This window comes from Taurulus bubalis (assembly GCF_910589615.1).
Source record: "Taurulus bubalis genome assembly, chromosome: 15".
In the NCBI taxonomy this organism is placed as follows: Eukaryota; Metazoa; Chordata; class Actinopteri; order Perciformes; family Cottidae; genus Taurulus; species Taurulus bubalis.
Window position 1 is genome coordinate 12,367,308 of NC_136603.1, and position 109,779 is coordinate 12,477,086.

Consider the following 109,779-nt stretch of genomic DNA (forward strand, 5'->3'; position numbering starts at 1 on the left):
CTTCCACCCTGCCCTCACTGCCCCAGTCCAGCAGATCAGCTTTACTCAGCAGATTCCTCCCTGCTGGGAAGCAAAGGAGAGGCGTCTAAAAGCAGTCTCACCAAGCACGTGGCTGAAGCCCCCACTGTCCTGATGCTAATTTTTGATCAGATGATTAAGGCACATGGAGATATTTTTTTTCTCTTAAAGTGAAAGCTGTGATTGTGCATCTCCGACTTGTCAAGAGAGAAAGCTGCCAAAAGATCAATACTTTCAATCACGCCAGAGAGCTCTTCTGTCTGTCACGCTGAGTAAGGTGATTACAATTGAGTCTTAAGACAATGAAGAACTTTGTGGGGCTTCCTCAGGCACACTCAGCCTCCTCGCAGGGAGTCTAATGAAGTCAGACCTGCTAAATAGGTCTACAAGCCACTTCAGTGCAGATCCTGAGAGACTGGCCCTGCTGCAAACTCACCAGCTCTCACCTGTGAGTACACATGGAGACAAAAAGACTCACCAGGAACAACGAAACTGTGACCTTTCATTGTGAAAAACAGAGGAACAGCACTGCACCGAAACCTTGCATGAAGCCCTATTGTGTGAGGAGTTTGAAATGGGAAGCCGTGTGGTATCAGGAATACATGTTTAGAAACCGCAGTGAACACGGGCAGAATGATGGCTTTTCCTCAGTCAGAGCAACTGCTGCTTTTCCTTCTTTTTAACATTATTTAAAATTATGACAGGTGTGGTTTAATGTCTTATGACAGTGGATGGAATATTTCCAGGCAGAATTTAACCTTATTTTTAACACAGACATTAAGACAATTCTTGACTTACAGAAAGTAAATGATAATGCGAAGATTGTCATGTCAAAGATTAAAGCTGTTAAACTACTTTCTTTTCAATTATTATTTTCTTTCCAACTGATTCCACCTGTCAGAGAACAAGGGACAGGAATTCAGCTGAAAACATGCTCTCTATTTAAAGCAGTTAAGTTAATTCAATAATTTAACAATGGCAGAATAATGAAAGAACCATTTAGCAAGATGTCAACTCCCATTGTAAAATCAGACTAAAAAGGTATAGCAGTACATCTTCATTGCTGATTAAAGACCTGTGCAATACAAATAAGGACTCAAATTAAATAGTTTTGTGTTGGGGATGTTTCTCTGTCTTTAACAGGCAGCATGTAGCTGCATCCATCCCTCTGAGGCTGACACCAGCCTTTCAGGGAGCAGGTGACTTGTTAGTACTCTAAGCAACAACGGGAACAGATGTGTCCCTGACAATGGATGGATGGTCAGGGTCCATCTGGTCAGTGCAGCCCTGGACAGGAATGATGAATACAGCTTCATCAGTGAATAGCTGTCATCAATCGCATGGCGTGGCGATGGCCGGTGACAGCCACACGCTAGCCCCGGGGCCCCAGGTGTGGTGAGCAGAGAGCGGGCTGGCTCTGGAAAGCAGGTCAATCAGGCAAGTCTGAGCCGTTGAGTATATCGCAATGTAAAGTGCATGCATCACAAAGCAGGCAGAGTGCATTGCTTAGACTGGGTGCAAATAATCTGCTGGTCCTTTGATACAGGCAGAGTCTGGGTTTCAGATTTATTTCAACACAGAGCTGTTACTAAGCCATCGTGCTAAGGACAAGCACCAGGCGTCTAGACAAGTCATGGCTCTACATTGTCTTCCCCGGCGGTCCCAAATGAAATGTGCTGCATCCTTGTCAGCTTCAGTGCATAGCCATGGAGAGGTACTAAAACACTGACCTTGCTCTGGACCATTCTGTATATGTTATGGCTCCCGATTCCCTTGAACTGTCACAACTTTAAATCGACCACTTCTAATGGTTTCATACACTGCATCACACTGATCATTATGCAGGATTCTCCACCAGCTCTTAGTCCTGCTTTGAAACAATAATATGCAACTAGAAATCATACTGTACATCCCATGAACTGCTTGTATTTATTTATTGTTGAAAGAAACTACACATGAATAATTGCTGGTCAGACAAGCCATGGTGGGTGGGTGTTAAGACCCCGTTGTTGGTGAAAACAGGTCTCTATATTCTTGATGAAAAAAATTAAAAGTGTACAAATCTTACAAATAATATGTATTATTTACATAAAGTACCAAACCTTCTTCTTTAATAATGAACAACTTTATAAGTTAAAGCAGAAATGCATGCAGCATCCTTGTAGCATCCTCAGTTGTACAAAAGAAAAGCATCTTCAACATTAATTTATGTCACCAGCATATAACCAGATTTTCCATTACAGTCATTTTAATACATTTTTGATCAATTGCAGATTAATAGTCATCTTTACATAGCTATCACTGATGGCATCCGGACCTCAGTGTCAGGATAAAAATAGCCTGGCCATGTGGCACACTATCAAGGAGGGCATAAACACAAGTGCACATATGACCTATTAGAGAGGAACGTCTAATACATATTTATTGGCACATTTCAGCTTGACTCTTGCTGCATATGAGTCCTGGTCACTTATAATACTTTCAAATCCATATTATTTGATAATTGAAATTAAAGGTAATCAAATCAGTTTAAATTACACATACAGAATTGGTCTTTTATGCGCATAAATAAAAATAAAAAACAGTTTCACCTCAGTGTTTTCACATATTACTAATGTAAATAAACCCTTTTTTCTATATCAAAAGAATGTATCTATAAATTAAAAAATACATAATTAAATGAATGCGTTGTGTTTTGGGGTAGCAGAGCAGAGTGTATTTGCATGACAGTAAAGAGGGCTGCTTGTCAGTATTTTCTTTCTTTCTTCTATAAGCAGAGAAAGGTGGTCTTAGCCAGCAGAGAGCTGGTTTTGTACATTTTTGCTGCCCTGTTGTTTTCTCAGCAGGGTGTCTCTTGGGAAAATCAAGTGGAGGGGAAGGCCATGGGGGGAGGGTATGGCAGAAAACACACACACACACACAGGCATCATATCTCCAAAACACATCAAGGTGTCGGCTGTCTGATGCCGCTTACATGTGATTAAGCTTCTGCCTCTAAACAGGCTACGTCTGATGACCCTGCTGGTGTGTATATCCGATGTGTTGTAGTGCTAGCTCTCACCCTCTCTCTCCCTCTCTCTCTCCCTCGATCCCCACTCTGTTTTTCTCTCCCCCCGACAGATGCTGCAGATGACCGTCTCAACAAGAATCACTCGCATGTTCAAAGCTACACTTTGCTTTGTGAGGCTCCCTGAATCTGACATTAATCCACTTTTTCTTCTATAAACTGACACAAGCATAGAATGGAGGTGTCACACTTTTAGGCAGTGCAGGGGGCAGTTGGGGTTTGACGGCCCGCTAAAGCACTGCTGCTGCCTGTAACAGTCAGAGCACTGCAAATTGGAAATCCAGAGAAGATCATCTGTAAAGAGCACGTCCACCGGTGCAACGTATGCTTTCCCGTCATTCTAGCAGAATATAACCGGAACATGTTAGGAGAAAAGAATTCCAAAGAACATGTACATTTTGCTTACCATTTCCACTGTGAGTCATTAGCAGGAGAATGTAACATAATACAGGTAACATACAGTGTCATGTGTGTTCACATTTTGCTCTCCATCTCTCAGACATCTGCTGGGCTCTTGAGTTATGCAGGTTTGCTGAGTATTTATTAGAACATGTGGGGCAAATTGCATTAACTGAAAGAATTTGACCAGGTCAGAAGCAAAGATGAACTACATCTATTAAAGTCATACTTTTATATGGAAGGAACATATTGGCTTAGGAAAACCTCGTTATGACTTCATTCCATCACAAACCAATATGTTGGTATTTCCGGGGCTAATACTTTATTCTCTAACACAATATAAGCTTGTTGGAAGTATTGATGAAATAATCAAAATTGTTGCTTGTTCGTGGGTCATAATACGTCTGATTACGTCATTGTACGTTTGTTTCCACAGCGATTATCATCTGTAACCGTCATATGAGTGTAGTGCAGAATGGTGACCGTGAGCTGGCTAGTGGGCTGCGCTCATGCACTAACATGCACTAAAAGACATGCAGGGCTGGACTGGCTATGTCAACAAATCCAGATGACGCTCAGATTACAACACACAGAGGGAGGATTACTTATCCTCTGCTCGGGCATTACTCCACTATATCTTTACAATACATACAGGTCGTTGCTGCTATCAATGCTTTGAATATGGCATAAAGAAATGTGAAGCAAATGTTGGAAGTTTTTCCAATTGCAACTATTTAATTCCAATTGTTTAATTCAGTTTATTGCAAGATTGTGTTTTTGTCTTGTGGAACACCAGCTACAGCGACATCTCTGTGATCAATGTCGAGATCTTTTCTGTTGGGTAGAATCAGTTGAGTTATTTGGATGCTTTGCTTATCTAATGGTTTGGTGATGGCAGCAGCTTTCAGCTTGCATTAAAGTAAACATCAGCCCACGAGAGAGAGTGGCCCGAGAAAGAGAACTACAGTACAAACTAACAATGGCAGCTCCGTTTTTTTTATATTTATAGCGCCCAGCAGGTGTCAGCCACAGCAGTCTCTCTGCCCCCTTTGACACCCCATGGCTGCTCGGCTCCACTGTATGAAAGAAAAGCGAGGGGGAGGAGGGGCAGCTGCCGCCTGGGATTAGGTACCTGAATCCAATCTTGAGGAGCAGTGGGTTCCAATGGCGTTAAAGTGTTTTCTGGAGAATTTCTCATGTTCCCCACTAGCTGATTATTTCCAGATTTTAGTTCTGCCTCAGCGGAGATGAGCTCCACACAGTTTTGCCAGTCGTGGTTAAGATGTAGCTTGACACTCACTGGCCACACTCAGATGAGTTGTATAATCCCATTCGGAGGAACACATCCCACAGGCAAATAACAATTCCCACAAACTGCTATTAGCGTCTGTCAATATGTTACACACAGAAAAAGTAAACATGAAGTGCAATATATGCAGGAGGTACATTTGTGGATTTTTTTTTTTTACCATTTGTTTCAACCATGAAAAACAAAGGCATTCCCTTTTCACCTCTCTTTGCCGTCTTCTTTCACCGCTGTCAGCACTGCTCTGTCTACTCTGGCTCATTAACCTCGCTTGTTCTTCCACTTCATAGCCCTGCTAATATGACCCCCCGCCCCAACTCTTAGAAGTCTCTAAAACCCTTTGAATAACGAAGAGAAGGGAGGTCGTTATTGCAATCTAACTGCACAGTGATTAGCTTCCAGCCGTAATCAATTAAAAAAGATATGCTTTACATTAACAGGGTTAATTAACTACACTATCAAATTAACAAAACTATCAGGATATGTGCATGTGAAATGATTTGATAGATTTGTGTTGCTGTAATTTGTGGTTTATGTGTGTATTGTTATATAATGGCATTAGCTATATTGTATAGTGGAGTTTGAATTATAGCTGAAAAGCAGTAATAGTATTGTTTTTAAATGTCTCGGTTAATCATTGATTGAGTTAAAGACAAGGATGTTAGATGTTGTTCTGTTCTTACAATAGGCAGATCTCTTAGATAGTATAGGTCCATGACCTCAGTTTTTTTTTTTTTTTACTTTTGAATATTTTCACTTTGAATGAGCTGAAAGAAGACTTTCAGGTGAAATCTGCAGTGGCCTTGAGAGCGCAATGCACCACAAACAAAGAAAGCACATGATAAAACAAGCAAATAAAAAAGACATCTAGAAAAAAACGCTACAAATATTAACAACAAAATTGGTTTCCAAGCGACACCAAAAAGAGATGCACACGCTCAGGACACACTTGTTCTTGTTGCCATGTTTGTGGATTATTAAGAAGCTATTGAAGTCAGCTAGCTGTCATATTGATTGCATGATTCAGATAATATAATGATAAGCAAAAAGCTAACGCTAGGTTAACTGAGTCCTGACATCAAACTAATTAATTAAATAATTAACAGCAAAGACAAACATAGAAATCTACTCACAGTGCCAAAAGTGCTTAATCAACTTTAGCTGTTGTGAAAACTAAATTGAATCCAAAAACAATTACAGGTGATTAATAAAAGATTCAGAGCATAATAGTGTCTCAACAGGGCTCTCAACATGGTGAGTCTTTGGCTCAGAAGCATGTCCATGTTCCCATCGCCCTCAGATCATACATGTTCTGACGGACCATTATTACAAAACCCAAACAGTCTAAACATTGTCACATTAGATAAAGGTCCATTTGTCTGACAGCCTGTTATTCCAAAAACAAACACCCTTTGTTCCACAAACACACCAAAGCACATGGTTAATAATTATGCAGACAGAGGTCACTGGACCTTCCCAGTCATGATTTTGTTCCCATACTATGGCAAGGGCATGCACCCTATATTTTACCTCTAATTGGCATATTTTTTTAACCAATCTCACTCCTCATGCCTAAACCTGACCAACCTAATCAACAAAGCAAATACTAGCCACATTGTCTGTCTCTTATTAGCACAAAATCTTAAAAAAGTAATTGATACACCTTAACATGGGTCAAGGATGATGCTGAGGTATGAGGCTAAGGGAAAGTTGTCTGACCCTCCTTTAAGCTAGTCAGTGATGCTCACGTGCACTAACATGAAATGAAAGCACACATGCTGTCAGTAAAGCACAGAAAAGATCGGATAACAACACACGCAGAGAAGGAGAACATTACTTTATCGTACAGTAAAGGTAAAACTAATACACTTGAAGTTTAATCGAGCAAAAAAATGCAATAGCAATACAGATGTGCGCTTCCAGAGTATCCAGTATATTCTGCGTAAAAAACAAACTGGTGCTACGATTTCCAACACGGATGAAAAGACAAAAGAGTGACACCAACAGAGAGTCAGGGAGTTCTTTGTACTGGTCAAACCAATTGATTACCATGTAATCCTTGCAAAGGTACAAAAAAACAACACCATTGCTTGTTAGTTATTAGTTACCATGGCACCACCCAAGCTAGACAATTAACACCTTCAGTCTCTTTACTTTGAAACTATTTCTGGTTGTGTAATAATCAGATACAAATGAATGATTGTACAATGCAATGCAACAAGGTCTGTAAATTAGGCATTATTGTTACTATTAACAATGATTCTCCAACAACATGCTGATGTCGCTCTGCTCTGAATTAACTTTACCCAACAGGTACACAGTTTATCTAAAGGTACCCAAAAAATAGGTTTAAACGTGTGACGCTATTGTCTTATAGTACAAGTTTTCCTCTTTGAAATGTATAGTGAAATGAATTGAGTGGGTGACGATACGAAAGGATGCAATAAGTAAGTCCTAATTTGGTAAAGAACTCATCAATCAATCATAATGATTCAGATTGAGTCAGAAACCGGAATCCAAAGGACCACGACTTCTGGGCAGAGCTTTAAGTCTTAGCTTAAACATCAAGCATAAGAAAGCAAAGAATGAAAACTCTTTGATGTCACTATTCATTGCAAAAAGATGGAACATTCAGCACAGTACAAATCTCCATGTTCCTGCTAATGATGACAGAAGAGGCCAATATGGCAGCAAGATCCAGGGGAATTCAACAAAAATGCTCATTAAAAGGTCTAATAATTAAAATATTGATTAATTAGTCTTACATTGATTTACAGTCACACTTTATCAAAGCGTGAGTCTCTAATTACCGTGCCATTATGCCAAAGGCTGACCTACTCCTTTTTTGTCACATGTAATGAAAAAGAACATTTCTTTAACTGCCTTTTAAATTTTTGACCTGTAAAATTTTAATGGGGAGTACAGTGGGTGTCGAATCTGGATTGGCAGCAAAGTCATGGGTGGCTAATGTCTGTGAGTCTGGTTAAGTGGCTGTACACACCGGGAGCTGGAACACCTCTCTAGAGGGATTGGTCAGGGTTACTCTCTTTAAACAAAAGTGCATTCACCAGCCTCTGCAAAGGCACAGTGAATAATTACACAAAACTTGACTTTTCTAGTGTTTCCGTGCACTTTTTAGAAAGCATTCAAACATATGTGAAATACCCCCAAACTGTTTTTAAGAAGCATGGAAATGCACTTATCAAAGTTCTTTGATACAAGCACTTTTTGTGGCTGGCATTTGGTGGTTAGTTAATGAAGAGGTGTTGAGCAGGAATTGAATCCTATTTTCCACTCCATAGAGTCAGAAAATGGTACTTCAGACACTCAGGAATCCCAATTTTCCTCCTGAAATTGGAAATGTGTAGACACGAGAGTGAGGTGCAAATCATCAACAAAGTTTTGACTGACCAGTGGCAGAGTGCATTGCTGGATTCAACTGTCCACACATCTCTCTCTGTCTATCACTATGTAACAGATTCTGCCACACAGGCCTCCAGTATTCTATGAATTGAAAATGTCAGTGCAGCTTTGGTTGTTAAAAAGAGGACTCTACTGATGTAGCATTGCACAATGGACAGTTACAAAAGAATCAGAGCAGCCAAACCATAGATGTTGTCCTTTTTATTCAACACATGTTGTTCCTCATTGCAACTTGGCAGCAGAAAGTTTGAGGTTCATGCGCATTATGCTCGTTGCCTCGAGCCGCTGGCCTCAAGCAGAGATCAGAAGGCTACAGAGGTCTGGTGAACTCACTTCTTTCTCACTCCACAGCCCCCAGATTTTCTTTTAACCATTTTCAGACTTGTAGTCTGATGTTTCCTTAAGTGACCTTTAGACAATAACTTGGCTCTTAAGAATGCCCCTACACCCTCAAGATCACACAGCAAACCAAACATGCATCAATCTTGCGAAAGAGAATCCCCACTAAAGTGAGATATTTAGGCTTTGAAGACGTCCCACTGAAGACCTCACTGTTTGTGAACAGAAAACATTTCAAGGAGTGTTTATTTTCCGTAATGCCATAGATGAGCACATACTAGAAGAAATGGAAATGATTCAAGTAATAACAGGTTAATATAATGCATAACGCATAATGGGGCACTTTTCATGAATTGCCTTCACACAATCACTTAAAGCCTCCCACCAACCTCCCACCCGATTTCAAATGCTTCTCAGTGCCACATTTATAGGATCTGCTAGATAGATAGATAGATAGATAGATAGATAGATAGATAGATAGATAGATAGATAGATAGATAGATAGATAGATAGATTGATAGATTGATTGATGGAAATTACATTTAAAAAATATCATCATAATCCCAGCAAATAGCTGATGTATTTCATATTTTAATAACATATGAACAGTATTACACCTCCATGATGTTGCTGCATCAGAACATACAGTATATCCACCCCACCTTTGTTTGCACCCTGCATTTGCATTTCAAAGGGAGCCCGAGAAGACACTTTGCATATTTACATCTTATTAACAACTTTAAATTAACATGTCAAAATCTCAAAATTGTTCATCACTGGCAGAGAGGACTATTCTTATTCTGTACCATAATATGTAACGTGACAAAACGCTGAGCACAAACTGTGATTAGTCACAGTGAATTAAGAGATCTTGTTAAGAACATATTTTCAGGGGGAAATTTGTATTTTTAAATATTTTGCACATACAATACAATAATTAAATATGAAGGGAAAATAATATATTACTTCCACTGACCACATTTATAAACCCCAAATAAAACTAATACAACTAAACTATTCCATGTTTGACTATAACAGGCTTATAGTCAAAAACGTGTTCTAAGGCAAAGCTTTACTGATTTAGGTATACGTCTTATTTCATGGTGCATTCCATTAAGACAGACTCATTCAAATTTCATGACCATCCCTTAGTGGTCCCATGATTATGTATTTTATTACACATCCTGCCAATAATAGTGAATTAAAAGGAGGGTGAAAGATTGGTCAAGCTCCCACATCATTAAAAATAATCCCAAATTGTAGCATTCGGAAGGTAAGAAAACAATGTTCGCAGAGTAAAAAGTAAAGAGTGGTCATGGTAGAGAAAAAAAACAGGCTATAAATTTCGGATTGAGGCTTTGTTCTGCTGAGCTCTATATAAGAAATAAAATATGAACTTACTATGTGATTATTAATTGGGCCCATTGTAATTTGAGGATTCCGGGCTGCATATCGTTGGCAGCTCTCCACGGGGTCTGTCTGTGCAGGAACGTGTCGAGGGGGTACCAGCCAGGATGCCTCAGCCATTTAGAGAGCAGCTTGCCAGTCGCGCATCGGCATACCAATGAGAGGGGTTAAAAAGGCACGGCTCCTCTCAGAGACAGCCCTCCTTCTCCAGCTCGGCACCAAGGGGTCTCCACGGACTAATTTCCAAAACCACCTCTTAATGTAGGCTTGTGTCAATCACCTGAACAGACAGCTTCATCCCCTGATATGGAGAAGTCACAGAGTATAGAGCCAAGCCGACCAAAGGAAATACAATAGTGCTTTACAGAGCAGGAATCAGGGAAATAATACAGAAAGCTCTTTAATACCACATACGTTATTATAATTAATAGCTGAACATTGTTTGTATTTACTGTACAGTGATACAGCCTGAATCAAACTGATATTACCATAATAAATCCAATGTATTTTCTTAAAAAATTTTGGATACGTAAATCTGCTTTTAGGAGATTTTTTTAATTACTAAAGTATGATTATTTTTTTTGTGAATTATCTTTTTATCAAATACAAGGCTTGTCCCGTCCCATATGTTTTATAATACAACACTATATGGACAGAAGATTGCATTTTTACAGATACTTTTTTTTGTATGCGGTATTAATTAATCTCTTTCTACAGTAATTATGAATACTTCCGGACCTGCTTTGTGTGTCAATGGTGTATGTGTGAAATGGGCGGTTTGGATAATGGATGGATTGTTGGATATTATAGCTGATGAATAATTGTGTGCACAGTATCAGGGTCACAGAAAAACTTGGCAAAATGGCAGCTGTATTAGTAAACATTTGGTGGTCATAATTAGCCTAATCGGTAGACAGCAACCAGTTTGATGGGCTCTGGGGCCTTCTCAAAAAAGAATAAAGCTATATACTATATATATATATATATATATATATATATAGATATATATATATACTATATATATATCTATATATATATATATATATATATATATATATATATATATATATATATATATATATATATATATATGATATATATATACTGTAAAATGACCAAGGACAAAAGATAAAACAGGCATTTAGCCAAACAGGATAACATGAAGTTCCCTGTAGCTGCTGTGTAGCCTAAATAGAGATGCGGCTGTCATTTCCGATCCACAAACAACCACACACTGCACTTAACTCCTAAACACAACTTATCTCACACTTCTTCTGAAATCCTTTCACGCTCTGACTCTGAACATTGAATAGCTGAGAAACCATCCCTCATACTGAGTTTTAGCTTTTTGTGTTACAATCCAAGATGACATACGACACGAGAAATGATGAGAAAACTGTGGGGAGGCTTCCAGTAGATTGATTCTCCCATCGCTTCATTCTTTTCTAGTTAGCCTTTTATTGGCTACAAAGGTAGAGTCGTTGTGAAGCCGAGTAAGAGAGGAGTGAACCAGCCTGCCCTGTTTAATCCACGGGGCATTGAAGGAGGGTGATCACTTCTTAAGAGCACAAAGGCCTACAAGGAAATCAGTGCAGTCTATGAGATCCCAAAGCTGATTTAAAGGAGAGATGTCCCAGCTTGGGCTCCAGGCCTTTAACAGGAATAAGGCCATCCTGTACAATAGCATTCTAAGGCTCCAGAGGAAAGCACTATTCATGTTCAAATAAGATCTCAGGTTTGGATGGAAACACTGTGCCTTATAGAAATAAAGACATGTGCTTCTTACTGAAAGTGAAATATGAATTATTCAACCACTGCATCACACACTTAAATTCCAGATTAGTGTAATCATAGAAAAGTAATGTATGATGTAGATCTAGTGTGTGTATCATACTTTTCCAATTACATGTACTGTATACTCTTATTTTTTCTTACGGGCAGATCAAGTCCATCTCTTTCCAAAACCTTAATCATAGCAGAACAGTATCGAAATGAAAAACCACAACTTCCATTTAGCCACGAAGAGGGAACTGAAGATAAAGATATTAGTTTTTTTACTTTATGTTTTACTGAAATACAAAGCCATCAGATGTAAAACGATTTGACAGTTGGCTAGACAGCCAGTGGCCATTTTTTGGGAGATAATCAGTGTTCTGGGTTTTCCTGTGGCTTTGTCATCTTCATTTCAAAGGCATTGATTGCACTTATCAGCTCTTATCTACCTGATGATGTGCATTCAATCACACAATGTTAACAGTATCCCAAGCTAGCAGTTAAAGTGTATGTCATTTATTGAAAAATAACCTGTGTGGACGGATGCGTCTTTGTTGCCAATACAGGCTGAGAAACTTAAGAGCGAGAGCAAAATGAATGAAGGGGAACTCTGAATTTTAGTCAATGCAAAAAATGTCATTAATGTTATTATTCAGTCACCTCTATGGTCCTGAATTTATATCATCGAGACATCATGTGTTGAATCCTGATTGCATGTATTTCCATTTCTTCAGCATTAGGGGACTCAGAGCTGAGAGAGAGACACCTGGGATGCTCCGTATGAGAGAGGCATTAGTGTATCTCAGTACTGAAGATCTTTTCTTTGTGTGGTACGTATACACATAAAAGCCATTAATTTCTGTACATTCATATTTGTTAAATTACTTCATCTTATAATAATGTGTTTGATAAGGAGGAGTCACTCATCTGTTCGATCACGTCTTTGATGGGTTATGATGCAATAGTATACGTGTCTTATGGCAGCTTTTATATTTAAATATGGCTTAGTAATTCTATAAGCTGTTTTTTAAATAAATATCTTTAGAGATATTCAGGTGCTTGTCCATTCTGTGCCTATGTCAAATACAATATTTAAATGTAATATATATTAAAACAGGACAATTATTGTCGGGCAAATCCATGGTGACATTTGAATATGACAGCTGAAAAGAAACAGACTAGAGCCATAGTGCTCGACATGTTGACATTTGGTATTTTATTCAAATGCATTAGTGCGTAGTTAGCACAGATGACCTCAATAGGTAATATCATTTGATGGGATGGTTTAATGGAAATCTCTAAAGACATACGTTGTGGTCTGGGAACAAATAGAAGGAGAAGGACATTTTAATATACAGCACAGTTGCATTGCATAAAACCTGCCACTGAATTTGAAGTATTCCTATCATATGGTGTTCTTCAGATACATTTGTCATCGATCTTACTCCAATGTGATCATGGACAAACACTTCCAAGCAGTGTCTCCTCAGAAGACATCCACTTCTGTATCAATAATACAACACATCTCAAGAAGAAATCATCAAAAAAAGGCCCCTTGGCCTTCAGTTTTCCTCCTGTGTCGCTGCTTCCTCTTTCGAATGTTTTACCTTCACCAGGGATGAAAGTAGATTGAATTTCTTCTACTAGCCAACCGCCATCGCTTCATATTGTTCTCCTCCCATCCCAGCTGCAGCCTATGCAGTTTTAATATATAAAACTGAACAGTTAAAATAGATACAATGTTTGCGAATTAAAGAATGACACACTATCGAGAGGCAGGAATGCGATGCGAGTCATTTTGTAGGAGACATACACAGATGCAGCACTCTTTTTTTTCTTTTTTACACATTAAGCAAATTAATTTACTTTCCTAAATTGATCAAAGTCTTTTTTTTCTCCAGATTACATTAATTCCATGACTGATAATGTTTTGAGAAAAAATAAGTTAACATCTTGTTTTGATGGTTGTTTCTTAAATTAGCTGCTAGTTTATTCTTTCAGAAGTTACAGTGTATTCGGTTTATTCACTAGGTTGTCCTCGTAAGTTAAATATGTTGGTACAATGAGGAAGTGCCAATTTGTTTTGATATAAATCAGAAGAAATCTCCAATTCAGGACTGCATCTTTTAGTGGTACGGAGTACCGGACCGGCTTACTTTCACCCCTGATCTTCACAGGAATACTGACGTTCCATCCTGGTCACCTGAGGCTTCATTAGTCTCAACAGCCTTTACAGTAACATGAAACTCGCCCTGTTAAGTAACCACATGACAAATCTGAGTCAGAATGAAGACACAACCTGCTTCACCTCCTCACATGGTGAAACAAATGCATATTCTAACAGAGGACTAAAACACAAGTAAGGAGTAGGAGGTAGGAGTAAGGAGGTAGGAGGTAGGAGGTAGGAGTAAGGATTAAGGAGTAAGGAGTAAGGAGTAGTGTACATATTGAAACAAACATGACTGTTTGGAGACAGACTTTAGATGTTTGGAGATATACTTTAGAGTTCATAAGACATTCATTATTATGATTAGTCAATTATTTTTGATAGAGCTTATTAAAACCAATCACGATAACTGAGTAACAAATGTTGTTCTAAAAGACCAGATAATCAACATATTGATCATATTGATCATAATGGCCAACACTCAAACTGTATCTCCCAAAAAAGTTACGTTAACTTAGGGTAACAGGTTATTGTAACTCCCATTCTACATGTATTGAGAGATCAGAGGACAACCCTGTCCTGACTCCCTCGCTTCTTTTCTCAGTGAATCAGGCATTTCAGTGTAACAGCTCGGGAACAGCTCAAACCATTAGCAGCAACCTGTAACGACAGCTGCACAAAACAACCTATATTATTATGCTCCTCTGGCTCTGTATATAATGGAAGCTGCTGGACGTTGCCCTTTTTTCAGCTCAGCCCAACACAATACTATATCGTACTCTAAATGTACTCTAAATGCCAGGTGTATGTAAGTATGCCTGGCCATGATGCTACATTTGTTTGATATATAAAATATCATATGGTTTGTTCATATGAAAAATAAGTTGCGCATCTTTTTTTTCTGCTGCTACAGCACTTCCATTTTAATTGGAACAAAGCACACATAAATTACATTTTACATAGACATTGAGCCTCTTATTGTGAAAGAAATGGTAACTTAAAAAAATATAAGTCATGAATTATATTTGATTGATTTATAGGATCCATGACAAGAACAGCATCATAAAACGCTTCCACACTCAGACACTTGTCAAATCATCCAGGGGACAAACAGTTGGGTCAGATATCTTTTGACCTAATGAGAGGATTATAGACTGCGCTGTGTGCTGGTAAAAAAAATGGACAGACAACAACGTACAGTAGACTGAAACCAAGATGCTTCGCTCAATGACAGCTCCACTTTCAGCTCCTGTGAAGCTTCCAGTTCACAAATAATTGAATTATATGTTCATTATTATATGAAGATTTTTGACTTTGCTTATTACAGCAATATAATTAATCACACTCTTTGTTAAAATTAGGTGTGCATATGCACAATATATCCATTTATTTACTTATTTATATAAAAACGGCTTATTTCTGATTAAAAGGAGATATGAAGGTGAGGTAAAACGTCAGTGTAATTCTGGCCTTTTGTCATTTAAGCCATCATTTAGAAGTCCCTGGTGCACTAAGATTTCAATGAGCAGTATACAACTGTTGATATTTTGATTGAGTGGTAAGACAGTTGAACACACTCTGACAACAGTGGAAATATTTAGAACTGGTAGAAATCTGCAAGTGAAATACATGCTTTTACTTTGGAGACATGGTCCTCTGCCAATTGTGCTGAAATAGTGCTATCCTCATCTCAAGTACTGCTTCACTGAGGAGCAGCCTGCTTCGCAAAAGAAAACAAAATTACAATGTAAAATCTTTGCAATTTCAATTTCCTGTGTCAAGGCTCTCCAATCCATGGGAAAACAAAGGGCTGTTTTTGAAGTGCCTATACAGTACTTAGATGGAGAAAGAACATATGAGGTTATGCAGTTATGTTTGTAACACCCTTGAAGATGAGATGGTATATTAACAACATACAAAAAATATAAGTAAGAGAAATAACACATGTCAAAATGCAACAGTTTACATCATGATTACACATTATAGCTCATCTTCTCAATAATATTTTTTGCCCAGAGCCCTATAGATGCCCGTTGAGTGTACACTATTGAGTGGCTAAAAGCTTCTGGACATCTGAACAAAGTAGGACACCGCCTTTGTAATTTCAACATCTGTACTAAACATTATATACCATTGTGTGGAGCTCTATCTGGGAAAAAAATCCCACATAGAAGCAATGTGTTTGATGAAAATGTATGTGATATTTATGGGGAAAAAATAGATTTATCAAGTTGTTCATGACCAGAGAGGAAAATGTACTGTAAAATGTTGTGTCTTTTATCGCAGTAGGGAATGATTTACCAGACAACATAATGAATGCTACAGTCAGACACCGCAGGTTGTATATCAGATTACATAATACAATTAGCTGACCGTACACATGGTCAGTTAAAATGCTTTGGCTGCTGCACGACCACCACAGGCTGTGTCTTGGCTCTTGTCACTGTCTGTCTTTGGCAGATTTTGGCTCAGCAGAAGAAAGGCAAAAGTCCTCCTCAGGACCGCTCTCCGGTTCAGCTTTTTGCATTTTTAAACAAACAAGGTTAATTAGTGAGCTTTCAAGATGCTGAAAGGCAGATTTGTGTCACCTTTAGTCAGAGCCAGTCTAATTGTTTCCCCCTTTTTACTGTCTTTTTGCTAAACTAAGCTACCAAATTTAACTTCAAATTGTAATATTTAAGATATGAGATTGGTATCAATCTTAAGAAAGAAAATAAGACAAAAGTGGATGGTGCAACACAGCTAACAAGCTACTACACATGTCAGGATCTTGGTTTTGATTTAGTTTGTTTCCTGTTTTATTTTGAAGTTCCCTGCTTCTTGTGTCCCGTGTGTGTCTCCCTTCCTGTCTTTTGAGGTCTTCCCTCCTTTTTTCTGTGCAGCAGTTGTGTGTTTCATGTCTCCTCCTGTTCCCGAGTTACGTTTCTTTATTTTTGCCATTTCAGTATTTCCTATTTCATGTTGTTTTACTCACTTCTCCTCTCATATCAGATCCCTTCACTTCCGGTCTTTGTATGTTTTACCGCATTTGTAATTGTCTGCCCCGCCTCGGATTTAATCCTCCTGTGTCTAATCACCTACATCTCCCCAGTGTATCTAAACCCTGCGTTCCCCTGTCTCTGTGTCAGTTTGTCTGCTATGTCCGTATTCCTCGTGCACATGTCTGATCGACCTGATCCTGGTTTGTATTGTTTTGTCCGTTCTGGTTTCTTGGAGTGTCAGTTACTACTTTTGTACTCACCTGCCATGTAAGTTTTTCCTTGGACATTTCTTTATTAAAAACACAGTTTTTTTTTTTTATCCTTCTGCTCCCCGTGTCTATCGGCATTTGGGTCCATCCCCAGTTGTCTTTTTGCCCGACTACAACAATATAGCTTCTTCAATTTTGGAATCTCCGGCTCTGTTCCCAAAGGTCAGCACCTTCAGCACAGAGCAACGTTAGCATTTATTTAGAGTAAAGTTTCTAGTCAGGTGTCAAATAGTCACTCCTTTTATAGTTTTGGTTCTCCACCAACGCCTGAAATAAATATATCAACTATTAGCTGATCAATGCTACACCATGTTCACCTGCTAGTTGCTTACTTTGATAATCATTATGTTGTTTGACGATAATCATTTGGAACAAAAGGTCTTCCAATCCATTTCAATTGTGTGTAAATGCACATGTGCAGATGATCCTTTGTGCACCAAAAACAAACTGCCGTCCACCACAAATATATATCCTACACACAGACTACAGAGAGTAAATTCTATTGCCATGTTTCAGTCGATGAGGAAATATCATGGAATTTAATCCAACACCATGAGAGATGACCACCTCTGCAAACCATTACACATAAATATGTTGTGATCCCTGTGTTCAACCGTGTGTTCTGGACAAAGATGCATTCATTTCTTTTTAGTGTGCAGTCATGTCTGAGGTCATGGTCATTTTGTCCATATCCCATTTCTTGGTACATCTTTAGCAAGCCAACCAAACCATGTGTGGTAGCTCAGACGGAAGTCTTTCTCTGTTGTTGGTACATGGGTCAAAGAGGACTCTTTTGAAAACAGGAAGATAGGAATACGGCCCATCACTAAATGAAAGGGGTTTACAAAGCTAGAACTATTCTCTTAAATGTCTGACCAGAGCAAACTGATATGTAGTCGAAATACTCTAAGTGCAAATATTGCTACACCGGTTCCATCACTTTTGTACCTTTATACACACACACGCATCTGGACGGCTCTGGACTGGGATTCAATTAACTTGTGTTATAATAAGGGGCAAAGACTGCAGTTAGCAGCACACAACGGAGGTCCAGAGGTATGATTGACGTTGGCCTTCATGCAACCTCAGCCTGAAAGGAAGCGCTAAGTAAACAAATAGCATGCTCTGAAAACATTTTCTGTGTATTATATCGTCCAAAAACCCTCATATTTTTTTTCTTCTATTTTTTAGTAACATGAAATGGAGTTTGCACACAGTTACTGTATAAGGTACCACTGCTGTCTACCAGATCAGTGCTGGAATGTGTATGCATTGTGGGTTGTTGATGAATTTAATAAGTCTGTGTGCCGTGCTGTAAATCTGAGTTGAAGGACGAGCTGTATCTCATACCGGACTCTATCTGAGGGAAGAGAGAGCCTGTGGGCAATGATAGAGGGGACTGTGGAGGGACAATTGGTAATTTAAACAGTATCTTTTTATTTAACTCTGTCTTCGCAAGAATAATAATATTGTCTTTTATCTTTGCTTTTAAAAACATTTATTTTATTATCTTTATCAAAAACAACCAACACTGATTGGTTGAGGTGGGCTCGCTTAGTACATTGCACTGTACTTATGTTTGTATATTTCATTGCAGATAATAATATCTGCAATGAAAGTTCCTGTGTTAAATGTGTTTTTCTTTGTGCTGAATGAATGACAGTGTCAGATCCTGTCTTGGACCTTTTATGTTTCACTTCACTGCACATTTCAGTCTTTCTCCTTCCTTACAATAGCCACAGAATATATATTAGTCCTGTTGTTTTGGAGCTTGGTCTTGTTTGGGAGATGTACATGTTGTGTAAACTAAACACACACCTGATTAAAAAGGCATGCCCTGTTTACTGCTACATATCTGCACGAGCTTAAGCAGGAATGTGGGGTTTGTGGTGAAACATTGGTGAAAGTATTGGTGCTTATGACGCAAGCTATAAAGAGCAGAACCGTGTGTGGGTTCCTGTGCTGTGGGGCACTTGTAGGTGCTTGCCTGGTTGTGTCAATATGTTTTTAGAGCAAGCAAGGAACTGCGTAAAGTGCAAAAAGAATACATAAATGCACTACAACCAGAAGAAACTGTCGACCATATTTTGGCAAACACCAGGGAATATACACCTGCGTGCAACCTCAAGATGTCTAACACCAACAGCACAATCGGGACACAGTCTTTAGCAAACACCACAGCAACGGAAGACAGTGTGCGGCCCCTGAAAGCCTCAACAGGAAGGTTTTCTGTGGTATTAAATCGTTTAAAATTATGTCACTTGCAATTGTCACTAAAATGTATTTTAAAAGCTTTTGGCTACAATGTCAAGCATTATTCATTATTCAAATTGAAAGCTTGTGCATGAGAGAGGGTTTTCTGCTGTAAATGACACAGCTCCAGCCGGAGCCGCAACAGGTTGTGCGCAGAGAGTCTGTCTTCACGTCTGTTTGTGGAGCTAAATGGACCTTTTGGACTAATTTGATTCAGTGCCCTTCGTGAGAACATAGATTAAAGCAGGAAATCGTCTCTCCCCTTCTAGGATACCAGGACAGCATTGAAAAGAAGCCAAGCCGAGGTGTGTCGGGTCAGAGAGAGAGAGAGAGAGAGAGACGGGTCAGAGAGAGAGAGAGAGAGACGGGTCAGAGAGAGAGAGAGAGAGAGAGAGAGAGAGAGAGAGAGAGAGAGAGAGAGAGAAAGAGAGAGAGAGTGAGCATGCTGCGTAGATTCTATAGTGGGGCATAGGTGTTGCGTTGTGCGAGTGGCCTTGACGATATTAACCTTGGTGACATGTGTGCAAAGCATGTTTAGCCTATTTACTAGTCTTGGCTTGAATCCATGAAATCTTGTAGGCTATAAACCCAATGTTACCGCATTTTGGAGATGCTTTTGTGTTTGGAAATCCTTTCAGAAAGATGCTTGAGACCCTCAAAGTCTTCTTGTTCAGGCATCCCTTCCAAATGACACTCAGGAAGCAAAACAATTATTTTCTCATGATAAACCAGTGGTTTGGTTTATAACATTATTCCATTGCTGGGGAGCTCTGAGGTGTTTAATGAAAAATAACATATTTGTGCTGTAGATTAGAACATAATCTACATTGTTCATGGGGACTATCTTCTTTAAAAGAAACATTAACTTCTGGCAACTACAAGCACACTATGACAGCAGCACTTGGCAAATAGCCAATCAAAACCTCTCTGCATCAAATGTGTTCCTTCCGCCTTTATTGCCAAAGGCTTGGGCATGTGTTCCCACACTCAGGCCACTTCACATTGCAGCAAGAGAGAGAGATGTGGCCTCTATGAAAAGATACGCTACAGTATATCCACATGGCGGCCAGCCAAGCACATTTAAAACACCATTTTGGATGTGTTATCAGCCCTAACCGTAAATTGTAGAATAATGATGAATAACAGCAGCAACATTATGTCAATCATTAATCCAGAATGATATTGATTTCCACAGTAAATTACTCATTACCACTAGAAGCCCCCTTTTTCATGCTGCCAGCAGGTGGGGCTTGTGTAATTTATGTGTGTGCTACTTTTATTCCTCCACGTTGCGGTGGAATTTACGCGACAGTATCCACCCGAACAAACATCGATCAGCATTAGAGAGCTGATTAGTCAGCAAAGCCTTGGCTCTGCAGAGTGAAGACACAACCCTGTGGCCTGTAACTGGTTGCATGGAATGGCTCATATTTTGGAGTTTTATCATTCTTATACTTTCAAAATGTCCTTTTAAAACTTGTACTACCTCTTACTTTTGTTTCTATTATGCTGCTGTACCACTAAATACTTATGTCCTGCATTGATCAGTGACAAGTCTGTCCTCTCACTGTTTCTGATTTAAAAAGCTAAACTATTTGAGATTCTTTATTTCCGGTTTTGTTTTCATTAAAACTGACATTTCAGATTTCTTGTAATTTAGAGCTTGATTCAAACCATTGTATAATACTTTCCCCCTGTTAATCCTTTGTAATAATGTGTAATATTTGAGGTACACGAAGCTGTTATTTAACGACACTTTTATTACTTCAATTTACTTAGCTCTAATTGCATCCTCTTCATCACCATAAGGACCACAACAAGTAAAAAGCCTTAAGTAAATACTGAGTAACTCTGGCAGCTGTTTGCACAACAATGGCACATTCTTAAAAATGTGTAGCCTCTTAGTAGAAATTCTGTAGGCAAACAGTCTATGAAATTATAAATGTATTAGGTTGTATGTTTGGATTATTTCTGCCCTCTTGTGGTGAAAGGCCAATTTCTCATCAGCTCATTAGTAAGCTCATAGTGACCAGAAATTAAATGATTGGCAATAATTATATAGATACATGTAAAATAACAAAACAATAAAATAATAAAGTTGTTCATGCATATTAAGTATTTTTATGAGATGAATTTACATTTACATGAAATAGAAATAAATACTTCTGGATCGCATTAAAAATGATACAGGCAACTGTCCATTTCTTAGTGTTCGTTTCAATTAAATGTTTTGTTTCTAGTTTTGTTAAATTTGTAGTACACCACCTAAACAAAAAATTTTAATATTGGCATGAAAGTGAATGTACAAGCGGAATAGATTAACATAATTTATAATCGACTGCATGGTACAGTAACATGGACCCTGACTCTGAGCCAGATTAGACGCAGAGTGAATCTCTTCTCAAATGCCCAGCAAAAGGTCAGCACGGTATTGAATTTAAAAAAAGAAAAATTCAAAATACCTCCTGGCATGGCAAATATTTTTGACGACTGCGTAATACTTTGGGGAAGGATGAATCCCCTCTCTTGCGCGCGCACACACACGCGCGCGCACACACACACGCGCGCGCACACACACACACACACACGCGCACACACACACACACACACACACACACACACACACACACACACACACACACACACACACACACACACACCACACTGCCTGCCAATCTGCGCCGAAAAACACTGCTCTGGGTTATTCATCGATTGACCATTCAAATCCCAGCATATGCTGCTCTGCTTCTATTCTACTGTGTACTCAGAAATGAACCATTTCCTAATTCTTGCACAAGACTTACTAGCCTGTTCAGGAGTCGCTCGCACACCATGTAAATGAGGGAAAAAAGTGGGCAGAAATGTAAATTGATCCAATACGTGTAAATGTTCTTTTGCACATGCCCATGTGTATCCAGTGTGCCGCTGTGAACACTTTGATTTTACTGCCAAAAAAAAGGGCAAAGGGCAATATGTCATCCTAATCTCTGACCTGCAACCTTGAAGCTAATTGCCTTATGATATACTGTATACTGTTTTCTTAATATATATGTTGTCTATGTTCTTTTTTTTTTTTTTTTACCTATTTGCACTTTATTATTATTACTATTATTATTATCTGTATTCACTATATGTTGGACATGAGAGGAACATTTTAAAATCTCCTGTATGTTTGCACATGTGGAAGAATTGACATTAAAGCTGACTTTTTGACATTTTTTAAAATATACTGTATGGTGTTGTTTTGGAGTTTCTTCTCCTAACGACATGCTATGGTGTGTGAATGATAGCGATCACAGGAAAGTGAATCTGAGAGTTTGGGTCTACTTTTACTTATACGATAATATTCACCCCTAGTGCCGCACTGTCAAACATCTCAGCTTTACTTTGCTTTTCTTGTACTTTCTACCTTCAACGTCCAAAATGTTTTCCTCTCCAAGACCCCCTCCCGGTGCTCCCCCTGTTGTTTTCCTTTTCTTATCCATCCTTTTGATCACCTAAACATCAGTCCATCACCACCAGACGTGGTGGTTTATGTCTCCCTGCTGTCCATAGCTCACTGTCTGCCTTCCAGTGAGAGCTCCTCCCCGCTGAGCCGCTGCCCGTTCGCCAAACTCGAGTGTTTGTGGGAGAAGTGAGCAGGTTTTACATGGAGGACTGCCTTAATGTTGTTCAGTTGGTGGGAAGCCACACAGGGTGCTGCACTTCAGATTCACTGTTTGTTCATCTGTGCAGGGCCGATCCTCTTTCTATCCATCTCTCTCCCCTCTCTTGTGTGGGTGACACACACACACACACACACACCGTATTAAATAACCTAAAAGAAATGAAATGTTGTCTGATATGGTGTAAACACTTGGCTGGCTGGATGTTACTATTTCGTCTGAGCGGTAGAGGTATGCCTTTCAACTGGGGATTAGGAGGGGACGTGGCCTCTATAGGGCTCCCTCAGAGCAAAGGCAGTCCTCCCATGTTAATTTCTCAAGGTCAAGAAGAACCTCTGCAATGTTTCAGCTTTGAAGGCGGACTCGAAAATACAATAACAGGAACCCTGCTGTATGGGAGAAGGAAAAAAAGAGCACACTGATTCTATACCACTACATCTACCTGTTTGCCAAGATCAAAGAGGCCAGTTACGGAGGTGTTTCAGGCTCAACAGCAGCAGCCATATATGTGTGCTTTATGTGAGTTCATACAGGACTTGGTTAAACTTCTGGCTTCGACATAATAAAAGCAGTAACTCATATTAAAGAAAAAAAACAAGCTGATCTGCAGTATTATTGCAACAGAGCATCTTTCTACTCTTGTCCTTGTTGGCTCAGTTCCTGTAGGAATAGGCATTAATATGATCATTCATCACTCACTGTCTTTAACAGTTATTTTACAAGCGGCTCTGTCGAGGTGTAATTGAGCTACTTTACATTGTAACAAGGCAACAAAATGCACCGCATTGAAGCAGACCCTGTTCCCTTATGTATTTAAAAATAGGGCTTTGGAAGCATTACGTGTGTCTCGCCTTTTGAGATTTAATGACTATCCTGTGACTCCACTGAGAATTACTGCCAGTAATTGATTATTAAAACTTAAAATTGCAAACCACATCCATTATTTGACGAGCTTATGTGTTATCCTTGTAATTAACAAAGCTTGGCACTTACCGATTGCCAGTTCCAAGACCCCCAGAAAAAAAATACATCAGAGGTTAGAAAGGCGAATTTATGGCGCAACCGCCGTCTGGGCAATTATCTGAGACATAATACATTACCAAAGATGCTCAATACACCAAGAATATTCCACTTCACACACCATGGCACAACCACGATCTTGAAAAAGCAGTGTGTGAAAAGGCATTAATTGTGTGGTTGCTGTTTACAAGAAATGTATCACTATTGTTAATGTTGTTTAAAACTCCATCATCGGCGTAAAATGTAAGCTGGGGTATAAAGCATAGAAGTACTTTTAACTGCATATGACCGAGAGGTTTCAGCCTCGAAGATTCTTTGATGTTACATTAAGTGTACAGACGAAAACTTAAGAAAATCTTGAATATCAAGCAATGTGCAATTTAATTTATTTGTTATTCATCATGAAGTCCTAGATTTGTCTTTTTTTCAATTCATCATTTTAAGCAACATATATGGCGTCTAAAATACCAATGCAACCAATACCCATAATGCCCTCATTGAGTCTTCAATTATTTCATATTCATACAGATTTTTGATGTACATAAACAAATAATCAGCACAGTGGCTGACTTTGCATTTGTCTGCACTGTACCCGTCCTTCTGCTCTATGATCTATTAAGACAAGATGCTTGTTCTAGTTTGTTTGACCAGTGACCAATTATTACCAACAAATAGTAAAAACAGCACAACTGTGCAATGTAGACCATCATAGGTCATCTATGAGTCAATATAATTAGTTCAACACCATGTGCAAAATAAAAGGAAACGTTCAACGTTGGATTTGCTTTAGACACTCTTGATGGGAGAACCCTTTACAAAGGAACAGTTAAAGTCTCTAACCTTATAGCTCATCCCATAGACAAACTTAGCCTCATTGCCTCATACACTCTGCCTAGACGCATACCCAAGCCCAAATAACACACCTTTGAGGATCAAGAGCAGTGCAAACAGCCAGGTCTTCACTTCATTAGAGATACAGTAATTGGTAGACGAGAGCGTAGCTAGATAATTGAATACAGACTCGGAGAATACAACAAGAGGGGCATTTTAGAACAGCGTGAAGTTGACAACTCTGAGGTGGAACATCTGAAGTCATAAGAGTGAGAGTGCAGGTAGGAGTAAATCCAGAGTAGTGGTGAGGAGTGTTATGAACAGTGGTGGCTGTCCATGAAGGCCAGAGACGGAGCAGAGAGAGAGTCTTTATTTGCTGGGAGAAATGCTGTATCCACAGGCCGTTTGGGCTGGATAGAGCTGGATGAATTCATTAAAGGGAGCGCAGTCTCTCCCAGCTGCCATCTCTCCCCCTGCAGCCAGACTCCGATCAATGGCAGGAATACATCCAAAACAACATTTAGCACAAGACCTCGGAAGCAGGGGTGTATTTAAGACTTCTGTGTGCGCACATCTCCCCTGGATGTTAGCACCGTTTCAAAATGTGCTATTGAAGTAGAGGAGGGGAGGAGGTATAGGGGAAGTGTGTTTGGATCACAACAGAGAAGATTGTTTAACACGAATGTTCAAGACAAGACATTCTCACGTTTACTATTGTGGAGGGAACAATCATATCCTTTGTTTTATTTCATATCTGATGGAGCCCAGTTGTAAATTAAAATAAGTTTACCTTCAATTCACTCCTTGCACCAGTAATATTACACTAAGACAAACAGGCACACAGGGGTCGTTGGCGTCATTGTAAAATAAACATACTCCTTGCAATACATATACGCTATACATGTTTCTTGGTGTAGTTACAGCATTTACATATACAATGTTGGATGCTCAATATCAGTGAAGACTTAGTTCCACAACTTTAAGTCAATATAAACTTAACTTGCATCGGACACATTTTTTTTATTTATTTTTATATATATAGTACATTTAAATTGCATAAGACACACTTATTTCTAACATAAACCTGGACGAGTAGTACCATCTAGTGGTTAAAGAAATGATTTATGTGCGTATGTGCCTGTATACACATGCTGCCCACAAAATTCAGTAAATCATACATGACTATGTTAGGCTAATGGTACCCATACATATGCTATATAGTGCTACTAAATTTAACGATGTGCTAGATCTCTTTGGAAAATCATGTAAAAATCTTTCTGCGCAGAGAAGCGCCCCATTGTGTGCTGATGAGAGTTCAGGTGAACGTTTCGTTTTGTATCGAGATTTAGTGTCCGCCATTATATTTGTATCATAACCTATTTATCATACAAAGACTAAGAGGAATACTATTTTATAAAGTAAAGAGATATAGTGATTGATTGCTCCCCACTGTCCCAGATCTCATCTGGGCTTTACGGTTAAGAGTTGGTCATGCCGTGTATTGAATACATCGATCGCTGGCAGCTTTTAAAACATAATTTAAACCTCCTGTAATGTGGCTTTAACTATGGTGTGTTTACCGAGCAGCTTATCGTTAAATGTGACAATAAAGCATACAAATCATACATTACAAACACTTTGTTTATATAAAACTATGCAGTCCATGACATTTATTGATCAATGCACTTATTGTCCAGCTGAATAAAAAAAAATATTAACGAACAGAAAGAAGATGGTCATTTCAATTATGTCACCGATTAAAAATGCCTTGTTGTTAAAAGCTGATGCATCATTGGCTTACTGAAAACAAACAATATCTGAAACAATATTTATCCACAGCAGTGGATACCTGAATCTTTGTAAAATATAATACCTGAATTTCAATATCACTGAATTCAGATATGATCAAAATCAGTCACACATAATTTCAGATTTCCAACTTAATGGCTAATATCTAAAATTGGTGAAGCATATTTCACTGCTCGCAAGCTCACAACTTATTTCATGTAATACAAACATTTCATTTAATCACAATCGTTTAAAATTAATGTACAGTGCAGGCTGTGTGCCATTTCTTGCCACCCGTACATTACCTCTCCTTTTCTCTCTACAGCAGTCTCATCCTAGACTACAGGGCATGCACAGTGACACTCCCTGATAGGTCGTTTAAGCTCTCAAATAGAAAACAATAATTTTCTTTAAAAAAAAAAAAACTACAAAAAAAAAAAACACCTGAATGCTTAGAAATACAATGACAATGAAAAGTAAGATAGCTTGGTTTTACTCAAATTTAACATGACAGAGGCGTTGTGTACTACAATTCCCAGAATGATATGGTTTCAAATTAAAATTGATGACAGGTGAATGTAGATATTATTACTGTATACATATTGCAGAAGACATTAAATTGACATTTGTTCAGTGAAAACTGATGTAAGTGAGTAATAATACTTTCTTCCACTGGTGTAATAATGATGTTAGAATCACACAAGCTGTTTGCAGTACACGTTCAGCGCTACACTACACAGCACGATAAGTCGTGTTTGGACTTTGCACAATGGATGTACGGCCACACATGAGCCAACAGACAAAACTGCACATCATATTTAGCACATGTAGTCAGTTATTATACAGTCTATTGTCAAATTTAACTTTTTCTGAAATATAAAAATAAAGGAGGAACCACGTAGCCAAGTATGAATGGAGAAGATAGTGCATGATAACAGTGGTTTCAGTTAGCATGGCTGTTACGCGTTTCGTCTTCAAGGCACAAGAACACTGGGAGTGTATGTCCAGAAGGGCCCTGGAGTTAAGGTGCATGTGGGCCCTCTGGGTTCTCCTGGGTCCCTCGTTCACAGGGTGATCCGGGCACAGTGGTGTTTGAGCTTGCAGGGCAACACCCCTCGGTTTAGCTGGTAAAACTCCACCAACTGGATCAAGTCAGAGAAGCGTGTGTGACAGTCATCCAGACTGTAGAATACCTCCCCCTCGTCCTCTACCTGCAGTATGCACACAGATACGTGCACACCCACACACAAAGGAATCATGCACAAGAGATAGATGACTTACTAAACGTCAGGCTCAAAGGCGGAAGACGTTTTTGGAAGAATAAAAAAAAGCATTGTATATCCAAACAGTGGGTTGTACTCACAGGTAAGATCTGAAAGTGTTTGATTTTCTGCATGTGGCACAGCGACAGTACAAATGTCTTCGGGTTGCTTTGGCTGTCTCTCAGAAGAAATACTCTGAAGTGAGAACAGTTAAAAGATTTCTTCTGGTTGTCAACTATATTTGAGATTTTCAAAAATATATTAATATATTATCTTGAAGTCCAGCCTATTATGGCCTACTAGAGAATATTGCTGTAAAGATACTATCAGATGTAAAAAAAAAAAATAATAAAAAAATAATTCAAACGCTTCTTATGTCTTCTTAAAATACTCTACAATTATTACATTGTGCAACCACCCACCACACAATTGCACAAATGTATTGTCAACTGAAAATGTGACTCACTAAATGTATTTCACGTTGAAATCACCCAATATTAACAGAACTACCTGCCTTGTCCTTTAGAAAAGGGGATATAGCAAAATACCTCTGTACCAAATGCTGTAAACCCAGAAGTCTATCCTACTAGCAATTTAATGACATAATGTAACAACACAAAAGCACTATAACTGCTTACCCATCGATAAGACCCTGTTGAGTGATTAGACGCTGAGCCTCGTCCCGAGACAGTTTGCCGTGGAACCAGGACTGAGCCAAGTGGAGGGCTGAAGCACAAAGAGAAACAATATATGGCAAATTATCCATTTCACTTGTGTCCAGGGAGCAAATCCAAATAATAGAAGAAGTGTCACAGAGACCTATGTTTGACACTGAGCTCTGTGATGTGGAGGGGCTGCCATGGCTGCTCAGACGGTGGCAGCTCTTCCTCTACAGGAGAAATGAGTTACAGTCACAATATAAGTTGGAGTAATGTGAAGTATGATAATCACAATTTATGATGTGCTTACAACTGTTGACTTAGATTTATTTTGTTAAGCCACCCATCTTCCTGAATATATTGTTGAATATTAAAAATAGTACACACACACACACACACACACACACACACACACACACACACATACACACACTATTAGCATTTGCCTCCTTTTTTGTATTCTTAAATACAAATTCTACCTTAAGCCTTACATTTTAAGTTATTGTAATTCTGTGTGAAAGGAGGACCTAGCAAAGTATGTTGTTCATTGAACTGTGCATATGACAATAAAAAATTCTTGAATAATGACATTTGAATCAAGTGTTCCTAGATTCTCTCACACCCTTCATGTATGTTTATATGTCAAAAGGTAGATGTTTTCACGAGGTGATGCCCTGACTTACCCTCCATGACAGGCCTTCCTCTACAGCCACAGACAGCGCCTCAGATGGGTTCTCAATAACTCGACTCTTTTGGCCAGAAAAGTCCATCGCCACCAGTGAATTCTCTGAGATGCTTCTCTGAAATTATATATCGAAATGTTATTTTTGTACAGACTGTGTAACTTATTTTTCTTTAAATTATTCCCCAGTTGTTGATTTTGCTTTATTTTCTCATGACAAAAAACTACTGTATGAAGATATTCATTATATTCTACAAAATACCCAAACATTGTTCTTTTTGGGGTTGATTTCCTTTGTATATTGTGGCAGAGGAGTAGCCTGACTTTTGCTGTCTCATGGTATTGTATTGCCATCTAGTGTCCGAGTAACGAGACTCCATCTTTACCATTTCTAGATGATGCAGACCGAAAACTCCATTGAAAAAGAGATTAGAGTGGCTTTTAAAAGAATGACACATGGGCACATTTTAGTCCTTTAAGCTGCCATATAGTGAGTGGCTCACAGCACACACAAGAAAATTCTTCTTATCAGGATTACCAAGAAGCTTTTAATATTACCACATTTGTTCCTCTGCCACCTACTAAGCTTAGAATGTAAATGAATGGTTAAAACAAAGTGAGCAGTGTTTATTTGAGCATCAAGGCATTCCCGCCCGTCTTATTCACTATGCCCCAATTCCAATGATGTAGAGGTACCCATCATTAACACATATATGTTACTTCATTTCATCAATGCCATTGCAGCTTTTTATTACTTTTCAGTTATCATATGAAGCATGTTCTCAAGGTAGCATGTTTAGCTAAACCTGGCAAGTAAAGCACAGGAGAATCAGCAGCCTCACCCTGCATTTGGCAGATGCATGTACTTTCGCATCTTTCTAGCTAATCCCCTTGGCGAGGCTGTTTGTCAAATATGACCCTCCGACAGCAGAGAAGAGGTGACGAGTTGTTAAATCTGAGAGCAGCTGATCACTGTGTATTTTTGGAAAGTGAAGAGTTCATGAGCATGTCCAAAAGACAGAAATAGATTGTGTTCACTGCCACAAAAATATTCCCAGTAGAGTCTGAGGCTATTCTGAGACACCAAACCCACATTAACACACTGAAGGTGCCTCATTTGTCCTATGCAAGTCTATTACTACACTGCTATGTGTTGGCCCAACATATTTTTAACACATGAAGACGTATCTTTAAAGCTGCATTAATTGAAATTAATCTTTGGCCACCTGGAAGCAGTGAAACAATCTAGAGAAACAACACTGACATTGTACTGCCTTATAAAGTTGTTATGGCAAACTGGTTTGTCACATTTCCTGGTCTTAACCAACTAGTAAAATATATGTCTTTTAGCTGCTAAATGCTCTACCATGTTCTCCAGCTTCATTTGGTGCTTGGCATTTATGTTAAAGTATGTACATCAGAGCTTCATGGCTGAAATACGTTGCCTGCTTGGGTTTGCAACAAGGTTGGTGAGGACAGTATGTGGGCTTCAACACCAACAAGCCAAGGTTAAGAGGATTGAAGGCCCTACCAGGTGAAGTTAAGACAAACTACAAATATTGTGTCAACTGTGTGACCTTTATCACAATCTTTTGATCCACTGCTAATATAAGCTTACTAAAGTACAATTTTTAAAGTGAGGATATAAGCTTTTAAGGATTTTTCAAGTGAGTTGCATGACATCAAAATAAGACCTTCAGCTTACCATTGGTGAAGCTTTTTGTTTCTGGTGTGGCTGAATGAAGTTCTGATACAGTTCCATCCCATACTGGAACAGACAGAAAACAAGTCAGCATTTTAAATTCTAATCTCAAATATCTATTACATCTTAACTTTAAAAAAAAAAAAACGTTTTCATCACTGGAGTGTAGTAACGAAAAAGGTGCAGATACAAATAAAGCCTGTTAAGCTTGACTGTATATTATTTATAGACCAGCAGGAGAGTGACTAATGCTCTTAAGTGTATTCATCAGATATCCAGACAATGCACACATGCTGCTTCTATAGAGGCTACGAGTGCTAATCCAGCGTCATTTAGTAGTTTCCCCTGACCTCCTCCCAAAGCTAAATCTGATTCTAGCACTGACTCAGCATTCCTCCTCTTAGACATCACCAGTCACTGATCAGCGAGCCAACCTTTAACAAGCGCATGGCTGTGATCCAGCAGGTCCTGGTCTGCTCATCATCCGCACACAGCAACTTCAAGTCCCGGGCTGAACTACACTTTGTGGACTGGAGAGAGAAGTTACAAGGAGACAAAAGGAGTTCAGCATGCTGAGAATCAATACTCTACTTCTGCTCATTTGGTGCAGTTGTGGTATTTCTAGAAAGTGTTGGTACCTTGACACAGAAGCCGTAATCTGTAGGTGCTCCATGTAGTTTTTTGGCTGTCAACACTGTGTAGACGTCACTGTCACTGAAATCGGCAATGAACTGGAGATGCCTTGGTTCCTGTTAAACAAGGGAAGTCATTATAAAACAAAAGCACAGAAAAGATATGAACTTTCATGCAACATCAAATCAATGTTTTGGGTCTAGTAATCAACTCCACGACATGTCTGTCAATCTGCTGCGTGAGGGATGGAGACGCATGTGAGGTCTGTTCGTCAGTATTGCAGTCTTGTTTCTTCAATTGGTCACTAACGTGACAAACAGTCATTTACTTTTGTAAATGAATTGGACATGAAGCATGCATGCATGCTTCTGTGAGAAATCAAAAACTCAACCGTGGATAAATGCCACCTATATTTTAAATCAAACCACACTTAGTCCATTTTTTTTGGCATAAGAAACATTTTACATTTACAATTATAGGGGCGTTATTGAGACAGAATCGGCACCAACATTGTGCCAAAGAAACATTTAAAAAAAAAAAAAAAAAGGCACAAAGATTACCATTGTTCTCCCTTCATGTGACGCAGCTGTCCCACTTCCTTATTTAAAGTAATACCTCAGCCGTTAGCGACTGTGCTGACTGACTAGCAATGTGTCAGAGCACAGATGAATGGTAAACCTGCTAGAGTAAAAGTGGGCGCTATACCAAAGCCTCCCTGCACCCGACAACAAAAGGTCTAGTGTTGTAGGAAATGAAAGCAGTTAAGAAATGGTTGTGTTGGCACGTCGAGTGCCTAGGTATACGCTTCACTTGTCAGCAGCTTTGAGAATCCTGTTTCTGCCTGGATGATATGCCAGCTGACCCAAGGAAAAAAATAAATAAATAAAAAAAGAAAATCAAGCTCAACCTGTTCCATTGCCCGTGCCAAGCATGGGTGAGATTTATACAGAGGATAAACTGTTGACCCCAGAGTACCAACAGTAGTCCTTTCCAATTTTATCTTAGATATTACAGTGCAACTACAGAATGTGCATTTATTTCAAGCAAGGGTCCCAGACCAATGTAATGCAACAACACAAATATATCCATATAGGATTGCATGCATCGGAGTGGTTTTAATTTTGTGCAACAAATAACCCATGTTGTATTCTGTAGCCAAGTCATTAAGTTTTACTGACCTTGGAAGTTCCCTTATTGGAGAAATAAAGCCCAGACCTCCGCAGGACAAAATAAAACTTCTTCCAAGACTTCCTGCTTTGCTCTTTGGCATGGAGGTGTCCATGTATCTCTGGACATGTGCTGGAGTTGAGAAAGGTCTTTGTTGGGGACAGAAATATGTGTCAATAGATGGGTGTGTACAGTTGACTTAATGTAAGAACACATTTAGACAGGAGTTTGAGAGCCTCACAATTGGCACTCAATGAGGAGAGATTGCAGTGTAAACTGAAAGAACTTAATACCTGCATGAGCTGAGAGTGATCCACCGCCCCATTAGTTTCACTGGATATGGAGACCATGTGATCCGGGAAAAAGTCCTACCAACATGAAAGAAACATCATTTAATACACTCTTCAGTCTCCTCAACCCACACAGTAGTCGGAATACAGGTGGTCGGTTCAAAGAGAGAATGCCCTAAGGCAAAATTAAGTATGAACCATCACCATACTCACAGCATAACGCTATCACAAACTTACATGGGGTTTCCTGAAAAATTCATATTTAGCGTAATTCTTCCTAAAATACAGCCGGCAGTCTGTCTCCATTCCCCAGCCTGACAGCACCTCCATAACAGACTCATGGTCTTCAATGGTTCTTTCTAGTGAGACCAGGAGGACAATAAAAAGAAAATCAATGACAGGTTTTTTTTATTTCTATATGGATAAAAGATGGAATAGATTCAGTTGTAATGCTAAACAAAAGTGAAAGACATAAGTTTAAATGTTCTAATTGTAAGGCAAAGATGTCTGGAAACGATTTCATGACAAGAGATTACTGCTTTACTTGGAGGCACAGTTTGACTATCAACCCTATATCAATGTGTAGCCTCTAGATGAGCGCACAGGTCTCAAGAGAAATCAGTCTAACATAAACACAAGTCATTTCCCAGAACTTGAATTGACTGAACAAAAATGTTTTCCCCCGATTCAACAGACAGCCATGAGAAGCAGGTCCCAACTTTTAACAACCAATCAGGGCAAATACGTCATCAGACAACAAGTAACTATTCATGATTTACATGGCTGGTCATAGGATTGTGGGAAATTGCATTACTGTATGCCTTTCTTTGTAAACAGTTTGATTTAATCATCATTTATACATATGCACTTTGAGTGGTCTACAAAAAAGTAGCAACCCTCTACCGCCTTAATACTGTGAAAACAATGCATATAATTACATCTGTCAGTTTATCTGAAAAAGTAAAAATAAATATCTAAATACATGTTTTTCACAATAAAGCAATACCTGACTTTGATCAAAGAAAACAATGATGACTGGAACAAAACAGATGGATGAATTATGTAATGTGTGCAATAGTGTGAAAATGCAGCAGAGAAATATTGCATGCAGTCATACTGTCACCTAGCATATCAGTGTCAATATATCATTGACAGACATGTGCATTTGTCCCTGTTGGCTTATTAAGAACTATATTTAACATCATTCAGTCATACACCATTGTTTTATGCAAATGGTAATATGACTTTAATAAACAAATAATTGAGTTACAGTACATGATACAAGTGTTTGCAACTAACAGCAAATTATTCAATGCTATGCATCACTTCCAATGTTCCTAAAGCTGTAATAAAATGAAACTCCCTTAAAATGGGTGTATGGCTTTCAAACAATACACTAGGTTTATTAGCTGGTTGTGCTTTAAATTAAAAATGTAGACCTCACAGCAACTTCTTGCATTTAACAGCAGAAGCAGACAATACTAGTAGGGATGTAAATTGAAGTGAGAGAAAATATAACTCATTGAAGATTGCCTTCATACATGCATGCATTTCATTACCTCTCTTCTAATACAATACCAATAGAGGACAATAAATAATATTATATGCAAGGAAGATATATAATTGATGCCTTGCAGTTATAAAGACACAATCGGTACCGACAATAGCCCTCCTCATTCTAGACAACGTAGTTAGCCACTGGATTGGTTTAAGTCCACACTTAACCCACACTTAACCTGAGCTGACTCTACATGATATTTAATACTCCCACAACATGTGAGATTTGATTAGGATCATTATTATGCACGTTTTTGACATTGTCACAGAATAATGCTATTCATACAGAAAACATTTTTTTTTTTACCTATTCCCAGAAGAGAGATGTGCTCAAAAAGGGTCCAGCTGTGGTCATCAATGCAGTGGTTCTTCAAGACAAACAGCTGGCATATGTCCCGGGCAGTGATGTCACTGGGAACCTCCACTGCCCTGCTGGTGTTATCTTCACTATAAACTTTGATTACCTGAAACAGAAGCATAGAATCAACCATTTCAACCTCTCAGCAGGATGGGATACGTTTTACCTTCAAGGAGCACAAGCAGAGAGTGGTTTTTGACTTTAAGTAATGCAATGAAAAGTATTAAAAGTGAGGCAAATTATCAGACAATTGAATCAGGTTGACCAAACACCAGTTAGGGAGCGCCCGTTATCTATTGCAGCAACAACATATTTAGAAAATGACCGTTGATGAAAGACCTACAAAGTAGAGAACAATGTGCAAAGCATGTTCCAGGATGTAAATAATTGAGCTTGTGAAGTGTACGTCAAAAACTTAAAAAATTAATCCATCTGAAAGAAGAACTTACCCCCGTGTTTGGAGCCAAGCAGTGTTTGGAGTTTGTACAACATCTGAAGTCTGTATATGGCTGAGTACACAGCATTGTAAAAGAGAGCTTTTGTAAGAAACATAAAAACACATCTGACAGCACCGCGAGTGTCAGCTGGGAAGGACCAAGACTCAAACTCTCCCTCCCGTGCTCCCTCTCTCTCTGCCGTGCTCCCTCTCTCTCTGCCGTGCTCCCTCTCTCTCTGCCACCCTGTGCTGCAGTGGAGCTGAAAGGAGGCAATTAGGCAAAACTGCCTCTTAGCACAGTGCTGTCCCAACTCCACATACTGTAACTGTATTGCTGGGGGTGGACGAACCCTTTTACCTTTCACCACCACTAAGTGTCAAGAAGCCAGAGATCAATCTGCTGATGAACTCGAGTCCCTTCCAGAAATGCACCATACAAGGTCGGATCCTTTAACATCTCCGGATCACTTTTAACATGGCACTAGTCGGAATCGAGAGAGAGTAAGCCGACTTGCATGTCTTGTATCGCCTTCTCTAATGTCACACTCCAACTGTATTCATTTACCATATCTGCATCTTCTATGCACTAAATTAGTTTTGATAAACTAGGAAATACTGTGAAAAAGTACATTAAGATGTTAAAAAAGGTATAGATCTCATACAAAAGAATTAAAAAAAAATCCCCTTGTGTTAAATAATGTTTACTGCCATAAGGAATATTAACCTAAAAATGAGTGACACAATGCCATTACTTTAACAGATAGATGAAGCCAGCAATGTTACCTATTCAATGTCTGAAAATGCCTGAGAAGAGGAGACAGACAGTCCCAGGGCTCCAACTCTCCATTCTCATTCACACGCCCATGGCAAGCAGCGCTCCAGCCTGCAAGAGCCCACAGAGCAATTACAAAGGTGCTGGTTAAATGTAATGCTAGTTGGGTCAACTCTGGCTAAAGTTGACATAGGCGGGTGTGGAGAAGGGGTATGGAGGGGCGCGAAGTAAAGACCAAATGACTGTCTTTTTGTTTTCTTTCTATGCGTGCTATTGGTAGTTCAAAGCTGGGCAGGGCCAGCCTGCTTCCTTTTGTGGCGAGAAAAGAGGTCATCGCTCTCCAGCAGGGCTGAGGTTTGAGCCCTCAAGGAGCCATCAGCAAATGGGAGCCTTCAGCGATGACGTAATCTCAGTGTAAACCATTTAGTGTTTAATCAGCCCACTTGGAGCCTGACAAGACAAATATATGTGCTTGTGGATGTCTCACAAAGACGAGGGCGTACATTAAACAGATTACTCCTGCAGCCTGTGTTTTAATATAGTTATCACTGCAGGATAATTATATGAAACTCTTTTTTTAAACCAAATCAAAGACAACTACACAAAATCATTCATTTAGAATAAACAAACCTAGATTATAAAAAGGGATGAATGTGCTGAATTGCTGGTCATAACTGCATCCAACCTGGACTCTTCTTTAGCTGCTGTAAGAAGTGGCTTCCTGAGAGTTGGCCAAATCAAATCATTCAGGCATCAGATTTCACCAAGGACAGGGTTGGGCTTGTCAGTGGGTGAGGAAACCTTTTTGGGGCATTAGCATTGCAGATTTACTTCATGTTTGCAGTACTTAGCACAGATCAACTGAGAGGTAGTTTTGTGAAAATTTTAGTTTAGGGTGTGGAGAACATATGCATCCACAATGAATGAAAAATAAACGAATCACAGTAGTCCACTCCATCACTCAGACCACAGCCTGTAAACTCTTCAACATACAATAGCCACTTATATGAGCCTTTTACAAGAGGAGACAACACAGGGTTGCAGAGTTGTAAATTATTGCATGTTATAAATTACTTTGAGGTTTTGTTAAGACCTGTGGCAGCTCCGAGAGCTGATGAGTACAACAGATGAGATGAAGAGCAAGAGCAGACGTAGAGGAAATCTATATTCCCTAAATCATAAAGCATTGTTAAAACAGTGTAACATGTTTAGTGTAAAGGAAGTAAAAAATAGGCAAAGTAAATTATGTTCATGTTAAATTAGAAAATAGACAGATCCTAGGGGCATGCTGGAGTGTGGAAGGACCGGGGAAGTGTCCTGATGTGAAACATGGTTGTGACAATATCTATGAAACCAACTTCTAAGGTTGATTTTTTTTGGTTTGGTAGATGCGTTATCACCATGTTCCTTCTGAACCACACAAGCAGAGAAGTTTCCTCTGCCGTCTCCTTGGTTACTGTGATAGTATTATTATTTCTTGCATAATTATCCCAAATTAGTTGATGTCAGATAGTGGGTGTTTGGCAAAAGGCACCAAAATGGTGCTCACATGGTTTGGCATCAAACACATTTAAAAGTGAAGAATTTAAATAGAAGTCTGCTCTGCAGGTCAATTTAGAATCACTAATTAACTTACCAGATGCTCGAGTCATGCAAATATGTTGTTGGTTGTTTTCAAACATAGAACATATTCCATGTTGAATCAAAAAGGGATGTATATAAAATACAGGGTTTTACATGTGATTTGGCCAATGATGACATCAGATAAGAAATACGCACATTTGCATAATACATTGTGCATGCTGTTTATAATAAACAGACAGGTTTAATAAGTATCATTCCATACCTCAAACTGTAATTACTCAAATAACTTACTGTATCATTATGCATCATTTATCATTCATAACACTGAGTGGAAGGTACTGTTAATCATTGGTTAAGAGTTTCTAATGAATGGCCAGGCAGCATACCGTGTACTCTGCTGCCGTCTTTATCAGTGAAAACAAAGCTGCATTCATCACATCAGCCAGTCACCCTGATCCAAATGTAAACATGCTTTCACCTGAAAAGCATTCATGTAAGCCTACGTCATGTCGATCAAGTACACCTTTTATGTGGCAACATCTCAGATTATTGTTCCTCACTTTAAAGGGCAAAAGAGTAACATGGTTTCAGCTGTTCCAACCAACAACATGCGTTGTTTTTGTAAAGTCTTGGTTGCAGACATGCCAAAAAAAAAAAAAAACACTTTTAAATGATGTACAATGGTACAAAAGCCTCACTGGGGTGAGATATTGGACAGCAATATATTATCTCAAATAGTTACATTTGGATCGGATTGTGTACCATCAGAATGATATAAGCACCACAGGGATTATTATGTTTGCTTGGTTTGATACTAGCTAGGTTGGTTGTGCTTGATATTGGTCTTTAATTTTATTCTAAGGTACTTTTAAAATATACATACTTGTTCTAAAGCAGCGATCGGGAACCTATGGCTCGCGAGCCACATATGGCTCTTCCGGTGACGGCATATGGCTCCCAGACAATTCTGAGTTGAAAAAAAAATATCAGTTTGGAACTGATTTTAAAATGCTTGTGATATTTCTTCATAATACTCTGTCATTTTAAAGTAAACAGAAATTAGTTTTGAAGATAAATTTCACGGGTCACGGGACACCCGTGGGTCGGGTAGGTAACCAATGGCTCGCGAGCATGTCCGGGTCTTTGGCTATCTGATAAAATTGATTTCTTCACCTTTACAACTAGTTTATCCGCTTCGACCCGTGTAACAGAAAAGATGGCAAAAAGAAAAAAAGACGATGATTACCGTGCATTCCAGGCTGAGTGGACAGAGGAATTTGCATTTGTTGACAGAGCAGGATCTGCGGTATTTCTAATATGCAACGATAAAATTGCATCGATGAAATGGTCAAACCAAAAGCGGCACTTTGAGACGCACCATGCGTCATTTGCATCGAAATATCCAGCGGGGGACAGCAGGAAAAGGGCATGTGAGGACACACTACATGTGTGGACCAGGCAAGGTGACGGGAATTCCGCTAGCTTTGTGGGTGCTTTGGCAATAGTAAGGAATGGAAAGCCATTCACAGATGGCGAGTATGCCAAAACATTCATGCTTGATGTGGCCAATGAACTGTTTGATGACTTCCCAAATAAAGAAAAGATAATCAAACGAATAAAAGACATGCCCCTGTCAGCAAGAACTGTGCACGATCGTAGCATCATGATGGCAAATCAAGTCGAGGAAACACAAATTAAGGACATAAACGCCGGGACATACTTTTCTCTCGCGTTAGATGAGTCAATAGATGTTAGCCATCTATCTCAGTATAATGGCCAGGTATGCTGCAGGTGACACACTGCGTGAGGAAAGCTTAGCTGTTTTGCCAATGAAAGGGACAACAAGAGGAGAGGATTTATTCACGTCTTTCATGGAGTTTACTAAAGAAAAAAAACTACCGATGGATAAACTTATTTCTGTCTGTACTGATGGTGCACCCTGTATGTTGGGGAAGAACAAAGGATTTGTAGCGCTTCTCTGTGAACATGAAAAGAGAGCCATCCTAAGTTTCCATTGCATCCTGCACCAGGAGGCGCTTTGCACTCAGACGTGTGGCCAGGAGCTTGGTGAGGTGATGTCGCTGGTCATTCGAGTGGTCAACTTTATTGTTGCCCGAGCTTTAAATGATCGGCAGTTTAAAGCTCTGTTAGAAGAAGTTGGGAATCATTATCCCGGTCTGCTTTTACACAGCAACGTGCGTTGGTTGTCAAGAGGGAAGGTGCTTGTCTGAGTGAAATCCGGACTTTTCTTGAAATGAAAGGAGTCAAGCATCCTGAGCTAGACAACACTGACTGGCTCCTGCATTTTCACTATCTCGTGGACATAACTGGTCATCCGAACCAGCTCAATGTGAAAATGCAAGGTATTGGAAATACAATCTCATCCCTTCAACAAGCAGTGTTTGCATTTGAAAGCAAGCTGGAAGTCTCTCAGGGACATTAAAACAGGTCGTCTTCTGCACTTTGAAAGACTGCAACAATTTAGAGATGCATGCTTAGCAAGTGACTCCACTCAACATCTGGATCTCCAGCAGCTAGCTGGCTTTACGTCCAATCTCCTGCAGTCATTCAAAGCACGTTTTGGAGAATTTCGTGCGCGCACTGGTCTTTTTAAATTCATCACTCATCCACATGAGTGTGCAGTGGACAAAATCGACCTGACATGGGTCTCTATCGGAGACTTTGAGCTGGAAGTTGCTGACCTGAAGGCATCAGACATGTGGATGAGTAAGTTCAAGTCACTTAATGGAGAGTTGGAAAGTCTTGCGCGACAGCGAGCAGAGCTGGCGAGGGAACACAAGTGGACAGAAATGAAAAATCTTCAACCTGAAGACCAGCTGATTCTTAAAACTTGGAACGAGCTTCCTGTGACATGCCACACAATGCAGCGTGTGAGTATTGCCGTATTGACCATGTTTGGCTCTACATGTGAGCAGTCATTCTCGCATATGAGGAACATTAAGACCAACCTACGCTCACATTTAACTGATGGAAGCCTCAATGCCTGCATGAAGCTCAACCTCACCACGTATGAACCAGACTACAAGGACATCAGCAAAACCATGCAGCACCAGAAGTCGCATTCAAAGTAAGACATATTTAATTTATTATACGCTAAAAATACTACGTGGCTCTCAATGAAATATATTTAGAAATATCTGGCCTTTATGGCTCTCCCAGTCAAAAAGGTTCCCAACCCCTGTTCTAAAGTAACTTTTTCCGTTTGTTATTTACCATTTATCCATTATCGCACTAGGTTTATTGTTTTAAAAATATTTGTATTCTATGTCATTGTTAGGCACCTTTCACAGAGTCAAATTCCTCGTATGTTCAACATACCTGGCAATAAACTTTTTAAAAACAGTGAAATGGTTAAATTCACCGGTGGTGACACTGTCAACATAAGTATATTTTCATTTAATTGTTGGCTTAGTCAAAAACGGCAGAGCAAACATCCAAAAATGTCCTCCAACTCAAAGAGGCAGTCAAATCTGCAGTCTAAATTCAGAAACTGATTGGTGACTGTCTCCTGCTGTGGCCAAAAACTGTTTAAAAGCAGTTATTCATGAAAGTAAGAAATACTTAATATTCGTCAGTTAAAAAGAAAAATCGCGGTGCTCTCGGAAAGCGCGGACCTCCACCAAGGACAAGCCCTATTTCGCAATATTTATGAAAGTGAAATTTCATAAATTTGATTTTAGACCCGCTCCAAAATGTGTCCCATGCTACACATTTCCAAGTTTCATAAGAATCGTGCCAGAAGTTTTTCCGTAAACCTGCTGACGAACGGACAAACCGAACTGAAACAAATTCCTTGGTGGCGCTAATAAGAATACTGTAAGTTTATAAATTACAGAAAAATGACTAAGATGTATATCTTGTCAGTGCTCTCTGGTGGACAAACAACAAAATGTTTTAAAATCAAATGCAACCTTTGACATTTTGTGATAGTCAGCACAACATATGGTGATGAGTGAAGCAGGAGGCAGAACAAAAGAACATATCGTGCTGTGTTACAAGAACTTTTCCTGAAAAGCCAAAAAAATAAAGCATCTGGACAAAGCAGAATAAATTCAGACATCCACTATGCAGCACTACATATAGTCTTGTTGAACATAAACTCTTCTATTAGACTTTCTTATCTCAAGGACAGGACAGTGTGAGACATTTTGGCAATTAGACCGCTTTGCCTTAACCTTGAACTGCACTCCCACAGCTGCAGCTCTATCGTGTACTGGTGGCGAGGAGGTGGCCTCCAGCCTCGTTTATCTAAGAAACCATTAAGAAATGTCCTCAGTCTGATCATCATTTTGGAATTTCTCTATAATGGCCAAACCAGGTGCTATTTACGCCTATAGCTCATGGCCCCCAAATATTAGCTAAGCACTGGTTCTCTGGGTGCTGAAACAGAAATGGACCAATTAGAAAATCAAAGTAATAGCCAGGCTGCGGTTTGCTTTAAAGAGCATCCAGCGTGCACCAATGAACAGATGAATTGCAACAGCAGACAAATGTTATCAGGCTACACAGTTAAACACGCTGGAAAGCTTGTAGCTACTTTAAAATATGTTTTAAAGTAGCTGTTTGCTGAGCTGCAGGAAATGATTTGGCCAAATTTATATTCTTCTGAGTTTGTTGGGATTGGATTTCCACAACATATTTGACTCAAATAGGATGTAAAAGACACTTGAGGTGGCTTGATGAATAAGACACATGTATTATCATAATTCGAACATTGTATAAACAGCCTATTTATCTCATACTACCTATATGGTTCAGGAGGATTCCACATTTCATTGCGTGTTTCAGCTTTGCAGATTCCAGGTCTGTCTGCAATATTTTATGAAATATAGGTCGACACCCCCATATCAAAGTAAACAAAGAGACCAAGACATAATATGGAAGGCAAGAATCTCTAAATCCATAAGGATTAATGGAGTAGTTTTAAAGGAGAGCAGGCTGGAGCTTAAGAATGAACATTATATTGTTTTTGGAAAGTCCTACCAATGCAAAGCGCTGCTCCAATATAGACAATATATAAAAAAAAAAGCACTGCAAAGGAATATTCTCTTTTTATGTGTGGGCTTGCTTTGTTTTCTTTGTTTTGCATTCCTGCACATTTTACATGACAGTATATTAACAAAGTTCATGTAATTGGTAAATTGTTACTTTAAAACACCACCTTTTACCATTAAATGCCACATTGCATCAGTGTGTGTCAAAGATAAATTCCAAGAATTAAGAACATTTAAATAACATTTTTGAAGAACCCAGTGTGAATCCCAGTGGATGTTCAGCTTGACCAAGTAACAGCACAGAGAAATGATTGTTAATATAACATGTATGAAGACAAACCCTTGTTGTACACATAGTGAGCCTTTTTAGAGCGCTCACATGATGTTGGATCCAGTGCCATCTAAAATGTCAAACATGAACAAAAGGCAGCTCTTCACTAAAAACAGAGGAACAACGTTAAGATAGTCGAGAAGAGATCCGTGTAAGATTCCTACCCGCTTCTGCAGACAAAGTGGTGTGATGGCAGGCAAGGTGACTCTTCTCGCATGGAAATTCATGCTTCTGCCTTAGGTGCACAATTAACTAAGCGATACGTACATAGTAACTGAAAATAAGGATAATGTACGAATTGTAGTTGTAAGGATAAATAATAATATAGTATACAGCACTTATACTATATGGCAACCCTTTTGGAAGCTATAGAAAAACAGTTAGCATGACATCCTTCACAATGAAAGTGTGAGAAACTCAGTCACACCGCCTCCCCACAACACAAACTCCTCCTTTGTCCTTGGGATTGTAAAAGAGTTTTCTTTTTCTCTTTTTAGAAAGACAGTTCCAATAAACACAGAAAAAATGGATTTTCTCATCAGTTAGAACACGACTGTAAAATACTTGGGATCAAAGTAATACATTCTGCCTGGTAAAAATGTTTTAAAAAAAAACACAGCAAATAAGCTGAGGAAGTCCATGGAACATGTTTTTTCTTACTTTGTAGCCAGACACAAGACAGCTATTTTTAGTCTCAGAAGTAAATTATTTCACTAAACAAACATTCATAAGCAGTCATGAATTATGTTGCATTGTAATATGTTGTCAAATCTATGTGCGTTGATATTAATGGAAAAGAGTGATCAATAAACAAGTCGAAAGTCCAACCGTTTATAGATAATTAGAAACTGAATGTGGGGAAATCCCCCCCAAAAAAGATTGTATACTTGCAGGACAGTTAGCCTCTTCCTGCAAACACATTGAGACTGAGCTGTTAGATATACATCAGGCCCCACATTATCCATGTATTGTCTTATTAGTTTAAAATGTTGTATTACTAATTACTATTACATTTTAGTCTTCTAGTCTCAACAATGTTCTGAATACACTGTAGTTGTTGTTGATATTTATACACTGCTTTGGCACTACTGCATCTAATATGATTAGGCCTTTTAGGCTCTTTGAGAGAGAGTGAGAGAGATGATGTCATTTCAATAAAACTATAAGTGCATTTATATGAGAGAGACAGTCACAGACCACAAGGAGCCTGAAATTAATTGTCTAATGAAGACCACACACACGCATACAAACTCATTCAGCCCTGCTATAGTAATACTGTACTGAGATAGAGATCTGGTTAATTTTTGGACAGTATGCAAGTTAGTATACTATATATTAGTTGTGGTGTGAAAGCTGTCGGGATGTGAATACTTAGTGTCGGAGCGGTAAAGCAGCTATGTTGCAAATCATCTCTAAGCTAAAGTAAAAAAAAAAATAAAAAAAAAAACTGTACACTGCATTGCAAAATATGCATGGTTTATTTCTTTTATCTCCTCGCCAGCACCAATCACTGTCATCCAAGTCAACTCATGAGAACCTCCCACAACAGGCTTCATGTTTATCTGGAAACACGGCACACTGGCTTGTGAGAGCGTAGACAAGCAGACGCTGCTAGTTATCACGCAGCTAAAATGAATTGGAATTAATGGAGCCAGCATGATAACAGAGTCTCCACAACTCCCATAACAAAGCCAGCTCCAGACACATTGTCCTTGACCACAGTTGATTCAATGAAGACCCCTTGCAGGCTCTGTCAAAGTAGCAAGACAGCAACCAGAGTAGCAGTGGTGCATTTATGTAGGTATGGACAGTACAAACACCTCTGGCTGAGGGTAGTCAGAGTATACCCCACTCAAAACTGCCAGAGATATATAGCAGAATCCATCTTGCAGAGCAAGGACACGGCCAGTCATCTTACAATCTTATCTACTGTAAACTTTTGTTCCCCGAATTTAGCCTTTAAGTCAATACCTCCTGCCCAAAAAAACGACACCTAGCCTGGAAAGAGGTCTTTAGGAAATACTGGGGGAAAAGAAGTCCCTAAAATAATAGTAGCTATCGTCCACTCACATAACGAACAGGACGCTTCTAAAGCGCCAACTGTTAAATTAGTTTTTAGGTGTTAAAAAAAAAAAAAAAAGTAGATGTTACTGCTGTTGAAATGTGAGTCGGACACCAGTGACTACTGTTGTTGGAGTTCTAGTCCTCTCAGTCCCCTCACTCTGTCTTTTCATGCATTATTTGCCTTGCTGTGAAACCAATTGCCCTTTAAGGACAACATGTTTTGTCTGATTATGTGCCACTCAAACCACTGTTACCTGGTGCCGAGATTTAGACATGAAATTTAGACATGAAATCCTGAAAGAGTAAAGTAGCATGAAAATGGAAATTGTACTCGAGTACAGGATTTTCAGTAAATGTGTTGCACCAGTGTCCCTCTCTGGCGACACAATCTGAAGCATACCAACTGCTGTGACAAACGGGTAACTATGCCAACCTTCAGTTAAGGTGAGGGATATCTTTTCTTTCACACTACTAAATGTTTGACTGAACAAATTCAACTAAGTTGGCATTTGTAGGTGCATTCCCATGATATTAGGAGAGAAGAGGAAGAGAGAAAGAGATTCTTCTTGTGTTTGACATGACCAAATATTCTGCGTTTGGTCCAATCATATCAGACCACTCTGACAGTTCAAGCCCTGGTTATTGCCCTTTACCTGGGTCTGCAGCTGTCATTCCACAAATCACATTTATACCATGAATAATACCAGTTTGGTAAACATAGTTCAACTTGAAGTTCTGTAAAAACTAGTCAAATCAATGTTTTCAATAAACATTGATTCATTCATCAACACCAAGAAGAAGTGGGTAAATTGCATCATTAGATTATTTGATCTCAATTGTAAAAGGTAAACATTTGGAAAATATAAAGACTCTTCCATTATCTAGCGTAGATTTGATTTTGGGCTATACAAAATAAATGTGATTTAATAAAAATGTTTTAGATCACCAAAAAACAGGATCCCACGAATGTCCATCTGAAAGGGGTAAGATAGACAGAGACACGTGCCTCTAACATCAGATGACTTCCTGCACACAACACATACTCTGTTAGGCTCAAGGAATGAAAGCTTTGTTCAAAAGTTACAGCAGGACTACTTATTTTAATTCCTCCGATGCTCACATTGAACTATTGCATTACAATGTTCAATGACAAACCTAATGTTGATAGTTTATCAAATCCAAATGATACATACGGTATGGCTTGAGCGTAGCTCTGTTTGGTCAGTAAGCAGCTTTTTGACAAATGATTAGGTAGCAGAATGGAGAGAACATGAATAAATGTTTTATATTTTATTAAGTGAGACCCTGGGGAGCCTATTACATCTGCTGTAGAGGCGAGGCTGAAACTCAGAGTGAAGAATGCAGACATGGAGCATGCTGCATCTGAAATAACATCTCTATAGGGGCAGGCATTTCCTCTGAGTCATATGGCTGAACTGAAAACTCAACACCGTCTGGAAACTGACTGCCTGTGCGCTTCTGGTTTCTGGTCTGAGCCCAAGCATGACTGCCCACTATATTCCTGGAGAGAGAAGGCTTTGCCAGAGATTTGCTCAATATTTTGCCAACATATCATGAAGATTTGCCGTTTCTTACATAATGTTACTTTCAAAGCCAGCTGACGTTGCCCTAATCAACAATATCAACATGGAATCGTCTTCACAATGACTAACTTGTAGCATGACACTTCTCTATCCAACATATATTTACATCAGGTCCTGCTAAATGTTGCGTATTTATGTATGCAGTGGTATTGTGCTGTGGCTTAGCCAATAGTATTAGAAACTGAACCCTGAGAATTTCTAGTGGGCATTTTCCTGAGGTCCAATTCAAAAGTGCAGGAGGATCTTATTTCACAAAGCAATCAACAAATGTCTGTGTTGTACGTCTGAAACAGCTGAGGTAGTTTAGGACACATTCTGACCTATTCAACATGCAAACAATTACAGTTATCTTAATCTATTGTATGAATAACAATGTATTTTCATGCAACTGACAAGACACTGTATTTATATGCATTTACAATGTTTTTATCTAGAAGCTGTTGGCGTGACAGTAAATCCAAGCTTCTCAATGACCTAATGTGGCAGTTATGGAAATACTCCATGAAACTGCAAACACAAGGCCAACACAGGGCTCAGATAAACCAGTGTCTTAATAGTGAAGTATCTTAAATGCCTGTGTAGAACAAAGCAATGTGACACAAAGGGTATTGCCACAATTCAGCAAAGCCAATTAAATAAACTGCAGGAACATTTTAAACACGGTCAGCCAGACACTGACGGGCAAATTCACAAAGAATGAATTGCAGCCGCTGATAGCACCATGCATTGTGCATCAATTGCAACCGCTATCTGCCCCGTCTCAAGGTCCGATTCACAAAAGATATTGAACTGATATTATGAAAGCACGGCCATGAGGTTTTGTAGCAGAATGTTAGTTGCCCTGTTTTTGTGTCTGATCGCAATTATCCATGTGTAGAAATGTTGCATGTGTGCCATGAACACGATAGGAAACAAGGACAATGGCAGAGAGAAAAATACCAATTTAAACAATGACAGAGAGAAAGCGACTTTTGGATTGAATTATGTCAGTATAAATGTTTTTCAGTTACCGCCAACTCTTTAGATACGTGCAAATAGCAGAGGAACAACGAGACACAATTTGCTTGGCAGCACAGTTAGGGGTACTTTGCAGCCTTTACAGTTTATTTTTGCAATCGTTTGTGAATTTGCCCCTGAATTGTTTGAGATGCCACATTAACAAACACCACTGTCATTTTTCTACAGTAGTCGGCTCAATGTATAATCCAAGCCTGTCCTTTGTACAAGATTATCATTTTAAAATAGTTGTAGCTTCTGGCAAAATTACAACCCAAAAAGAGACACTGGAAGCTAAATTGCCAATCACTCTTCTCTGATGTGAAACCTTGAATTGAGTGAGAATGGAATACAGTAGAAGGGCTCATTTGAGACTTTGATGCCAATCACAGTACAATGGAGGCACAACTTTCCATATGCATTTTATTTTTCATTCCCAGGATGAGCACAGAGTATTCTTACACTGCTGATAGTCCTTGGTAACTAATGAGCTCTGTAATATCAAGCTTTCCCATGAGTCATTGCAGAGCTGCCCCCTGCTACCACACACACACACACACACACACACACACACACACACACACACACACACACACACACACACACACACACACACACACACACACACACACACACACACACACACACACACACACACACACACACTACTGAAAAACTTAAAATCAACTTCAGCATAAAGTATAAAAATCCACATCCAGGAAATATCTAGAGGTTGACAGACCAAACTAATTTAACAGCGCTGGAAAATGTATAGACAAAATCCCTTTAGAAACCCATGCTCTTTTTAAGCAGACCCATAATTGTTAGCTTTCCAGCATAATGAATGTGCTCTCTTTTTAGAATTTGGCAGAGAATTCTGCATAAATGTTGTTCTGCATAAACGTTGGCAGAGAGTTCTGCATAAACTATTTATTGATAGATAGATAGATATATATATATACATATATATATATATATATATATATATATATATATATATATATATATATATATATATATATATATATAAATATGATGGTAGGTGGGAATCGCCAGAGGTCCCACGATTTTATCACGATACTCGAGTCCTGATTCGCAATATACTATCACAATACTACGATATATTGAGGATTGCGATATATTGCGATTTATTCCCTTTTTTCCACCACAAATTGTCCCCAAAGGAAAACTTTGTCAACATATTGTATTTAAGAAGATAACGTTTTCAGTCTGTTCATCTCACTTTAATAATTTGTATTGCAGCAAAATGTGATTGTCAAGCAGACAAACTGACCAACACTGTCATAAATGTTGCACCTGACAAACTGAACTGTTTGCATTAGTCTACATAGTCGCGTCATTCGATCTGGACGTGCCGGAGAGGGGGCGGGGCTTATCTCTGTGCAAGCAGTTTTCATTTCCTCCATTCACCATGGAAATAACCACTCTTTCCGCTTTACACACGGACGGCGTATTTCTAATTTCTTTCTCGGATGTCTCCATGTTTGTTTTGACCAACTTCCTACCATCACGCTGATCCGGCACCTCTGCTGACCTCACCACAAAACAGTCCCATCTAAATGAACCAAAAAGTTTATAATTTATATAAAAAAAAAATTGATACTTGGCTTCTGTGCATCAATACAATATTGGCACGCAAAATATTGCGATACTATGCTTTTTTTCCCCTAAATGATGGTCACCCCTTTTTCATGATGTGTATTGTACCGCCAGATAATTGCCAATACACAGCCCTATTAACCAACTTCCCAAATTCCCCATTCAGAACCAACACATCCACTGTCTAGGAGTCACTAAGCTATACAGTACATGTGAATTTAGGGTGACTCTTTATTTGATCAGTTGGTGATCAACGTAAGACACAAAAACTGCCAAAATTAACTCTCGATCGGAGTGAACGCTTTGTCAGTAACAGCAGGTATTTCCCCACATCCAGTGCATCACACACCCTATGCTAAAACAAATGTAATGTCAACTGAGTGGCTGTTGGGCACTAAACCAGGTATTTTCTGGGTAAACCAATTAGTTATAATCTAATTTCAAACGCAATGTCTACAGGTGGTGTCACAAGTCACATGTATTGGCAGTGTTTATGTTAATTAGTGGCCACTGTATGTAGATAAAAACCTGGGCTCCCAAAAAGTAGTAACATTGCACATGTCGAATTTCTGATTATGCGGACTTTTATCTCTTCACTGCAATCAATTTGCATACCAACACACCATATGCCCTGAAGTTTAAGATAAATCACAAGCTAAACATGTCCTGCAGTTGTTTTTCTGGCACTTCCAATTAAAGTTAATAAAGCATAACTATGCTGCCTGAGGTAGCATATCGAAAATGTAAACAAAAAGGCCTTTGTTTTTAGTTTTTTTTAATAAAATGCCTCTTTGAGTCAAACACCCTCTAGTGCTGTAAGCGGAACACTCACCTGAGTTGCACTATTTTTGGTCCACGGTAATAAACACTCAGAGACGAGGGGTGAGAAGGCTGAGGCGATAAGCTCAAGGTGAGGGTTTGAAACAGGGGAAGGGAATGACTCCTCTCCCTCTTGATTGCTCCTGAAGGACAAAAAAAACAGGAAGAAAAAAGCAGATGCTGCATAAAATGTAGCAGGCATGGTTCATTGTTCATCTTATTTCAAAACATTGAGATCCCATCGTTTTCAAAAGTGCCAAAAATGTCAGGCTGAATTTTTGTACGTTGTGTAGAAAATGATGCACACTAAATAAATCTAAATATTCTATTTGGTCACTCACTTAAAGATGCAGAAGCTTCAGTAAAATGTTGGATCAAGCAGATACAGAATAAAGTGTGTAAAGTGTGGAGAAAGTGCAGTGGAAAAATCAAGCTTTGGAAAAAATTAATACAAATAATGGATTATCCCCATATGTTGACTTTCAGAGTCAGTCAAGACTGTAAAATCATGATGATGTATTAGACTTTATGCAAGACTGATTTTGCAACCTGTAGCTCAGAGAGCCCATTGCTGACTTCTCTGTGTGCGTGTCCCATGTAGATGAATGGCGGTATAAATTAAGCAGGTGATAAACTTACAAGGCTGTCTGTCTCTGCATAGACGCCTCCTGCTCTCAACTAGAGACTACGACACACCTCACCATCTATCAGACTGTTGATAAGATAAAGCTCATGTGAGCTGCCTCTGATGTAACAGCTAGCAGACACAACAACAAAAAAGCACTTGAACTGGTGGCTGGACGAAAGTAAGCCATATAACAATACATATTTTGTTGTCATAATCTCAAAATATTATTGCATGTCACTCATATCAATCCATAAGTAAGTATGTAGCCAGGATATTTATCTCTTTATTTATTTACATGTTCTTGATCCAAAATCTGAATCAATCTGGGAAAAAATGAAAAGGTCATAACACCATATTCAATTATCATCACGTTAAGATAAGAAAGAGTTAGCTTTCAGCACACTTGGAGTCTGAGTTTCTGAAAGGTGCTGATCTCTGACTGACACCGTCTTTGCTCTGTAAACATAGCAGTTACTGAGTTACTAATTATCTCCCACACACTAACAGGTGCTTGATTTGATTCTAGGTATTTAACTGCACTGCTGAAATAAAACATTACACTCCATTGACAGCTGTTGGGGGTCAAGCTCATTGTGTTTGCAGGTACAAAGTCTACCCTACAGCTTTCCAATAGACGCTTGTGTCCCAGTCCTGCAAATACAAAGAGTGTACTATTCTTCTGTGGGGCAGCCAACATTGGAAAGTGTCGAGTAGAAAACAGTATATTCCATTTTAGTGCAACAGAAATGTTGTTTTAATTGAATCTTATAGACAGACTGGTGTCATTCATAGCAAGTGCAAAGAAAAATTAATCTAACCTGTTCCCCTTGCTGAGTGTAGTCCTGATCTTCTGGGCATTTGGTGTTGGTAAAAGAGCTTGCGAAGGGATGAGGGCTGGGCTGGGCAAGCCACTCACATCACCCTTACCAGTCTGAAAAATCTCTGCTTTCTCTTCGAGGCTTCCAGAAGTGTGTATTCCATCCAGTGCGTTATTCATATCACTCATGTGGGCCGGCTAAATCCAAGGCATCATCTGGGGCAGAGAGAAGAGACGAGAGGTTGGACTGGAGTGTGCAGAGCACAGTTAGAGCAAGCTGGCTGACGGGGCTCCTCTGCTTACAGCTCAGCAGAGCGCACACACTCACACTCTCTCTCTCTCTGGCTCATCTGCTGCCCACGAGGCTGGCCCAGTGGGGCAAAACGATCCCTCCTACCCAAACATGATCCACCACAATAAAGATATTTTTAACACAATGACTCCCAAAACAGCAATCCCTGCCACAGTGGTGTAAAAATAATCACCTAATTTGTTCAGCCTTATGTCTTTTGTTAATATTGTGCTTGAATTTCCCTGCAGTTGTGTTGGTTACCTTTGCAAGCTGGAAGCAGAAAATGCACATACAAAGGACACTTGCACAAAGGAGGTGTCTTTAGCTCAGTAATGAGTCTGTGTGCACCACCAGAACTATACAACTTTTGTCATGGACTTTGCACAGTGATCTTAATTGCACTTTAAACTTAGTATATTGTAGAACATATGTGGTTGTACAGAGTAGCCAGCCAAGCAGATTGGCTGTGTTGTGGGCTGTGTCATTCAGTGACATGCTCCATGTGGGGGATGGTTGGGATGATAACATCTTTCTGAAAGGTAATATGTAACAGAGTCTGACCAAGGGAGGACATACAGACCAACAGGCAGCATGGGGTTAAAGCAATACCTCACTACATTAACAGAAGGCCAGGCTAACTTGATTACTTTGGTAAACATCACAAGCTGCACAAGTGGTCAAAACTCAGTTGTTTTTATATTCAGAAGAAAAAAATACAGAGTAAGTAAACAGTAAAACATCTCAGAATGATTAATGCTGATGAATTTCATCTTCCCGAATGAAAAAGTTTTCAACTGGTAAATCGGTAGACTGAAACAAGGACAAGAAACTCCAGGCAGCATGAGAGCGCCAGAAATAACCCATAGCCTGAAATGTATTATTTTGGTATCAGTCAATGCAAATGCTAAATACATTGGTGTACGATGAACGCCAAATCTATTTCAGGAACTTAATAATAATAATAATAATAATAATAATAATAGTGTTTTACAGAACTGTAAGACAAAGTAAAAAAAATAGTTATTTGATTTACTGACAAACACACAGGTTAATTGTAGTAGTTATTTGATGACTAATGACTGATGATAGGTTGTCCTTTTCATTCATTTGCAACATTGTTTTAGCCTCGTTTTCTCTATTGCACACATGCTATAGTATAACGCAATGCAAAAACTAGACAAAAATAAAAGGAAAGTTGTCTGATCATGGTTATATGATATATATGTATATAGTTTTATTTTGATTATTTTGCACTGTAATGCATTTGGGCATCGGTTTTACACCTTGGATTTCTTAAGATCCCTTTATTTCTGGAACGAAACTAATACAAACTATTAATCATGAAGTGAACTTATTTCATCTTAAATGATCCATAGATTATGTTGTAATATAATTTATGTAATATCTTTTTTATGAATTCCACTCTGTTGGACATTGAATGACAGGAGCAGTTTTGGCCCCAGTGTATTTTTCCTAAGTGCCAAATATGACATGATGGACACATTCATGCCTAATCACTCTTCTTCAGTCTTGGAGTCACGTTAGTCAAGTCCATCCTGCAGGCCATCCGTAAGCAGAGCATGGACAAGGAGATGGTGGAAACTGGATATTCCACCTTGCTATCACAATGGTGGCCAACCACCTGCGGCTGCTGGGTGTGTCCCTATCACTACTATAACAACAAGACCGACCTCTGTTTCAGCTAAGAGGTTAGATCTGGTGAAGATGAACAACCTCGCCTGCCTCAGGCTATGTTATGGTCAATGTTGCATAACTGCCCTCCACCACAAGGACAATGTAAATCTCCTGGGTGCTCCATTGGTACTATAAAGTACCGTTTGTAGCATCCATCTCCCTCAGAATCCACCTTTTAAAGAACTTAAAACAAAACTAAAACATTACTGTTGGATTCCAGCAGTACCAGAAATTTGCTGCAGTTTATGGCTTCCAATCATAGTCCAAACAGCACCCCAGAGCACCCTGTGACTGATGCTTTCCCTGTCTATCCACCAAAGTCTTGGGATCCCTGCGGATGTTCTCAACCTACAAAGATAGAGCAGGAGTGGTTGGATCAATGGCTCGATGAGCCTCTAAGAGTGGAGGAAGGTGGAACTGCAAGGGGCTCATGCTGCAGAATTCTTGTATGGTCATTCTGGCTGTAATCGGAATTGAACGCTGAAATGTCCGACAGTTTCTCCAGACTAGGGAGAACGGTTTATATCATAGTGGGCTTTATGGGTGATCTTGAGTAGCACAACTCAGACATAATTGTTCATGCAAAATAACATCATGAGTTCAAGTCAAGCCACAGTGGCCCAGTTCAGCTCTGTGCACCCTGTCCATCTATTGACATGGAAAGGTTACTACATGTGTGCACTCTTGGCGCAACGGCTGGCTTATGTGGAATGCAATGGAGTGATGCATAGCAGCTGTTGGAAACTGCAGGGAGATGGTGGTTGAATTAACACTTGTGCTGCAGCAGCTTCTTTACAGACAAAAGCCACACTAGTCCATTCATAATGTGTGACAGCAGTGATCATGTCACTTCTCACCGCAGCAACTATTGAGTGCATTATGAATTGCTGCAACTTGCTGCCATTTCTCACTTGAAATCATTGCATCATTTCGAGCATGTCCTATATATTGTGGAGAAGATATTGCAACACAGTACCAACCTTCCTTTTTTGAGAGCAGCAGTAGTTTTGAAGCAGGCCCCTTGGTGACATGACCAATTTAAAAAAGCCCAAACATTGTCTTTTCAATGACATACTGCCTGAGGTCATGATGTCATATTGTCCCTGAATTGCTAAAGGAACACGGGAAATGCAGGCAAAGCCATTTGTCTCGGAAACAATTTAATGTATGTCTTTGCAACTGGCAGTGGGACCCATTTTAGAACCATGGGGTAAATCAATCGTGCACAATGACAAAGAAGTGATCATCTTCATGCACACGACAAACATCCACAGGCAGTCTATTATAAACACTGAAGGTGTCGAATTCAACACTTCGGTTGACGCAGTGAGACATGTCGCTAGCACGTATACGTTATAGTATTTGGAATGAAAAATGGAGGACAGTTGGATAATGTTAACATTTAATTAGCTTTAGAAAGATGAATAGATGAATGTATAGAGTTCACACATTCCGGGGATTTCATTCGGAAACGTGTGGGAGAAAGCAAGCACTTTATAAGAACTGTTCGCTTATCATTGCGGAGTTTGAGAAAAGTCAGAGGAAGCGACATTAAGGTTACGCACAGTCCCGGTGCCCAATTAACTTAGTTACATTTTGCGATAATTCTCTCATAGTAATGACTCATTTCCATTTCAAATCATTAACGTTGATACGAAGGTAAATATTTTACAACAGAAGAAAAAATAAATAAATCACACGGTGCAAAGTGAATCCGTCACAGTATTTCCTGCTCCCTCTACAGCAGCTTGAACCGACTAAAAGCCGAACTTCACTGCGATAACGTGAAAGTTTAAAACATCGACTTCTTTTTAAAGCTGTGCTTACCTCGTGCCTCTGAAAGTGGAGTTTCCAATTCTAACCCAGTGAGCTAGTCCTCATATCGCTGCTCCTGTGTGGATTGAAACTCCCTGTTCGCACGTGCGACACAGGTGCCCTACTGTAACGTGCCTACGTCATACACATCGTCAACACGTTTTACCTGTTGTGAATACCAGGCTGTATTCAACGCGACCTGCGTTAAGCAGTTTGAGTGGAAAACAAGAACTATCTGCATCATTTATGCACTTACTGAACGCAATGACTTTAATAAAGACATCTGATGATAATGATGATGACCAATGATAAAAGCTTTATTCATATCAACACTGCTTGACAGAACAACGTGTGCTATGCACATCAGTGTATTTCTGGATATATCTTAATCAAAACTCTGTAATACTTAAATATAGATTTTATGTATAATCCAAAGAGCATTTAAGTACCATAGGTCAGACATGGTCTGTTCGACAAATCCAGTATTATTTAGATAATAGATTTCCAAATAATTTATAGAATTGTTCTCATTTAACATTCTTGTTCACACACAACAGTCATGCATTACATGCATGATGATCATCACACTAAATAAAACAGAAGCATTACAATATGCAGATCAGAGCCAGGGATATTACTTAATGACATGCCAGAAAATAAACCAAAATACAGCAATTATTAATTATCAAAATACATAATTTACACTGTTGGAGACTACCAAAAGAGGTAAAACAAGACAGTTCCTGCTTCTGTGTCATGGGATAAAGGGTTCTGGAGAACTCAAAGTAGACAGGATAAACTCCTCCTGGAAGAAGAAAAAAATACACTGGTTCAAGCATGTGTTTTGGAAACATTGTTATGATATCATATTACAATGTGTGTGTAAGAGTTTGCTTACAGTAGATGATATATTGTCAGAAGAATTAAGGCACTGCTATGGACTGCTCTCTCCTTCTATATGAGCAATCCCAAGAACAGATGGTGGTTTCACCTCTGCCAGCTGCAGAGTGGAGCCTTTGTCACCATCCACCATTCTGTTTTCACCATCCTGTGATGTTGAAGAGAGACACAATGTGCAATTACTGGAGACTTATTGCGTCAGGCAACATAAAGAAGCAAAAAATAAAGACTGCACTGTATTGTTATAGTTATTTTAAGAGCCTTTAAAACAACTATATTGGGTCCTGCAAAAGTAACTACAGTATTTCTACAAGTCAAAATGATTGTCCCTTCACAACACAATGCCCAATGCCCATGTGTAGGAGAAATAGAAGTACCTCTTCTGACAGTGTGTACACTCTTCTGGCCATTGCTAAAGCTCAGATAACGAGGGGTTACAGGGTACACAGCCTAAATTGCTCAATCTACTTTGCTTGGCATACCTTGGGTAAAACAAATTAAATAACATGCACAATACTAAGTTGTTAAAGAGCTTACGGCAAGTAGTTTATATTAAACCCTGGGCTTATTCAAGTCAGTAGGTTAGAGGAACTATTACACAGTATTCTGCTACTTATAAGATTTTATAGTGTTCATGAGAGTCACTAACTCACTAGTCAGAGTGTAAAAGGCTGATACAGCAACAAAATGAAGCTCCACATTTGCATAAGTGGTTTTAGTTTCAAACCAACTAAAGCAATAGTGGGATAAGTCACATTCTTGTCCCCTTCTAGATCAATATTTTAAGGGAAAACTCCCCAAAACAGCTTTGCTCAGCAGTGCAAAGTGCTCTTCTATTAAATACACATTGTATTCATTATTTTAAAGCTATGACTAGTGGCAGTGGTCTTATGAGTAATCATTTGTGTCTTTCATCTTTGTGTAGATATTTAAATCTAAGTATGCTATGCTATCACAACTTACCTTGAGCTCAGATAATTCCTCTGACTCTATGACTGATGAGCGACTTGTGCTTGGGGAGAAGGGTGGTGAAACAGGCGACGCTGGCACACGGGTAAAGGACTGGCTCCTTCTCACAGCAGAAGACACTGCCTGGGCGAAGCGGGATGGGGTTGCAGAAGAATAGGGCCTTGGGGCTGTAAAGCTCCTTAATTTTTCCAAGCTTAACCCTATGCTTGGCTCTTTAAACGGCAAACTACTTTGCCTGGTCATTCGCATGTTTGCTACATTCTTAGCATCCCCCTTAGGGCTCAGCTCAACATTAGCAGCCCCTGTTGTCTCCTCTTGACACTGCACAGGAGGTGGATGAGGAGGGGGTGGTAACTTTGCTCTCTCTGCACTTCCCTGAGCCTCCCTCTGGCCAGAGCCAGGACTTGCGCTGAGATTCTTTTCTGCTGCTGAGGTTACATAATACCCAGGTGTTTTTTTCTGCTGTGCCAAGCGGAAAGAGCCAGGCTTAGGTTTAGTTGCGGGTGGAATTTTCATCTCCTTGACCTCTGCTGGTGAACCTGCTTGAGATGCCCCATTAGCAGAGGAAGAGATCTTGTTATCATTCGTTTTAGGTAATGTTGGTGACGAGGAATGAATGGATTCAGGTTTGCTTCCATTAACAGTGTCTTGGGTAGTAGTAGTGCTAGTCAGTAAGTTTTCCCTGGGTATAGTAGAGTGCAGCTCACTTTTGTCTTTTGAGACGTCCGTCTGTCCCCCTAGTGCTGTGCTCTCCTCCAGCTGAAGAGACCCAATATCAAGTCCCCCTTCTGGAGCTTCAGGAGGCGCCTCCAATGTCAGTGCAACTTCAAAATATCTCAGCTTCTCCAGAGATTTCTGAGGCACGATAGTATACGTTGTCATCCCCACTTTGGGGATGTAGTCCCTTGTCAGCTCGTTGGAAGGCTTGGGCTTTGGCTCAGAGTTAGTGGCATAAATAGATGGTGCCTTTGTTGTGGCAGGAGCACTTGGTGTTGAGTCTTGGCATGATAAGGTCTCCGGGGTGAGGGATAAGGCATGTTTGAGATCAGGCGAGTCCACTTCCTCCGTTACAGTGGCCATATCTTTCTTTGCCGCTGATTCAAAAGCAGGCACATTAGCTGAGCAAGGGACTTCGTCCATGTCTTGTTGTGGATGCACAGGTGGTGGTGGGAAATCTGTTTGCACTTGAGCATCTTCTCCATTGGGGCATGATGTGTTAGTGCCCGCCAGGCTCTCCAACTGGTCTGTCTGCTCCCAGAGGGTTACAGTGTTTGCCTGAAGAGAGGCCTGCACTTCCACATCCTGCATCACAGGCGGTGGAGGGAGGCTGCTGGGTACAGTGCTACAATCACCCTTGACACTTTGAGGTGTAGAGTCTTCACAGATCGCGTGTTGGCTTACATTTTCAACTGGACATGGACCACTATCTGTAAAGAAAATAAATGCATTAGTAGGTGCAAGAGACCTGCCGAACATATGAACAATGCCACTATAATACGAGTGCAAACTCACTAGTAACTGCCAGTTCAGATGAGTCCGTGCCATCAGTTGTTTTCACGTCACTCAGAAGTACAGGCTCATTCACTGTGTTCTGCAGTTGGCTGTAAAAGTTAAGCAAAGAGAAGGAATTAAAAGCATTGCTAATACTAAAGTTAAAACATGGCTGAGGGTGGAGAAGTAATACTGGAGTTCGTACTTGCCATGCGAGGACAGATCACGAGACTGATCTTCCCCATTTCTCTCCATGGACGTTGTGGCCAGTAAATCAGTATCTGGGGACTGGGAATGCAGTGAAACATCAGCAGACGTGTTGAGGCTGCAGTCCTCTCCCTGGGTATCACTAGCAGTTGCAGACATTACAGAAGCTGTGGTCTCCTCTTGCTCCATTATCTCCTCCAGTGTGTTAGCAGCTGCACCATCTGGAAAAACCATCATCATAAAGAAGACACGTAAAATCAATCACATACCTGGTATTATAAGTACAATGTTGCTAGGTGATCAATGGTGCATCCAACATTACATGTAATTCATATTTTCAAGGACATGTGCTGCATGTAATGTTCAAAACAAAATTTGGAAATGGTATGGCAATCTTGCAAACAATAGGAAATTCAAAAGTTATTGTTTTAGTTGTATTTGAGTAATTGTGTTGTTTCCACATGTGCAAGAGGAAAATAAGTATCCAACTATTTACTTCAGTGCTCATACACAGACATTCACCCTTTCCAATAAAATAATGTTCCACTGACAAAATCATCTTTTACATCTCAGTCTCTCTTGTCTAGTTCTTAATTTAGCACTCAAAGAAAGCACATAACAGAGGAGCAGCGAGCAAAAGGAATTTCAAGGCTACAGCTTCTCACTGATCTCAGCCTCTGATCTCTATATCTACTGAGCAGCACCGGGCTGTTGGGGAAACAGCAGAGGAAATGATCTTTCTCTGTGAACTTCAGTGTTTGAAAAGTGGGAGGACGGAAATGGTGGTGTATACATGTAGACAGCAGTTGTAAAAAGTCTGTGATGATTAGAACTTTCTATTAATGAGGTCTGGGAGATAAGAGAAGGCCATTAGTCATGGGGCTATGGGTAATACAGTTGTGACATTTTGCGAAGAACACAGTAAAAGTAAAAATGTATAAAGAAAACAAGAAAAAGAAAGACAGAGATATGAAATGGCATTAATTTAAGAGAAAGTAGGCAAGGAGGAAAATTGCTTTATTGATGTGTGGACTATCAAAGGCTGTTCCCAATGTCTAATCATAATACATGTTATGGAATGAAGTGAGTTTTGTTAAAACTAGTGAAGAAACTCCACATACTGATTACTTGGGAAGCCTGAACCTTTCTGTTGATAGTTTTCAGATTTGTTCTACTGTGGATTGTCCACAGTGAATAAAAGGATATTATTTCTGGAATGTAATATCAATACTATGGGCGCCACACCTTCCACTCACCTCTCACCTCTCCACTCATCAGTGTGGTGGCAGAGATGTTAAAACCTCAGTAAATGAAACCACAACTAAACTACATGGATAACTGCCACCAACAGAATGTGAGAAAAAAGGTTTATGTATGTGACAATAATAATTTGACTGAAAAAGACTGTGTGTCTTGATATTTCTCCCATCTTTTTGGATTTTCTCTGTTTTTGCTTAAAATTGTTTTGTATACAGGAAAGGTGGAGCTTCCCTCAAAAGACAATTCAGTGCGGGTCAGATGTGTTTACACAATCACAGGAAAGTATGTCAAAGCAAGTTAATTATACTCATCTAAGGAAAAATACTAAAGGGAATCCAGAACTTACAATGATCTGGAATGCAGCAAAAATGATTTTCTCATCATACATTTGTTTGTGGCTTTGATTTAAAATAAATAATTTTACAGGTATTTGAATAAGCACCTTGATTTCTAACTATATAAAGTGATCTGTGCATAACATATGAGAGATAAAATGAGGTAATTAGAGAACAGAAATAAAGGCAGATGAAGCTTAAGAAGTAAAACACTAAGTTAATGAAGAAGGGCAGTATATGGATTTTCCGTGCTTGAACCACCATTTAGTTCCCATGATCCATTTATCCCAACAGGGCTGTAGTTTTTCAAATGAGCCACTGTTCAATTATGACCACTAGGAGGCAGAACAGTCATACAAATTGTAGTCTCGAGCTTCAAAGTTGAATGCTTTGTCTTTGAGGGCCAAAGTACACAAGACAAATCATCACAGTACAGGCAATATTTTATTTTCAGCGCAGCAGTGAAACAATCTAATTGTATGAAGAAATAAAACACACAGCCGTCCCACTGAGTAACCATGAACATAAATAAATGCAAACAGAGACAAACCTTCATCCAGAAGAACTGTTTCTTGGACAACAGCACCAGGGGATGTGGGGGGTGGAGGAGCTTTGCGTTTGGTTCTCTTTAAGGAAGACTCTGCTGAGGACCCACGACTTAAACCAGCCATCTATGGTACACACCAATAATTTATATAAATTCTACAATCAATGTGCCTGAACACAAAGATCACAAGTCATTTTACCATAACTGCTGACATGTTAATATTCACCCACCTGGTCACTGTCCAGTTGGGCAGTAGGTTCAGAGTGAAGTCTCAGACGAGTGCTGAAGTCCGAGGGGCAGCTCTGGGACACCACAATTGGGGGTAGAGGTGCACGTCTCTTCTTTGGCACATCAGTGGGTAGTGTAGGGGAGCGTAGCGGAGACGAATTTGAAGTAGGTAAGGCCATGCTAAGAGGTCGAGGCTTGCTCACGAGCACAGGAGAAGCTGGGGCACTGGCCGTCGTTGCCTTTAAAGAACAAACATCCAATCAGAACAAGATAAGAGGCCTGTTCCCAAACAACATCATGCACGTCAACCAATGGCAAACCAAAGTCCACAAACCTCCCTCTGAACATTTCAAGTTACTTTCTGATACAGCTGTATATTTGCATGATCAGTATATAAAGAAAAGTACTGCATTACCGGGTCAGATTTTTTCTTGCTTTTTCTAAACTTGCTGAAGAGCCCTTTGTTTTCTTTCTCTTTCTGATCTTTATCTTTGCCTGGCATCACTGCTCCTGAAAAAAAAAACGCATTGTAATATAACATCGGTCATAAATATGACATCTCTGTTGATATCAACCATACAATTTACAAAGTGAAATACCTGCATGTGTTGGGGAGGCTGGACACACGGGTGAAGCAGGTACTCCTGCAAAGCCAACAAGCATGAGACTAAGCAAAATAACAAGTGAGCTGTTGAGGTACAGTATAACAAAAACACTGAGTGCTTGATGTGCTAATATATCATGCCATATGCAGCAAGGTTTGATTCTTTGAAATATATGAGTATTTACCTTGAGTGTCTCTTGCATAAACTTCCCTGATTGCATAATCATTTAGAGAGCTGGACAAGTCCAAAGGGGCCAGTGATTGAACATCTCTCCACAGAACGGTAGTTTCCATGTCAAATTCACATTTCTCACAGATGGCTGGTAAGTGTTCAGCCAGGGGAATGCGAGGACTAACTCGTAGTATAGTTTTCTGGGTCTTTCTGTAGTTTATCACCATCCGAACAGTTGCCTAGGGAATAAAAAAAATTGCCACTTTGATCAAATCCGTTAACTCACCATAAAAAGCATTTATTGGTGTTTACTGCATGTGCCAACATGCCGTCATGTCTGTAATGTACCTCGGGCATCTGAGGACCTGTTTTCTTATTTTTATCCTCCCCTTTAGGTTTAAGTATGATTTTCTCTGCATCCAAAGTTCCTATGAGAGCATTCGGCTTAAGTTTGGTGTTGTTCTTGTTGGCGGTGACCAGTTCTAAAGTGTGGCTGGATGGGTTGAGGTGATACTTTGCACAAAGAGTCACTAATAGATCCATCAGGGGTTTGCTGAAAGACATGGAGGACATGATAAAGCAAAAACAAAATAATTGGTTTGGCATAAGAGGGGAAGTGTGAGATGAAATCTGGTTGAGTGACAATTACACAATGCAAAATAGAACATTATGACCAAAGCAATTTTGAAATCAAGGAAAAGTATGTATGATTTGACACCATAGATGAATCGACTAATCAATGCTGCTCTTATTGTTTAGAGAAAATAAGACGTATAATTATAAAATAAAAGTTAACATTTTAAAAGCTGTGCAGAAAGTGTTGGAACAAAACAAAGACAATGTACAGTCGCAACAGTAGTCACATGGAGCTTTCTGGACACTAATAATACAGTTTAAACATAATGCCTTAAACTTAATCCTCAAAATAAAGCGTTAACTCTGTTGTGTCGGCACGTAGGAAGGGTTTAGAGGAAGAAATAAGGTAAAGAATTCAGCATTTAATCCTTTCACATTGGATTGTTCGTTTTTAGAGGCCAAGGTGCAAAAGACACCCAGAAAAGAACATTGTGAGAAAGATAATGATATCTTAAGTAAAGTCTGTTGACTCATAGAAGGACACACAGACCTTTTGCTAAAAACGTTGTTGTACTAGTATGTTGGGACGTTGACCTGTAGGTTGTGCAGACCTAGCTTAAGGTTGGAAGAGTAAGATTTGTGTGTTCTTATCGCACTACAGCATGCAATCAAGAGATAATATTTGGAATTTGAGATGAAGAACTTAATTAATCCTGTCTTACATCATTTGGTGAGAAGACAAAAATGAAGAAATGCAATAAATGTTATTCCCAGTACACATATTAACTAAAACCACACATTCAACTCCCCCTTTGTGACTCAGACTGGAACTGCACTTACTGTGTTGAATTAATCAGATATCAAGATGTTGAGTTTAAATACAATATACTGTTGATACTGTTCAGTATGAAAAAATACACAATGCTGTTCTTGCTCAAATTGCATAACGGTGCTCCAACTGTACCTTCCATGGACTGTGGTCATTTCTTCTACTCCGCCAGGCAGAACCACAACCAGAGAGAGGTCTGTATCAATAAGGTTCTCCTTCTGGTCCATGGTTAGGTGAAGGGTTCCTGGGTACCACTGGGAGAGTCCTGGCGGGGAAGGTGCTTTGCTTTTGGTCGACACCCTGTAGTTGGACAAGAGAGTGCTTCAGTATTTGTTAAAAAAATCAGACTATGGCTAAGAAACAAGCCGGACAAATTCATAATTTCGCAAAGACTGGGATTAGTTTTCGATTTACGTGCATGTGTGTGCATAAAAGATAAATAATTGGAATTGGAATTGGCTCTGCTATCTTAGACAATACTCTGACTGAAAATCAAAGTGCAGCAGACAGCATGAAAGGAATCCTTTCTTCCTCAGGTTTTAGAAAGCAGTGAGGCTATTACATGTCGGAGTTCAAGTCCACTTTGCAAACAAGTCACAAGACACCCAAGTGGACAAATTTACTCATTGAGCCTGAAGAAGTGCCTGTGAATGAACAGACATGTGAGAGTTACTTAAACTATAGACTGTTTTTCTTTCCTATGTTGTAGGTAAATTGATTTATAGTGCAGTGTGTTATTTTTAGTGTAGAGGCTACACCCCCATACATTAGTGAACATCACTTGGTGAGCTAGGATTCAGTTTTCAGTGTGACTAACTATAAAATACACTTTTCAGTTTTGAAGGGCGTTTTTTAGTGTTTGTCTTGGCTCAGCATTCCTGGAAACTGTGTCAATACAGTGTGGGAGGAGCAGTCATGTGACAGTTACAGACTGACCAGGTATGCCACACAAAACCGGAAACACTGATTTCATTCATCTCAGGATTATCTGTAAACTGGCCATCAGTTGGACAATGATGGTAAATCTGTTACGCATCAGATAATTACACCGTTCTAGTAATGCTCCTGAGAAGTGCTGAATAATAAAAACCTGCTGTCGGTAAACAAAACAAACCATTTGATTTGAACAGAGTCGTCATTATAAGATTTTAAGGCATGCCGGGACACATTTTGTTTCGTGTTGCTGTTCGCTTGAAATGAAAAGCTTCAGATGGTTTGATAACAAACTAAAGCAAACACAAGTTTGCATTAAGTCAGTTAAGGCCAAACTATTGTACTGCAATGTTATCAAGTTGTTCAGTGGGCCTAGGAACCAATAACCTCAGAGACATTCAAGTGTCACATCCTTCATTCTGCAGAGAGATAAAACAGGCATTTGCAGACCCACTGCCTTGAATTATAGCCTGTAAAGTCTCTGGTGGGGGCACAAACAGAGGAATCCGAGCAATGCAAGGTCACAGGCTGCACCGAGGCACGTCTAGCGAAGGATTATTAGTCTTGCTATGGGGGCGGCTGTCCTTAAACACAGACTATGACATAAAAGAAAAACACAGACAAACACACACGTACACACACGTAGAATACACAGATACATTTTTGTATCATAATTACCATAGTATATAGTATATGCTGATCATGAAGACAATACATATTATGTTCCATACAGTATGTATACATGTTATAAAGTACAAAATTGCAACAATTTACATTTAACAATGTATCATGTGCTTTCTTGTCTCAATCATGTTTGCTGAAATAGTATTCTGCATAGATAAGGCAGAGTCAGTGAAAAGTCTTAAAAGCGTAATTTTTACACAAATGTGTCTTTTTGTTTCGTAGAAACATCTTTCGTAGAAACATTAAATAACTTTGGAACACTACATGCATGAGGGTGACTTTACACTGCACCAGAAAGAAAGGGTAATATGATGAATAACACTTGATACTGAGACTTGATACAAGAAAATAAAACTATATGTCCAGGTGTTTCTTTGTCTATGTAGGCTTTAGATGGTTAATGCATTTAAGGCTACTACCATTATATGGAACTTATTATCATAAAATCCTTATACAACTTTAATGGTGACTTTTTTCAGCCTTAAAGGGAAACTTTGCAAGTTTAGAAATGATCTATTACCTTGTCATGTGGACGAGGAGATACATACTATACCATATTCATAAATGTGTCTGTGGTTCTCCAGTAAAGTGTGCTGTGATAAATAACAAAAACCTGGAGGACGACAATGATGATGACAATGGGGTCACACTTTTCATGACCTGAGCAGGACCATGTTGTTTTCTGACAGCTAACAATACATCACACCGCTCACTAGTGAATAGTGAACACATTTAACAATTTCCCACACAGCCACAGTGTGATCTGCAATGTCATTAAGATTTGTCTCACAATATTGTTTGCTATTCATAAAGCAGCTACATGGCAGCTGGCTTTGAAATCCATACCAGTGTCTGAGAAATGAGTACTGTTGTATCTGACAATAAGGGTTAGCCAGACAACAGGCAGCACAATGATTTGAGAAACTGCAAGAAGACCTGAGGCAGCAAAAAAAACAACAACAAGCAATAAGCAGTGGGACACGGCAGAAACACACTAGTTTATCTGTTCATCTTTAATAACAATAGTGCCAGTAGCCGGGATGATTAAAGCCACACAATCTAGCACAGACATTAACGAGCAAACCCAAATAATATACTGGGAACTGTTCACATTTGTTGATTCTGTTCTGGTGTGTGTGACAGAAGCCACTTCCTTTAAAAATGAAATGGGAAAGAAACAAATGCAAAGTGAACCAAGGAATGGAGTTTAACTGCACACCGCTCTCCCAAGGTCCCCTGGACTGGGTTGTGCCAGCTATTACTAAATCCAATACGTAGCCTAATCCATTAGTTTGTGTGCAAAGCACTTCACAACTTCTTAGTAATTATTAGCTACTTTCAAACTCCCGATTTAAATAATCGGATTGTGTCTGTTAAAGTTAGGATCTGTTACAAACTGAAACAATAAACATTGCAATGTCCAGAAAAGGGCACTGTGGCATCATGAGCAGTAACACACTGTAACCCCAAATACAACAGTGTAAGGAGGCCAAACAATATATTAAACTACACTGACAATTCTTTGCCTTGAAACATATGGTTTTATTTATAATGACTGCATTTAGCACCTTTCAACCATACCGGACAAAAGCACTTTACAATGTGCCTCTCATTCACCCATCCATACGCTTTGCATGGCGAAGCCGCCATGCAAAGCGCTTGCTTCAGTGTCTTGCTCACACTTAAGGAGTTCTGTTATAGTATTTGAGATACCCCCCAGATCTATATTGTATAAAGTTTGCATTATACTTCCAGCATTATTAATCAGATGACTCATGTGAAAGGGGTCAGGCACTGGGTGTGACCAGATGCAAGCTGCTTAGTTGTGGAAAGACCCCCTTCTGAATAAGGCTGAGGGCATCCTCTGTGACTCTACTTTCTCCAACTAAGCTATCAGAATGAAGAATTCTACAAAGGTAAATAAGAACAGCAAGGTTTAGCAAGTCTTTCGTTCCTTCAGAGATTTGTTGAATGAGAGGGATAGTGTAAAATCGGGTTAGGATTCTATGGTATTCTGGTCAGTGCTATGTGGAATGGGAATTCTTATGCAATACGTTTAGCTCATTGTTTTGATGGTTTGGCCACAAATTAATTGTATGGTTCGGTTTTACCGCTCTCATCAACCTGGCTTCCAGCAGCAGCTGCATCGAAGCAAAGACAAGACAAAATAAATCCACTGCCATTTAGACAGTAAACAAAGTTAACCAGCTGGGGAAGACAGACGAACATCTAGTAAGCAAATGTGAGACATTGTTCTCAGGAGTTGCTGGAGAAGGGATACCTTCTTGGCGTTCTTTTTCCACATGATGAATGTTATCTGGATGCTAACATATTAGCCATAACAACGTTTAAAGAGAAGGTTCTCTTGTCTATTTTCAGGGCTGTCTGTGTCTATCAGCTTGTTTTGGAGTTCATCTGTTTTCAAGTGAATGAAATCACGATTAAATGTTGGTGTTTAACGTAACTGATCTGGATGACTGAAATGAAGAGTAAATGCCTCTATCTGCCTGTCATCATTTCCACCAAAGAAACCTAACCGCTGCTTTAAGCAAGATCCTCAACTTTGTCCAATAAAAAACTGAGAGAGAAAAGAATTGCCATAACATTTGCCTGCTGATATTCATTTTCCACAGAGGATAACAAGTATTGATACTACCACACAATAAGATATCCACTTCACACATGGAATTACAGAATGTATAAAACTGATTTCTGCACAGATGCTCCCGAGAACAGTACACTGAAGCATAACATTTAGCCTCCTGAAGGGTCTAAAAACAACGGAAATATCAGTATGTTGATCCTTTTATTCAACATGAGCACACAGTAGTATGGCATGTAACTCTACCACTGTAATTGTATCACTGCCAACTATAAGATGTCATATCAGCAACGGTGCTTTTATATACTGATGTGTTGAAAAGTACACCTTCTGAACCCTAACTGGTCAGTTTAGAAGGGTGTAGAAAAGTAGGGAAGGGAGTGTTAGATGAATAATAATATACAGATTACACATTGTAGGTGTAGAACCACCAAATATGGCCATGAATGATGCCAATTCCCTGCACGTATGTCAATACACTATCTAAAACAGACATTCCCACTGTGATCTCCAGTGGGTGCAAGGTCCTGATTTCGTGGCTATTTATGTGGCAATGTCATTCTGACCCTTTTAGCACAGAGTCTGAAATGTTTCCTTTTCCACAGCTTTTCCACATGCTAAAAAATAAAGCATTAGTGGATTTATCTAATTGATTCAACTGTCATGGGATTTTTCAAATTAAAATGAAGGCCAAAATGTAACCCTTTTTAGCCATGTGATATTTGAATAAGCTAGAATGGCGACAAATAGTTGTCTCTCAGGAATCAGGGTGATCCAGTTTATACAGCTGTGTCATCAGAGATTTTCACCTCGAGCAGGTGACAGACACGGACACACAGGCTGGTTTGTTTGTGCCGTTCTAGCCTGTGTTTTTTCAGAAGCACAGGGTGCTGCTGAATGAGAAGAGACGTGTTGAAGCTTGACTCTGCTGATGCCTCATTCACAGGGTTTCCCCTTGGAGGTCTGACACTCACAAACAAGCCCATTCAATACCTTCTTGGTCTTGGTTTAACTGCATCTTTCAATTGATTTCAACAGATGTCTGGTGCTCTCGTTCTCATCTGAGGAAAATGTGCAGGATAGCTTGACTCAGTAGGTGGAGAATATTCAAATCAGCTTGATTAGGTTTTAACTAAACTTCTACTGACAAGCCTCAAAATGAAAACAAAAGGCCAGTATAATATCCAGATGCTGCTCCTTGTGAAAAAAATACTTCAAATATGTGTGTGCTTATGTGCGAAAAAGACACATATGACACATGTGTGACTGAGAATGACAGAGGGACACTGGCGAGAGAGAAAGTCTGACGAATGCTGGGAATACGTATCTATCCTTTGTTAAAAGCAACCAAAAATGAAAAGATAATCATAATATCAGCAGCAGTCAACCAGCTGAAAGAGGGAATATCCAAATTCCTTACATTCCATTCCATTTTGTTCCAGCTGGCATGAATGTTACCAGAACAATTTTAGTTTAAATCGATTTCCACCCTATCAATTAAAATCCCTTCAGGCATATCATGGATCAAACATAGCAAGGAGCAGGTGGGAGCTGTCCAGAGAAGAAACCAGACCAAAGCATTGGTAGAAATTTGACTTTCAATGAGGTTCTGAGGAGGTGGTTGAACTAGCAGAAATGCTTAATGTGGTATGTTAGCAGCTGCTGGGTAGCAGGACGGCACCCACTGGAATGGTGGGTGCATGTACAAAGAAACAAACAAGAGACCCTTCTGCTCAGTCACACGTTCAGACAACACACATAATTATTTTAAGAAAACAAGAGCAACAATTCAATGCTCCGATGATGAAACACTCCCAGAACTCTACCTACCAGCAGTCGCTTCCTAGCTAGCTACAGTCAAATGTACACAGGCTCAAACATGCCCAACACACCTTCCACCATTCGGTACAGAAAAAATACTTCACGGTCCTCACCAACACTTTTAAAGTGAGTCAGGGAGAGACTATGAGACTATTACTAGGAGAAAGAACCAGAAATGTAAAGAGCAGGTGTGACAGACCTGCTTTTCCTCTCAGTTTGCCAACATGTCCTTTCATGCTCTTACCTCTTTCTCTAAGGTTGTCTCAGCTCAAATAATTTCCATTCTGCTGTGTATCTCCCATGAGTAATAAGACAGACTAAACTATCAGCACAGCTTCAAAAGGCCCACCTTTATGCCACGCCCAGGCTGTGACATCAGAAATCTGTCCCCTCTACCTAAATCCTGTCTAACCCCTCGCTGCGTCTCCGAAAGCTCAAGCTCACAGTGTGTAAGTGGCACTCCCCCCGTGGTCATGAGCAGAAAGGTAAGCAGCTTTGCCTCCCTGTGCAGACATGAACCTGTGGGCGGGGCCTGTTCAAGAGCGCACTGAAACACCCTGCAGCATGGGCTCAGGAACTTAGACAAGAGTTACTATGCTGCATTGATTATCATGTTTTGTTTTAAGCATGCATGATATTTGTAATCATGCTGGTGATGATGTGATCATCAGGGTAAAACAGCACGAGGAGTCTGACAGACTAAAGGACTTCTCCCCATCCCCTAATCTAATCAAGTACTTCACCTGTGTTTGCGTTTTATTATGATAAACACTGGCAACTTTTGACAACCACACCTTACTTCTACAGAGCTGACTCATCCCAGAAGTATGTAAGAAGGCTTGTCAGTTGAGCGCAACGATAATGATAGTTACAAACAAAGGCATGAAATAACCTACACTGTACATCAGTACAGTGTAGGTTAAAGTAAAGCAGTCCCTCACATTTGGATTGTGATGATTTAACTATATCTTCTCTGAGATAAAACTCCTCCTGGTAAAAGAGGCTTTAACTCAAAAAAACAAAAAGAACTGTAACTAACATAAAATTCTTAAGTCAACAAACATATTAATGGAAGCAGTTAGTAAAAGCTGTCAAAAGAGGCTGTCAGCACTTTGCACTTAACAACTCCAGGCGGAAAAAGCACCGCCTTTGAGAGTTTTTTCTGATATTGTCATTATTAAGTTATTCAACACTTAATTATAAAAGCTTTCAATCTAAAATAGCAGAGCAAAGCAAGCTGTACACCGACTGGTACGGAAGCAATAACTTTGACTTTCCGTTGTGAAATAAGTGCTCATTGCCAGCGCGTTATCAGCAGCCCTACACTTTTACTTAAGAATGTGCGGACCATTCTACAAACAGCACCACAAATACCACAAGGCGATAAGGAGGTGGAGTGGTGAATGGAGATGTTAGTGTGTAGGAGCAGGAGGAGGGGGGTCCCTGAGGAAAGACAAAACTCAGGGCCAGAGCCACAGCTGAATAATTTGGTGAGAGGTCACTCACAGTAAACACAAGCTTTTTAAAGAGGGTCTGGAAAGGCCATTACTTCATAAGCAGTGTGGGATGGAAGGAGATTAAGGAGAAAAAGAGCACAGGGACCCTGTGAGAACTTCCCACTTCCTATGTGTATTGTTTATTATTGCAGGCAAAACAACAACTTTTTTCCCACAGCACAGGCCTGGTCACACTCAAACTCTCAAGGCGTTTTTAACATCATTATGTAGAATTATGAAATGATTAGCTTATCAATGCCGCGTGTAATATCCGTTTGTGGGGATTCAGTCGGTATTATTACTCCCTGTGGTGCCCCCCTGCACAGCATGTTGTACAGTGCCTAACACTACAGCAGATCCAAGGTAAAATAGCAGGTTTGCCAGCCAGTTAATTAATGAGATTTGAGATTACATGGGTTGATCTCTCAGTTCCCCTAAACAATGCCCCCAATAAGCAGATGTCATTCTACTCCGTGAACTGGGATACACTACGGTGCATTACCCTCACTTAATCTCAACCAGCTCAAATATGTTTACTCTAAACATTGCACCAAACACATGTTTCTACACAGAAAAAAAGCATGCATGAACAATATGAACAAACAAGATAAGGTAATTATCTCTGCAGCTGTTGGTAACTTCACCAAATGTGTGCTTTTTGAAGTAAAACCAACTTTAACATAACTTGGTGAGAGAGAAAGCTCTCCTTGAGTCATAATTCCAACCATCACACTGCATTCTTTCATGTGAAACAATGCAGTATTGTCTGCAGTGGGGCATCTTCCAAAGGGCACAGCAGCATGCTCCTCTGCTCATCACATGAACTGAAGTTTTTAAAGGGAGAGTGCAAAGAGTACATCTGCACTAAAACAGGCACATCCAGTATGGAATTTCATTGCTAATAGTGTAAACAGAATATTCAGTGTTGCACAAACCGCAACTTCATTCCATCTTAATGTCTAAGAGTTACACCCAGTCTCACAGACAATCTCAAGGCAAGAACAGCACCGCCGTTCTGATCTTTCAATGTCATGATATTTCTTTAAACGTTCTTCCTGAAAAGAGTAAATGGCCTATATTAACTTGAGAAACGTTGTATATACTTCTGCTCCTCTATACAGCATGAACTAAATTCTGAAGAGCAATTGCAAATTCAACATTTCAAGCTTTTTGAATTTGAATATTTCATCAGCATGCAAGATTCTGAAAATAGGATTACGAATAAATGGGTACTGAATGAACAAAAATGATTTCCTCGATTTGAATTGTTAGTTAATTTTAAGTCGTCTCCTTTTTGTGAAGTTTTCATGTTTTTCTGTCTTTTTATGCAGAGGGACTTGACCGGTACCCCCTTTGTAAAAAAAGATGTTAAATCTCAATGGGATTATCTTGGATAAATAAAAAAAATATATCCTCATTAAAACTGCTGGCCGCTGTTAGAGTCATGCCATGGTTCATTAGTTGCTACAGGTTATATTAGAAGACGATAAGGTTTATTATATCAGCTTGTTAACAATCTGATATTATGCAGATGTAACACGGCTGTCGTATCAATGTGCATAAACACCTGGGTGGATACAATATGAACATATGCACAGTGACAGTGCCATCTAGAGCACCATTTCAAGGTGTGCAATGGTGTATCATACTTGGCCTTTGTTTCGTTATATTGGCTTAAACTTGGATGTGTGATTTGTCAATGATTTGATCATTGCTAGACAGCTTGCCAAAGATCTTGTTAAACAGACCTGTAGTAAACTCAAACAATGCCATTCATGACTGGCTTGGCCTTTTTCTATAAATATCTCATCTAAACAAGACAAACACTGATAGTGGAGGTCAAGAAAATCAAAGCAATTTGTTCCTTTGTCGCATTTAATGTTTGAATGTTATTGGAGATAAGTAAAAGTTCCTATTGAGAATAAACAAAGGACTAATTCATGTTGGGTCATTCTGAATTTTGCACAGGCTGAGAGTGGGTGGCATTCAACTGTTATGCCATGGACGAGTGTAACAGAAACAAAGAGGGCCCAGGACTCCATTTCAGGCAGGATCTGTGCAGCAGATCTATTCAAACAGGCTGTTGTGCACAACATCCTTATTAAATAAATACATAATCATATCTACTGTAGAGATTTAAAAAAAAAAAGATGTAAACAATAACAACCAACAAACTATGTTTTGTAATCCAGTGAGAGGTATTCATTGGTATTCACGGTCAGTGCGTTGGCTTCAGTGTGGTAACAAAGGCAACTCATTATTCCCTGGCCCATGGATGTTAGCCATATTGTCTGTTTTAGCCCTGTGAGGCAGAAAGCTTCCATAAAACATCCCAGAATCCTAAGACACACCCGCTCATTGGCAGGACTAGCTCTCTGGGCATTAATGTGGATTTTCCTCCCGCTTTATTGCATCTAGTGGGTGGATATCTTTGAATGGCATCCTTTATCTTGATTTTCTAGCACTGGAGATCTGAGTGGGCTCCTTGAAGGCAGCATAATGTAGACTAATTATATATTTTCCTTTATGAAGAAAGATGTGCTTAGGGCCTCAGTGTACTTAGAAGCCTAGTTGTTGTGATAAGTCACAGCAAAACCAAGTGACTGTCACTATGTTTCAATGTGACATGCCCACTTGCTTCCAGAGTCTACGTTTGGCCAGCCATGATTTTCATCTGTAGACTCATGAGAGCAGCTGTGTCCTTGGACCGCCTGCATATTTGGAAACAGCTGTGGGGATTCACAATACCTTAACTAAATCCACATTCTGCCCTGAGGAAAGCCAGCCATGTGAGATCATGGTTTAAGGTGTGTCCAATTAGCGGGGCCAGCTTTAAGGATCTTTAGATTGAGGAATTACAAAGAATTGTTGTTGATTATTCTGATTATTGCCTTGAAAAAAGAAATCTTCTAAAAATTACTTCTCCAATGACCACAGTAGAACAGAAGCAAAGAAACACTTTGTAATTCTGTGAGGACTACCATGTGTTAAATACTGACCCATGTGTGTTAGTGACGTCTCTGCTTGGAGAACAGCCAGCCCAGTGATTCTCGCAGATTCAGTATTTGGATAACAAATGTAGCATAGCTTAGGGGGTCACATGAAGTCTTCACATATGAGTGCATTTGGAAAAGTGAGATACAGCTAGTTTACTGGCTCACAATATAAGAAGCCACAAATAAAGCAGGGAACACGTGCGTTCCCCCCATGCCCCAGCAACTTATGGAAGACTGCGGTTTACTTTTCCAAATAATAGTCAAACCACAGAGAGATTTAGGTTGTCTGCTGCGCTCCATTGCCAAGGAGTGTGGCTGTGCTCCTAGATTACACAATGCTTATGAAATATGATTATTCGTCATACCAAGAGAATGGTTTTCTGTTTCTTTTTTTTTGTATACTTGCACATGATGATGTGTCTGAATGCTATTTTTACAAATGGGTAAACCACAATATACAGAAAAGGACTGGAAACTTTGCATATAGCTTTCATGAAATACTGGATTGGAAACTATCATGTGTTCAAATTCTCTGTCATCTTTAATTTAAATCTCAAAAATGTAAAAGAGCTCCTCTGGATACCAGAGGAGTGAGTGGTGACTCTGTAAAAAAAGCTCTGGAAACTCACTCCCCCTCTTTTTAATGATTCCATCCACTGAAACTCAAGCAGCTGACATCATTTCTGAGTCCCTGAACCAAAACTGATTCCATCATGTCATATACTCACAGCGCTTTTTAATGTGATTCTCTCTGACTATTGGACATGACGAATCGGTATTTTATAGAATATCAGTTTCAAGCCCAGTGAACGCATGATTTCCACAAGAAAAACGATCAACAGACTCATCACAAAGTCAGAATGTTTTGCCTGCTAAATACTTCCCATGACCTCTACATGTGGTCAAGGCAATTTCTCAGTACAACCCTGAGAGCAGGAAATGAGGAGAGTTCAAAGGTTGAAACGTCTGCAGCAACTGTGACTTCACCAAGATGTACTGAGTGAGAAGAACGCTATTTGAAATTTGCATTATTTTACATGGTTGGCATTATACTTATACCAAATTAACAAATAGGTCAGAAAAAAACTGGTTGCATGCTAACAATTATTGTGTCCAGCACCACAGGGTGGAAGCATTCTATATTCTGGTGGCATTTTGTTGGTGCACATGGGGGGGGGGAGGCCTTTGATATTATTATGTCTAATAAGTGTAAAGTATATTTCCTAAACAATACTTTTAGGACCATGGAGGTGTGGTTTGAATACAGATAAATTACGACTATTATTTCTAAATAATCCAGTAAAAAAAAGCTACTGGACACATTCCTAGTAGGTCTAACAGGTTTTCTCTATAATTGACAAATAAAACACATAGTTATGACAACTGGTAATCTACATACCTCAGACCAGAGCTCCGTGGATGGGGCTGGGATCCATGATCATCCATGACGAAACTCATTGGTTTCACAAAATCGCTCCGACTGGGCATACACAGACAAAAGGCACAATTCATTTTAGTAACAGTTTACATGGCAAATGGTATAAAGGCTACTCTAACCTGCTGCTTTCAAGTGATGCAAACTGGCAAATACTGAAATATGGGCGAATCCCACATGAGGTCATCAGTTTTTCAGTCATATGAACCGTTTTTCCTTCTTTTCTGCTGGATATGCGTGCAAACGAATACACTTATTTACTAATCATGTCTTACCATGAATGTTGTTGGTTTTCGACGCGGCTGTCAACTTCCATAAGTCTTCGCATTGAACAAATTAGTTGAACTCCACTACAAACAGATTTTGTTTCGATAAATGATCCATTATTCCGCTATGAAGTTTCGTCTTTTTTTCACCTTTTACGCAAACCACTCCAGTGTGGTGAAAAGTGTCCCCACCTTCTTTTTAAACTACAAAGTCTGGCATATCTAAAGCATTTTGCCCCCGACACTCTGCCAACTTTTCTCTGCTCCAAAACACTCCATCGCAACATTGAGCTGTAAAAGTGGGGCGTCTCTCGGATCCAGCTTACCTTCCCTCCAGGATCCCGATGAGGCGCCGGCCATACCGTTATCCAGCCCAGCGCCACATCTGGACACACACATTCAAAGCAACACACCAGCACCACCTTGAAAAACAACGCAGGCAAAGCTCCTCTTTCATATAGTTTGAAATATGCTGGATCAAAACTCATCACCGTTGTTGTTTTGTACTTCCTTTTAATAAAAGTTATATATTCATACAGCGACATCCTGTGGCTGAATATGGAAATGACCATTTCCACTTCAGTGTGATACAAATCATTCTGAATCATGAATATCAAAACGGACAATGCATTTAAAAAGAAAAACAACAAATTAAACTCATACACGTATCAAATCTTGCCAAAAGTATGCAGAAACCTGAACAGTACATTCATATGTGATGTTTGACCGTTTTAATCGAAACCCATGGTTATTAAAATGCTCCTATAATATAATATAAGGAGTGGCGTAGTGGTCGTTGATGAGGTGGGTGTACTACTCGGTAGATGGGTTGGCAATAATATATTTTGCTTATATTTTAGCCACAAGAACATTAGTGAAATATGGCACTTGTGTTGGGCAGCAAGATCTGGTTCACAGTCAACGTTCCTGTTCATCCCACAGGTTTAACACCTGTTAAAGTTGAGCTTGGGCCTCTGTGCAGGCCAGTCAAGTTCTCTCACACCAAACTCAATAACATATTTCTTCATGGACCTTGCTTTGTGCACAGGGGCATTATCATGTTGACAGAGGAAATAATCTTCCCCAAACTGTTGCTCTAAAGTTAGAAACGTGCTTTTTTTCTGAAATATCATTGCATGGTGAAACTTTTAAAAAAAACTCACCTTTTCAGTAGCACATACATTTGGAGTTCAGGAACGCAAACTCACAAGCTGTTAAAACAATACAACCCATTCAGTTTCTTGTGGGCTACCTAGATCAGAAAACATGTGATTCAACAAGACATTCAGATTTGGCTCCCCTACCTATGTCACATGACATGTACGTCATGAGTCACATCAAGAAACAGGCGCTAAAGCGGAGCGTTTCAGACAGAGGTGGAATACAGGGATATCCAGACAGAAAGTATGATAATTTTTTCAACATTAAAGTGTGTAATCATGTTCGAGTAGAAACCCAAAATATGAACCTTAAAATGAGCATATGTCCCTTTTAAGAATCCCCGTAGTTGGAACTGAGGAGACTTTAGTACATAAATGTATGCAAACAAGCTTGACCCACATTTTGTCACTTAAGCGTTGTTTATAAAAAAGTTGAATAGAAATAAATATTTGTTGGATTTTAGACAGGTGGTACAGTGCCAGAGACATTGGCATCTGCACAGTAGAACATCTCCTCGCCGTGTGAGCAATCCTGAGGGTAGAGGCCCGTCATGATCAAACCGGTGATCATGACAAACACGCCAATCAATAACAAGATGGTCGGTATCAAGTTTTCACCCTGGAACCAGCGGCCGGGGGAAAGTTTGAGGAAGCACGCAGATGGAATGATGAAGATCAGAGGTGTGGCGCTCAAAACACCCTAGAGTTAGAAGAGAACAACATTAAGGTAAAATTCAACACTCATATGCACGAACCAAAATTAAAATGTAGATATAGGTGCTGCGTTTACATCACTTACATTGAGCTCCAAAACAACTCCCAGACAATCATAGGCCAAAGAGATTGATGCGCAAACTGCAACTATGAGAAACGTTATTGCCACATGTTCCACCTTTGTAAGATCCCGACTGCATAAGACATTGGATAACACCTGAGAAGATGAACAAGAGAGAGGGGGTTCTCATGCACACATTTTCTTTTACATGCCTGCGGAGGACCTGGACAAGCAGCTTTACAGCTGACATTGTTGTACTGGTCCCCACTCAGTGGTTCTGCAAGAGCAACTGGGAGTGAAGTGGCGAGCTTTCCTTTTGTTCCTTTAGTCACAAAGCCACGCCTCTGGCTCAAAGCCTCAGAATACCACTGTCCCTCACATATGTAAACGTTTAGCTGTTAAATTCTTAGGTTGGAGTACGAGAAAGGATCACTTACCTCTCGCGTAACAAAACACTCCAGTGGAAATGTGGTAATAATGCTGAGGCCAAAACAGAAGCGACCAAACGTTGCCAGGTTATCATTTCTGCAGTAGTTCTCAAAAATATCTCCTAAAAAAAAAAGTGGAAGTATATATGAGATCATAAACATACATTTGTGATATTAAAAATAAATGACTGTAGAGGCGTGTAGTTTGCTATTTCTAATATTGCTACCTTGTGTGTAGCCAGTGAAGGTGGTATAGCCAGCAACGGCAAACACAGCACTGATTATTAACGCAGATCCCACAGACGCGTGGGTGACCCGGGACCAGTTTGCTAGCGTGGGGTGCTCCAGAGAACCATAGATGAGAAAGCTGTTGTGGTGGCAAATAAAGGCTAAAGAGACACACAGGGGCGGAGCATAGACATACCATTAACATACATAATAACAATACTTTCATGCTTAAACTTAAACCTTAAATACTAGTTTACTTGATACTTTGTCTGAACCAAGAGGGCCTCTTCCCTAACTGCAGAATGTATTTGATGGTGAACTGATCATATCCATCTCCGTTAAGACTGAGAGACTGCCAACAATGCCTGTCTTAGTTCAGGTTACACAATACTGTATTCCCCATCTAAATTACTTCCTTTGTAGCAGTAGTAGGTATTATTGTCAAGGGCACTTGATTCAAGGCCAACATTTTCACCACAATGTGTGTAAAGGTCTTGGTGGTCTAGACTCACTTCCTCATTCAGAAGGAGATGACAACAGGCCTTATGCTGAATGGGTGAGCTTGTGTATTAAAGCTGTGGGCTTCGGCTCTGACACATTTAATGACATTAAATTAAACTGCTGGAAACAGGATTTTAACCATAAAGTGAGTGTACAGGTTGTGAAACCAAAATAATGAGCTAAATGCTTCACACCCCTTCTGTGTTCATATATAAAATACTGACCCCTCTCAGGTGTATGGCGCTGCATTTGATCTCTTTTCCCAGATAAGGGGATAGGACCCCTTTCACTCTGCATGTGTTCTGAGTTTTGTGGATACTCTGTCTTCGTTTACTTGTTTCTAACATTGAAATGTGTCACATGACGCTCAGTCATCGGCTACATGCGGATAAACTCACCAAAAGACATCACACCAACTGCCTGAATTGCATTCCACTTTGCAAATACCCATGCATTCTCTGTAGGGAGGCTAGAGAGTGATATGCACATTCAGTCATCAAGGAACACAAAAACACATGATTATGTTTGTATAATAGCATTTTAGTTTAAATTAAGGAGGAGAAAAGTGGTTCACACAGTAATATTTTAATTAAAATCCCCATGGATGAGTAAATTGCTGATTATTCATTCATACATTTGGGGTCCAAAGGTAGCTGCTCTGATGATTACAGTGATGAGGATGGCAAATGTCAGCACCATTGACATGAAGGACACCTGATAACACACACACACACACACACACACACACACACACACACACACACACACACGCAGTTTTAAAATCACTAAATTACACTGACAACCGTGTAATAACCAAACTTACCTTCCCAAGTTTCTCTATGTTTCGATAAAGTGACAGTGGCATTGTGAATGCAAGGGTTGATAGCAAGATCACAAAGTGACGCTCTGCAAGTATGTGATCTGGACCAACTGTAAGCAGAATACATGACAACATATACTTGAATCGTATAGATGCACTGAATATGTTAACATGTAGGATTTATTGCACGGTGTCGCTTGTCTTTTATCTTAGATGGAATACACTACATGCAGCATACCTCCTGGTATTCTCTGAAATACTTTGGTCAGTGTGTCAGCAGTTGTGATGTTGTAGCTAATCATTGCTGAGGAAGAAAACAGAGGAGAAGTATCATTCTAGTATTCATGTATGCAGTATTATTTGGAATGAGAAAAGAAATAATAAAAATAGAATATATTATAAACCGTCATTATTTGTCAGACTGCACTGGAATTTACACAGAAAATATGTTATTCCGATATATTCAATTTTGAAAGTATTGCATGAATTAAACAACTCACCAATGAAAGGATAAAGGAACTGCAGTCCAGACAAAATCAGAAATCCAGGGAAACCGAATGTGCTTTTCACCAGTGACTGATAGCTGTTTGTCCCGGACAGGTTTCCTCCTTTAATTAGTAAGATGATTGAGTAGTCTGCCAATAAATGCAAAAACAATGTTAATAGTTTGCTTATTTGATCAATCCATGCCTCCATAATTTAAAACAAATGACACCTTTCATATATACCCACCTGTGATGAACCCAACAACTACCAACAGCAGAAGGCCAAAGGGGAGTCCAGCCTGGTTCAATGCATATGGTAAACCTAGTCAAAAAAATTGATACATAAACATATATATATATATATATATATATATATATATATATATATATATATATATATATATATATATATAGAACTGCATTTTAAAGCAAAAATAAGTGTTACAGTTATAACCTAGAATAATTCTTTAAAAGGCCGTGTTGATGCTCTGCTGTTCTGTGTTTTTCGCGATAATGACTCAGGCATTTTTTGAGGATGAAAGAGTTAAAGGGGATAATGGGGGGGCAACAGGCGCCGGTCATATGATATGGAGGGTTTACCACTGCAAGGCTCGAGTGGTATGAAAGCTTCTCTTTGTTGCACAAAAAAAATACTATTACATTATTTTACTGAATAATCTCAGGATTTGGATTGTTAGAACAACACTTTTCATTCATTTAATCGATGGCACATAATCAAATGATACGTTCGTCATGCAAAATTGGCTTCTTGAATTGTGAAATGGATTTACCTATTATTCCAGATCCTATAATGGAATTGATGAAATTAAAAGACGCAGATATCATTGAACTTCTTGGCTCTCCCGGCGCTTTTTGTGGGGGAATCAATGTGGTCCCTTCTTCGTTGTTTAGCTAGAAAATAATAAAACGGAGCAGTATAGAAACAACAACTGTCCGCCTGCTGTTCGTGTCCTCCAACAATAGCATCACTTACCTGCTGAGCCATGTTGGGCACCTGCTGTTCGCTGATGAGGTTCCTCTTTGTCCACGTCTCCTCCTCAGTGTTTAACTCTCACATGTTTGCGGTGAACAAGGCGAACTTTATATATACATACTAAAAAAGCCTGTCAATTCCACCGAACTAATGTCTTGAAACATATCAATAGCACCCCCTGTCGGTCGTATACTATTCTCTGGGGTGAAATTGGGTCTACAGCCCAGCAGAGCTAAGCTCCTCCCCCTGACATCCAAATAGCCCCCTGGCACCTTTCAGACACTGTCCTACACTGTCCGACCTAACAGAGCAGGCTCCTTTGTTTAGCGCAATCAAAGAAAGATGATGGTGTGTGTGTATATATATATATATATATATATATATATATATATATATATATATATATATATATATATATATATATATATATATATATATTGGCTTCGTGCAAAGATGTGTCTATTTGTATGCATGGACATGACTTTCCATGTATTTCATGGACCTAAAATTCAACTGAGAAAAAAAAATGCCACTGTATTTTTTTTATAATATTGTCTGTTGGGACTTCACAGTTCTTCAAGAAGCTGAATGGAGGTGTAGGTGAATGAAATGTAGTGTGTTGCATTACAAATTACATAAAACACATCTTATCAGAAACAATGGAATTGCTCTGGAGAATCAGCACCAACAGAACACTTCATACTGAGGAAATAGTCCTTATGAAAAGTTTAGTCTGAGCCCAAGTCTTTGACTAGGGCTCCCTCTCCTCATAAATCCCAATTTAACAAGAGACACCTGTATGCATTTCATGTGATGATAATCAGCAGATGTGTATTACATACTATAATTTGAACACTGCAGCAGACAGGTGCGTATACAACTAACTTCTGGGGAATTGGTTGCACTTTGGCAGTTGATGCAAAAATAGCATACACGGAAATTAAGAATTAAAGGATTTAAGGATTGTTCTGCAAAGCTGACTAATAAAAAGGGCCCCTTTGTTCAGACACGGAAATTATTAAAGTTAAAGGAAAGAATTCAAGACATAATGTACGGCAAGAAATAAATTACTGTTTCTCGTGTGAGAATTAAGGACATTTATTGGTGATTTTCAGTCACTATAGGTCAGATTTTTCTGTCTGGTTTTCTTATAATAAAATAACAACATATTAATGTTGTGTAGACCACCATGAACATATAACAGCTGTTATATATGTGGATATGTTAATAGCTTTGTAGGCCACACAATAATATATGGAAATAACAAGTTATATAAGCAGACATCAGTTAAGCGTTGCCATTCTATGCAGTAGTGAATATGCAATACCCTGTTTAAAACACATTATGTAGTTGTAAGCATATGTACGACCATTTGAGGTGTTTATTAATGTACAGTATGTGTTGTACTACTCATCCATTCGTTATTTGTTAATAAAAATAATGTATTTGTTTATACTTCAGCTATGGATGCTTCATATGTGGAGTTTAATTTGTTGACCAATTCATGAATAAATACCCAAGAAAGATCCTTAATTTGCTATCAACTGCATTATTCAGTTGTGTCTTGCACATGTTTATTAACTGCTAATAAATGTCAAAGAATACAATACAGACGTTGTTTGTTTAGATTAAAAGGTATTTTAATATTTGTCTAATATTGTGTACATGTACATTTTAGGAATCAACCTTTATGGTCTGTTTAAAAAATATATGTAAACCTAAAACTGTTGAATCTTTAAATAATTCTGTCCAATACATACAATGGTTCCGTTTTGATATTTAATAATTTGCTCTACATCTCAATTCATGGTCTGCCATACGATACAAAAACAATTTGGTTAACTATGTCAGGATTCTGTACAGTTATTTGAAGCACTACTTCAATCCGATTCAATTCAGCTCCTATTCGATCCGATTCACTTTTTATTCATAGTATTCTCATGACGTGTCATTTATTTCCTAAACCAAAATAGACATCGGTTGGCTGTTTTACACTCTGGAAACGTTGTGCTCGCCCACTTTGCACTTAATTCAAAGTCATGACAGTGCTGTCCAAGTCCACCAGGTGGTATCAGACTCAAGGTGAATGTCCTGCTCACAATCAAGTCCCTCACCCAACTTCATACAATAAATTATTACCTATATGCAAAACACAAGGCAGATACAGATATACCTCTGAGATCCGCTTATGCTGCCATGTGATGGGTTCTTTTCTCGCTGACTGTGGGACAGTGACCGGCTGTTGTTGTAATGTTTGTTTGAATAACTGATAGCTCCTGCAAACTCTGACCACCCCATTTTACGCACACACATCCAGAGTTGTGGCTTTAGCTTTTAGTTCCGGATACACGTCGTTTAGACTCCGGTCCCGAAAATTACGCACACTAATGTCCACCACATGATCCTCTCCACTGCCATGCATTGATCTCTGCCCTCACTTGGTACCCAGGAACATCCGGAAGCGGCAGTACAGTAGCCTACCCCGTCCTTACCGCGCGCAGGGGCGGATGAAACAAACTCTCTCTCTCTCTCTCTCTCTCTCTCTCTCTCTCTCTCTCTCTCTCTCTCTCTCTCTCTCTCTCGTGGTTTTGCAGTTGGGATCGTGGAAATTACCAGTGGAAGAAGCGTCAAAACAACTGAAACGGACGGTTGTTTATTTTAAACAACATTTTGAACACGCTGAGGCTCTTCCACGCCAATTGTATTGTTCACCTGTCGAGGAGGGAACACTAAAGGTGAGTTACAATAATATCTTAAAGTTGTTTGTGAGGGCCTGACTTCTAGAGAAATTGGGCTGAAATGTAAAACGCCTGTAGCTAAGAATACAACTTGTAACTTTGCGTTTCTATCTACCTATCTATCTATCTATCTATCTATCTATCTATCTATCTATCTATCTATCTATCTATCTCTGTGTGTGTGTGTGTGTGTGTGTGTGTGTGTGTGTGTGTGTGTGTGTGTGTGTGTGTGTGTGTGTGTGTGTGTGTGTGCGGCATTATGCTTAAAGAACTGTGCCTATAGGGGTTTCAAACTTATGATTCAGCCTCTGCGTATCACATTCTATCAAATTGAGAAGTCATTTTTGATGATGGTTTGATGACCTGTATGGGAAAAAACGTGATTGATCAGTATACTTCATGTGGGTATTGAGTGCAAATTATGGGCTACAATATGTAACAAGTTAATGGACATGGCAGCAATTATTAGCCCACACATCTTCTGCTTCCTGCTTGCATGACTGTCAACATCATTATTAGATTGCTGTCAATTAGAGATTAGACTGTCCTGTTTTCTCTCTCTCTCCAGACTGAACACACACACACACACACACACACACACACACACACACACACACATGCACGAACACACAACAGAGCACCAGCTTGTATGTAAAACCGCAAATTTAATACAGAGAACTATGTTCTCACAGCTCTTCATCAGCGTTTGCCAACGCCCTGGATGAGCGAGATCTGGTCCCTGATCCTGCACTCTGAGAGCAAGCATTAGTTGTGAGCTATTAGGAGCTTTGAGTGTGTTTGTCCCTTAGGAGTCCACAGATACAGAATTGTGATCACTCTGTATAAGTCTTCTTTGCTTATAGGATTTTTGTTGTGAAAAAAGCCTTGCGGACCGTAGCAGTGACTGAGCGATAAAGAAATGCAGAGATTCTCCTGGAACATTGTATTTCACCTTATGTCCCTTTTTTGACCCTTGTAAATGTCTGCTTGACTTTATTTTCTAAAGTTTGGAGCTGACAGGGTGGTTTGAAGTCTGTCAATTTTAACAAGTGGGAAAAATTCTGAAGGCACCAGACTGGAGGTCGAGGCAAGAGAATGTTCCTGGTGATAATGTTGGCCACTTTGATCTGCAAACACTCTGTATCATGCCTTGCATTAGCTTATTCATCACAATGATATTTCAGTTTTGGAAAATGCTTTTTCTTTAACTGTATAACCAACATATTTATGATTTAACCCCATTTAATGTCAATGGAATTAGGTTTGTATACATCTGTCAGACACCTAGAGTAGCTTTACCTAATAATAGTTACTTTATCTGGAAGCTAAGAAGAAATAGGGTACAGTATGACACCAATCTTGTACCTAATCAAAGTACTAAGAAAACTTTTGAGGTCAACAAAATTCAGTTACATAACAAGCAGCAATGCACATTAAATGTTCAAGCTGAGCTTGTATTTGTTACTGTGTGAGAGTGTAATATATTTGAAGGTGTATCAGGTGGCCTAAGGATGAGGCCACTCATCATTTAAAGCAGGACACAGTCCAATGTATGGCGAATAGCAGACACCAAACTAATGCTTTGACAATATGTTCCAGTGAGAGTTAAGGGAAACAAATGTATCCATTTTAGGTTAGTCGGCACAAGGTCACGATGCTGACAGGTTGCAGATAAATTAAAGTGGGACTATCTGAAGCTTCAAAGTGGCAGCTCATATCTCAAGTTGTGCGTAATGAGTTGGGAACAGATTGACAGAATAATGCATGCCTCTTCAGAGGTTAGTCCATGCAGGTTGACCTTGTTAGGTGAACATCAAACATTACATGTATGTATTTAATGAGACACTATGAGAAGGTTTCTTGTTGTGGTTTCAATGTTGCTCCTCAATTGTTCAACTGTTCCTTTTTTCACGAAAACTATATTGCATTCCTCTAATAGTTATAGGCTTGAGTTAACCTTAAGCCTATAACTACGCTTGTGGAATTATATGAAGGGACAGCTGTCTTTTAAGATCATGGACATCAGAGGTACGTTACTTGACGCTATGGGCATCATTGTTATTCACTCATAAAGACCACAGCAGAGCCGAGTAGTTGTTGTTCATTGTGCACAACTGCTGTCCAACAATACCAAAATCCTTTGATCAAAATCCAAATCAAAGCAGTGCCTACTTGCCGTTTGTAATTTTTCTCTTAGTGTAAACCTGACCTTGAACTAGACATGCAAACAATGCCGGACATATATTAAACGTCAAGGTTTTTTGTTTTTTTTGCTGGAATTACATCACACATGTATAACCCAGTGCTGTTGGCAGTTGATTGACCAGTGTGTTTGTGATTGATTTCTTGCATCACAGACACACCGTGTGGACGTATTATATTACACTATTACATTCAGGCCAGGCAAAAGCTCTCAGTGGCCGGGCACCCAGAGAGATGCAGTGCAGCCGGTAGTGCATTCATATTTAATACTGCATAGGTCTGCCTAACACATCATACCAGTCAGGCCTATTAGCAGGATGAATCTATTCTCCTTTGGCTCAGTGCTCTAAGGGAAAGTAGACTTATTTGATTTTGAAGGATGGCATAGGAGCCAGATTCTCACCTATAATTGATCATTGTCATGTCAAATATTTTATCTGCAGATAATTAGATCTAATTTTACCATAGCTGGCATGAGTGTAGTTGCATGACACCCATCTCTATGAACATTACACCATGCCACCTCCTGAGATGATGATCTCTCGCCAAATAACAGAACCACACCCACCTTCCTCTCCTCTCCTCTCCTCTCCTCTCCTACCGTCTCCTCTCCTCCTCTCTCCTCTCCTCTCCTCTCTATTTAAAGCAGTTATAATCTGCCAATCAAATTTTGCCTCCAGACTTTTTTTTTCTTCCAAAAAACAATAACATTTCATAATGGAAATAACTCAGATATTAACCTCCAATCAGAGCTCATTATCTGTTCTGACCCCACAGGCCTTTCTCATGTTAGTGGCTAGCTGTTCACTCTGAAGGCGCAGGATGAAAAGATGGCACAGCTGCTTGTACCACCAGGTCCAGACAGCTTCCGCCCCTTTACTCGTGAGTCCCTCAAAGCCATCGAGAGACGTATCACAGAGGAGAATGCAGAGAACGCCAAGAAGCCCAAGGCCGAGAAGAGAAAACAAAGTGATGAGAATGAGCTCAAGCCCAGTCGTGACCTGCAGGCGGGCAAATCCCTCCCTCTTCTGTATGGGGACACTCCTAAAGGCATGGTGTCGACACCGCTGGAGGACGTGGATCCCTACTACTGCAATCAGAAAGTACGTCTGCTTGATTTCAAACTTGAGCATGAAGTCTAAACACACATTTAGCTTTTTCTTAACTGTGTTAAGACGTAAATATTATTTGTTGCACCTAAATGAGGATTCTCTCATCTGGAACTGCATGCAGCTGTTAACCAGGAGCGTTGAATTTTAGATAACAGGAAGACCAGGACAGTAAAAAGATGTATATGACGTTCATCAGCAATATACAAAATGTGATCAGTGATCATCAAGTACTCTTTGATTAGTAGTTGGAAGTGGCCGTATGATACCATCATTTATTATTTGTGCAAACTATAATTAGATATTGCAAGTCAGCCAAGAAGTCTTTTTTCTTTCTGTCAGACTTTTATAGTATTAAACAGAGGAAATGTCATCTTCCGCTTCAACGCCGCTCCTGCCTTGTACCTCCTGAGCTCCTTCAACCTTCTTCGAAGAATATCAATAAAGATTTTGGTACACTCATATCCTTTCAGGTAGATCATAATCTGATAAGCATGAGTCATGTTTATGTTGAGCCCATAATACTATCCTATCCTATATGAACAGTTTCCATTGACAATTTTTGTGAGATTATGATCAATTATATAAAAGAGGTGTTAATTCCCGAATCAAATAAGTGGCTTCCTTGACAACTACCTGCAAATTGTTCAGTATGGTGATCATGTGCACTATCCTCGCTAACTGTGCAGTTATGACACTGAGTGGACCTCCTGAGTGGGCAAAGAATGTAGAGTAAGTTTCCCACAAATTACACATTGAAGTCCATACTCTGGATATATAAATATGAAAACGCAGTTTTATTTTTCATTTTTTCCAACAGGTACACATTCACCGCAATTTATACGTTTGAATCCGTCATAAAAATTTTAGCTCGAGGGTTCTGCATAGGGAAGTTCACCTTTCTAAGAGATCCCTGGAACTGGCTGGATTTCAGTGTGATTGTCCTGGCGTAAGTACAGTTACAATAATGTTTGAATGTTCTTCTTTTCCCCATGTGTTCCTTTGTTTGGACAACGAACCAGTTGAATGTTTTACTGGTTTCACTGTTGGTAACAAAAGCAACAGTTTTGTCAAAATGTGTTACTATTTGTTCTAACTCACAAATGCTCCAACTTCTATTGGACACAGGGTATTAATCTCCTCCAATCACGAGCACACATTTTCCTACTGAATATATGTATAAGCGTAGCTGGCCAATCAGGACATGCCTACCCGAATGTGTGCGGACCCCACAGTATACAAGACCCCCCTGTCTGCCATCACACTCTATACACAGGGTGGCCGGCTTTGCTCAGTGGGGTGAGTGTCAAGGGCATATGTACGCCGATAACTTGGTCTTGTCTGCAGGGGTATTTCTAGAGAGATTCGATTTCTTTCCTCTGTCAGAAAGATTCGGGGGTTAGACCAACAATTTTCCCGGCTAAAGCCCAATGCTGACAACGCCACTGCTTGTCAGTTCATACTGTTCTCTGTCTTGGACATGGCTGGCTCCTTTTCAGGGTTTGTACGACACAGGACTGCTGTGTCAGTTGTGTGTCAACATGTCTCCGTGCTCCTTGATGAACCGTGCAATGTGTTGTTGGCTGTGAGCTGATCGTCTTTTGACCCATGCAGAGTTCAGGCCATGGCTCTACCCGGTTCAGTTGCGTACGACCTGGGTTGGCTGGGGCCCCCTACTTCTCCTCTGTGGCGACCTAGATTATAAACACAAAGGGCTGTGGCGACTAACCTTTAGTCGATCACAGTCAGTGTGGTCGATCACAGACAATGTAATGTCAAGGTAGAGTGTGCATTCAACAGGCTTCACCCACTGAACCCATAGAGTCCAGTAGAGGGCAGAGCCTGTGTGTGATAGAACACAGGTTACGATATGGTAACCCTAGTTCTGTAAGTACAGATGTACCCTGCTCGCTGAAGAGGGTGTATGATAGTTTGGCAGCAATGTGTGCTGCATTATATACTGTGGGGTCTGCACATTTTCTGGTAGATGCATCCTGGTTGGCCGGCTGCCTGCTTGTGATTGAAGTAGAGTTTTACCCGTAGAGTCCAGAAGTGGACTCAGAGAACTGTGGCTACAATGTTATAACTTTCATTGCTTATTATTTATATATATTACCAGTTATTATTAAGTTCAAATACATTTTTGTAGGTATTTTTTATATTTCTTAGTGTAAACAAATCACAAACTAATACCTCCCTGTAGCCCATTTGTTCCTACTGAAGACGTCATTTGTTTCAAAACAACTCACATATAAATTGTCTAATTAAAAAAAAAGGCTGTATAATGTTCTAAAACAGCTGGACATTGGACAGAGATTTTGAACAAACATGTCTTAAACAGAAGTTAATAGTGGATTTTTTTAAGCAGCACCATTTTCAGTTGTGGATTAATACCACGACTGAAAACAAGGATAAATATGAAACTGAATTAAAATTATACCTGATAAACAAAAAATAAATCTGTGTTGAATTGACATTAAAAACACTATTTGTAAGCTTGTTTACAAGATATTTAGCTAAGGCTAATCTATAATGAGAACCATAAAGTGCATTCTTGGAGGGATGGGAAAAATAACACTGAATATAATCCTGAATGGAAATGCTATTGATTCTTCAGCCCATAAACTGGTTGGTTTGGTTGGTGAGTCATAGCAGCAGCATTGCTGATAGTCATTGCAATGAAAGAACATGTCACCCAGTGCAACAATGGGGTAACTTGTGTGTTTTTAATCAATTCTGTAGAAAAAGGCCTATGGTACAAAGGAACTTGTTGGTGTTGGTCTTTTTATGGGATTTGTTGACAATAAGAACAATAAAGAATATCCCCAGGCTTATCCTTTAAGTTTGTATCACATGGTGCATCTTATGCTCATCATTGTAACTTCAATATTGTTTTACCTTCACCAATGTGCATGCCTCAGTGTATACTTGTTCTGCTTCATCTGATACTGTTTGTACAAAAATGAAATTAACATTGTCTGCTTCAATCTATGTTGCATGTATTGTATCAATATCCCATATTAATTCTAAGTTTCCCTGCAGGTATGTAACAGAGTTTTTAAACCTAGGCAATTTTTCAGCACTTCGCACATTCAGAGTGCTAAGAGCTTTTAAAGCTATTTCAGTTATCCCAGGTAAGCATTAGAAGCAAGTGCATGTTAGTTAGCTTCTTGCACAATTTTCCCCGGCTGCCCCTCAAACTCCCCTCCTGCTGAAACTGTCATGACACCTTTCCCACCTTCCCACCTCCTTATCACAGATCGGTCACAGAGTTGTTTCAGCAATCTGAACATCCACAATCTGAAAAACTAACTTGGGTACCCCAGTGTCAGATCTTCAGGTCTTAAATTGATCAGTTCCTGAGTCCAGCTGTTTGAGTCTAATGCACAGTGTAGCCACTGAAATCAATAATCTCAAGCAAGCAGCAAAATTCAAGATTGAATGTGTGTTTTCCCACCTTGGGATCTACAGTGTAATAGCTATTTAGTTTGCTACTCTGTGAGATCTGTGCCATTTGCTTATGTGTTTCTTGCACTATTCCTGGTTAGCCATTTGCTCCTCTTTGCTTGTGGTTAATGAAGGCATCTGTGGTGAGGGTGTATCCCATTAATGTTGCATGTACATCATTACTTACATGCATGATCTTCATTTTCAGTGTTACTGTCCGATTACCAAATTGAGCCTCCATTTTCCCCCAAAAAATTGGTGGCTCAAAAATACTTTTTTTCTTGCATTTCTATTGTTTGTTATTAAAACATTGCGTAGCCTATAGTTGTGAAGGATATTTATCTCATGGCTTAAATTATAGTGGAAATAATAATTAAAGAGGAATGTTTTACTTTAAAGGGGAACTCCTAAAAGTGTATACATTAAAGTATGTGTAGAGGTCTTAAGGAGTACTTTGTAATAAGTGAAAAGGGTATATAAAGTCTATTGTTGCTTTATATAAAGGGAAAGGCGCAAAGTTTGTTAATGCAATATCTCTGGTTCTGCTGCGTTGACCTTTTTGATCAAAATGTTTCATTGTCAGTCCAGCAATGTTACAGAAGTGCATTGCTAAATCGGTGGAGTACTCTTTTAGAGAAAGTGCTCACTGGCATCACTTTTTATTGTTTTCACAAGCCTGCTGTTAACGTTGAGAGTGCCTTTTATTGATACTTTGAGTAACAAGTGATACTGTATCTGACAGGCCTGAAGACCATCGTTGGTGCGTTGTTCCAGTCAGTGAAGAAGCTTGCAGATGTGATGATTCTCACCATCTTCTGCTTGAGCGTCTTTGCCCTCATAGGGTTGCAACTGTTTATGGGCCATTTAAAGCAAAAGTGTGTACGGACACTTGTTAATTCCACCTCATCATACAATGGGACTGACATAAATGGAACAGAAGAAAGCAGTTTTGACTGGGAAGCGTACACGGTCAATAGGAGTGAGTATTTCACTTTCCTCTGTTCTACTTTGTGTTGCCGTTAACTTGATCCTGCTCAAAAAACAGCAACACAAAAATCATCAAAGATATTACCTACGTAAAGAATAAATGAGAAGTTACGTGATTAGGACTACTTGTCATTGACAAAACATTAGAAACTCTAGAAACACCATTCAATAAAATGCCGCCCGCCTACTTCAACAACACTACTCAACACAGCCTAAAAAAAGCCCATAGTTTTGAATTGACACCTTTCTGCCCCAGTGTCAACAAAAACGTATTACGTAGTATATATTACTATAATTATTTTTGTGGCACTCTTGTACTTCAAATTATAATCATATGATATTATGATTCATTGCCTGTCTTGGACTTTTTTGCAACGCCTGCTGACAAAGAAAAGTGTGAATTTCCTTCTTTTCCCATCAGGTAATCATTATTACCTTCCAGGCAAACGAGATCCACTGCTTTGTGGAAATGGCAGTGAAGCTGGGTAAGCTTATTCCCTGAGAAGACTTGATACAACATGTATATAATCCTTGTATGATGTGTCTGTTTCTGCATTAACACAACCATGCAGTGTGTATAGGGGGAAATACGATTCCTTCTGACCTTCACAGACTCTGTTTGTTGCAGGCACTGTCCAGAGGGGTTCACTTGCATCAGAGCGGGAAAGAACCCAGACTATAATTACACCAGTTTTGACTCCTTTGGTTGGGCATTCCTCTCTCTGTTTCGACTGATGACACAGGATTACTGGGAAAACCTCTACCAGCAGGTAAGCAGCGGAACGACTTGATCAACTTTTTCCAGACATTGTATAATACATAGTAAGGCATGAGATTTTCAGTAAACATGTAAATATACATGTATGTATGTTAATGAATGCTTTACACAAAATGAGAATACAGTAAGAGATAAACACATTAATTTATTAACAATTCAAATTCTAATCCAATGTAATATTAATAGAATAATAGAAAAGGTATAATAAACAGCATAACATCTATGACAATATGTCTTGACAATTACGCTGTAGCAACTGGCTTCCTAACTTAAGTCTAGGTGACATATACAGTGAGTTATAATAGTGTATTTTGTGTTATGAATGCACATACTGACCAACTACGTATTTCTAAAATGAAACCTGCATTGTCTTTTTTGTTGCTACAGTGAAATTATTTTTCAGATTGTTTTTTGGGTTCCAAGACAATTTCCTATTTCAAAACAGTGACCTGAGGTGATACTCTGCAGAAGGGACCCCACCTCTAAGATCTCTGATATGCAGTTGCTCCAGTTTTTTAAATGTTATTGCAAGATATTAAAAGGATCGAGGCAAAAATACAGTGTAATATGCGTAAAAATTAAATGCTATGTCAACATATAATTTGACCTGGTGCCAATATATATAGAGAGAAAGGTATGAGCTGTGGTATTTTTAACAGAGGTGTTACATTGCTTTGAACTTTTAATTTAGTGCAGATCTTCCTGTATAGCTCTGTTTTGCATGAAGCTAACTACTTAACCTTGAGTGCCATAATAAGTCTTTTTTTGGTCCTTTGGTTGCTCAGTGATCCTGTTAGAAGAGCGGTGGCTTGTTTAATGTCAGGTTGATGAAATGTTTGAACTCATGCGTGGTGGAGGATGCTGTCTTTGTCTGGCCTGCTTCTCTAAATACATAAAGAGGCAGTGTCTGCTGTGTTAAGGTGGGGCTCTGTCCAAGACAAAGCATTCTCACATTACAATGTTGGTATTAAAAGTGTTCAAACAAACCTCTAAAATGAAGTGCAGGTGCATCTTGGTCAGAAGGAACAACGATGAGTCCGTCTGTGACTCAGGCAAACACAACGTGAATGGCCTTAAAGGCAAATAGGTGTCCTCTGAATAGACTTGTTGTATCAGTAAGCAAACAGTAATACAACACTGCACTGTCTGTAATTGCATTACCTGTTTGGTACAACAAGCTATTTTATGTCAGTGTCTATAGGATCAGTGATCATATTTTGGCCTAATGCTGTCACTACAGCAAAGTTCACAGGTTATTTAATCTATTTCATTACCTTTTATAACATTTTAGCTATATGTTTCCAGAGAGCGTGAATAACATTAGCTAATCTAGACATTATTTCTGGAAATATATTGGTCACAAACAAATGGAGGGACATAAACATCTAAATTAATGCTGCTGCTTTATGGAGCGACAACATCTTAATGATAATTTACTTTGCTTACAATACATAGCAGAAAGCAGAACAATTATGTGAAATTAACTAGTCTGAAACCCAAAAAAGTAAGGATAAAAGAAAAGTGAATAATTATATTAAATATACGTATATTGAATAAGTATACTCCATTGTTTTTCTTCTAGACATTGCGGGCATCTGGGAAGCCCTACATGCTCTTTTTTGTGCTGGTGATATTCCTTGGTTCCTTTTACCTGATCAACCTGATCTTGGCCGTAGTAGCTATGGCCTACGAGGAGCAAAACCAGGCCACCGCGAAGGAGGAGTTGGAGAAGGAGGAAGAGTTTCAGGCCATGATTGAGCAGCTGAAACGGCAGCAAGAAGACGCTCAGGTACAGGACAATCCAAAATTCCCACTGATTCCAATTAAACAACATAAAGTTAGGATGCAGTTTACATTCTGAAATAAAAAATGGCTGATCCCAGTATTGCTAGAGGTAAAATCTGACAGTAGTGTTAAACCAATAAGCAGATCAATAAATGATTCAACAGTTCTCCACCAGAACTTCAGGCTTCAGACCTTAATGTTGGAAAGTTAATGTTACCCAAAACATATTGAATACAAAATAGTAAATTAACTTTGTACTTAATAGCTAAAAGGTTTTATAGAGAGGTGAAATATTTTTGCTGATTTATTAATATGTAAATAGTATTTTACTGTTGTGGTAGAGCCAATTAGGCTATTTTGGATGTAGTTTTTTTTTAATGTATTTTTAATCTGTATATTACTAATATCTCATAACTAAAGCTTCCAAATAAATATAGTTGAGTAAAAACTATAAAATTTCCCTCTGAACTCACAAATGTGTACTACATTATACCATTTTCCTCGGTTGCCAAATGCCAATCAAATTTAAAAGTTGCTGGACAAAAGAGACCTTTTTGTTTGGATTTCTTTACCAGTGTGACTTGCGCCACAGTACGTGGTAATTCATCTGCATCCTAAAAATGATCCCCTACAGACCTACAGTGATTATCATGTTGATGCTTTCTTCCAAATAAGATGCTATCCAGCCATTGTGTGTTTTTTATAACAGATATATTCTGTTTCCTCCCATCCTGGAAGATAAGTCTGGCTGCAGATTGTAGTTAAATGACTTTTGACACTGTTGTGAGCAAAAATTAAACAATTTATCATGAGATGTTCCCTCTTTCCTCTTCTAGGCAGCAGCAACTGCAACTGCTGCAGAGAGTGGGGATGCCAGCGATAAAGTCACTGGCCCTGAGAGCTCCTCTGACACCTCCAAGCTTAGCTCCAAAAGTGCCAAAGAGAGACGCAACAGACGAAGAAAAAAAAAGGAAGAGGAGGGCAAGGTGGCTGATGAGAAGGATCCTAAATCTGAGACACAGGAGAGTATAAGGACATCTCACTGCCGCTTCTCTGTGGATGCAAACCAGCTCAACTATGACATGAAATGCTCATCCGCACATCAGGTTCAGTATTATCTGTCAGTATGATTTGTCTATGAAAACAGCGATATTCCGCAAACTATGTATCATGCCCTGCTTTCAGCGTATTATTTTCCTTGTCAACTTCAAAGACAATATTATGCAGTGCTTTCCCCATAATTTTTTTGTTGTGTGTCTACATTACGGTAATTCTGAATCAGTCAAGAATAATAACATTTAGATAATTATACATTTCATTTTAATACCTAAACATTATTTTCAGTTTACAATCGCACCAAATTACATTTCCATAAACTATAATATTCAATGTCAACCACTCGTATTTCAGAACGACACACACCCTTGATATTGTAGAAATACTGACTCATCTACAGACAGACAGTAACAGTGCTTGAAATAAAATAAAATAAAAGAGAGCACCAGGAGAGTCTGTGATAACTGTTCCGGCAGATATGTTGAAAGTTCTTTCAATAAGAAGACTCGCTGGCTTTCGACAAGCTCTTTGCAGAGCTCTCAAAATGAGTGACAAGCGAGGAGAAGCAAATGGATAGATAATGGGATTAAGTTTACATTACATCCGCCAATAGTTGTGAGCAATTCCAATGTCATACCAAGTGTTGGATTGGTGAATATCTATTATGTGATATTTATCATATTAGCTGACTAATCCTTCACGAGTCGCTGAATCATTTTGTAATTACTTTCATGCATGCAATTTAGACCAATGCAATGTTTCATTCTCTGCTATCACCACGACATTGATTTCCTTCTCATCATAACCGGTATTGTCATTGACATCATTATCATCATCACTATCACCATAATCATCTTCTTCTTTGTCATTATCAACTTCTTATACCAATCATCATCAAGATGCATTTTTTATTTTACAATTTCCCTTCTTACAAAGCTTGTCATTATCCTGAACACCATCATCAACATCACCAGAATCATCATCATCATCTTTTACCTTTTGCTTCTTCATCATCATCATGATCATCATCCTTACCATTCCTAGTCATCACCAACACTTATATTTTGCAGTTGCCTTTCAGTCCTCACCGGCATCATTATGACCATCATCATCCTTATTAGGCAATTTTATCATCACCTCAACACAGAAATCACTTTTATGTCATTTGCCCATATGACGATCGCTATCATCTCCGTTCTTTCCTCTTTACGATCAGCATGTAAACGGAAGAACTGAAGAATATCTTTCTCTCCTAGTCCTTTCTGAGTTTTCGTGGACCCCTCTTCTCATCCAGACGGAACAGCAGGACCAGCCTTTTCAGTTTCCGAAGCCAAGCGCAGGACATGGGCTCAGAAAATGAGTTTGCAGATGATGAGAACAGCATTTTCGAGGACAACCTGAGTCGGAGGGGCTCTTTTTTTCTTCCGAGGGGTTGTGATCGACGCAGCAGCAGTATGAGTCAACGCAGTTTCTTGTCGCATCTCCTACTTTCACCCAATGGGCTCAAGCACAGCTGTGTAGACTGCAATGGCGTTGTTTCTCTCGTGGGTGGGAATTCACTCCCATCGTCACCTGTGGGGCTCCTTCTGCCTAAAGTGACGGTAGATATGGCCTCCACTGGAGACAACGTAAGAAAGGCTTGTCTATCCCAAATAGCCCTATTTAATTTTCTTTAGCCTATAGCCCATAGTTCTATCCATTTAGTTTTTCTTTGTCCTTTTCTCACACTGTGCATTGTACTGGGTACTATCATGTGAAGGATATTGTAACAGTAGCACAAAATTCCAAAAGTACCAAAGTCTATGATCATCCATGCAACAGCTGTCGAAATATTTAACTAAAATCCCAAACTGCAGCTAGCATAAAATGCAAGCAATCAGAAGTGCAGTCAGAGTGCAGAACCCATGCCAGGTGGGCACACCTCAGCTCCATCTCAGCTCCGATTCACAGGCATCACCGCGACTTGAAGCATTTATTTAGGCTTCAAACAATAAAGGTGAGCAAACAGTTTTCCCTGACTGTGTCTCTGGCCGCAGAGCAGCGGCCCAGCGGCAGCTACACACTCAACTGTGTGATCATTTGTAGTAGCGATGAATGAAGACATTTCCCAAAAATATTTTTCAAACTTTGACGATGAATTTACTTATATTTTAACCTCTTAGCGTGCTCAACTTTATACTATTACTATATCTAATTAAGTGGAGCAACATTTCAGTGACACTGAAGGGGAAGCAGCGCACAAGGCTAACCTCCACCCTTGTTAGGCACAAGAGCCATGGTGGATGTAAAGATAACTTATGTGGTAATGCTGTTTTGATGGTCAGAAAAGACAAAAACTAGTGTCTTACAGTTACACTTTTGTTTATTGATCCACACTGGTTGTCAAGCATAACTGTGGTTTCTGACCATCTGACAGGGTGCCAATAGTGTGCCACGTTATCGCGTACTGTTGAGCTTTACTGTACGATTTCCTTAGAAACAAATAACTTTTGAATGCATAATTTCCTTTCAAAGTGTCTTCCTTTTACTTGTACAGCTTTGCATTGTAATTCAAAACACTGACACTTGCATTCACGTTTGTAGCATCTGTATATCCATGGTAAGATGTAACTTATTCTCTGTGGCACATTTGCATCGGTAACAATCGTTTCTATCTCCAGGCTGACACCACTGACTCAGAGTACAGACAGGCCAGCGAAGGAACACACCAGGAGTTTATGGACCTCCTCGAGGGCCCAGAGGCCAGACAGAGAGCTCACAGTATAGTTAGTGTCATAACCAGCACTATGGAGGGTAGGTATCGTACACCATGGCATGAGTATCACATTTTGATTTTTAGTATTGAAAAGATCATTGTGATTTTCAGATGGAAATATTTTTTCTGTTTCCATCAGAGCTGGAAGACTCGAGGCAAAAGTGTCCTCCTTGCTTGAACGATTTTGCCCACACTTACCTCATCTGGGAATGTTGTCCAGCATGGCTGAAGATCAAGAAGCTGGTTAAACAAATTGTGATGGATCCATTTACGGACCTATTCATCACCATCTGCATTGTACTCAACACAATGTTTATGGCCATGGAACATTATCCAATGAGCGATAATTTCTTCATCATGCTGTATGCGGGCAATGTGGTAAGTAGATTGTAATTGTAGAATAATAAAATGTTAATTTTCTGCCCCTATTTGGCAAAATAGTTATGATGTTTATTAATGTTCAGCATTTTGGAATTTTGTTTTTATAAAGATATTCACTGGCATCTTCACGGCTGAAATGGTCCTCAAGATCATTGCTTTGGACCCATACTATTACTTCCAGGAGAAATGGAATATTTTTGATGGAATCATTGTCAGTTTAAGCGTGATGGAGCTTTTTTTGGAAGATGTGGCTGGCATGTCTGTTCTGAGGTCATTCAGATTGGTAAGTCTATGTGTGTCATATAGCTAATATGTTCAGGTGCATTTTGTGCGCCGACAGATTTTAAATGATATGTTTTTCTTTTGTTTTTACAGCTGAGAGTATTCAAGTTGGCTAAATCGTGGCCCACACTTAACACACTGATCAAAATAATTGGTAATTCAGTGGGGGCTTTGGGCAACCTGACGCTGGTGTTGGCCATTATCGTCTTCATCTTTGCTGTGGTCGGTATGCAGCTGTTTGGAAAATACTACAAGGACTGTGTGTGTAAAATCTCGACCGAATGCACACTTCCCCGTTGGCACATGAATGACTTTGCTCATTCATTCCTCATTGTGTTCCGAGTGCTTTGTGGAGAGTGGATAGAGACCATGTGGGACTGTATGGAGGTGGCTGGGACCCACAAGTGCATCACTGTCTACATGATGATCATGGTTATTGGAAACCTTGTGGTACATCATCATCTCTTTTAGTCAATTCATGAGTCCAGCTTGTCTAACCCATGAATGAGTGTTATAGCTACACAAGTTTTGTTGTTGTCATGAAGTACAATAGCTAAAAGAGTACGCAGTCTTACGTGAAGTCATGTCATCATCTGATAGGTGCTGAACCTGTTCCTGGCCCTGCTGCTGAGTTCATTCAGTGCTGACAATCTGGCAGCGAACGATGATGACAGCGATATGAACAACTTGCAGGTTGCCCTTGGACGGATTCACAGAGGCATTGCCTTGGTCAAATCTCTGCTTCGAAGCAGCTGCAACAGTGTCTGTCTCAGGAGGAAGAAGAAAGGGAAGGGTGAGGACAAATCTCTGGATGAGCTCCACAAACCTTTAGGGCCGAATGGTATCCCCAACAGTACCATCAAAGACTTTCCTAAGAACGGAAATGGGGATGTGACCGGAGTGGACAAAAATGGAGACAACAAGTACATAGTCAGCAGCAAGAGTGATGATTCTATAATGTCTTTCATCAACAATCCCAGTCTGACTGTCACAGTTCCTATTGCTGTCGGAGAGTCTGACTTTGAAAACCTCAACACTGAGGACTTCAGCAGTGCCTCGTCGGATGCAGCAGGATGCCATGTGGTAAGGATGCTCTTGTGGATTGGTCCATTTGGTCTCTCAGAGTGCCTTTAAAACCTTTAAAGTTGTTACAGCTATGTCACTGACGTTAATGATGTGTGATAGATGACCATGGATTTCAATGTTGGTTGTGGTTCTTGACAAACATATCTGTTGTTGTGGCTAAGTGGTTTGATCTGCCGTAGTAGTCACGTTGAAGCACTTTGCCCATAGTCCATGGAAATGAGGTATGAGCGTGTGATGTGGCGTTTTCCCTGAATATCCTATATACCATGGCCCTTTAACGGGGAGAGGCCATATAGACAGGAAAATGTAGATTACATTATGTGCCATTTAAGCCTGAGTGCTTGGAAGCTGAATCCTCCTCTTAGGGGGGCTCTTTGTGCTTTGCACTGGAGGAAAGCTCAGTGTGAAAGGAAAAAGATGTCTATATGATTCTTTTTGCTTTACTATGTGAATTTACTTTTTCAAATTTGGTATCAAATGAAGATTTGTAAGTAAAGTTGTTCCTGCTTGCTTGCTGCTTTTTTGCAGATGCTCTCAATGTTTTAGAAGAATTTTAAGTTTTCTTTCATTCTCTGGGGTTTTGAGATTTTTGTAATTTTGCAATTGCAAGGCATTACCTAACCAGGATATGTGTCATTTAAAAATAGCATAGTGGTTTTCTGATTTCAGCCCATGAATACATAAAGGCTTTCTGCAAACCATGCGTTTAGATATTGCAATCACACTAAAGGAATAGTATATGTAATGGTCCACAGTTTACTTGTGAGTTTGCTGAAGTGCATCTGACAGAAATAGAATGGATGGGTTGAAACACAAACCATCAACACATTGACTTTAGTGCTCGCAGTATACTTACATGCTTACATCATTCCCTGCAAGACATCAGCTGATCCCAGGCCAGCCAAGTGATCCTGCATTCTCCAGGAAAGCATTCAAGCTGTTTGCATCTCCCAGCTATGAGGAGACACGCCCTGTAGAAAGCAATACTGAGGGAGAGACCATGTGGCTACTGCACAACACCGCCAGGCTGCAAATCTCTTATGATACTTAGATCATTCTGACTTATTAAATATATTTAGTTTTATATATTTCAAAGAACTGGCTGTATACAACAAATACTGTGCTTATTTTGTGTGTCTCTAGATGGCAAATATTTGACAAGTGTGATGTTGGCAGACAGTTGTATTTAACCTTTTAAATAACTTATGTAATAAAAAAAAAGTAAATCTCATCATGTTTGGTATAATGTCCTGTCTTTGAGAGTCTGGTATCTTCTATGAGAGACAATACTAGCAGCTGTAATGTAGACTTTTAATTACTTTCTCTGTTGACAAGCACTCAACCGGTGTTCTGCTGTCAAGCCAATGAGGATGTCCGAACGTTTTTCTTTTTATCATTATTATTTAGACATGCAGATGCTTTTTCATTTTAACATTTAGAGATTGAAGATCTTGGGGTTTTATGACTGATGTTGATGTTTTTGAATGAAAATAACTTATTTTTGAAGAGATATGGAGTGGATGAATTGTGTTGACAGACAGGTACTCAGCATGCCAGCCCCTTATATTTGCCATGGCTCTGTTATGTTTGCTCATTGAACACCGGTTTTATTTGGCTTTATCCACAGATTGTAGAGGACGATGGCCAGCTCAGCTCCTCTGAGGGCAGCACAATAGACTTTGGGCCAGGCGGGGAGGGAGGAGATTCTGTAGACTTTGAATTGGAAGAAGCTATGGAAACTGACGCCTGCTTTACTGATGGTGAATACTATATAACCACCACTTAACCCTACTATGGCCTTGGTGTTAATCTAATACTCCATATTACACTGACTGGTAAATCACCATCTCCCCTTTGTCTCTACTCAGGCTGTGTGCAAAAGTTCCAGTGTTGTCAGGTAAATGCAGAAGTGGGCTGGTGGAAGGTGTGGTGGATGCTGAGAAAGACCTGTTACCGGATCGTGGAGCACAACTGGTTTGAGAGCTTCATCATCTTCATGATCCTGCTTAGCAGTGGAGCACTGGTAAGACGGGAAGACAAATGTCGATACAGTTGTTTTTGAACACCTGATTTATTTGGGGGCTCTCATGTATTTACATATTGTGTCTGGCATCTCTCGCCAGGCAGTAGATTCTAAAACTGTTGTTTTTAAAGAACATTTTGTTTTTTTATTAGCGCAGTCTAACAAATATAGAACAGTTTTCATTCTCTGTAAAGTAAGGTAAGGATGTTAAATAAGATGTATTTACTTTGTATTTGTATTCATATGTGCAATGAATTACTCACTGTCTTCTTCACACATCCAGGCATTTGAGGATGTCTACATTGAGAAGAGGAAGACCATTAAAACAGTGTTGGAATTTGCAGACAAAATCTTCACCTACATCTTCATTCTGGAGATGTTACTGAAGTGGGTGGCATATGGATATGCCAAGTATTTTACAAATGCCTGGTGCTGGCTGGACTTTCTCATTGTTGATGTAGGTAGAAACACCTCTGCTTACTCAGAAAGACACGTACACTTTAAGCAATGCTTAGGTTGCTGGTTCTTAAGACATTTGTTTGTGCATGTTTTATAGGTCTCACTGGTCAGTATGACAGCCAATGCCATGGGATATTCTGAACTTGGTGCCATCAAGTCTCTGAGAACCCTGCGAGCTCTGAGGCCACTGAGAGCCCTGTCACGGTTCGAAGGCATGAGGGTAAGAGTCACTGGATTGACACTGTCACCAGCTCACTGCACTGGTACAGAGTAAAAGTCTGCAAAAAGCAGCATAAAGCTCTATAATTTTGCAAAACCTAGTGAGCAGATACCCCAAACATGTGTTGCTTGTAAATAAAGCATTCCTGTCCTTGCCTAATCCTCTTTATCCCGATGTTTGTCCTCAGGCTGCCTCATACATTTGAATGACAACATTTGTTATTGTTTATCTTATTTCAATTTAACATCTAATTATGCGCCACAAATTTGTGTTCAATGAGAATATTGATACCACTGTCATATCTGTAATTAAAATGTGAAGCTAAAGCCAATAGATGGTTAGCTTAGCTTAGCATGACAAGCAGTATGGGTAATTCAGCCTGTCTCTGTCCAAAGGTGAAAATGGTTTGCCATAATTGCCTAATTTGCCTTATTGTACACGTTATGTCTCAGTTGTTTAATCTGCATAAAGACAGAAGTGTAAAAACAAGAAGGGAGTTATGTGTGCTGCTATTTTTTGTCTGGGAGCAGTGACTTGCAATCTAAGGGGGAGTGTTGTCGGCTTCTGAAATCATTGTGGCATGTATTGATTGTTGCTTTTATGTTGTGGTGTTCTAGCTCTTTAGAGCAGTGTTACGACAGTGTTAAGACAATGGTTACTCCTGTAGTAGCTAATGAATTTCCTCATTTGCATGAACAGCTTTTCAAGTGCACCAGAAGTGCTTTATTAGTTTGCAATATCATTTTACTGAAGAAAAATGCAGAAAATGACGCCATGCCTGTTCTGTTCTGTTTCAATGTTTCTCTAAAATGTAGTTGTAAGCAAAAATGCACCTTTCTCCTGTCTTTGAAACATTTACTCTTGTGTTTTCCTATTCTTACCATTACTCGAGGAGTGTTGTGCGTCAATTTTACAGCCTGTGATTTCTGCTGTACAGATGTATGTCTATGTGTTGGTGTGCAGGTGGTTGTCAATGCCCTGCTTGGAGCCATTCCTTCCATCTTCAATGTGCTGCTGGTATGTCTCATCTTCTGGCTTATCTTCAGCATCATGGGAGTCAACCTATTTGCAGGAAAGTACGGCCATTGTGTCAACACAAGCTCTGGATCACAAAATAAGGATTACCCGACATCAGATGTGAGAAACAAAACAGACTGTGAAAGATTGGGCAAAGATGTTGCTCGTTGGAAAAACGGCAAAATCAACTTTGACAATGTTGGCATGGGTTACCTTGCACTGCTGCAAGTGGTAAGTAACTGAGCATAAGACAATTGTTGATTTTGCTTGTAAATACATTGTTTGCTGTAGCAATGTAAAGATACAAGTTCTATACAATATTTTTTGTGGATATTGTTCATTTCTATAAAGGCTACATTCAAGGGCTGGACGGACATCATGTATGCTGCTGTGGACTCTCAAAGCAAGGTAATCAAAATGTACTTTATAATTTCTCTTATAATATCACAATCATTTAACAAATGATAACACTTAATCCGCTATTGGCTATCTATCTAAGGGAACATTGAAAATAGCTAAATAAATAAAAACATTTAAAAATAAATACAATACACAACATGTATTTGCTTTTTGTCTTTTAAGGAATTAGGTGACATTAATTTAGTTTTTTTTTTTTTAGATGGAGACACATTGGCAAAATGTAATAACAATAAACAACAATCAACAATCAAATATGGCAGCTTGCTTGCTTTAAACTATGATGCTCTAAGCACCCTGCAAGCGTCAGTTGTTTCATTCATTCTCCTTTTTTTCTAAAATTATAATCCGCGTTCACAGGGATCAATTTGGTTAGGTTTGGCAGCAACACTACTTGGTTAGGTTTAAGTGTTTCAGTGTTATTCATTAAAATACTTGCAGAGTACATTCAGTGTCAATTCTTTGGCTTGACCTTTAACCTGTAAACCCATTGTAATACATAATAGCTACCACTAGGAGTGCTATTTAAACCTAGTTTTCTCACAGTTATAACCTTATTGTACTAATGTATCCATTTTCTGTCACTATTATAGCGAGACGAACAACCAGAATATGAGATCAACCTGAAGATGTACACGTATTTTGTTGTTTTCATCATATTTGGAGCCTTCTTCACACTCAATCTCTTTATTGGTGTCATCATAGACAATTTCAATCAGCAAAAGAAAAAGATAAGTATCAAATCTGCTTTCTAAAAGGTTATGTATTTTGACTTGCTATTCTAACCGAAATGCAATATGTAATAGTATTACTTTTAGTTTGTCTTCTCATCACCTTTGCTGTGATTTAACATGTCTCAAATCCCATGTTTACTTTGGAGGTCAAGACATCTTCATGACTGAAGAACAGAAGAAATACTACAATGCCATGAAAAAGCTGGGATCAAAGAAACCACAAAAGCCTATTCCTAGACCATCAGTATGTAACTTTAATCATGACTGCATTGAATCTGTATTACAAATCCAATCCTTTTTTCATGGCACCCAACATGTACTTGTGTTTCTCTGCCTTCTGTCTATTTCAGAACATAATTCAAGGATATATCTTTGACTTCATCACAAAACAAGCATTCGACATAGTAATAATGGTCCTAATAGTGCTTAATATGGTAGCCATGATGGTGGAAACTGAAGATCAGTCTGTGGAAATGGACAAGATTCTCAAAGACATTAATACAGTTTTTATTATAGTCTTCACCGGAGAGTGTTTGTTGAAGATGATTGCACTTCGCCATTACTTTTTCACAAACGGTTGGAATGTATTTGATGTTATCGTCGTCGTCCTGTCAATCATTGGTATGACTCGCTTCTGTTCACTGCAGTGCTCAAATAAATTCCCATCATTCACTTTGTCAGTATATGGCTGTGTATTGTTTACACTCTGTTTAATAGGTTTTTCTTGCTTTCTTTCCATAGGCATGTTTCTCTCTTCACTGATCGAGAAGTATTTTGTTTCACCAACCTTGTTCAGAGTCATTCGCTTGGCCCGGATTGGCCGTGTCCTCCGCCTCATTAAAGGTGCCAAAGGAATCCGCACACTCCTGTTTGCCTTGATGATGTCACTTCCGGCCTTGTTCAACATCGGCCTCTTACTCTTCTTGGTGATGTTTATCTATGCCATCTTTGGCATGTCCAGCTTTGCTTACGTCAAAAGGGAAAACGGCATTGATGACCTTTTCAATTTTGAGACATTTGGCAACAGCATGATATGCTTGTTCCAGATCACCACTTCAGCAGGGTGGGATGGCCTACTTGCTCCCATTCTCAACAAACATGAAGATGATTGTAACAACAGCACAGAGCATCCTGGCAGTCGTGTGAAAGGAGACTGTGGGAATCCTCCTGTGGGCATCGCCTTCTTTGTGAGCTACATCATCATCTGTTTCCTGATTGTGGTGAATATGTACATTGCAGTTATCCTAGAAAACTTTGGTGTGGCCACTGAGGAGAGCGCGGACCCACTAAGTGAGGATGATTTTGAAATGTTTTATGAGGTCTGGGAAAAGTTTGATCCTCATGCAACACAGTTCATGGAGTACAGAAAGCTGTCAGAATTTGCAGATGCTCTGGACCCACCATTACGCATAGCCATGCCTAACAAGATGGAACTGATCTCTATGGATTTACCCATGGTGAGTGGTGAACGCATCCACTGTCTGGACATTCTGTTTGCCTTTACAAAACGTGTTCTGGGTGAGGGTGGGGAGATGGACATTCTAAGGGGAGAGATGGAGCAGCGCTTCATGGCCTCCAATCCTTCAAAATTGTCCTACGAACCCATCACTACCACCCTCCGCCGCAAACAGGAGGACACATCAGCCACTATCATACAAAGGGCATTCAGGGAGTATACAAAGAAACAAGCTGCTACAAATCCCTCTGACACATCTAGGGATAAGATTGAAGAGGATGAAACACACATTGGCAAAGGGTATCTTGACCCGGGCAAACTCCAAGACATTTGTTGTGCCGAGAAAAGTGAACTGACACCTACAACAGCCCCTCAACCTTCAAGTAACAATGTGACAACAAATGGAAAAAACAAATATGAAAAAGACAAAAGTGAAAAGGAGGTTGAGGGCAAAGATGTCAGAGAGCAATATAAGTAAAATAATGCTGGAGATGCAACAAAGACATTTTAATTAATGACAAAATGTTTACAACCTTTGAAAAGTGAAAGTCCTCCATTGGACTCCCCTCTTTAGTTTGGATATCTATACCAAACTGACCATGCTTACTTGAGTCTAAAGGTTATAGTGTAAAATGGCTCATTCAGACTGTAGTTGGATATTGTTGGTGGTGTTCAGGAGCAAGGATGCCTGTTGGCAGTACAAGCTAAAGTGTTCTGAAGGAAACAGTAGTTAATGCTTTAATTTTTACTGCAGCTAGTTCTGCTATCCAGTGTCTTGCATTATTGTTATATCACTGACTGTTGTATTACTTTACCTACCTTTTATTCAGGCAGATTCTTTTTTTTTTAGACTATCATTTATAGAAATCATAGTTAGATTCATTTAATTTGTATACACTTGTTTTACTTTTCAAAAGGGTTGTTCCTTCAGGGGTAGTCTTTACAACAAGCAGCACTGCCTCAAGGCTAGTGTTGCTTGATGCTTAGAATACTTGAGACCATGTTGGACTTGCTGCAGTTAACTAGATATGTAGACCTGCATGAATGTTTCTCCATGATTATGCATGCCAGAGTGTACTATTTTCCTCGTATGCTTCATGGTGCGACAAATACAGTCATGACATGGCTGTTTTTTTAAACATTACAGAAACATGAGATTATCCAGTCCAAACTAATCTGGTCGAGTATGTTTGATTATCATTGTCAGAGCAGTGACACTTGGCAGAAATTCTTTGCACATTCAGTTTGTTAAATCATCAACATCATTCACATACTTCACCTCAGCCTGCTGTGTGTTATGTACCATTTACAATATTGCTTATTATGTACAGATTTGATATGAAAAATAGATAGGGTTTGCATTTCAAAGCTAGGCAATTTAAGAAAAAGCATGTTGTTTTCACACTGTAACTGACCCTGTTATAAATGACCTCGCTGAACCGCAAATGTCTGACAGTGTGCTCCAGGAAGAGATAATCTATGATATTGTCTATTTGTAGGACAGCAGGATCGCTTCAAAATACAGGTATCCTCCATATGTCTACCTTTTCTTTATTGTGTCTGTTTTCTTGTGTAGTTGTTTTTTATGATGGACCTCAACGTAATGATTACGAAATTATAGAATTTATGTAACAATTTATATTTATCACCTGTGGTATGAAACCAAATATGTTTTCCATGATCCGCTTGATTCATGCAGACAGAGATACTATACATTTAGCAGGAGTTGAGGTGGAAAATGGAAAAGTCTATAAAAACTAGCGTGGACGGTAGTTTAACTTCATAAGACAAAGCCCTGTGTTTGATTACTGGTGTTATGATATGTCTCAGCGTTACTTTTTTTAAAGTTTTTTTAACCTTTAACCGTAAATTTTTCTTTGGAAATAGTGACCTGTATGTTTTTGGAGGTTTTATAAACAGTTTTTTTTTACAGTTTACTTCTCAATCTTTATCATGATAAATATCGAAGTTGAATGAAAGACGGCTCAGAAAATTCTGAATGATTGTCTCAAGGACATGGCATCACACATCTCATGTTTCCTACTTCTGTTTACATTTTATATTGGCAGTTGTGTCACTTTTGTTAAATTCTCCCAAAGCTATATGACAACCACCCTAAACTGTATCACAACCTCATCTGTTGTTCCATGTTATCGAAGTATAATTCCATTCATGTAAGTATATTTTAGCATGTAATTAAAACGTCCAATACTTACACTATACTTTATGCATAACGAAAGAATGCTTTGATTACATAGAATTTAACATCTCCCATCATTCATATGCATAATGCTTGTAGTGTATAAATAAACTGCATGCAAGAAACTGCTATAACCCATTTCATTGAAACGCCAAAAGAATAAAGATGACATGTACCTCAAGTATGCCTAAAACATTAATTTATTTTCTTTATATAAAAACATTTATACCTTGTTTTACATTCATTTATTACTGACTGTGAGAGGGGTTAGACATGGATTATAGATCAAATATTCTCCCAGAGAGGGACTAACTGCCCATAGGTTGGTCTTTTTTTCATTAAGAATGACTCTGTTATCATCCATGTTTTGGTGAAACTGTTTACTACTACTCTGTCTCTTTAAATCCTTTGTGACAGGCATAACTTTTCTGTTTTATCATATGACATTCAGCAACAATTGCAATACATAAGGGAGCAGCTAGTGAGTGTTTAGGAGCTTTATAATTTAGGATCCACATTGTTTAGGGCCATAGCTTCTCGGTATTGATCTTTTTGTTATGTACAGGTACAGTATATGCCTTGTTTACCCTGGCAAAATGCTTACATTTCCTGAAGTTTGAATTTACATTATTGTTCAAACAATGTGTGTAATATACATAATATGTAAAATGCACATTTTCATTTTACAGAAAACCAACTGAACTGGTGTGAAATATTATTATTTGTATTTATTTTGTAATATTTTTTGTCCCTGCATGCTTATTATATTTTTTCCACAAACATAAGTATTTTAGCTTTACATATTATACATGAACATTAGCCTGTCTGGCTTTGCCTAGCTTTGTAGGACAATTCTGAATGTGGAAATATTAGCATCTTTAATAAGCACCTGATGTGCATTAATGAAAATGTGGTGTCACAATACCCAAAGAGATTAATTAATGTTTCAGAGATTGTTGTTCAATGTTATGTTTATGTGATCCTAATGATTGTTGAGGTATCCGAAAGTCATATTAGAGCTTATCAGAGCACACCTACAGTAAGTGGTTGTTTTTTTGGGGATGAAACTGATGAATAATCATCAGACTGTCGTGATAACGTTCAGTTGAGGGGGAGGATTTCATTTCAAGAAATGGATCTAAAGTGCTCACTACAATCAGAGACATTAAGCATCAGCTTTTACAGTTACAATACACCTAATGACTGCTACATTGTTGATAGCTACCAAACCGTAATCACCATTAGCGTCATTTTAGAAACTGTAAAATGCTAGATATATCAGTGTGCAAAATGTGAGCACTCAAACTGTGAATGGTTGACCTTATATATAAAAACTGTGACTTTAAGCAATTCATCTTGAGTGACAAGACAAAACAATATGTGTGAGATGTTCTTCAAAAT

At 39.2% G+C, this 109,779-nt stretch overlaps 4 protein-coding genes across 6 annotated transcripts; 1 reads left to right on the top strand and 3 right to left on the bottom strand.

The window, feature by feature from the left end:
* Positions 1–26,606: 26,606 nt before the first annotated feature.
* grb14 (growth factor receptor-bound protein 14) lies at positions 26,607–55,579 on the bottom strand. The gene is made up of 15 exons (XM_079230785.1): positions 55,517–55,579; positions 51,704–51,918; positions 50,271–50,400; positions 34,966–35,122; positions 33,339–33,460; positions 33,105–33,179; positions 32,823–32,960; positions 31,650–31,760; positions 31,446–31,541; positions 31,015–31,077; positions 29,311–29,427; positions 28,788–28,857; positions 28,607–28,694; positions 28,070–28,163; positions 26,607–27,917 (listed from the first exon to the last, which is right to left on the bottom strand). The coding sequence occupies exons 2-15, from the start codon at positions 51,889–51,891 to the stop codon at positions 27,771–27,773; spliced, it is 1,596 nt and encodes a 531-aa protein (XP_079086911.1). The 5' UTR covers positions 51,892–51,918; positions 55,517–55,579; the 3' UTR covers positions 26,607–27,770.
* A 227-nt stretch (positions 55,580–55,806) lies between these two features.
* cobll1b (cordon-bleu WH2 repeat protein-like 1b) lies at positions 55,807–76,238 on the bottom strand (the record flags this gene model as incomplete). Of its 3 annotated transcripts, XM_079231211.1 has the most annotated exons (14): positions 55,807–56,309; positions 56,403–56,552; positions 57,368–58,800; positions 58,886–58,974; positions 59,070–59,292; positions 61,217–61,337; positions 61,444–61,680; positions 61,857–61,951; positions 62,041–62,085; positions 62,231–62,456; positions 62,566–62,770; positions 63,758–63,922; positions 75,554–75,634; positions 76,182–76,238. In XM_079231211.1, the coding sequence occupies 12 exons, from the start codon at positions 75,610–75,612 to the stop codon at positions 56,439–56,441; spliced, it is 3,012 nt and encodes a 1,003-aa protein (XP_079087337.1). In that variant the 3' UTR covers positions 55,807–56,309; positions 56,403–56,438. The 3 variants fall into 3 exon arrangements, with proteins under 3 accessions (XP_079087337.1, XP_079087336.1, XP_079087338.1); XM_079231210.1 differs by lacking the exon at positions 76,182–76,238 and having other exon boundaries at positions 75,554–75,666; XM_079231212.1 differs by lacking the exons at positions 75,554–75,634; positions 76,182–76,238 and adding an exon at positions 69,907–70,046.
* A 1,237-nt stretch (positions 76,239–77,475) lies between these two features.
* slc38a11 (solute carrier family 38 member 11) lies at positions 77,476–81,258 on the bottom strand (the record flags this gene model as incomplete). Its single annotated transcript, XM_079231173.1, has 12 exons — positions 77,476–77,715; positions 77,815–77,946; positions 78,228–78,340; positions 78,446–78,607; positions 79,346–79,416; positions 79,582–79,661; positions 79,771–79,877; positions 80,006–80,071; positions 80,268–80,402; positions 80,500–80,574; positions 81,044–81,164; positions 81,247–81,258. 12 exons carry the CDS (start codon positions 81,256–81,258, stop codon positions 77,476–77,478), a joined length of 1,314 nt encoding a protein of 437 aa, XP_079087299.1.
* Positions 81,259–87,016: 5,758 nt separating this feature from the next.
* Positions 87,017–107,050, top strand: scn1laa (sodium channel, voltage-gated, type I-like, alpha; the record flags this gene model as incomplete). Its single annotated transcript, XM_079230622.1, has 26 exons — positions 87,017–87,289; positions 87,638–87,768; positions 87,947–88,027; positions 88,116–88,244; positions 90,338–90,429; positions 91,485–91,721; positions 92,151–92,214; positions 92,358–92,499; positions 94,090–94,296; positions 95,129–95,398; positions 96,605–96,976; positions 98,009–98,141; positions 98,243–98,481; positions 98,594–98,767; positions 98,860–99,216; positions 99,367–99,849; positions 101,480–101,612; positions 101,721–101,875; positions 102,159–102,332; positions 102,432–102,554; positions 103,518–103,802; positions 103,923–103,979; positions 104,582–104,723; positions 104,869–104,966; positions 105,073–105,343; positions 105,464–107,050. The coding sequence occupies 26 exons, from the start codon at positions 87,017–87,019 to the stop codon at positions 106,654–106,656; spliced, it is 6,015 nt and encodes a 2,004-aa protein (XP_079086748.1). The 3' UTR covers positions 106,657–107,050.
* Positions 107,051–109,779: the final 2,729 nt, after the last annotated feature.

Excerpts from the sequence above, each read along its gene's own strand:
- grb14 (XM_079230785.1), bottom strand. The coding sequence starts at position 51,891 with ATGAGTGATATGAATAACGCACTGGATGGAATACACACTTCTGGAAGC. Across the intron at positions 31,761-32,822 it reads CCAATAAGGGAACTTCCAAG|GAACCAAGGCATCTCCAGTT; the intron begins GTCAGTAAAACT and ends CTTGTTTAACAG. Across the intron at positions 29,428-31,014 it reads AACAAAAAGCTTCACCAATG|AGAAGCATCTCAGAGAATTC; the intron begins GTAAGCTGAAGG and ends ATATAATTTCAG.